Source organism: Bos taurus, chromosome 12, assembly GCF_002263795.3.
Source record: "Bos taurus isolate L1 Dominette 01449 registration number 42190680 breed Hereford chromosome 12, ARS-UCD2.0, whole genome shotgun sequence".
NCBI classification, from domain to species: Eukaryota; Metazoa; Chordata; class Mammalia; order Artiodactyla; family Bovidae; genus Bos; species Bos taurus.
This window is the reverse complement of record NC_037339.1, coordinates 54,551,240-54,656,087: the sequence shown is the minus strand read 5'-3', so window position 1 is coordinate 54,656,087 and position 104,848 is coordinate 54,551,240. Positions and strand designations below refer to the sequence as shown.

The following is a 104,848-nucleotide window of genomic DNA, read 5'->3' as shown; positions in this document are numbered from 1 at the left end:
GCTTAAGAGTTTAACACCAAAAAAAAAAAAAGTTTAATGCCATTGTATGGGGGTGGGAGGGGGGTATGTGAGACAAAGATTCCTACCTTGGTAAAGTTCAGATGGGAGAAATACAGGAGAAAAGTTACAAGGTAAAGTTTCTATCAGCTTGTATTTGCTAATCCAGAAGAGAGTTTTGCAATAGGTCACTCATTAAAAGTTTATGTGGTTAAAAAAAAAGTTTATGTGGTAAATTCAGGAAGGCTCATCACTAGAACAAGAGTGAAGGTTTTATAGAGCATTCTGGGTGGGCAGAAGCATCTGCAGAACTGAAAGCTTACATAAACTGGTGCTCTTCTTTTAAATTCAGATCTCAGCTTTTACTATTTTAATTTTTATTGGAGTCTAGTTGCTTTACAATGTTGTGTCAGTTTCTGCTGTACAGCAAAGTGAATCTGCTCTATGTGTACATATATCCACTCTTTTTTGGGTTTCCTCCCTTTTAGGTCACCACAGAGCACTGAGTAGAGTTTCCTGAGATACAGTAGGTTCTCATTAGTTGTCTATTTCATACATTAATGTGTGCTAAGTTGCTGTGATCGTGTCTGACTCTGCAACCTTATGTACTGTAGCCCGCCAGGCTCCTCTGTTCATGGGATTCTCCAGGCAAGAATACTGAAGCGGGTTGAGCCCTTCTCCCAGGGATCTTCCCAACCCAGGGATCGAACCCCGGTCTCCTGCGTTGCAGGTAGATTTTTTACTGTCTGAGCCACTAGGGAAGCCCTATTTTGTACATAGGAGTGTATGCACGTCAACCCATTGCTCTTTCAAATACTCTTCCAGCCCTTCAATGAGCATTCAGTTACTCCTTCCCCTTAAGTAAACATATCTAATTGCCGTTTTCCTTCTCAGGAAATCAAAGGGAGACAAACTCAGTTATACAACTAAACCTGTTATCCGTTTCTCATGCACCTTTTTACTGGTGCATGAATGCTAAAGAGTGCTGGACCTGGGGGAAAAGAGTGATGTACCATGAATTATTTAAGGAATTAGTGGTACTTTTTTCTTTACTGAAGAATGTCATTGTTTCCATCTTTAAAGATTTTCAAAAGTCACCCCCAAATCTGTGGCATCATTAGCAACAATATATACTAGAGACAGAAATGTTTAAGGTTTTTTAAAAGCATTTAAAATTTTTACGGACATGAGCAACTATTACTATATAATCTGCTTCCTTCTCCAATAAAAGCTAAAAACTATTCCTACCTCCAAGAATCTTGCTAGCTTTATTTTCCAGATATTTCTGGAAAAATTTCAGCATTTGCAGGCCCCATTGTATACCTGGACTCTTTAGTCTCACGATTTAAGGTCACTACTTCATGGTTCTCTGGGTAACATGTCCCTTTCATTCTCTTTCCAAGCTCCCATCACCAGGGCTCTATGTTTCACACAGCATCAAGTTTAAGGCTTAATAATCATAAAGCCTTACCTGCTTCTATTAGCATTCTTGAAACACACTGAAATAAATAACCAATGACTATAACTGGTAGGGTTTTCCTCCTATCTAAATGACTTATAGGATTTAAGTACTTACTTGAACAGTCACATGAACATTTCTTGACTTTTTTTTTCCTGGTTTAGATTTTAGTAACTCCACAGCTGAAATCCTTGTTATATGACAAGAGATTTTTGAATGAAACCTGCACCTTTCATGCTAAACTATGAGACTCTGGATCTTGATGAATACCTTCTATTTTCGCTGGCTTTCTCTAGCCAGGAAAAGGAGTTGTGGCCTTGGTATTGAAGGCAGAGTAGAAACCCAGATCCCCTACTTGGACTGCTCTGATGCTCAAGAAGGGGACCTCCTCATTACTGCTGAGGAGGGAAGAGCATTCCAGCTCCTCACATGGTGTCCACTCACCCTGAGGAAGGGTGGCCTTGTTATCACTGTTGGTGAAAGTCCTAACTCCCACTAGACAGCTTCTGCTTTTCATTTTTATTTATGAATGAATTATTTGGCTGCCCCAGGTCTTAGTTGCAGTATGTGGGATCTAGTTCCCTGACCAGCCATTGAATATCGAACCCCTGCCTTCGGAGCGTGGAGTCTTAACCACTGGGCCATCAGGGAAGTCCCAGTCATAGACATTAAAAAAATAAATAAATCCAAGATGAAGAACCTATCATTTGTAAGAGGAAGCTGGTGAAATAACCTATCCTAGAGTCAGAATCAAGCTGCCCACCAACCTACTTTCTGATCACTTCCCAGCCATGACTGCAGTGCACTGGCTCCCTGAGCGAAAGCCATAAGTCATCAATGATCAAGTAACAGCATCTCATCGTGAAATTCTGAGGGACTGGCCTGCAGGCCTCCAAGCTTCACCCCAGAGAGACACGTGCGTGCTTCCTCTGCCCCTACCAGCTGGAGCACCTCACTTCTTGGCACACAGGTACCTCCCTTCCACTCTGTGTGTGATTATGCCCCTTAAAAATCGATGGTCATCTAAGCAACGTTTGCTTGAATTCCCATTTGCTTCAGAGAAGATACAAGGAGCCAGTACTGGGTCCACATGATCCTGCTGTAATCACTCTTGTCAGAGGGTCTGGCAGATCAAATGCCCACACCAGGCAGGGCCCTGCTTCAAGTCCTGGAGACATCAGCTAACACTAATTGGCAGCCTGGTCAGCAAACACACAATATAATGTCTACCTCTTTTGCATAAACCTCACATAATCCTCAGGTACATACACACTGTGCTTCCCAACAAATAGGTGAGGAAACTGAGGTATTGGTTAAAGAAACTGCCTGAGCTGGCATGAGGGCTGATATTTGAGTCCAGGTTTAGCCTGGCTCCAAAACCCTATCTTTCTGTTACACAAAGCCACCTCCCTTAATCAGCCACAGGCTCTTTGAGGATAGAGAAGGGAAGATACAAGTGAGAAAAAAAATTTTTTTGAAGCAAAAAAAAAATCAACTGGACGATCAATCCAATTCTGCTTGTGTTCCAGAAGATGGAGAAAGAAACTGTCTTCTCAGCACAAACAGTTCTTTTCTGTCCCAAGGCTCCCACATGACCCTGGAAACACAGACTTGCAGAGACAGCCATGTAGTATGTTTAAAGGCAGGAAAATCAGAAGGCTCTCAGTGAGAGAGGTCAAAACACAAAAACTCTAGATCATTAATGCTGTAAGATCTGTTTTATGTACCTTTTCCTTGCCCTGGAGAAGTCTGACTGATGTGTTGATCCTGACACTTGTAGCTTTCTATCCTTAGTATACAAGGAGCTAGATACAGAGAGGAACACATGATGAGAGGAATCAGCAGTACTGCTAGATCGAACTCCCACCACTTCAAACTATGGGAAGATGTGGTCATGGAGCAGATGTATTGTATTGGAACCTCTGGAAATTGAGGCTGGGGTGTTAACTTCCCCCAAATTCTGTGTTGATTATAATGCACTGTACTGAATAACGGACTTCCCTGGTGGCTCAGATGATAAAGAATCTGCCTGTAATGCAGGAGACCCAGGTTCAATCCCTGGGTTGGGATGATTTCCCTGGAGAAGGGCATAGCAACCACTCCAGTATTCTGGCCTGGAGAATCCCATGGACAGAGGAGTCTGGCAGGCTGCAGTCTACGGGGTCACAAAGAGTTGGGACACAACTGAGTGACTAACACACATACTGAATGACAATCAGAGCTCTAAAGGAAGGTTCCAAGAATCATTCCATGAGGAATTCATCCCTGGACATCCCGTAGAATCAGGGAAATTTATGACTCAGTTGTCTCTTACAAGTTTGTAACTCTCAGCTGAAGATTTAAGGCGAGGGTTTCTGCCATTTTGGCAAGTTTCTCAATCTTTCTGGGTCTCTCCCATGTTTACATATTATTAAACTTTTGTTCGATTTTATCCAGTTTGGGGTGGGGGGATTTCATTAATTAGGTGAACTGATGCTTTCCATAGTAATCATTTTAAAAGCCTAGATTTAAGAAGTGATATTTTACTTCCTCTATCATCACCTATCATATAAGGATGAGTGGTCAATGCTTGCTAGCAATTAATGGTCTTCAGGTCTTCTCTCTGAATGAATAAAATGGGCATTAAAATTTTAGAGCCCAAATGCCACAGTTAGTAAAACCAAATTACTATGCAGGAATCTAGATGGCTGAGAAGCTAAGTTTGATGGAAAAGAAACAACGTATTTCTACACTAGGGATTCCTGCACAAGTACAGTTCTTATACCTCCACAGAAGGGTTCATACTTTCCAACAGGGTAATTTGTTGCTTTTCACATTCTGAGAGCAGAGGCTGCCCTCCAGGTTTCTTCTGAGCTTCGAACAAACTTTGGTCTTACTTGTGGATCCCGTGATGCTCTGGTGAAGCTACAAGATGACACAGCTTTAAGGAAGGATAACCAGTGTCACTAAAGGTAAAACACTGATTTAAACATGAAAGAAGTAGGAATGTAATTTTTAAAATGGGTTTGTTTTAGACGCTTGAGAGGAAAACTGCCTCCAAGGTTCCCTCGTGGCTCAGTGGTTAGAAAAAAAAAAATCCACCTACCAATGCCGGAGGCAAGGGTTCAATCCCTCATCCGGGAAGATCTCACATGTCGCCGAGCAGCTAAACCTGTGCACCATGACTACTGAGCCTGTGCTCTAGCACTCAAGAGGTGCAACTACTGAAGCCCATGTGCCCTAGAGCCCCTAACTCAACAAGAGAAGCCATGGAAATGAGAAGCCCGCGTACCACAACCAGAGAGTGGCCCACACAGGAACAAAGACCCAGCACAGCCAAAAACAAGCAAATAAAATTATATCTATAAAAGGTTTTGTGAACCAGTATGGGATTTGGGTGTACTATAATCTCAGCTGTTAAAGGGGCGATAACTATCTCTTCCTTATTTGGGGCTTCCCTGGTGGCTCAGTGGTGAAGAATCCACCTGCCAATGCAGGAGACGCATTAGATCCCTGGGTCAAAAGATCCCCTGGAGAAGAAAATGGCAACCCATTCTTCTTGCCTGGAAAATCCCACAGATAGAGGAGCCCTGAGAGTTACAGCCATGGGGTTGAAAGAGTCGGATATGACTTAGCAACTACAAAACTTTCTTATTTAGCTGCTGGATTTTTCACTGGTTTCCATGAAAACCAAGTGGGGTTTTTAAAAGCGTATAGCTCAACCTCTTAAAATCAAAAATTGAAAGCTAAGTTAAAAACATCAAGAAAAATGAAAACAAGAAAACATACTGAGCTCTAAATAAACATTTTCCTTTTGACTTTTATGAAGCAGGGATTGAGTTTTTTCTTTTTTTCTAACTACAGGGTAGGTTGCATTTTAGGTTGTATGCCCCTGGTGGCTTAGAGGATAAAGCGTCTGCTTGCCATGAGGGAGACCTGGGTTCGATCCCTGGGTCAGAAAGATCACCTGAAGAAGGTAATGACAACCTACTCCAGTACTCTTGCCTGGAAAATCCCACGGACAGAGGAGCCTGGTAGGCTACAGTCTATGGGGTCACAAAGAGTCGGACACAACTGAGCGACTTCACTTTCCATTCCTTTCTTTCCCTAATGAGAATATATCCATAAGCAGTCTGATCTATGGTGACCACTAATCTTTTGCAAAGTAGAAATAAACATAAGTTATTTGCATTTATTAAAATTAAACTGCAACCTAACTCCAAACATACAAATTACTCACTCTCCAACCTAATTCTATGCCAGTTGTTTTCCACATAACGTTAAGTTCAAGCATATGAACATTTTGTGGGGCCAAGGTGTTGCTAATATATTGTCAATCAAACTGATTTTCAAAAGGATGCATGACAGGTTCACAGTTCCACATTTACTGAACTTTATTAACAAGTAAAACACATATTAACATGTTCTATATATGGAAAGGACATTCAATAATAAATGGCACATTATCATCTAACAGTTGAACTTTATCAAGAATGAAGTTTTAAAAAATAATACACATTATTTCATGACTATTTGAAGAATTAACAAAAAAAACAATTTAACAGCAGTTTTAATATATAAAAGCTCACTATTTACTATTTACCATAAGAGGAATCATTTCAATACTTCTATTTAAAAAAAAAAAAAAAGGAAAAAAAATATATGTACTGTATCTTCTACAGGCCTAACAGTTGTCTAGGCAAGGCTGTGACAACAGTAATTGACTCCTGCCCTAATACTACATACAGTTCCCTCTCTCAAGGCAGTAGATTTAGGCAGTCACTTTTCAATACAGTGGAGAGTTATATACAGGGTGATCATACAAATTCTCCTCCAAATTAGGACACTTATGAGAAAGGAGGCACGATTTAAGCTCAGGAAATAGTAATAACCAGGTCTGTTATGAGCAAACTCAAGATATATGTCACTCTAGATAAATACAGTTACCAGATGCACTATCATTACCTTTGTGCTTTATGTGGATAGACCAGTTGGAAAAAAACTGTGGTAAATTAAGAAACCCTGAATTCTTCTTCAGCTAGACCCTTGGAACTCCACTTTTCCTGTCATTAGAGGTTTTGCTTGTAATATTAGAGATTATTGTCTTAGGTTAACATTTATGATCTTCAAAGGCATGGGATATAGCTTATAGACTCAAAAGGCAAGCATTAGTATTTTTTTCCTATTAAAAAGAGATTTTCATTTTAATCAAGTATAATAGAATTTGCGTTTTAAATTCCTAAAATGTATCCTGGACACACTGTATAGAAAATGTATTTTTACTTTAAATTCAGGCTTTTTTTTTTTCGTGAAAACATAAAGATGGATTTTTCTGGTCATAATGAGCTATTTCAAATATAACAGAAATAATGTAATACATTTTTTTTTGTATTAGCTTCCAACCTCCAATTCACATTCATTCAAAAACTGTTCATAGGTACCCTAACAAGGGTTTTGATTTTCAATTTATTTAAGGCAGAGTACAAAGGCGGTTAAGTGTCTCCGAAACATGGCAGCAGCCATGCTGTCCAAGCTCACAGGAAATGAAGGGAAGTGTGTAGGATTTGATAAATTCAGGAGAGAATGCTGTTTCCTAAAAGAATATTCTGAGTCTCCTCATTGGATGATGAGATTTAAGACAACCAATGAACTCTACCAATTAAAAGAGGATTAAGTAACAACACACTTGAATCTTACAGATTTGTGGGGATAAAAATCAAAACAAAAAGTGAAGTTTTGATGAAGGGTCAACATCTACATGCATAAACCAAGCATTAAGATCACAAAAAATAAAAATTTAATAAATTGATGTATGATAGATGATCTAGTAATTTTAACTTATTCTGTATCATAGCTTAATGTCATTTGAAAACTATTACAAAGTACAAGTTTATAGGAAATTAATATACAATAAAAAATTCTAACATGAGCTCACATTTCTTAGAAATAAATCCTAATTAATTTCCAATACAGGCAACTAAATCAAATATTTTTTCTTTATCCCAGGCTATTGTTAAAGGGTACCTTAATCAATAATCAAGGGTTCAAGATATTTTAATCAATAATAAAAAGGTTATACAGGGGAGGAGAATAAATGATGGAAACAAAATAGGAGGCTCAATCAGAAAAACAAAATGGCACGTTTAATTTACTAAAGACAATGAAGTAAAATGAGAAAACACAGAGAAATACAAAAAAGTTATAAAGAATAATAAATTTTATTTTTTCAGAAGTGGAAAATGACCCTGAATAGTTTTAAATGTATCTTTTAGTAGTTGGTGTCTAATAATAAACAAGCAATCAATTTTAAATGTTCTATATAGTTGTATTAACTGATTTTAAGTTTAAAAGGTAATTTTTAACATTGGCATTCAAAAGCAAAGATATAACTGAAAAGAAGACAGATGAACCATAAAATGATTTACAAAATGTAGTAGCTTATGAATGCAAAATAGATTCCAGTTGTAATAATACATATTCACATACACTTTCGCAACACACTCACACCCCCATATTCCACAGACACATTTCCATAACTTGAAAACAAATATTTCATGTATCTCGATTCAGGAAATGATTTTTACAAGTTAACCTTACAATCAGAAAGCAAGAAGATATTAAAAGCACAAGTTTTTATTCGCTAAGCTAAACATCTGAAGGAAAAAAATATTACAATGATACTGAAAGATATTTTTATTGGTTTTTTAAAAGATAAAATGCAAATAAGAATATCTTATTCAGAAAATTAATTTTCAAAAATGTCTTAAATGAAATAAATATAATATCTAATACAATCTCTTCCTCTAAGAATCTATAAGATGGACAATGCTAAAAACCAAGCTTCTCATTTTTGGCATGTCCTTTTAAAAAAAAGAAAAAAAGATTTTCTTATAAAGCAAATGTGGCATACCCACGTTTTCTAAAATTTGTCCTAAAACTATCTTTAACATCCAAATTTTCTAAATATATTAAGTCCACTTAAATTAAGGAAAAGATACCTAGTACAATTTCTAAGAAAACAATGCAGAAAGTAATTTATGCATGGTTTGCATGGTTATTTACAGAAAGTTTTGCTAAATAATGATATAACTATCATGTTCAAAAGTCTGACAAATCCTTTCTAATAATCAGCACTGCAGGTTTCAAAAAAACTTTATATATAACAAAGAATGTTTCCTCTGTAGAGTTACTAGATAAATCTGAGAGCCAGAAACTAAAGCATTTGACATGGTTAATAATTTTCATTTTTATTATACTAAATGTCAGGTCAGAAGTCAATGGCATTTACATGCTGGAAGACTGTTTATCACTCAACTCTTTCAATTATATCAAACACTGATTAATCAAATGTCACTGGACTTGACTGGGACAACTGTATGGTTTCTTTCAAGTCTATGCAAATCTTTTAAATGGGCACATATGCAATTCTGCAAAACCAATGAAATATAAATATTTAAAAGAATGAACAGAAATGGCTTTAAAGCATAAACCACTCTGCCATTCAATTTTGAAACTCTATCTTTTCTTCACAAATTTGTCTTCTGTGTTTAATAGTCTTCTATCCATTGAAGTTGCAGGTTTACAGATGATCTGGAAATTTCACATTGATATAAGAAAGGAATGTCTGGTCGATGCAGTCTAGGGACAGAGAAAGAATTAGTCTTAAAATGTATTAAGTTCCAATTATCCAAATGATAGTACAATGAAAACCCATTTTATAGTATGACATCAAGAATATAATAGCCTTTTGTTAAGAATGACATAAGTAGCACAGATCAAAATATATTCTAAAGTAAATTTCTAAAGGAGAGCATCTAAAAAATATTTACATTATATTTTAAACTCCTGAAAAGGCAAACAAGATAATCACACTGAATATTCACAGAATATCATTTAAATTAGTAAAATTACAAACTCTTAAGGTCACAGTAGACAAGTTAAAGATAGAATGTGACATCTTTAAGGGGAAGGAAGAAACATTAATGGAACATTTAAAATAATACTTAAATACAATCCAGAAATGTAACTGCAATCATCTTCAGCAGAATTAAGTAAATTATGTTAGCTTATATAACAGTCATATAAGCATAAAATTTAAGCAACCAAATCACAAACCATATAATTTATGTATACTTAGTCATAGCAACCCTGAAACATCTTGTACTTGGAGACACAGCAGGAAGTTAAGTGTTCTAGCAGACCTTTGGCTAATGCAGTTCAAATACTTGAAAAGTTCAAAACAATGAACTGTATAGTACTTGCTTTTAAAGTACTACAGTGAGGTATGAGGTCTCTTCATTGAAGATCTACTAGCCACACAATAAATAAATGCCTGTACTATACACACAGCCTCCAGAAACTTACTTGATAACTAGTAAGACAATCTCTGCTCGTTTCTTTATTTTTCCATTTATTCAAGATGTAGCCTCCATTGTTGATATAAACTGGTACATATTAAGAAAACAGTAACAGAGCTCCTATTTTCTTCGTACAACCTTTACTCCTTGATTCAGTGTGTTAAGATCAGTGCATGGCACTGCTTACAATAGCCAAAACATGGAAGCAACCTAAATGTCCACTGAAAGAGGAATGGATGAAGAAGATGTGGTACATACACACAATGGAGTATTGCTCAGCCATTAAAAAGAATGAAATAACGCCATATGCAGCAACAGAGATGGACACAGAGACTGTCATACTGAGCGGAGTGAGTCAGAGAAGGAGAAATAGCATATGACATCTCTTATATGGTTGCCAGGGGGAAGGGACAGTTAAGGAGTTTGGGATGGACAGGTACACACTGCTCTATTTAAAATGGATGATCAACAAGGACCTACTGTATAACACAGGGAACTCTGCTCAATGTTATGTAGCAGCCTGGATGGGAGGGGAGTTTGCGGGATAATGGATACATGTATATGTATGGCTGAGTCCCTTAGCTGTTCACCTGAAATTATCACAACATTGTTAATCAGCTAAACCTCGATAAATCATAAATGTTTTTTTTTTTAAAGATCAGTGCATAGCAAATTGCTTTTCAGTAGCAGAATTGGGTTTTTGTTTGTCTGTTTTAGCCTGCAGATACCTGTGTGAAATTCAGTGATGCAAAATGCCTATTCTTTCTGTGTAAGTGCTTTGTCATATTGTTTTTCAAGCCTTTAGATGCTGTGCTGGTGGTTACTTCGTATATAACGTGTAGCCAAGCTTTAAACAGAAATTTAAAGGTCTGATTTAAAGTTTTAGTTTACTCATAATGTATTTTTTAAAACTAAAATGTAATGAAATTCAATTTTTTAAATGGAAGTTATCTTAGAAGTTTGCAATTTTTAAAATTTAAATACTGTTAACTATTAAAAATCTATTAAAAACACTAAATTTGAGTAAACAACATGAATACACATTAAGCATTTAATATGCACGGGGTGAAGGGCTTCCTTGGTGGCTCAGTAGTAAAGTAATCCGCTTGCCAATGCAAGAGACAAGGGTTTGATCCCTTGGTTGGGAAGATCCCCTGGAGGAGGAAATGACAACTCATTCCAGTATTTTTATCTGCAAAATCCCATGGACAGAGGAGCCTGGCGATCTATAGTCCATGGAGTCTCAGAAGAGTCAGACACGATTTAGTGACTAAACAACAAATGCATGGGGTGAATTTGAATACAAAGGGAGTAAACAGTTAATATATTAATATTTCTTACCTCTATAATAAGAAGAAATACCTTGTTCTATGAGCAGCTGCCATACTTTCAGACATGTTTCTGACTTTTAGATAATTAACAAATCCTCTGAAGAAAAGAAGCAGGCCTGAGGAGGTTGAAATATATGGATATATTATGCTCTTACAAAGAAAGGGGATATGATAAATTTGAAATAGACAATTACAAACAAGGTCCTCTTGGTCGAAGGAATTTAATGTGTAGGATTCCATTCATTCCACATTTTACACTATAATGATAGCTCTATTGTAAGGAAATATAATAAAATTTTACTGCTACCTCCAAATTCTTTCAATTTGTTAAGCCTAGATGGATCTAAAGTAAAGCAAATCTAGCCATTAAAGTCCTAACTTACACAAAAATTCACACTTATTAAAATAATTTTTTAACAAGGAAAGCTACCTAATGTGTTTAAACTGATTCAACTCATAGATACCTCATTTTACATGAAACTTTTAAGTCACTATAATGACTAAGCAGACTAAGACATATTTACTGATATAAAGTATTCAAGAGAGAACATATGCAGCATATGTAATTGCTAACAGCTGTAGGATAAAACCAGTAATAAGCCTGTCTAGCCAGACCGAGTGCCTGTCATCTGCAAAATCTACATTTAGAGATACGTGAATTATGTAAATAATTCAATTATTAGTTCTTATTTCCAAGTAATAACTGTAGATTAATTTATAACAAAAAATTTGAGAAAAATCAAGACAAGGGACTTTGGAAGTAGCCCCTCTAGTGAGTTCTTGAATGACTTGAAATACATCTTCTATTTCAGTGTTCTCCTCTGTAAAACAGTATTTGTAAATAATAACCGTTTACATCAAAAGTATCTTTGGTAATCGATAAAGCCTATGAAATGTATCAAGTTTCAGATGAAAAATATTAGTTAAGTGTCAAAAGCATTACCACTATTAGGTGAAGTCTTTGATAAACTTAAGCATACCATTCTAAGGGAAATATTTATTAACTCTAGTCAATTTTTAACCAGGTAATAAGGGGGTGAGGTGGAGTTGGGGCAAGAAGCAGATGATATGTATGCAGGGAACTTTCCTCACCAGGAGGACGAGCCTGTCAATTTAAATTCAAAGTCTCAAATGAAATTTGTAACCCAATTCTAAGACAATAATTGAAGCCCTAAAATAAGAAGCATGGTTACAATAAATCAGAGACAGAAGACAGAAGAGAGGCACAAATGACTTAAAACAAGCGGTATAAATTCCACCTAACTCTGATCCCATCTGCTTCCCATATCCTCTTTTCCATGTGTGACTCCCACTCTGAATTCCGCCCTTATGCCCTTCCAGATGCTATTCAAAGATAATGACATTGTGATCCAAACATGAAAGTATTACTGAAAGATGTAAACCAAAATTATTTGTGAAATCCCTTCTTTAGTCTATGAAGCTGCTGTTGCTAAGACCTATTTTGCTCTGCTCATGCATTTCCCAAAATTAGCCAATTCCCACCTAGAAACCAATCAAGCAGCAGCTATGGTTTCTCAGCGTTCTGGGGTGTGTGCAATATTCTTCTGGGTATATGACAGCAACATTCCCATCACGGATTAAGCTTTCACATTCCCCTAAATGCTAGATTATGGCTCTGATGAGGAACTGGGGCTATGCCTGCATTCTACTGTGTTCCACAGTTGTCTTCGTAAGACTCTTCAATCCCCTAATATTTATAAGCAAGAATCTCACTCAATGTGCTTAAACACCTAAAAGATATTACAAATGTTTTCACTTTTGAGTAAGAAACTCAGTCAAGCACAGAATCAGTCAGAAAACCAGTAACAATTCAAAAAAAAACTAGTTAAACTTTTGTCTAATCTGACTCCCCAACAAAATCACAAGAGATATACAAATAATTGGAATAATTTCACTGTAATTATCAGAAAAAGAATCTAGGCTCTTTAGTGACCTTCGCTGACCATAAGATTTTGTTTCCTGAAAGATCCTACAGATGCAACAGCAGGACTAAATAAAAATACCAGGAGAACACTGCCACCTACTGAAGTGCTGTTTTCCGGTACAAGTAATTTACTACAGAAATGTGGGCTCTTAAACCTAAAGAGAAACAACCTGTATTTTTCATGTTGGTAAATAAATTTGAAATGTGGATTACAAGTATAATGTGATTTTAAGGTTAACTTAATTATCATACATCTAAAGAGGAAAACACAAGGAAACACAGATTGGAAATCCATAAAATTCATCAATATTAATAAACGATACGCCTGGTAAGAAGAAAACTCAACAGAAGCACTGTGATCATTAAGCATGAAGCCTTCCCTTACGCCTGACTGATTAATGATTAATGCAGAGTGCACTTCAAAAGTGTAAAGAATGTTTCAATGATCCAAAAATAAAATAGGTAGAATATCCAATTAGCTTCCTCTCAACATTTCCTACGATCATTAAAAGAAACTCACACATGTCTATTTTCCAAAATAAATGCTGAAGGCAATTATTTTTTAATCATCTTATGATTTTCAAGTTTTGCAGTATTCAGTTCATTCAACCACTGATTCTTTAAATTGACAGGCTCTGAATTTTAAATCAGAAACCAGAGTGTTATGTAGAACTATCTGGATAGCCAAGATGACGTGTGTTTGGATATGAGAATTTTTCAATAGAAAATTTTTCTTTCACTTAAATAACACAGTATATTTATATCTTACAATTTTAGGAAATACCAAAGTTAAACTAAATGTAAATTAGTCATACTGAAATGCATTAAGAATAAACTTACCAAGTACAAGAAATATCCACCAAAGCCAGTATTGTCCATTGAAATATCCAGTAAAATAATCAGAAAACTATGGAATGAACATAAATATATTTACTGTATTTATGGACCTAAATTTGAAAATCATAGATTAACCTCAGTTTCAGAATGATTTAATTCAAATAATTGTCAGCACATAAAACAGCACAAAAAGAGAAAAGAAAAAAATTACACATAAAATTATTTGAAGAAAAAAAAACTTTTAGAAGTTTTTTATCAGCAAACAAACTTATGCAAAATATTTAAGAAATAAAAATTAGTTTCAAACTGCCTGTAAGGAAGAAAGATAAGTGCTATGTATCCGAATCCAACATTTTTCTCATTAAAGAGTTCACATGTCAGTTCTTTTCTCATAATCTCTCAAAGCCACAACTACCATCCCAAACACACTACAGCAACCCGCTGCTTTAGATATTAACACCAAAAGCCACATTAGTTTAATCTTATCAGATGGGGATGTTCTGCTGACCTCTAAAAAGAAGAGCTTTTGACCTTCTGCACACCCCCTACTGTTAATCACTGCCAAGAATACTAGGCACATAAAGACCCCCAACTCATTAGAGTCTTTTTTATTTTCAAACTAGATGCTCCAGCATTCATTTCCCAACAGTGAGCTGAGAACAGCTAAATGAACCTTGAAGTGGCATTTCAACAGTTCCTATTAGTGGCTGTGGCAGACAGTTTATAAATTCTCTATGAAATGAGAATGTGAACAGACAGATGGAAGGTAGGGTTTGATGACACTGAACACAGGTATCTTTTACTTGATTTGACTGTGGACATGATGATTTATTATTTTTTAAAAGTTTTCTTTTTAAATCAGTCTCATTTTCCTGTTTATCTACTGTTTCTACCAGCCTCCAACCTGAATTGAACTAAAAATGAGTTTGTTAAAAGCATATTTGTCCTCAGATGTATGCACATTCGTCCTCAGATGTATCTATTTCCAAATTTGTACATAATTATTTCCAACTTTTCACTGGTAATTTCCACAAAAGATTAAAAAAAAAATCTTACAGGTTTGGTACGAACAAAACGCTTACAAACTTAAATAACGTTACTGTGTGGGAAAGCACATCCACTAAAGGGTATCTAAATTTTAAAGTAATTTCCCAGGAAGTATGTATAATACATGAACCATGATCTAAGTTCTCAGCTTTGAGTCTGAGAAATTTCAAAAAATAGAGATTTCAAAGTACCACTGTAGATACAAAGCCCATGTATTCCTACACCTTTAAAATATGTACAATGAAAGAAGAATTGGAAAACTGTGAAAATATAGCTTGTAAAGTAGGACAGCTGTATTACTTTTTAATCAAATGATTAATAAGAAACAAAAGGCTTTCATATAGGTTTTAGAGATTATAAGAACAAAAGGAATAAAGAACTAAAACCATACATTTTTACCTAATTCTTAAAATATATTTAATATACAATATCGCCAACAACAGGCAACCAGAAAAGAACAAAGAAATTCTTCACCAGAAGTACCGACCTGCAGCTGTTCTTTATCTGTTCCCAATTAAAGAATATAATTATCTTCATTTTGAAGTCAAAGGGAAAACTCACTACATAAAAAGAATAAACTAATAAGCCTTGGGGCTCATTAGTAAGTTATCAAACGTGTTTCAAAATACTAAAAAATCAGAGGGCTCAGTCAAGTTGTGTTTTGGGTTTTCTTAATAACTCATATTTAGTAGTTAACCACAGGCTGCAAGAAATCAAATTTTGGAAAATAAATTAACGAACAGTAAGAACTAATCTGACTTAAATTTTTGAAATAATTATGATTTTATTTTGTTAATATGACACTAGTATTTTTTTGTTTACTTCCTGCCTACTTTTAAAAGGAATTGTCAGCTTTTACTAAAATATATATGCAATTTTAAACAAATAATAAAAACATTAAAAGCCTAGGAGAGAATCTTGGGCTAAACATATTTACATTAAATGTGAGGCTCACAGCAATTCAGAAACGAAAAGAAAAGAGAAACAAAAAGAAAAGCAGCAATGTGATTTATAAATTACTTATTATCTAATAAAAGGAAATGCTGGGCTTTTAGGAAAAAACCTTTCCCTCAGCACTGAACTCCAAGGAGAATTTATTGCTTGGAGCATTGTAACAAAAGTCAAAGTACAGTCAAAGTTACAGAGGCAGTACAAAATTAGGGAAACGGGCACTGAACGGAAGTCAAGCTAGATTCTAATCCACAAACTGTGGGACACTCAGCAAGCTATTAGACTTTTTATTCTGTTTCATCATCAATAAAATGGCTAGTTTGTCTCCAGCATCACTGACGACACAGGATTATTCGGTGTTTATAATAAATCATACCTGGAACATAGTAAGTGCTCACTGAATGGCAGCTATTATTTTAAAACAGAAGATTCCTTAAAATCCTTTTCTTATATCAATTCTCAATATACACTACAGGTATAACATTAACCTTAACTCAGTAAAGGTATTTTAAAGGGAAACTAAACAAACAAACAAAAAAAGGCGGGGTGGGGGGGGGACTAAACTGTCCCAGGGATTAAACTTCATTCTATTAAATTCCTTACAAAACTTTGAGAAACTCCAGTCTTTGAATTTAAGGTCCCATCTTATCACACTGACTGGAGTTGATGAGAAAACAATCTAACTCCTTCGCAACCTGGGGTTCTATGAGAGAATTAGGCCTTAATATACTAGAGTCAAACACTGCATATTATGCATTGATTTATTTTTTATGTTCTAGAATGATACTAGCAATTCAATAACCTTAGGAAAACTGAGAAAGTCAAATCATTTTCCATGTTCTGTGACTCAGACAAGAAATCCCATTTGAATAAAAGTCATTAATTCTATTACTAATATAACCAGGGTTGGACTAGATTATCTAGTTCCAACTCTTGAGTTTTTCCTACTGGTAACTTCTGCAGGGGCAGGGACTGTCTCTTTATCTCTGCATGCCTCATAACACCTAACAGATTTATGCTTGTGGTGAGAACCTACTTTACATTTTTCAAATGAAATTAAAACAAGGAACTGCCAGGGGGCAGTTCTTATAATGGCCAGGTTTTAATCACCTTAAAAGAAGCCAGTTTGCAGGTCCCACCAAGAATCTGGGACTGTTTAATAACCACAGCCTATAATCTGGTCTGAACAGAAACATGGTCTGACAAGATTACTGAAACCCTGGGAAGTAATATAATAAGTTTAAAATTAATGAAAAAACACATAAAATTCAGTTTTAATATTTTTTTTAATGGGTGATTTTCTTAAGATATTTGATAATCTAGGTGCGTAAATGAAGTGTCTGAAGCACTGAAGCTGACATATTAGTATGTGGTTCTACTGAAAATTTCAGGAGGACTTGACTCATTCAATTAGAAGTCATTGTTTAAATAAACATGATTTGTGGAAAGTATAAATTTTATTAATTGTATATAGCATTTATATGTGTGGGTTACTTTTAATAAGAGTAACTAATTAACAAAGCCACTTTCCTAGCTGAAGAAACCAGGGGAAAATCCTTGTAAAAACGAGCCAAAGGGGCCTTCAGGAGGCAAAGGAAAAGAGCTGGGGGAAGGTTATGCTAACAATAGTACTACCTGTGCAATGGTTACAAAAATTTTATTTTTTTGCTGAGATGGGAGAAAGGTAAGAACTTACTGTTATCTCCCTACACATCATTTTGTAAACAACATGAGGGAGACAGGGTGATTTCCAGGAACAACTGGAAAATGAGAAGAAAGGCTTAGAAGGAACATAGGAGTTGAACCCAGGTCTCCCACATTGCAGGGAGGTTCTTTACCAGCTGAGTCACAAGGGAAGCCCAAGAATACTGGAATGGGTAGCCTATCCCTTCTCCAGCAGATCTTCCCAACCCAGGAATCGAACCAGGGTCTCCTGCACTGCAGGCAGATTCTTTACCAACTGAGCTATCAGGGAAGCCGATAAAGGAAAAGATGAGTTCTAATAACTACCTTAAAGGCGTGTACTTTTACTTTTTGGGGCCTTCCCAGTGGATCAGTAAGAGAATATTTAAATCCATGATAATTTCACTAGCCAATGGAAATGTTTACGTCTTAACTAATTCCAGGCAGACCTATGCTTTATCACAATAGTGGCAGCCATGATTCACTGAGCACATACACTTGTGCAGTAACTGGGCAAGGCACTCAAAATATGTCCTGTTCTTACCTCACAAAAATACTGAAAGGCACCTATTATCTATTATGAAGAAACTAACGCTCTGAACAATTTAAAAACTTAAAAGTCAGAACAATGATATAAAAATGATGAGATTCAAACTCAAATTTATCTGATTTCAAAGTTCTTTCCACATACTAACAAGTTCTCATACAATACAGTCAGAAAATGTTCACACCACAGAGATCACTATGATAACTAAGGATAGAAGTTAAGAATTAAGTCTCAAAATAATTGAAATCATATACACAAAATACACAAAATGAACATTTACGAATCACACAGGAAATTTCATGTACTTTAATTTTAGCGATAAAAGTGGTAGAGGCTATCAAGACACTCACCCTGACAATAAGGATCCATTTGATCAATGAAAGGCCAAATCCACAGATGGCACCATACCTTCCAGCGATGGTGTTGGTGATACAGAAGGATAAACAAAATCCAAGCCAGTTGAAAATAAATGCCACTGAAAGCAAGAGAAATAATTCTTTTAAAAGACGACACACTGGAAACAAATGAACAGAGACCTAATTCAGAAGACCTGAGTTTGATCCCTGGGTTGGGAAGATCCCTTGGAGAAAGGCATGGCAACACACTCCAGTATTCTTGCCTGGAATTCCATGTACAGAGAAGCCTAGCAGGCTACAGGGCATCATCTCAAAGAGTAGGACATGACTGAGCGACTAACGCCACTACTACTTCGTGGAATATAAATAATACTTCACTGCTCAATGGAAATAGCAGTTCTCTTTCTTTTAACTCTGTATTAATTAAGTCTTCCTTACAGACTGTAGTCTACCTTTTTCAAACTATTTAGTTGTTTACTATCCATTAACAAATGGGTAAGCTTGGTTTCTTGTCAGTTTGGTCAACAAGAATCAATACCTTAGAGCTTACAACCCAAAAGATGAAATTGTAATTTTAAACCAGTTAAAAATTAAGTCACAAAGTGGCTGGCATGCAATCCTACCCAAAAAGTCTAGTCTAAGACACCAGCCGACCAAATCGGCTTTTTAAAAAAGCAGTATTAAAGATGAGCTGAATAAAGTATGTATTTTAATAATAAATAAATTATACTAATGTTCCAGGAGCAAATATTGTTCACAGCCTCCTCCTACCTAACAAAACCTGTGGTTCCCCTTCCCAGGAACCCACCCACTTCTAGAGCCTGCATTTAACGGGTGGCTGGACTCCATACTTAGCCCCCAAAGGTGAGTCCTGAGTAGTCTGGGAAAATCACAAGAGGCCCAAATCCCCTGCCAGTGATTTTATTTTGTAAATAGGACTTCTGAAAAACATTCTTAAAAACACAGCAAGGAGAGAGAGGATGGAATTTAGGCTAAATGACAGGAGCTCTAAATTGATCATTATTGAAGCTGGGTGATGGATATGCAGATGCTTTAATTTTTTTAATTGAAATAGACTTGATTTACAATGTTGTGTGTGCTTATTTTAAATTTTTGGCCACTTCTTAAAGCATGTGGGATCTTAGTTCTCCAACCAGGGATTAAACCCTGCACCCCCTTGCACTGGAAGACTGAGTCTTAACCACTAGACCACCAAGGAAATCCTACAGAGATGTTTAATTTACTCTCATCCAGTTTGAGAATTTCTACAATAAAAGCTTTAAAAAAAGGAAGAAGAAGAAAAAGTAGAGGCCCTTCTTCTTCCACTGGATGTCACATTTAATCATCATACCTGAAACTGTTGCCATGATCCTGCTATCAGCCTGAGAACTAAACCACCATTCTAAGTCTGCTGGGGTGGATTGTGGAGGGGTGGATGGTTAGATGGTGGGTGGGTGGGTTTGTGTGCACGTGAGCATGTATGTGTGTGTGTGTTGTCTTCGTGAAGAAGAAAGCAAAGCAGAGCAAGTCTGTGCCTGAGGTCTGCTTATCCAGAGACTTCTGCTTTTATGAGACAGTCTCCTATGTATTTACAATGGCTGAGTGAGGGTTTTCTACTATTTGTAGCATAAAGCATTCTGACCTGGGATTCTATCCCAGGTCCCTGAGATATAATCAGAGTGCCATATTTATGTTCAAGATATCAACAATATCACAATAATAATAGCAATAATAATAATAAAACTAAAGACCAACTTGAACATAAGTCTTGTTCACTGCTCATCCTCTCACCCTAAATATCTCCAACCAAGCCCCAGGGAGAATAAAGTAAATTACCTAGAGAAATTCTGGTTTTTCAAAATTCTAAAGACCTAGAGGAAATGTTTTAAGGTAAGTTCAAATGAAATGGCTATTTCTTTGAGGGAATGTCCCTACTATTATCATTTCTTCCTTCCTAAAACTTTCTAGATGCAACCTTTTTGATCATTAATGGGAAGCTATAATACATGGTGATGGAATAGCCAGAAAAATCAATTTTGAAATAAGAGATGTGTGTGAGTCACAACTCACTCACTGGATATACAACCTTGGACTCACTGCTGACTTCTGTTGAGCCACAGTTCTCTGATCTTTAAGCACCGACTTCATGAGATTGATAAGACGATTAAATGAGAATGAAAAAGCTTAGCACAGCACCTGGCACACGGTGGTTGCTAAAAAATGTCTGCCACCATCCCTATACATACAAAACGATCTCTTCACATTAGAGTGGGCCCCATCTTTCCTGCCAAAAACATTTCAGGAGACACTACTATAAATAAAGAGTGTGGAAGTGTGGAAGTCGCTCAGTGGTGTCCAACTCTGCAACCCCATGGACTGTAGTCTGCCAGGCTCCTCTGTCCATGGGATTCTCCAGGTAAGAATACTAGAGTGGGTTGCCATGTCCTCCTCCAGGGATCTTCCCGACCCAGGGATCAAACCTGGGTCTCAGGCACTGCAGGCAGACCCTTTACATCTGAGCCACCAAGGAAGCTATACTATATAAAGCTTGTTTATTCTCTAATTTTAGCTACCATACTGGACAACACAGATAGAACATTTCCATCGTTCTAGAATAATCTATTGCATATAGCAGCTCTCTAACTAACTGGCTAATATTTGTGTTAACTGTGGGGAAAGCAGATAACAAAACCAGTTTCATATCTATTTAAAGAACTGACATTACCAAGCAGCAGCAGAGATTCCCAACTGGTTGCTATATATGTGCTAATGACAAGCTGAGGTGTTTCTCTCCTCAACCCTTAGGGCAGGCAGGAGAGGTCTGGGGCAGAGGACAGACACCTCCAGTCCTGAGCACCCCATCCCAGTGTGCTATGAACATTCTATCATTTTGCAAGTATCTCATGTCACAGGTATCTTCCTATATCAAAACACAGGAAGCACTGACAGAGAAATCCAAAACAGCAAAATATTTCAAAAGTGTTATTTTTTTTGTACCACTGAGCATGTATATGTTTAGCTCTGGGGGGAAAAAGCATTTAAACACTGTCCAGTTTCTTCAAAATCAGACCTACCACTATCTACTAGACATATCATTGTGCCCCAAAGAGGAACAAGATTCAAAAGGACGAAAAAGTACTTAATGAGGTGTCATGTTTTCTTTATGGGCTCCACCAGCAGTATGAATTCCTATAAACTGTGCTCATGTGATATAATTTGTTACTGACTGAACTGCACTCGCCTCGAAACTTGTAGATTAAAGTCCTAACCCCCCAGTGTGACTTATGTAGAGACAGGGCCTTCAGAGAGGGAGTTACGAGTACCTGAGGTTATAAGGGTAAAGCCGTAATATAACAGGACTGGTGTCCCTACAGGAAGAGGCAGAGATGACAGAGAGTTCTCTGTGCACACACGCAGAGGCGAGGCCATGTGAGGACACTGCAAGAAGACAGCCATCTGCAAGCCAGGAGGAGAACCCTCACCAGAAACCAAGTTTTCTGGCTCTCTGATCTCAGACTTCTAGCTTCCAGAACCGTGAGAAAATAAATTTTCATTGTTTAAGCCACCTAGACTGTGATATTTTGTTACAGCAGCCTGAACAGACAAACATGTAACTTAATCACCTTTAACTGCTCTCACATACACAGGCACTAGTTAAACAGAGCTGTGACTACTGCAGCATAGATGGATTCACTTTTTATGCCCTTTGGCCTATAAGACAGAAAGTAAAGATGAGTAAGTCTTTAAGGTACAGAAAGGGCAGAGCATTCCATTCTGGATCCTCACAGGGTCCCCAGCCTCTGGGATCTAATGCCTGATGATCTGAGGTAGAGCTGATGTCACAGTTGAAATAAAGTACACAATAAATGCAATGCACACGAATCATCCCCAAACCATCCCCCCTCCTCCCTGGTCTGTGGAAAAATTGTCTTCCATGAAACTGGTCCCTGGTGCCAAAACGTTGAGTACTGCTAAGACACGTCTGAATCGTCAGGAAAAGGATTTAATAAACATACACTAAACCTCAGGTATGGAAAATCCATAAAAGAATGTGTAGTAGAGACAGATGAACAGATATCAATACATGCCTAAGAGAGAAGACATGAATACTTTTCTTTCAGCTCCACCTTCATTCATGCATGTTCCGCTAGAGAGCTAGAACAAAATAAGGAAGCTTAAAAGGTGTAGGGATGGGACTTTCCGGTCGGTCAAGTGGCTTTGACTCCACACTTCCAATCAGAAGTCTGAGATCAATGAGTCAGAAAATTCCATTTCTGGTGAGGGTTCTCTTCCTGGCTTGCAGATGGCTGGTTAGGGAACTAGATCCCACATAGCACAATTAAAAATCCACACGCCACAAATGAAAAGATCCCACAGACAGCAGTGAAAACTGAAGATCCTGCATGTCGCAACTAAGACCTGGCACAGCAAAATAAATCAAAAATTTTTTTTTTTTAAAAGGTGGAGGTCACCTATTCCCAACACAGCAAGGCCCAAGATGGAACCCAGAGAAGCAACAGGTTCATATAAGCTATACTCCTGTGGAAAAGTAAGATTTGGGGGAGTAAATAACAGGGAAGTAGGAAAATTAGCACAGGAAAGTTGGTAAAGTATGCTTAGTGTTGCTCCAATTATAATTCTCCGCTTGCGGTCCTTTTTTTTTTTTTTAAGAGCAAATAAGGCAGGTTTACACAGGTGAATGGCATCTGAAAGAAGGCTGCCAATCAACTGACTTACTGGAACTGAGAGGAAGGAGAACACCACCTGCTCTTAACAGCACTCATAATTCATGGCATTTCACGTATACTAACTCATGGGACCCTTACATTAGCCTTTGAAGAAGGCCGAGATCAGAATTAATTCCCTTTCACAGAAGGGCAAATTACGACTCAGAACAGTTAGGCTCCACACATGAAGTCACAAGGTAAGTAAGAAGCGTTGTAGGTAGGACTGTGGCACCCAAGTCTTTTTCTTTTTTTTTTGCAACCAAGTCTTTTACACCTGTATACACTGATCATTTTATATATATACCTTCCACCTACCCAAAGAATTTGTTGGGTAATCAGAAAGCAATACTATATACTATAGTTTATCCATTAACTAGTATGGCTACACTTTTACATTTTCAATAGCCACAAGATATGTATAATAATAAAGGGAAAAGAGTAACTCCACAGTGAAGAAAGCTGGCGGACACCACCTTATCCTGATGAGAGTTAACATCACTAGTAATAAGAATTCTAGTAATAAGATACCCAGTAATAAGGTATCTAGATCATTGCCTTCTGATATGATGCACTGAAAACACAGCATTTCTGTGGTGTTCTTGGGGGTGGGGGGGAGGGCGATGCAAAGTGGGGCCGAATGTACCACCTGAATCTAATGGAAACATTAGCTAAATCCAAATTGAAAGACATTTCACAAAATAACTGACCAGGATTCTACAGAAGAATCAAAATTGTTACAAAACAAAGACAGACTAAGAAACTGTTCTGGATTGAGGCAGATGATGGAAACACAGAGGCTAATGACTTCCCTGGTAGCTCAGATGGTAAAGCCTCTGCCTACGATGCAGGAGACCTGGGTTCAATCCCTGGGTTGGGAAGGTCTCCTGGAGAAGGAAATGGCACCCCACTCCAGGATTCTTGCCTGGAAAATCCCATGGACAGAGGAGCCTGGTAGGCTACAGTCCATGGGGTTGCAAAGAGTCAGACACAACTGAGCGACTTCACTTCACAATACAATGTGTAATCCCAAAATAGATGCTAGACCAAGAAAAAGACATCCGTGGGACAGCTGGGAAAATCTGAAAAAGGTCTACAAACTAGTCAGTGTTATTTCATGATGTTAATTTAACTTCCCAATGTTGATCACTAAAGTTATGTATGTTAACACTTGGAAAAGCTGGATGAAAGCTATATGCCAATTGTACTGTTTCTGCATGTTTCTTCCTAAATTTGAAATTATTTCAAAAATGAAAAGTTTAAAATGTTTAAATTTTAAACAATTTGATACTTGCTCTGGAAACAAATAAGTGAATATTACAAATGAATGAACACCAATATAATACTAACATTAAGCACTTATTAATTTTATCAAAGAAAAATCCTCATTATATATGAATGCACCACATTTCAAACAGACCCAAAGAATAACTGATTTTACTATACTTGATTCTGAACTGCATAAAGGCAAATTTCTGTCTCATCCTTATGCAATTCTCTTTATTTAAACTATCAACAGTTGAGAAAAACATGAAGCTAACAATGTATTAATTTTCAGACATTTCCAATAAACTACAAGCAATGAAATGACCAAAAAATTATTTTCCTTATAAACAGAACAAATTCAATAAAATTTAATACTTCACAAATATTATGAGTTTCTTAAGGTACAGTTACAACTCTTATATATCTCCCCTTTCTAGATGCAATTACAATACATGAGCCCAAAGCTGTATAAAAACCTAGCTTTATATGAAGAAAGTAAGTCACTGATGCCTAACAAGGCAATCAATGTATGGTACCCAGATAACCTCTTTAAGAACTATCGTTTATATGACTCATCCATGGTAGGTACTTGAAAGTACTTACTGAATAAAGATATTCAATATCACTAATCATTGGGGAAATGCAAATTAGACCACAACTAGATACCAGCACATAACTATTAGATTTCTAAAATTTTTTAAACTCTCAGTACCAAATGCTGATGAGGATCGGAGCAATAGGAACACTCATTCACTGCTGGTGGGAATGCAGAATGGAACCGGAAGAATTTCTTACAAATCAGAGTTCACATTTCAAAACATCTTTCTAATTCTTTTTAAACTTACTTGAAAGTGAAAGTGAAGTAGCCCAGCTGTATGAGACTCTTTGCGACCCCATGGACTGTAGTTTGCCAGGCTCCTCCGTCCATGAGATTTTCCAGGCAAGAATACTGGAGTGGGTTGCCATTTCCTTCTCCAGGGGATCTTCATGACCAGCGGTTGAACCCGAGTCTCCAGCACTGCAGCGCAGACTCTTTACCGTCTAAGCCACCAGGGAAGCCCAACTTACAAATAACCTAGTATCTCTTTAACTATGTTTCCCTCAAATCTAAAATGGGAATAATCCAAGTGATTAATTATTATGATAGCATGCTGATATGAAGACTCACACATGGTACAAAAGGACAAACCTCAGAAAAGTTTTCTAAGTAGAATATAGATTACGTTTTTAAGCACGAGAGTTCAAGTAATTTCCACAGAATGTCACTTATCCAATGAACCAAACCTTAATTTCTAGCTTTTAACTAACGGACATATAACTGACTTCTATTTCATTCCCTTTGAGAGAAAATCTGTTAAAAGTAGGCTCAGAGCGGTGACACTTCAAAGGATTACGAGAAGCAAAGCATCATCAGGGAATATACACATTTCTTTCTTTACATTTTCTGAACATGAGCAAGCAGTTATCTTACCAAATTTACGTGTAAACTTTAAGGTTACATGTAGTAAGAGACTGAATTGTGGATGGTGAAAACAGAGAAAGTAAAATTAAACCAACAAAAGGTTTAAATTGAAGTATTCTTCATGAAAATCACTAGTTTTATTTGCACAACTTATATAATCTGAAATGTTTAAATTATAAACCATGTTAAAGAAAATCTATTTCCAGACCTTAGAAATAGACAGCAGAACAGAATCTAAGCAATAGCTTGTTGCTGTTTAGACGCTAAGTCATGCTCAACTAGCTGCTGCTGTTAAGTTGCTTCAGTCGTGTCCGACTCTGTGCGACCCCATAGACGGCAGCCTACCAGGTTCCTCTGACCCTGGGATTCTCCAGGCAAGAATACCGGAGTGGGCTGTCATTTCCTTCTCCAGTGCATGAAAGTGAAAAGTTAAAGTAAAGTTGCTCAGTCACGTCCAACTCTTTGTGACCCCAGGACCTGTAGCCTACCAGGCACCTCTGTCCGTGGGATATTCCAGGCAAGAGTACTGGAGTGGGTTGCCATTGCCTAGCTACTGTATAGTTTAGTGTGTGGAAAATGTAGCATGTTGCAATTTGTAGACAGCCACTAGATGGCAGTGACTACAAATAAATCTGAAGCACTGGCCTATAGCCTTTACCCAAAGAATGTATCAGGAAATGAAGGTGACAATTTATATAATCTTACTCTTAAAATATCAGTGCAGTATTTGTCTACAAAGATTCCTATTCTAATAGGAAGCATAAAGATATAAATTGTATAAATTTAATTTAGTAAAATTGTAATAATAGGCAGATAATTCACATTAACACATTAAATGTAAACATTTACATTCATATCGATTAATATACCACCACTGACCAAAAACAGAGCCAACCAAGTGCCTATGTTACTGTGCATTTACAACACTGGTGTATCAGGAAAATGCTTTCAGATCTAAAAACACAGATTGAGAAGAAGATAGCACAGTTAAGTGAAATACAGAAATGCAGAGATGATAACTAAGCTCAAGTCAAATAATTAGATGGTGTCAAATAACATGTTTTTATTTGTAAGAAACAGGTATTTGTACTACAAGTAATTACAATAAATTTAAATTCTTCCTTTACCAATTAAGATTTCTTAAAAGACAACCATGAAAGGAATTAATGTTTACGCTACTCTTTTTTGTAAATAAAATATGTGGGAAGGCTGTTATTAATATAAAGAATTACCAGGTGAACTAAGAAAAAAATTAAGGTTTACTAGAGTAATAGTACAAAGAAGAATTATTTTGTAGCCAAAGTGTGATTTTCCTTTTCATCATACTAAACATGTGTGCATTAATCACTCAGTCGTGTTCGACTGTTGGCAACCCCAAGGATTGTAGTCCACCAGGTTCCTCTGTCCATGAAATTCTCCAGGTAAGAACACTAGAGTGGGGTAGCTGTTCCCTTCCAGGGGATCCTCCCAACCCAGGGATCAAACCCAGGTCGATCCTCCCAACCCAGGGATCAAACCCAGGTCTCCTGCATTGCAGGCAGATTCTTTACCCTTTGAGCCACCAGGCAAGTCCCGTACTTAACATATCTAATGACAAATTGTAACTAAAACCACAGGATATAAATATTGCATATACATTATCTGATTGCCAACGTGAATATAATTTAGTAAATCTGAAGAGGAAAATATAACTGCCTGCACATCCACCCACATACTTCTGATACTTCCATTCTTCAGAAGATGAAATGAAAGAAAGAAAAGAAGCAAGAAACCATTTCAAAATGGAGGAAAAGGTAACTGAATTTTTAGACTCAGAAGTAACTCAACTCGGGAAGTATGTATTTTCCATACTGCCTATTATTAAAGTTGAATGTGGTACTTTAGGTAAAACATTCCTCAGTTTTATTATTAAAATTAACTACACAGTTGAAATACATTAAGTCAGCATGCTATCAAAGAAGGTATGAAAGCTTGATCACTTAACTAGTTGAGGGCAGAAATTAACCCTATCATAATCTGATAAATTTACTTATCCTATTAAATCTGATAAATCTAAGAATTATTTTAGTAATTTAAACAGTTTGAGTGTCACATTATTATTTACTGAGTGTACTATGTGCCAATTCCTGAGTTAGGAATTGGAATAATGAAGACTATAACGAAGTCTTCTTAAAGCATAATCTACTATATAAAGTCCAATGCTAAATTAAGAATGTTGCAAAATGTTAAAATAACTATTACTCAGGTTTCTGGTCTTCTAGTGATTCGCCATTCTCCACAAATAGGACAAACTCATATTTCTATGTCTCAAATCACACTGTCCCATTTGCCCAGACTACCTCCTGTTTTAAGACACTCAAGTGGATGTTCTCTGTTCCAAAAACAGAATTTACCATTTCATTATACATATTCCTATGGCCCCAAATGGACATGTAGAATTTCACATACAAAAACATATCTAGCTTTCAATATGCTTATATGCATCTCTATATAGTAAGCATCCAGCATAATAACTGCAATATAAAGTTACCTGCTAGGTGCTGAACAAATTCAAGGACTTGCATCATAACATATGATCAGTTAGTTCAATATCAAGAGCAATTTACATTTTAAACAATGTAACACACACTGACAATACTTGTCTTCCTTCACTGCCCACATTAAATACACAGACAACTAACACCTGCAAGAAAAAGGTCTGGAAATGAAATATTACTTACTGAAAAATGCCAGCATGAAAATCCCATCATTACCCACTCTGAGCTGGTCTGGGTCATTGAAGTCATCTCTTGGTGGACACTCTTCCTCTTGAATCTGTAAAAAAATTCACCATTAGATTAGTTCACTAAACTAATTACAACTTTATTACCTTAAGTGAAAAGATAAAAATTTAAATAAAGTCTAATGTCCTCAATGTAATGTATAAGCAAAATGAAATGATACAATGTCTGGCACATAATAAGTACTCAAAAAATGTCAGTAGTTATTAGTTTCCATGGGCACCCTTGAAAAGAGTAACTTTGAAAGAGAATACAAAAAAGGTAAAAACTGAGTAACACTGTATTAATGAAAATATCATCACAAAAGAAAGATGTGACACTGCTACCTTAGTGTCAAAGTGAGAAAGGATTTTTCATAATCAACAGTGAACTCTGATACAAACTCCATGGTTGGCAATCTGGCAATATTTATCAAAAATTAAAATGTATACATCCTTTGACACAGTAACTCCAGCTCTTGAAAATCACTTGTAAGAAATGATGTATTAAAGACAATTCACTGCAGCAATGTTAATAAAGGCAAAAAATCAGACAAAATATAAATGCCCATCAGTAGTGGGCTACTGTCAGGAGACAATTATCTGTGAGTCTTTGATGTTTCTACATCTTCCAGGTAGAGGCACTGGCTGTGTATTTCAAGGATGTTTATATAGTATACAGCTTTGAGTCAGACAAACAGTATCTCCCTCCAGAGCAGGGCTCCCTGGTAGCTCAGTTGGTAAATAATCTGCATGCAATGCAGGAGACCCCAGTTCCATTCCAGAGTCTGGAAGATCCCCTGGAGAAGGGATCGGCTACCCACTCCAGTACTCTTGGGCTTCCCTGGTGGCTCAGCTGGTAAAGAATCCACCTGCAATGCAGGAGACCTGGGTTCGATCCCTGGGTTGGGAAGATCCCCTGGAGAAGGCAAAGGCTACCCACTCCAGTATTCTGGCCTGGAGAATTCCTGGACTATACAGTTCATGGGGTCACGAACAGTCAGACATGACTGAGTGACTTTCACCAGAGCAGAGAGGCAGTTGTGCTTATTGACCATTAGAAAATATTGGGTTCCCCTAAACTCAGGGTTCCACACTGCAACTAGAGGCATTGCTGGCCTTGTTTGAGCTGCCCTGTGGGACCTGAAGCTCGGGAAACTGGTGAGCAAATGATAATACTCTGACTACTACTGCTGCTGTGAATAATAAAGTTTCTGTCTGATGTCTTCTGTGAGCATCCACCAAACTGTGACAAGCTAATTAGACAGCTTGCAAGTAGGGTAAAATCTCAGACCAGTGATAATTCTGAGACCAATGAAACAAATTATTATACATCGAAAGGAGAGGTAAGGTACGGTGGCTATACAGATATCTCATAGAGCAGTGTTTCAGGCAGAGGGACAAGCCAGTGCCAAGGTCCTAAGATAGAATCAGACCTGGCATGTTACAGAAATAGCAAGGAAGCTGACATGGTTGAAACCAATGAAAGCAAACAGGAAGAAATGTCAGAGAGTCCACGAAAGGACCCAGAGTTTTACTGAGTGAACTAGGAGGTCTTACAGAATTTTTAACAAATAAGTGACATGACCTGATCTACAAATATATTATCTCCATGTTACATACACGTAATCTCTCCTGGGTGTTTTGTTTCAACTTTGTGTTGGTACAGACAGAGCTCAGAGAAGCTAAGTACCCTGCCCAAGATCACATAATTAGCTAGGTCAAGGCAGGACTTGAACCCAGGATACCAACGTTCTTTCCATCCAAGCATGGCTGTCTCACTATATATATTGCTTTCCTGAAGGAAAAAGATTTTCAAAACCATACTGCTCATTATTTAGGCAAAAAGATCCCTTAAACTCTGCAATCCTATATCCAAGGCAACCTTCTGATGGTCAGTGTAATCACTAGCAATGATTAAATACATATTAATAAATTTTGTATCATTTTAAGCTAATTCAAGAAAATAAACACTAAAGCATAGTAGGAGCTCCAAAAACACACTATCAATATAATGGCAAGCATAAAATATTTCATATTCTTCTGAAACACCAGTCCAGTCCAAGAGATTTTACCATAGGGACATCATTTTTACAAAGGTAGGCGACATATACACAAAGATATCCTTTACAACATTAACACTGGAAAACACACTCTTGAAAAGATTCTAACTGTTCACTAAAGAGGAATGGGCCCTATATTAGAGTATATTGATTCCATGGACTCTCACTCAACCATTAACATAACAGAAAATACATAAAATGCTTTAAAAAATGAAAGATGGAAGCTACACAATAATTTCAATTACATTAAACACTGACTTAGAAGACTTTTTAAGAAAAAATTTAAAACAAACAGCTGTCTTAGGACAACAATAGTATTTTTTATAATTTCCCACACTGGCTATTTTAAAGAAAGCATTCATTAACTTAATTAACTGTTATTTCTTAAACACCAAGGATGTGCTAGGTAATAGCTAGGTATTAGAAACAGTCTTGGGGTTGTGCATAATTTATCAAGTGCTAGCTTTTTGTGTCAAAATTGTACTCACATAGAATTTTAAACAAGGTACAAAAAAATGAATCCTATTCACTATATTCTTATAAGATGAGACTAAGTGGCAAGCCATGTTTAAAAGTTTTATAAAGTGAATTATGTGAAATTCAAATATTTTTCATCACTTCAGTTCAGTTCAGTCACTCAGTCATGTCCAACTCTTTGCAACTCCATGAACCACAGCATGCCAGGCCTCCCTGTCCATCACCAACTCCCAGAGTCCACCCAAACCCATGTCCATTGAGTCGGTAATGCCATCCAACCATCTCATCCTTTGTCGTCCCCTTCTCCTCCTGCCCTCAATTTTTCCCAGCATCAGGGTCTTTTCCAATGAGTCAGCTCTTTGCATCAGGTGGCCAAAGTACTGGAATTTCAGCTTCAACATCAGTCCTACCAATGAACACCCAGGACTGATTTCCTTTAGGATGGACTGGTTGGATCTCCTTGCAGTCCAAGGCACTCTCAAGAGTCTTCTCCAACACTACAGTTCAAAAGCATCAATTCTTCAGCGCTCAGATGTCTTCACAGTCCAACCTTCACATCCATACATGGCCAGTGGAAAACCATAGCCTTGACTAGACGGACCTTTGTTGACAAAGTAATGTCTCTGCTTTTTTAATATGCTGTCTAGGTTGGTCATAACTTTCCTTCCAAAGAGTAAGCATCTTTTAATTTCATGGCTGCCATCACCATCTGCAGTGATTCTGGAGCCCAGAAAAATAAAGTCAGCCGCTGTTTCCACTGTTTCCCCATCTATTTGCCATGAAGTGATGGGACCAGATGCCATGATCTTAGTTTTCTGAATGCTGAGCTTTAAGCCAATTTTTTCACTCTCCCCTTTCACTTTCATGAAGAGGCTGTTTAGTTCTTTCTATTTTTCATAGAAATATTAAAAATGGATAATGCATTTCAGTAAATCTACTGAGTCATCACATAATCATACCTGCAACCCTACACAATAAAAATAAGAAACAGCAGAAAATTGTTTCCAAGTGTCCTGACTACCTACATTCCCCCAATGAAACTGGGTTTAAGAAATAAACTTTCAGTTAATCCAGTTGAGATTTATTTACAACTGAAGTACTCAAGTGCTAATCAGATCAGTTTTTTATCCGAATCAGGTATAGAAACTCATACTCGATGATAAGCTGCAGACAGAGGGTGCTGGAGCAGGGGGACAGAAACAGACAAATTTGAAAGATTTTTTACAAGGGTCAAAGTTAGTTTCTTTGTACAACTCTGTTTCTACTTTCCATAAAATTTTCCACAATCTTCATAAGCTAGAGTTAAAATGGTCTCAGAAACAAGTAAAAACAGAAAACTTTTCTTTATGGGCATATTCCAATTCAGGCAGAGAATCAAATTACTTTCTAAAACAAGACACTGGAAATGACGACAGTGAGGGGTTCTAACAGTAACACTTCAGTTTTCTCTCCAAAAGGTAAAATTACTTCTATCTCAAGACACAGAGAACAAGACTTAATGACTCCTACTTTCTCTTTAGTTTTGATCCAATAGAGTGGAAGTTAGGGCAACAGAGGACGTAAGGTCCTTAACATCCTTTACTGGAGTTGGTACCCATCCCTTTCTCTAGGGGATCTTCCCAACCCAGAGATCGAACCTGGGTCTCCTGCACTGCAGGCAGATTCTTTACCATCTGAGCCACCAGGAAAGCCCTAAAGACCTTTACCATTTCCAAAGTTCCCAGGGAGACATTCTCTGAGAAAAGGAGCCACTGTCCCACGTCACCAAGAGAGTGTGTGCATGTATATACAAACGCGTACATAAACACACATGCACTAATAAAAACTCCACACCTTACAGATCTGTCCTCCTGCTCTATAATTCTCTCCTCCCAACATCAAAAATCCTTACTGACTGAGTATTTTTATGCCATGGTCTTAATAGAAACTTACTTAACTCTCAGACGGAAAATGCATCAATAATAAATTTGCGGTTTACTATCTTTACTTATGTGCCCAAAACTACTGATGATGATGTTTAACTCTGTGTGTGCTGGAGGACGGGAGTGGGAGGAGGTGTGGAGACAGTTGTGACTGATGAAAGAAACCCGACCGCTCACCCATCAGACAATCTACTTGTTGGGCGCTGGCCTGTTGGTGGCAGGGTGAGAATGCTGCACATACAAACATGTTCCTCCCCGCCTTGGCCCCTCACCTCATTCCAGCTTTCCTCCATGACATAATATTTTGTGTTCTTTTCCTGAACAGAATGGGGATGAATCCAAGATTTGAAATGACACCTCTAAAGTCTAAGGCAAGAAAAAAAGGTAACAAACTCTAGTCCTGCTTGCAGCCATGGTAAAATGTAATTCCCCACTTTTTACATGACTGAAGAACAATAGCATACATACATCTCATTCCCTTTTATCGAGATAGCCACTCCTTTACCAGAACAGGAAATAACATATGCATCTATCACTGACTCAATTACTAAGACAGGGAAGATGGGGGAGAAAGGGTGCTGGAATCTTTGAGCATCATTCCCAAATTCTGGGGTGGCATGTGTTCAAAGGACAGGAAAAAAAAAAAAAAAAGTGAGTTGACAAACATAAGTTTGTAGGCCTGGTAAATTCTTTCTTTGTGTTTTAACCTCAGTTCAGTTCAGTTCAGGTCAATCGCTCAGTTGTGTCCAATTCTTTTCGATCCCATGGACTGCAGCACACCAGGCTTCCCTGGTCCATCACCAACTCCCAGAGCTTACTCAAACTCATGTCCATTGAGTCGGTGATGCCATCCAACCATCTCATCCTCTATCGTCCCCTTCTCCTCTTGCCTTCAATTTTTCCCAGCATCAGGGTCTTTTCAAATCAGTAAGTTCTTCACATCAGGTGGCCAAAGTACTGGAGTTTCAGCTTCAGCATCAGTCCTTCCAATGAATATTCAGGACTGATTTCCTTTAGGATTGACTGGATGGGTCTCCTTGCTGTCCAAGGGACTCTCAAGCGTCTTCTCTAGCACCACAGTTCGAAAGAATCAATTCTTTGGCGCTCAGCTTTCTTTATGGTCCAACTCTCAACATCCGTAAGTGACTACTGGAAAAACCACAGCTTTGACTAGACAGACTTTTGCTGGCAAAGTGGTATCTCTGTTCTTTAATATGCTGTCTAGGTTTATCATAGGTTTTCTTCCAAGGAGCAAGTGTCTTTTAATTTCACGGCTGCAGTCACCATCTGCAGTGATTTTGGAGCCAAAAAAAAAATAAAGTCTCTCACTATTTCCATTGTTTCCCCATCTATTTGCCATGAAGTGATGGGACCGGATGCCATGATCTTCGTTTTCTGAATGTCGAGTTTTAAGCCAACTTTTTCACTCTTTTCTTTCACTTTCATCAAGAGTCTCTTTACCTTTTCTTCATCTTCTGCCATAAGGGTGGTGTCATCTGCATATCTGAGGTTATTGATATTTCTCCCAGCAATCTTGATTCCAGCTTGTGCTTCTTCCAGCCCAGCGTTTCTCATGATGTACTCTGCACGTAAGTTAAATAAGCAGGGTGACAACATACAGACTTAATGTACTCCTTTTCTGATTTGGAACCAGTTTGTTTTTCCATGTCCAGTTCTAACTGTTGCTTCTTGACCTGCATACACATGTCTTGGGGGCAAGTAAGATGTGGTATTCCCATCTCTTGAAGAATTTTCCATAGTCTGTTGTGATCCACACAGTCAAAGGCTTTGGCACTGTCAATAAAGCAGAAGTAGATGTTTTTCTGGAACTCTCTTGTTATTTCGATGATCCAACGGATGTTGGCAATTTCATCTCTGGTTCCTCTGCCTTTTCTAAATCCAGTTTGAACATCTGCAAGTTCACAGTTCATGTATTCTTGAAGCCTGGCTTGGAGAATTTTGAGCATAACTTTGCTAGCATGTGAGATGAGTGCAACTGTGCAATAGTTTGAACATTCTTTGGCATTGCCTTTCTTTGGGATTGGAATGAAAACTGACCTTTTCCAGTCCTGTGGCCACTTCTGAGTTCTTCAAATTTGCTGGCATACTGAGCGCAGTGCTTTCACAGCATCATCTTTTAGGATTTGAAATAGCTCAACTGGAATTCCATCACCTACACTAGCTTTGTTCCTAGTGATGCTTCCTAAGGCCCACTTGACTTCACATTTCAGGATGTCTGGCTCTGGCTCTAGGTGAGTTATCACACCATTGTGGTTATCTGGGTCAAGAAGATCTTTTTTGTATAGTTCTTCTGTGTATTCTTGCCACCTCTTCTTAATATCTCTGCTTCTGTTAGGTTCACACCATTTCTTTCCTTTATTGTGCCCATCTCTGCATGAAATGTCCCCTTGGTATCTCTAATTTTCTTGAAGAGATCTCTGGTCTTTCCCTTTCTATTGTTTTCCTCTATTTCTTTGCATTGACCACGGAGGAAGGCTTTCTTATCTCTCCTTGCTATTCTTTGGAACTCTGCATTCAAATGGGTATATCTTTCTTTTTCTCCTTTGTCTTTAGCTTCTCTTCTTTTCTCAGCTATTTGTAACGCCTCCTTAGACAACCATTTGTAAGGCCTCCTCAGACACTAAAAAGAGATACTTCCTGTCAAAGGGCAAAGGAAAAGCCCCAGCAAGATAGTAGGAGGGGCAAAATCATGTTTAGAATCAAACCCATGCCTGCCAGAGACGCTCGGAGGGCTCAAACAAAACCTTGTCCTCACCAGAAGACCCCACAGAGACTGAGCCAGACCTGCTTTTGAGTGTTTGAGTGTCTCCTGCGGAGGTACGGGGCCAGCAGTGGCCTGCTGCAGGGGCAGGAGCTCTGGATGTAGCAGACCTGGGTATGGCAAAACCCTTTTGGAGGAGGTTGCCATTAACCCCACCACAGAGCTGCCAGAACTTACACAGGACTGGGGAAACAGACTCTTAGAAGGCACAAACAAAACCTTATGCACACCAGGACCCAGGAGAAAGGAGCAGTAAGCCCACAAGAGACCAACCCAGACTTGCCTGTGAGTGTTTTAACCTACTGTGAGTTCACTCATAGAGTCACTGGACTGGCTGTGCTAATTTATAAAAATGAATAGAAAATAATGATTTATAATTATAATTACGGACCACAGAATCTAAACTACATAGGAAAGGAAGTAAAGACACTAAAGACACTTCATTAACAGTGAAGAGGTCAACAGGGTGGGGGTAATTTGCATGAGGAAGTCAGAGGGATGGCAGGGGGAAGGGTGGGAGGGATGAGTCTTAGTGCAGGAGATGCCTGAAATCAAGTTTAGAAAATGATACATTAGTGGTAAAAAGAACACCTAGATGACCACAGTCTGAGACAGGGTGCAGGAAAAGACCAAAAGAAACAGAAATGAGGTGGGTCAAGGAATGCAGAAGGTATTATTTCACTCAGAGAGTGCCAAAACACGATGACACAAATGAGCAGCAGTACAGAAAATACTAAAAAAAAAAAAAAAAAGGACACAGAGAACTATCTTGGATATTATTCTCAAAAGGTAATGATAACACTGTCTTACTCTTTGAGATGTTTCTGCTGCTGCAGCTGCCAAGGCAGCAGCTTTGGCTTTCTCAGCTTCATCGTACGTGGGAAGAGAGGTAGCAACACTGTAAGGAGGCGGCACAGGATAAAACTCACTGTAAACTTCTGTATCTGAAGGAAAGGGTTTTAAAAAAAGATAACCATTAAAACAAACTAATGACATTTTTATAACCATAATACAATTTAACAAGTTACAGAATGCCAGAGGATGATCACTGCTATTTGTAGTCCTACATTATAAGCTGTATAACATATAAATTATTACTACATCATATTCTTGGAGTCCTGGATTTATTGAGAAAGGACTGATAAATATCATCCAGAGACTGATACACAAAACAAGAGCATCAAGAAGGAGACTCTGAAAATGTGTGCAACACAAAAGAGGTAAGAAACTCACCGTATGTGAACATGCTCTGTGTGCCTACTTGCTGTGCTCAGAGAATTTATCTGCCCATCATCTCACAGTCAAAAAAAGTAAAAACAGCACGAATGATAGTTAAAAAAAAAAAAAACAAAACACATATACACTGAAATAGCACTAGCCACCTCCTATACCACTTCTAAATACATTAACCTCAGCAACTCTGAGGTTCAGAAAAGTTAGGTGATTTGCCCAGGATCACACAATCAAGAAGTGGCAGAACCCAGAAATTTCTGGACTCCAAAAACTTTGTTCTGCTAATACATGACGTTAATTTTTCTACATGGGTCAATTTTAGCAACTCCTAAGCAAACTCAGTATTTCTCTTTGCTAAAAGATTAATGCTTTTTAACTCTTTTTTCACTCTTATCCCTTCTCCCATTTTCCCTGCATCTACCTAGCTCCTTAGGTTTTCTTTTTTTGGAAGAGTTTGTCCTTCCCCAATTTTTAAGCTATTTTTGAAATATGATCTCCAGAAGTATACTACAACAAACTATTTTTTTTAAGCTGCAACATTTATTGCCAACTTTCGTGTAAGTAAAATCATACACATAGGTTAATCAGTCGACTAGGATGTGCTAGAATTCCTGACATAAATAACAGGCAGATTCTAAAAGTAGTACATACCACAGTGTTTAACACTACTTCTGTGATTTCCTCCATTATAATGATAGCATTTTCACATTTTCTATATTGTTTATAATTTTACCTATCTTTATCAGACTTTCTTGCATTTTCAACATGAAAACACACTACACTCCAGCAAAATTTTTCCTATTGTGTTTTAATGTCTATAGGTTTTAAAAATAAGTATTTTTAATGCTATCAATAAGAGCTAAGGGTCTGAAGTTAGGCAATTTTTAACTTAATAACAGGAAGTGGTGAGTAGCAGCATAATACTGAATATTATCCAACAAAAGGCACAAGAGTCACAAATTCTTAGAAGAGACTTATTACTAGGATATAAAAACACTGCACACAGTCAAGTAAACAGATTTCTTTAGTTCTGAAGACTAAAGTGGAAGTAAAACTTCAGAAAAAACAATGATTATCAAGTTTAAGGCAATAACATTAAAATTATAAACTTTTAAAACTGAAACAATGGTGGCTTCCCTGGTGGTCTAGTGGTTAAGAATCCACCTTGCACTGCAGAGGACACAAGTTCAATCCCTGGTCCAGAAAGATCCGACATGCCTCGGGCCAACTAAGCCTGTGTACCACAACTACTGAAGCCCAAGCACCCTAGAGCTTGCTCTGCAACAAGAGACGACACGACAATGAGAAGCCCACACACTGCACTGAAGAGTAGCCCCTGCTCACTGCAACTAGAGAAAACCCCCATGCAGCAATGAAGATTCAGCACAGTCAAAAATAAGATAAATAAATATTTATTTAAAAACCTGGAACACTGGCATATATTATCCAAGGTAACGAGATCCTTTACCTTAAAACTAGATATGTAGCATTGTAAAGCAATTATTCTCTAATTAAAAAAAATATATATATGTAAGTTTTTAAAAAGTTTTAATATCCACGATAGAAAAAATACCTCTGACAATAACAGGTAAAAGTTGGGAAGAAGCGTCTTTAATTTTCACTTGTCAATTTTACTTCCTATTCTTCTCTTCTTTAAGGCAGAGGTTGGTTCTCAACCACAGAATGTTAAGTCTGGGGAGTTCCAACCGTAGCCCTCCTTCTTGGAAGTTGTGTAACCTCAAGCACATCACTTAAGTCCTATGAAGTTCTACGTTCTCATCGATGAAGCTGACCCATCAATGCTATTACTTGCTATTATGGGATAAAATAGAACAGTATTCTAGAGGACTCCATAAAAAGTGAAGCATTATATACAAATGTCACCTTTTATAACTGATGTTGCTCAGATCTATAAAAACAGTCATAAAGTGACCTACTGAATAACATAATCTCCACAGAAAACAGGCACTGTCCATACCTAAAATATAACATTGACCAAAAAGCTAAAGAAAAATAGTATAATAGCTTTCATTAAGCAGAGACCCAAAATTCTAGAATTATTCGTTTTTACTCTCAATTAGTCAGGGATGGCCTTTTAGCACAGGTGAAAAAATTTTAAAGACCAGGAATCACAAAACAGATGGTGAGAATAACTGAACATCTAAGTAGCAGGCTTCACTTGTTTCACAGTTGAAATTCACCTAACCTTTAAAAATATCATGCTACTTTATCAAAACTACTATACATCATAGAAAAATGAGAAGCTTCTCAATTCATTTTATGTTGCTTTCATAAAATTTTGCTTTCAACTTTGCTTTCCAAAAGTCTGCTTTTTCCATACCAAAAAGACAGTACATCAAGTTACAGATCACATGCAAAAAGCTGCAAAAACACTAAAATATTAATGAGTTCAAATCCAGGAAACACTGGAACATGATGACAAAAAGTCCAAGCATATAGGGATGGATTAGCTTCAAGAAGAAATATGTTAATAAAATATTTCATGACAACAAAAACTGAAGGAGAAAACCACATGATTTTATAATAAGATACCAAAAGGCTGACTCCCCAGTTTCTGGCCTGCTGGAGCCATTTACTGAAATAGGGAAGACTGTCAAAGAAGCAGGCCTGGTGGCCAAGAGGCTGAGGCTGTATATAGCTGTGGTGGTTTAAACCACAGTCTCCTCTTTGAAACACTTCCCATGAAGAGGCGGAGACTAATTCTTCAATAATCCTGAAGACAGACTAAACTGACTGACTCACTTCTAACAACCTGCACTGTGACTTTTGAGGCAACGTAACCCGTTCCATCTGGCTTTCTCTCAGAATGCTTGTTCTTAGAAGCCAGCCTGCATTTAGAGAGGAGCCCAGACCACAAGACGAGGCCACCAATAGCTGTTCTGGCCAACAGCCTCAGCTGAGGCCCCAGCTGAAGCCTGCCTCAACCAGTAAATGTGTGAATAAGGAAGCCTGCAATTGCCTCCATCGGACAACAATCATAGGAGACTCTAGCAAAGAACTTCATCATGGAGCCAAGTTCACCCTCCAAATTCTGAGAATTGATAATAATGATTGTTATTTTACTCCATCAGGTTTGAGGTAGTCTGTTAAACAAATAGTAGCTACAACAGAGGGGCATTTAGCAAAGGGACTTTCACTCATCTTCCATCACAGAATGATTAACTTAGCATTACTGGGAAAATATAAACTGTGGCCAGAGAAACAGATGAGGGTATTCTTGAGAATGACCTGAAAGGATGAGATAAACAGTAGCAAGTGGGAATCACTGCCTTGTATTCAAGAAATATTACCATGTGCAGGGGGGAAACATTATGTATACCCTTCACCTCCATTGACATATGCTAACCACATTCCCACTCACATTCATCATGAATAATGCCTGGTTTTATGACTATACAAGTAAACACACACAGGTATGGGTATGTTAATACATGCATGTCCGTAGGCATTATATGTGTGCATGAGTCTACAGGTATGTATATTTCTTCCAAAAGTTATATAGGTTAGTCCACTGGAAATGGATTCTAGCAAGCATAAGAAAGCTTGACAAGCTACATTTTTAAATTAATTTTTAAAACAGTGAGACACATAAGGCACAGAGTAAATTATTTTATAAACTACCTTTAGGAAAATCTGCTTTAAAAAATCATAAAACTAGAGAAGCCCATTAACAGACTTGATAATTATACAAAACCATACTGGTAAAAAATGAGTTCTTAAAAACATTACTAGTAGTTCCATACTAAGAGCAACAATACCTGAAGTTGTAGGTACTTCCACGGTAATACTACTGTAAGGGGGAGGAGAAGACTCAGTCTCATGTCCAGATGCTGAAGGAGCAGCCTGCACGGTGTGTGGTGTTGGGTTTGAAGTAGATGGCTGCTCTACAGCAGATGATTCTGAATTATCCTCTTCATTGTGAAGCTGAGAGAACAAAGGAAAACGAAAACATTAATGTGAAGCACACTTTTTTTTTATTTTTAAAGATTATTTCAGGCAAAGAATCGTTTTTCTTTTCTTTTTTAGCTAAAAACAAGCTAAAGTAGCATTTACAAAGATGAATAAAATTTCTGAGAGACACAGTCATTAAGTTTAGAATTTTTATAATTTATAATACAAATAAAGGTCAAATTTTTAGGAATTTATAGGAAAAAAGGTAATGATAACAAACAGATTCAAGTTCGCTCAATCTGTATTAATCACTGTATACAGCAAAGAAAAGTAAAACTCCTAATACAACCACAACACCATATCTATTATACTAGTATCTTATGTAAAATGAATTAATGAAATATAATAACAATTTATAAACATTCTAAAAATGTGGAATACTCTGAGGCTTTCCTAAGTACCAAAAGAATTACTTATAAAGCAAAATAAGTCACTGTGCATATAAAACTTTGAAAAACGTTCTTCATTACAACCAATTTACACTAGATAATATACTGAGATCTTTATGGTTTAACTCATTTAATCCTCACAACAAACAAGAGACTGTTAGACTATTGTCCCCATTTGACAGGCTAAAAGAAAAAAGGAAAAAAAAAAACACCAAACCAACCAAACCAAAACCACTCTGGACATGAAGACTTAGAGTAATCTGCCAAACATCACAATAGGTAGGAAGGCTAAACCATGAATCAAATCCAAGCAATGTGGCTGCACATCTCCTACTTTATAGTAAAAAAAAAAAAAAAAAAAAAAGCTTGTCAAGAGAATAAATCTGCATGCTGTGATACAATGCATTTTTAATTTCAGAACACGAAAATTATTACTCCACTTTCTATAAGCTTCACTAAACTTACTTTCTCTGTACCTTAGTGACTCCACATGTAAATTCTAAATGAAACCACAATCCTCACAGACTGTAAAGTAGTATTTGAAAATCAACTAGCATAATGCCAAACACACAAAAGGCATTTAGCAAATACTAGTTCTACTCTTCTTCTCGTTTATTTAATATATTTTATTTTATAAACTCAAAAACAGAAATTATGCAGTGCTTCAGTCTAATAAGTAGTCACTGAAGAATTTTTTAAAATATGTGAAGTAAAACAGGAGGTCAATTTACTTCATTGCTGTTTGGATATGTCTTGCGGTAAGAGATTAAACTAGCAAAACACATTTTTAAGTTCATAAATATATTATAATTTTTAACAAATCAACCTAAAATCATCTCAAGAAGACAACCTTTTTCATAACACTGTGGAAAAATGTTGCCTGTCATTCAGCAAACAATGAAGGTTGTCCACCATCAAACTACCAACCAACACCGCCAACCACATTCACTGTACCCTGAGAGGAACTCAGGATGGTGAAAGAGAGGATACAGACCCTAGGTAGTTAAGAAGCACATGTGAAGAATAATTTCAATAAGCCCAGACTTTAACATCCTCTGCACAAAGGGCTTCCCAGGTGGCAGAGTGCTGAAGAATCCACCTGCCAATGCAGGAGACACAGGAGGAACTGGTTCGATCCCTGGGTCAGGAAGATCCCCTGGAGGAAGAAATAGCAACCCACTCCAGTATTCTTGCCTGGAAAAGCTCATAGACAGAAGAGCCTGGCAGACTACAGTCCATGCAATCACAAAGAATCAGCCATAAATGAGCAACTGAGCACATGTGCACACACAGAAAAGAACAAAAATCATTCGTTTCAGACGTCTGTTTTTCGTGATTAACAGTATTCTTCTCATGTTCTACTACTCCCCTGGCCTTCCCCCAGAAAAAAACTCCTACAAATCCTGGCTTCTCCCTAACCTCTTCAGAACAGTTCCTCAGACCTACCTGAGAGGTTGTCTCCTGGGCTACAGTCCTCAGTAAGGTCCCCAAATAAAACATAACTTGCAATTTTTAGGTTATGTGTTTTTCTTCAGTCAACAGCATCAAAATTTATGTAACAAAATTCACTCACAGAAAGTGAATTCAAATAAGCACAAAGTCAACTCTGTATGAGCTTTTTCATTTATTTACTTGCAGGGCTTTTCAGAGTAGGCACTAAATGAGCAACCTCTTGACCAGCAACACTCTGCTCTAGAGTCATAAAGCATATTCTATGTTTCCCATTACAAGGCACTCAGGAGAGCTCCTGATGCATTTATTCACCTTTGACCACATTTTTAAGAGCAAAAATGTCAGATGAACAAGTCAAGTCAAACAAAGTACAGATATATACTTAGAAATAGCCTATATTTAGTAATTTAGCCTATATGAGTATATTTAGTATATGTAGAAATTAGTGTTACTAAACAAATAACTGGAGAAGGCATTGGCAACCCACTCCAGTACTTTCGCCTGGAAAATCTCATGGACGGAGGAGCCTGGAAGGCTGCAGTCCATGGGGTCGCTAAGAGTCAGACATGACTGAGCAACTTCACTTTCACTTTTCACTTTCATGCATTGGAGAAGGAAATGGCAAGCCACTCCAGTGTTCTTGCCTGGAGAATCCCAGGGACGGGGGAGCCTGGTGGGCTGCTGGTCTACGGGGTCGCACAGAGTCGGATACGACTGAAGCAACTTAGCAGCAGCAGCAGACTGGATCTCCTTAGAAGACACAGGAATGCCTGCTCACCCCCAAAAAAGCAATTTCCATCTGATAACTCCTCAGGAGGTAGGTACACTGCTTTCTCGGTCCTGAAAGGAGTCACAGTGATCCCACTACTTACCCTGTTGGACCATGTAAAGTGTCAATATGTTGTTTAGTCACTAAGTCATGCCCGACTCTTTCAAGATCCCATGGACTGTTGCCTGCCAGGCTCCTCTGTCCATGCGATTTTCCAGACAAGAATACCAGAGTGGGCTGCCATTTCTTCTCCTCCAGGGCATCTTCCCAGCCCAGTTACTTTGATGTCTTAACTTTGTGTCTCAAAAACTTACACATTTGTGCTTTTACTTTTAACAGCAATCAACTTTCTGAAAGGCTGTCTCCTGAGTTCCAATCCTCAGACTGGCTCCAAGAAGAATCTCCACTCCTTTCTCAGATGGACTACTGTTTAATTTTTTCGACACCTGACTGCCTTTCCTCTAAATTCACACAAGGATTCAAATTAAGTAATATGTTTATCAAATTAGACAATGACATTTGTAGAAATTTTTCCCTAATCATGATGTTATGCTGTTCAATAGTTCTATTTTACATTCTGTATCAACTTCCTAAACAGCAGAAAAAGAGGGGAAGAGTGGAATGGGACCCACATATACACAGTAATGAACCAGGCTCTGTGTCCCATCCACACATCACCTCAAAAGTTATCCTCCTAGCTTGTCCTATTTATGGGCCTCCTGGAAAAAAAAAAAATATGGGCAATAGCACATGAAAATTAAAGTATCTTTAACCCAGTGACCACAGTGATGAAAAGCTGTACAGGAAAACACAATTTTTTAGTCTGAAGATTATATTTGTAGCTAGTTATTATACATGTATAGTAAGTATTTTTTTTTCTTTTTTTGTTTTTTTTTTTGTTTTGTTTTTTTTATTTATGTCTTTTTTTTATAGTAAGTATTTTTAATGATGAGGAAACTGTAAGCATTATGATCAGCTAGCTGGAGGTCTAGCCTTCCTGTGTATAAACTACTGTTTCTTTAATTGGAATTGGCATGCCTCCTATACATATTCCTTCATTCTATCTTAAGGTGATAAAGCATTAAGATAATAACTGGAAAGTCTGCTTTTGAGAAGCTAGACATCTCACTGAAAGTTTTCTAAACATACTAAGATAACAATTATGGATGTGCTATAAAATGTTGTTTAGTGAACTCTACCCAGTACCAGGGCCTGGTGGGTTAGTCAGCAGCAGGGTCTTTTATTTTTTTTCTCTAGCACAGAAACTGAATTACAAGGAAGAACTGTAAGATTGCAGGGCAGGGGGGTAAGGGGTGACTTTTTTTTTTTTTTAATTTCTAAAGCGCTAATACATTTTGTATACTGCCATATACTGACTACGTTTAGTACCAGAGGGCAAAAGCTGGAAAGAAGAGTTAGTAGTTGCAATGAGACAAACTTTAGCTCAATTTAAAATTTAAAAAATTTTTTAGTTAGTACCTTTTAATTTTTAGAATACTCGCTTTTCTGTGGGGCAACAAATCCTTTCAGGCGGATTTTGAATGACTATCTGGCAAGACTGTTGTATAACTAGGATGACCACACAGCTGTTTCCCCAGGACACTTTATGCCTGTTGCGCCAGTGCCCCACTCATTTTAGACTTTTCTTCACTTCTTTCATTCTCAAAAAAATAGCACAGTCAGTCAACCAACATCTAATGGGATTCTTGTCCTTCCTACAAAAGTAGGAGATGATAAGAGTTTCTTTTAACCCTAAGTAAGGTAACAGGACTCTAGGGAAAAAACTCTGGTAATCTCTGTCAGTCAATGTTGCCTTATCCAACACCTGACTTAGAGAAGCAAACAGATAAGGGTTACAATAAAATCAATCTGTAGCTGTAGAGTCAAGCTACTGAGTTTAGTCACCCAAGAAGAAAGTAAGCTGCTGTTTCTATACTCCTAGGGGTAAGATAATAGCCGGTGCTAAGAAATTTCTACAAACAACCCAAGTGTTAAAACCAGTAGCTCAGAAAACAGTCACACAAGACACTGATGCTTAGCAAATGGAACTAGATTTTTGTACCAATAAAAGTGAATTTCAGCAGTCTTCCTCATGCACACGTGCACCATTAAACAAATTAACAGAATCTTCTTAATTTTAGGTTTATTTCCCCACCAAATTTTTCCCACTAAACTTCTGCAGTGTCTGCATACCTTTCCGTTAATGAGAGAGAACCTACAATAAAGCAGTGATCAGGAAATGATGCAAATGATTAGAAAAGAGTGCATAAGCAACAAGTAAATATTAATGGGAAAATAAGCAATGGCACCCCACTCCACTACTCTTGCCTGGAAAATCCCATGGATGGAGGAGCCTGGTGGGTTGTAGTCCATGGGGTTGCTAAGTGTCGGATACGACTGAGCGACTTCACTTTCACTTCTCACTTTCATGCATTGGAGAAAGAAATGGCAACCCACTCCAGTGTTCTTGCCTAGAGAATCCCAGGGACGGTGGAGCCTGGTGGGCTTCTGTCTATGGGGTTGCACAGAGTCGGACACCACTGAAGCGACTTAGCAGCAGCAGCATGCCTAATTTTTAGCTTCTTCTTTTGAAAATACAGAAGTTTGGTTGCAGTTTTATATTTCATAATATAATACAGGCATATTTCTGCTGGTCAAAACCTTTCTTGCTCATATGAGAGAATATCATTATTTCATGGTGCTCCACAAGTAACACCATGGGCTTCAGAGTCTCCTTGACCTGAAGGAGTCTGCAAAACAAACGTTTAAAGCCAAGAATCAACAGATATTTTATCAAGACACAATTGTCTTTTAAATAAACAGGACTTTTATTTTATTTGTAAACCACTACTGTCTGCTCATGATCTGTCAACTGAAAGAAAGGTATAAAAAATTATGTAAAGTATAACTGAATTTTTTAAATAAGAAGAAACACAACATCGCAAGTCAACTGTATATCAACAGAATATTTTTAAAAGCTATTTCCTACAAACTTCCCCTCCCCCTAAAGAAGAGAAAAAGATTATCTGTATAATATATATAGGCAATCAAGATTTCTGGAAAGATACAGAAGAAACTACAAAGAGCTGCAGGCAGGGAAGAGATTTCATCATCCTCTACTATTTGACTTTTCACCCTAAACATAAATTAATTTGAATTTTTAAATTTTAGTAAGTAAAACCAAAACGCAAAAATCCTCTAATTTCTGGTTTGGCATGTCTCAGAAGCAACAACATTAAAGTAAACACGATATCCTAGGATAAAAAAAGCTTTTTCCACATAAAATACCATCACAATATTGTAACAGTTCCCCTTTGAGTTTCTGTATGTACAATCTTCTGTAGAAAATGACACAATCTGAAACTGTAACCACAAAAAAATATATGTGAAGAACAAATGAGCAACTGTATCTGTTTTTTGAAAAGAAAAAAGAGGGAGAGGCATAATTAACAGCAACAGAGTGATTAAAGAATACAAGACTAGTTTTATATTGTCACACTGGACAGTTCTGGGCTGCTGACCTAAATATCCACTCATTAAATTCACTTCTTAAAATTAAGCATAATCACATACTACAAAGGGGTTCTACATTAGTCACTCAGTTGTGTCCAACTCTGTGACCCTACAGCCTGCCAGGCTCCTCTGTCCATTGGATTTTTTTTCAGTCAAGAATACTGGACTAGATTGCCATTTTCCTCCTCCAGGGGATCTTCCCGACCCAGGGATCCAACCAGCATCTCCTGTGTCTCCTGAATTGCAGGCAGATTCCTGACCTGCTGAGCCATCAGCAAAGGCCAAAAAGGGGCTCAAGTCTCTGTTAAATAACACACATACTGCACTGCCTAGTTGACTTTTACATACTGTTCAGATCTTAGCTTAAAATCAAGTTCTCAAGAAAATCTTTCCTATCTCTCAAAAGTAGATGAGGACTCTAACACAATTTTTTAGGCCAGTTTTTTCACTCTCCTCTTTTACCTTCATCAAGAGGTTCTATAGTCCTCTTCACTTTCTGCCATTAGGGTGATGTCATCTGTACATCTGAAGTTACTGGTATTTCTCCCGGCAATCTTGATTCCAGCTTGTGATTAAAAAAACTAAGATTATGGGATCCAGTCCTATCACTTCATGGCAAATAGATGGGGGAAAACTGGAAACAGTGACAGACTTCATTTTCTTGGGCTCCAAAATCACTGCAGATGGTGACTGAAGCCATGAAATTAAAAGACACTTGCTTCTTGGAAGAAAAGCTATGATAAAACTAGACAGCATATTAAAGAATAGAGACATCACTTTGCTGACAAAGGTCAGTATAGTCAAAGCTGTGGTTTTTCCAGTAGTCATTTATGGATGCAAGAGATGGACCATAAAGAAGGCTGAGCACTGAAGAGTTGATGCTTCTGAACTGTGCTGGAGAAGACTCTTAAGAATCCCTTGGACTGCAAGATCAAACCAGTCAATCTTAAAGGAAATCAGTCCTAAATGTTCATTGGAAGGACTGATACTGAAGCTGAAGCTCCAAAGCTTTGGCCTCCCTTTGGCCATGTGAAGAGCCAACTCACTGGAAAAGACCCTGATGCTGGGAAATACTGAAGGCAGGAGGAGAAGGGGATGACAGAGGATGAGATGGTTACATGGCATCACAGACTCAATGGACATGAGTTTGAGCAAACTCTGGGAGATGGTGAAGGACAAGGAAGTCTGCCGTGCTGCAGTCCATGAGGTCGCAGAGCTGGCCATGATTTCCGACTGAACAACAACAAAACAACACAATGTTAAAGCACCCTGTTCTTCTCAGCTCTTAACACAATAGAAAGTATTTATGTAATCATTCACTTACAATCTCTTTTCCCAGCTAAAGTAAGAGCTCTACAAAACTGGATGTTATGTCTGTCTTGTTGAACACTATGAAAATAAGCTCCAAAGTATTTGGAATCAGCCTTGATTAAAAGGAAAAGAAAATGCAATGTAAGTCACTCAGCACAATAGTATAAAATGGAAAGACTGGAGAAATAACCTTGCTATAACCCAAGTACTCTGAAGTCTCTGAGAGAGTGAAGTCACTCAGTTTTGTCCAACTCTTTGCAACCCCATAGACTGCAGCCTGCCAGGCTCCTCTTTCCATAGCATTTTCCAGGCAAGAATACTGGAGTGGGTTGTCATTTCCTTCTCCAGGGGATTTTCCAGACCCAGGAATTGAACCCAGGTCTCCCACACTGCAGGCAGACTCTTTACCATCTGAGCCACCAGGGAAGCTGAGATCCAGGCTGCAATTGCAGGCTCAGGAACTGATCCTGAAGTCTCTAACAGCTAGTTATTGCATTAGAAAGTTAAAGGAGAAAGAGTATATTCACATCCCAAAGACCTCCAAGGAACAAAGAAACCAAACAGATGGGATAAAGATCTTACATAAATTTCTATTTTTAAAAGAATTTAGGCTCCCGTTAAATTCCTTTTTATATGCCAAAACTGCAACCTAAATACGCTAGATTCTAAGATTATTCTCTTTGAATACAAAATTCTCTATATACTACACTCATTAGTCGTGTTCATAATCCTTTAATTAATGGGTCTGTAGCCTGCCAGGCTCTTCAGTCCATGGAATTCTCCAGGCAAGAATATTGGAGAGGGTCGTCATTCCCTTCTCCAGGGAATCTTCGCAACCCAGGGATAGATCCCTGGTTTCCAGCATTGCAGGCAGATTCTTCACCATCTGAGCCACCAGGGAAGTTCAAATTACAAGTACCTGACCTTATTCTTAAATGTTTATGTCAACAGAAAGATAGTTTTCTCAAAATTCTATTTGGCTTTCTCAGACCTTACCTAAGAAAACACGTATTTACAAATCTGCCCTACAATTATGCCTCTTTAGCAACAAATAGATATGATCTTAACACAGATTGCTGCTGCTGCAGCTAAGTCTCTTCAGTCGTGTCCGACTCTGTGTGACCCCATAGACGGCAGCCCACCAGGCTCCCCCGTCCCTGGGATTCTCCAGGCAAGAACACTGGAGTGCGTTGCCATTTCCTTCTCCAATGCATGAAAGTGAAAAGTGAAAGTGAAGTTGCTCAGTCGTGTCCGACTCTTAGCGACCCCATGGACTGCAGCCCACCAGGCTCCTCCATCCATGGGATTTTCCAGGCAAGAGTACTGGAGTGGGGTGCCATTGCCTTCTCTGTAACACAGATTACCAACAGATTATCATAGATCAAGGGGGAAAAAGAGAGAAAAGACAAAAAGAAAGGAGGAAAAAATCTGTGTACCAACTGGACTGGCAGCTTCTCATACTTTGTTACATCTAAAGTTGTCTGTCTATATAGCACTGCTGCCTCTCAGCCTCCATGTACCTTCTCAGTCTCCCCATAATCTCTCAATCTAGCTCACATTAACTCAGCATGAAAAGACCATAAATGTCTATATATTTCATCACAGGAAGATGGTAGTTTCAGCCCTGCCTGCCATGGATTTGTACCAAAATATGTGTTATATAACATAAAATATGTTTAAGTTTACTTAAAAAAAAAAAACAACAAAAAACCTCATTTTCCAAATCTGGTCACTAACTTGGGTTTTTGTCTCTCTACAATGCAAGCAGCATTTTGAGGTATACTTATTAATGACTATGCTGTAGTCTTAAGCAATTAGGTTATCTATGGCAGACATGGGACTGTCCCCCTAAAATCCTGTCCATCACTCTTTCATTACAGATACCTTACAATACCTTGGGTGAGGCTGAAGCCACCATATTCCAAGACTATACCCTGACACTCTATATCAGTCAGGGTACAGCAACTCCTTTGGCACAGCAACTGTTTCCCAACCAACCTCGCCCTCCTCCTGGGCAGGGTGCCTGGGTCAAAGGTGAGCAATAAAATAAGCAAAGATTATCCACTTAGAGAACATAGAAAACTGCTGTGGAAATAATAATACAGAGCAATTTCAGGATTTACGATTCCCTTAAGTAGTTTGAGAACCGTAATTTAGAAAGCCCAAAGGAGAAAGTACTGCTACACATTTTTTATAAGCAAAAGACATTTTTAATGATGATCTTTAAACTTATAAAACTATTCAAATTCTGAGCTTTCAAAATAGCTTCATGCTTCGATTTTTACAAGCTAACATATCAGTATTTGTAAAGAAATGAATGTGGCCTGCCATTCCAGTTCTACAAGGATCAAGCCATTAGCTACTGTGGTGGCCCAAGGGCCGCGCACTCTGAGGGGAATTCAGGATGGTGAAAGATGGGGAATTTTCTGTGCTTTGGATGTATAGCCCTTAGACAGTGAAGATACACATCTAAGAAAACATTTCAAATGATCTCAGATTCTTACGTATTCCTATCCACAGAAAAGTACTAAAATCACTCACTTCAGATGTCTGATTTTGTGATGAACAGTAGTAATCTTTTTATGCTTCACTGTAGGGTTTTCCCAGCAAATAAAGCTTATATACATTCTGGTTCCTCCATTACCCTCTCCTCTTTGAGGAGTTTCTCTAAGCTGAGGGGCCCTCTCTCAGGCTACAGTCCTCAGTAAGGTCCCCAAACTCACAACATGTACATTGTGCATGTTTATTTCGGTCAACATATCCTATCCAGCGTCAGCAATGATCAGTATAGTGACAATGGCAGCATGCAATGAAAGGTTCCCTTCTGTTTACATAATCAAATTAAATAAGAACATTTCCATAGATTCTCCAAAGAGTTACTTATTTGCATGTGCCAAAGTAAGCCAGCAAATGCAGTACCAGGTCAAGTACAAGCAACCAAACTGGCTAAGGAGCATACTTCATAATAAAGAATTAAATCTCAGATATTAAAGTGTGTGTGTGTATGTTAGCCGCTCAGTCGTGTCTGAATCTTTGCAACCCCATGGACTGTAGCCCACCAGGCTTCTCTATCCATGGAATTCTCTAGGCAAGAATACTGGAGTGGGCTGCCATGCTCTTCTCCAGGGGATCTTCCCACTCCAGGGACTGAACCCAGGTCTCCCACATTGCAGGTGGATTCTTTACAGCTTGAGCTACCTGGAAAGCCACATTAAAGTATAGCAATATTGAAGAATCCTTGCAGCACTATTTACTGACTTTTTATACTCTTTTAATTTTAGTGAAATCCTACAGAACCTAACAACTCTGTGGAAAGAAACCTTTATCTAGAATTCAGCAGTTCTTTAAGGATTTCTTTCCTTGCCATTAAAGTCAAACAAAATTGTTATTTTGTACTCTCCTTTTAAAAAACAATAGTATGATCTCTTTCTTATTATATTATTCCTGTCTATAAGCACAAATGGAAAGACGTCCACCAAATGTCAACTTAAGGTATTTTTGGCTAGTAAGATTTGGGTGCCTAACTTGCTTCTTTTTCTGTACTTATACTGCCTGTATTTTTAAAAATAGTTATGTATTCCTTTTTATGAAAATAAAAAAATTATTATAAAAACATACTTTAGCCCAGTGATTGGGAAAAGTTTTAAGACTATACTATAAGACTACATCCAAAGAAACTAATCAGAAACAATATTTCTTCATAAAGCTGTTCAACACAGTATTATAATAATGGAAAACTGTAAACATACTATTTATCCAAAATAGAATAAACACTGTTATCAACATAATAGAATACAGCCATTTAAGATGGTGCTTCCAAAGGGGCTTCCCAGGAGGTGCAGTGGTAAAGAACACGCCTGCCAACACCGGTGGCACAAGAGACCCGGGTTCAATCCCTGGGTCAGGAAGATCCCCTGAAGGAGGAAATGGCAACCCGTGCCACTATTCTTGCCTGGAAAATCTCATGAGGCTACAAAGAATCAGACAGGACTGAGAGGCCAAAGGATACTTGATGAAACGGGAAATGTTCATGATACAGTGTTAAAGAATTAACAAGACTGTGTGTGTGTGTAAATCATATATTATTCATCTTATTTGAAGTAAGATGAAATGTTAGCAGTTTCAAAATGACTGTTAACAGACAAATGGCTAGCATGGGTGCTTGCAAACTATTCTCTTGGTTTTTTTTTTTAACTTTTCTGTATTTTTTCTAAGTTCTCTAGAACAGAGATCAAAGAAAGTACGAAACAATTTTTTTTGTTCTTAATGTAGGACAGCATGTGATACGTTAAAAAGGTTTCCACCTACACTTTAAAGAAACAAGTTTCTACAAGTCAGAAAACTGACATTTGTAAAACTTCTCAATAATACTAAAAAGAAAATCACCACAGACTTTGCATCCAGTAAGTAAACTTTTATAATTATTACCCCATTACTGTATTTACAAGAAAGTCACATACATAAACCCAGATACTATGATGTTTGTTATTGTCCATCAACCAGTTAACAGTACTACACATAAAGCAGTATCAGCATGTATCCATTTGAATGTGATGATATTCTATTTTTTTCTTTATTTAATTGGAAGCTAATTACTTTACAGTATTGTAGTGGTTTTTGTCATACATTGACATGAATCATCCATGGGTTTACATGTGTTCCTCATCCTGAGCCTCCCTCCCATCTCCCTCCCGATCCCATAAATGTGATGATATTCTAAAGAAACCCATTCTAGAGGTCAAAGTGATTCATGAAGCTTTTTCTTTGTCTCTTTCCCACCTACTGCTATTTGCTATTGCTAAGTCACTTCAGTCGTGTCTGACTCTGTGTGACCCCATAGACGGCCCACCAGGCTCCCCCGTCCCTGGGATTCTCCAGGCAAGAACACTGGAGTGGGTTGCCATTTCCTTCTCCAATGCATGCAAGTGAAAAGTGAAAGTGAAGTCGCTCAGTCGTGTCTGACCCTCTACGACCCCATGGACTGCAGCCTTCCAGGCTCCTCTGTCCATGGGATTTTCCAGGCAAGAGTACTGGAGTGGGATGCCATTGCCTTCTCCGCTTTCCCACCTATGACAAGTGTATTCTCCAGGGTGCTCTCTGGCTTTAAATAGTTGTTAATCACGTTATGTATTTGTCTACATAATCTGTGTGTATGTGTTAGTTGCTCAGTCGTGTCCAACTCTATATGACCCTATGGACTTTAGTCTACCAGGTTCCTCTGTCCATGGTATTCTCCAGGCAAGAACACTGGAGTGGGTTTCCATTATCTTCTCCCGGGGATCTTCCCAACCCAGGGATCAAACCCGGGTCTCCCGCGCTGCAGGTAGACTCTTTACCATCTGAGCCACCACAGTAATACTATCTACTCCTCAGAGCTTCAGTGAGGATGGCACTAGCACTGTCAGCAGCACAACACCAACGTTCCCACTGCTTTATTCTATGGCCTAGCTGAAAAAAAACTAAAACTCCACAAACTTTCCACCAATGACTCTGAGAAAATGCTCATTAAGCACCCAGCATACCAGCAGTAAACTACTGTGGCAACAATGGTTGTGTCAGTCACTGCTCTTCCACTGCAGCCCTACATATGAAGTGTAGACGGTGCTTCCCCCATCCAAACTGAACTGCAGAAATCAGGTATGTTCACATCATCTAACCGCTGATGGCAGGAAAGCGCAAAAAGGATGGGAACTTGTCACAAGGACATAGGAACAGATGGTCAACTCTAAGATCATCTGAGTCTCACAACGATGGTAGTGTGAGTATAATTAACCAAGTTAAAATCCATGAATTTGTACTAACTGAGATGAATAAGTAAACTGGAGGCTACAAATGTTCTTCCTAACAGAATTCTACAGAATAAATGCAGAAGAAACAACAGAATTCAGAAATCACCGTTTGACAACCATCACTGTAAATCTTTCAATAGTAACAACCAGGGAGTTCTAAAAATCAACGCATCAAAGTATAATTAAAGGTCCTTTGTAGGGCAGACTATAAAATACTTCATATGAATCTTTCCAAAACATTAATCTAATCCGTAACAAAGAAGATTAAAGAACTGTTCCAGATTAAGGGAGACCAAAAGACACAATAACTAAGAACAACAGCTGATCAGGGACTAAGATCCCAATCTAAAAATAAGTTGCTGGGTTTTTTTCCACAATAAAAGACATTAATAGGGAAGCTGGTAAAATATATTTATAGATTACAGTACCACATTCATGTCACTGACTTTGATAACTGCACATTGGCTTGTAAAAGAATGTCTTTTTTTTTTTTTTTTAAAGAAAACATACACTGAAATATTTAGACGTAAACAGATAACATATCTGGCATTTACTTTCAAGTGTTTCGAAAAATATAGCATGTGTGTATATATACACATATATACAAACAAAATATCACAAGGCATATGTAATATCAACATTTGAGGAAATTATATGAATGGTATACAGGAATCCTTTGTACTAATTTCCCATACTTATAAGTCTAAAATTATTTTAAAATAAAGTTAAAAGTCAAAATGCAATAGGACAAGAAAACAGAAAAAATACATTCCATAAACAGATTAATTTAAAACTCTACAATCCCAGCTTCTAATTTCCACTCTATCACTAGAAACCTATATGATCATTAAAATGATCATATGGTCACTTTTCAAAATGATTTCTCCACATTTCATCAAAACCCTATTTTCCCTGAATGGCATTACATCTCTCCAAAGCCTCTCAAGCAAGAATGTTAATCCTCACCCCACTCCCCCTTATCTGGAAACAAGAAGACAAAGAAAATGTTCTTGGATATAGCCAATACAAGATCAAGCATCTTTCCTGAAGTTCACAATTCCACACAGTCCTCCAGACTTCTCTAATCCTGTTCTTATATAAAATTCCACAGGGAGTTAAATTTACAAGCCAGCCCCCTACACCTCCAATACCGTCTCCTCTACCTTAATTCCTACTACAACATAAGACGTATGCACGTTTAAGTTCGTCACTCAGTCACGTTCAACTCTTTGCGACCCCATGGACTGTAGCCCACCAAAATCCTCTGTCCGTGGAATTCTCCAGGCAAGAATACTGGAGAGGGTTGTCATTCCCTTCTTTAGGGGATCTTCATGACCCAGGGGTTGAATCCAGGTCTCCTGCATTGCAGACAGATTCTTTCCTGTCTGAGCCATCAGCTAAACCAACTTAACACTTGAGCTATGAAACAGGAAGTAATAATACTCAAAGTTGCGTGGTCTAGTAACTCCATCAGTTCTCTACTTCCCTGACCTAATGATCATCTAAAATGCTTCTACTAGAAAATACTAGATTTCTACATCTTAATTACTGGTCACAACCTCCTGACCTTTACCTTTTTCACTCCCTTACTTCCACTAAGTTTCTTCCTTGGGCCCTCCACTCACTGTCACCTGGTTTCACTCTCTATCCTACGTGTGGCAGCCTGGACTATAAAGTGAAAAACTCGAATGACACACCCTCAATTTCCTAGCTCCCCTATCCTCTGCCACATCTACCCCACTGAGACTCAATTTGAGGTGAGTCTGTCTACTATCTTCAGGTAGGAGGGAAGCAAATCCCATAACTGTATAGATGGGTACCGTAAAAATTTAGTTTCCAATTCCAGCAAGGCCGTCAGAACTAGTCATCACCATGGCAGGTGTTTCAGCTCACCACTCTTCTAGCCCCCACTTCCAACCATGGAACTCCTGGTCAAAATTTTTGCTTCCTACTTCACAAAGGAAAACAGGATTTCAAGCAAAAACTCCTTCAATTTCTCTCCCATGTAGCTCTAAATTTAGCACATGGCTTCCGTTTATATTCTTTACTCCTAAATGTGAGATTACCACAGAGAAAAGATCCTGTCTCCCAAAGGATTGGTTTGTTTTTTTTTACATTATGTCTCTTCTTCCTTTTCTCCACTAACTTCTTTCTCTCTGCCCACATGTATATTCTATTCACACCATACTTAGGAAAAAAACCTGTTCCCAGCTAAAATTTAAATTTCTATCTCATGCTTTTTGAGCTACTTCCATCTTATACTTCTTTTCCTTTAGTGACAAACATCCTATAAGAAAAATAAAATTTGGTGCACTTCTAATTCTCATTTCCTCCTGAATCCATTACCATCTGGCTTTTGCTCAAATAGTTCTTGCTAAGAACAATGACCTTCTTCCTAATTGTTAGGTCCAAAAACCCACTCATTCTATCAAAAATCTTGAATACAACTGTCCCTGGATAACCTGGTATTCCAGGATCCTCACTCCCATGGTGCAGATACTCAAATCCTATATAAAATGGCACAATAAGAGTCCAGCCTCCGTATCTGAGGATTTCAGAACCAAAGAACACGGAGGGGGTACTATGTGCATTCAACACAGTTGAGTGTAGTTCTGATTGGTTCTTCTTTGGCTTAGGAGATCAGCCCTGGGATTTCTTTGGAAGGAATGATGCTAAAGCTGAAACTCCAGTACTTTGGCCACCTCATGCGAAGAGTTGACTCATTGGAAAAGACTCTGATGCTGGGAGGGATTGGGGGCAGGAGGAGAAGGGGACAACAGAGGATGAGATGGCTGGATGGCATCACTGACTCGATGGACGTGAGTCTCAGTGAACTCCAGGAGTTGGTGATGGACATGGAGGCCTGGCGTGCTGAGATTCATGGGGTCACAAAGAGTCAGACATGACTGAGCGACTGAACTGAACTGAACTGGCTTCTAGAGAAGTATTTCCTCTGGTTTTCCTCCTATCTTTGACTATTCACTGCTTCTTTTCTAAGGGTCCTTATTTTCTTCTGCCAACTTTAAAGAGTCTTAGCAAAAACTGAATCCAGAGCCGTGGATACTGCCTATTACACACTGAGGAAGATAGTCTGATGGGAAAAAAAATCTAAATTTAAGATATAGATTTACGACCTCCTGTATAATCCTGACTGGGTTTTTTAGACTTGCCTTCTTTCTGTGATTCATTCATTTTCATTCAGTTATTAGTCACTCAACCAATAGTTACTAAATGCCTACTACAGTATGTCTGAGATACTAAACTGGATGTAGGAAATATGTGCAAATCCCAACCCATCAGTCCCTAGAACTTCTAACAACTAGGAGTTCTGACACAAGAGCATAATTTAACATGACCAGAGCAGCCACACAGGGCATTAAAATAAAAAGTTTGCATATTCTACCACAGGTAAATTAGGGAGCCAAGATCAGCAAGGACCGGGCCTGAAATACCAGCCTTCTTCAGAGCAAGTTTCATTCTTTCCTCAACTGAAACAGAGAAACTAATAGCAGAACTCTCAGCCAAAACTAAATACAGTAATATCAATTACCTAGACATGCTGCTGGTGGTGAGTCATCCAGGAAGCAGAGCAAATGCCAAGATGCCACTGCCAGAGACAGCTAAAAGGACTCATCCATTAAAGCGCTACCTGCCAAAGCAAAGCCTCAAAAGCTGGCTGATAAATATGAATATGTGATCTGAATAACTTCATGCTATCAAAAGCCAAACACATACACACACATACTCTCTCTCTCAAAAAGTTGGTAATTATGTGCTCCTGAACTGATTCACCTTATATAATTCCTTATTTGTGTAAATGATACTTATTCTCATATTACAATGATTATTATAATGCTACAGTTCTAAGGTATTTATCAATTAAAAAAAGAGAAGAAACTATTTCAACAAGATTTTCCACAACACTGACATTTTCTAGTAAAAATGTACACACACATGAATTCATTACTGCAAAGATGTACAAGACCAAAATACGTTATAAATTGTGCCACTGAAAAAACCAGAGAGAAAATCCTATCCCAAGAGGCATTGGATAGGTGATTCTTTATGGCACACAAATTCTGTCAGCAAAGCCATCTCAGCATACAAACAAAAAACTCACCATTTATTTTGGAGGGGAAAACCTCTGGTAAACTAAAATTTTAACTTTACCTTTTGAAAGACCAGATTTTGGTTTAAAGAGAAACCTGAGTTAGCATAAGTAAAACACTGATAAAGATGGGCCTAAAATATTTCACTAGACACTACAGTAATTTTGCTTTCAATTAATAAGTCAACAAAAATTACTGTGTAGGACAACATCATGTACCAAAAAGCGAATTGGGACAGACAGTTCTAAGACTGTCCTCAACCACCTACACTGGGCTAAGGATATGAAACATACTGGTTAAGTACAAAGGCTTCGGAATCAACTTTTTAAGACTCAAACCTAGGCTCCGACACTTACCAACTCTGTGACCTACTTGGGCTTTCTTATCATCTACAAAATGGGAGTCTATTTCTCTTACAGAGCTTTCATATAGGATTACAAAAGTTAACACCTATAAACACTTAAAATAAAGCCTGACATAGTAAAGGTCCAATAAATGTTACTTTTTAAAAAACGTAACAAAACAAAGGCACTTTACTTATAGCATCTACCCTACTTCCTACAATAACCCTCTGAGATGAGTATACTGGAACAAACTTTAAACAACTGAACTGACACGCCTCGTTGGGGCAAAGACAAGATTCAGACTCAGGTTTTACTGTCTCTAAATTCAGATTTTCTATTTCAAAATGCCTCAAATAAAAACTCACAGGTAGTAATCTACTCTGCCACAGCATTACCCTCATGAGTACTTCTGATTCTAATTCAAGTACACACACACACACACACTCCACCACCACCACACCATACACATCTTTGAATCCACCCATCTACTTCTCTTTAATGCTACTAATTATCTAATTACCTAATCCAAGCTACCAGGATTGCCTACCTAAACTACTGCCATAGCTTCCTAACTAAATGGCAGACCCTGACACTTGGGAGACCCCCCAATGAAAAGGCTGGCTCACCAAGAAATGACACAATCCTGGTTGAACAAGTCAAGAAATACAAACACAGCTTATAGAATATAAATAAGCAAAGAAAGAACACCCAAATTTAAAGAAAACCTCTCACATGAAAGAAAAACAAACGAAAATAATAGGAAGAAAAGTTAACACAGGGAGTAGAAAAACAAAAACCTCACAAATCTATAGTTGGCTCAAGTTCCAGCATGGCAGGCCTCCTCCGGGACAGCCCTCCCATGGACAGGCACTACAAACTTGAAGTATAAAAAAGAACTATCTGAACATTCTGAAATCTAAGGAAAATAGGGATTTGGAGGGAAATTAAACCTTGGAGAAGCAACCTGCACAAAGGAGAGTGTTTCCTTTCTGTTCATTTTGTAGCCTTGCTGTGAGGCAGAACCACAGTTGTGGCGAGGCACCTTGGCTGGGGCTACTAAACCCCCAATAGAACCTTTGCTATTTCCATCCAGAGGAAGTGAGGAACAAACGGAGCCCCGGCAGGCCAGGAAGTGAGGGGAAATCACCACTCTTCGAACCATGCATGTGCAGGACTGAACTAAAATAGATGAATGAGGGCCTAAGGAATTAAGCTTAGATCTGAACCACTACACACAGAATGGGAGACAGTACTTAAAATCTGAAGCTGGACTGACTGCTTCTAAAACAAAATACGTACGTTTTCCAGAGGATCATAGCAAAACACTCAGAAGATCCAGGATAAAATCCAAAGTTACTAGAAATAAAAAATATTAAGGAATATAAATCACTCTCCAGGGAAAAGACAATCAAGAGATGCCAATCCCAGGATGATTCAGACTATAGTTACTATGTGCATGTGCACTAAGTCACTTCAGTTGTGTCCGACTCCATGCAACCCTATGGACTGCAGCCCACCAGGCTCCTCTGTCCATGGGGATTCTCCAGGCGAGAGTACTGAACTGGGTTACCATGCCCTCCCCTCCAGGGGATCTTCTTGACCCAGGGATGAAAGCTGCATCTCTTACGTCTAACCTATGTTGGCAGGTAGGTTCTTTACCACTAGCACCACATACAAAGATTTTAAAGCTGGTATTACAATTATGTTTTGGGAAATAAAGCAATATCACCTTGAAACCAATAAAATGACAGGGAATCTCAGAAGGTTCTATTTCTGCTTTATTGACTATGCCAAAGCCTTTGACTGTGTGGATCACAATAAACTGTGGAAAATTCTGAAAGAGATGGGAATAAAAGACCACCTGATCTGCCTCTTGAGAAATCTGTATGCAGGTCAGGAAGCAACAGTTAGAACTGGACATGGAACAACAGACTGGTTCCAAATAGGAAAAGGAGTACGTCAAGGCTGTATATTGTCACCCTGCTTATTTAACCTATATGCAGAGTACATCATGAGAAATTCTGGGCTGGAGGAAGCACAAGCTGGAATCAAGACTGCCGGGAGAAATAACAATAACCTCAGATATGTAGATAACACCACCTTTATGGCAGAAAGTGAAGAACTAAAGAGCCTCCTGATGAAAGTAAAAGAGGAGAGTGAAAAAGTTGGCTTAAAGCTCAACATTCAGAAAACGAAGATCATGGCATCTGGTCCCATCACTTCATGGGAAATAGATGGGCAAACAGTGGAAACAGTGTCAGACTTTATTTTTCTGGGCTCCAAAATCACTGCAGATGGTGACTGCAGCCATGAAATTAAAAGACGCTTACTCCTTGGAAGGAAAGTTATGACCAACCTAGATAACATATTGAAAAGCAGAGACATTACTTTGCCAACAAAGGTCCGTCTAGTCAAGGCTACAGTTTTTCCAGTGGTCATGTATGGATGTGAGAGTTGGACTATAAAGAAGGCTGAGCGCTGAAGAATTGATGCTTTTGAACTGTGGTGTTAGAGAAGACTCTTGAGAACTCCCTTGGACTGCGAGGAGATCCAACCAGTCCATCCTAAAGGAGATCAGTCCTGGGTGTTCATTGGAAGGACTGATGTTGAAGCTGAAACTCCACTACTTTGGCCACATGATGCAAAGAGCTGACTCACTAGAAAAGACCCTGATGCTGGGAAAGATTGAGGGCAGGAGGAGAAGGGGATGACAGAGGATGAGATGGTTGGATGGCATCACCAACTCAGTGCACATGGGTTTGTGTGGACTCCGGAAGTTGGTGATGGACAGGGAGGCCTGGCGTGCTGCGATTCATGGGGTCGCAAAGAGTCAGACACGACTGAGCGACTGAACTGAACTGAACTGAACTCAGAAGATAAATAGAAAACAAAAAATTGAACCAAATAAAAACTTTAGACTGGAAAAATTAAATACATGAAACAAAAAATTCACTGGATGGGATCCACAGCACAAAGAAAGAGTGAATTTAAATTGACTTAGACAATTCATCCATTCTAAAGAACAGAAATGAAAAAGAATAGAAAAAATAAATATGCTAACAGAGTCACAAGAACTCTAAACCTTTAAAAGGTGTAGAAACCAAGTAACTTCAAACTCACAGAAAAACAGGAAAAAGAAACTGAAGAAATAATGTCCATAACTCATCAAAGTAATGAAAGGAGTAAATTAACAAATTAAACTTCAGTGAGACTAAAGCAGAACAAATTCAAAGAAAATTACACCTAGACAGATCATAATAGAACTTCTAAAAATCAAAGACAGGGACTTTCCTGGCAGTTCAGTGGTTAAGACTCTCCACTTCCAATGCAGTGGGGCAAGAGTTCCATCCCTGGTCAGGGAACTAATACCCTACATGCTGCAAGGTGCAGCCAAAATCGAAAAAAATAAATAAAAAATCAAAGATAGAAATTAATGGAGCAGCCTGAAAAACAATATATTACATACAGAGAAACAAGGATTCAAATAACTACAGGTTTGTCATCAGAAACCACGATCATCGCAAGAAAATTGAACAAAATCTTAAAGGGCTGAAAGAAAACAAACTCAGTCAGGAATTTTCTGTTCCCAAAATATGTATCTATAGGGAGTTCCCTGGTGGCCTAGTGGCTAGGAACACACACTTTCACTGCCATGGCCTGGGTTCAAATCCTGGTTAGGGGGCTGAGATCCCACAAGCTGAGATCTGACATTTATACAACACTATATCCAACAACTGAAGAATATACATTCTTTTCAAGTACACATAATATATCACCAAGGTAATATACTGGGCCATAAAACAAGTCTCAATAAATTTAAAAGGAATCAGACCACAGTGAATGTGGTCTATTACCACACACACACACAAAAAATTAGAAAATCTTATAAAGACTATATGAAAATCCCAAATAAATGGAAATCAAATGGAATTCAAGATATAGACGATCCAACACAGCAAAGTGAGGAAGAAAGTCTTGGTATGACAGCTGTGTGCCAGGCCTAAAAGAACAAATATTAATAGTTAGAAACTGGAGGATGGAGGGCTCTAGGAAGAAAGTCTTCAAAGAACAAAATAAAGGAACTAATACCTATCCAATCCATGTGATCAAGCCAAAAACACAGCTGAAAAGCAAATTCTGAAAAATGACAGAAGATCTGTAAAGAATTAACCACAGATACACAAAGGGGTGGGGGTAAGGGATAAATGAGAGGAGCTTGGGATTAACACATACACACTACTATGCATAAAATAGGTAAACAGCAAGGACCTGTTGCATAGCACAAGGAACTATACTCAATATCCTGAATGCAGCTATATACACAACCAAATAACCTTGCTGTATACTTAAAACTACCACAGTACTGTAAATTAACTACATCTCAATAAAAATAAATAAACAATGAAGACATAAAAACTAGGCAACCCTATGAAAAATTTTAAAAATTATACACAACACACCACTTTGACTCACTAGTGAACAATGCTTTCATAGTCATAAAATGTAAATACTAATTATCGACTTAACCAAATGTTAGGAGCCTTTCACACATTTGCTCTTCCCAATAATTCTATCTTTTATTAGTAAGGGAAGTAGCTACACTATATCCTTACTTTACTGGTGAGGAAGCGGCACAGAGAAGTTATGTAATCAGCTCAAGGGTACAGTGCTTTAAGTGAGAAGCCAAGATGTGAACCTATGAGGTGAGACTACAGAGATGATCTGGGAAGAAAAAGTAGGTCATGGAAGAAACCGAAGCAGAACAAACACATCAAGTAGTAGCTTAATATCATTGCATTAAAAATACAAAGTTAAATAACCAAAGCAGCTAAAACAGTTAAAGACTGTGTTCTTTTGAGGAGAAGCTTGGAGGACCAGGCCTGGGAAAGGAGGACTGATGTTTCTCATTGTCTTTTTCTACTCTAACTTTTGAAACTGTATACTTGCATTGTTTTGACTTTAAAAAACATATGCTGGTCAAAGAAAACTCACTCACAAGCTGAATCCAGCCCACTGAAAGATTACACAGTTTTGGGATATCGACAATCGGCTGGCCAGTGACTACCAGGTTCTTCCTATATCAGTCAAGCCCAGCAGTATCGCCATGTCTGGTATGGCCATCAATAAAAGGAAAGCAACCATAATGAAAGTTCTGTTTCCCAGCTTTTAACTCAGCTGATAATGTTTATACGTAAGAGAATAAAATCTGTCCTCCAAGCTTTGCTTGAAAACCCCTAAACAGATCCTCCCTCGGGCAGTCTTCTGTAAAATGAGGTGGTTGAAGAAAATAATCCCTGCTTTCACAATATCTGGAAACATTTTCCTTCTGTCCATAAGTAAACCAAAGAATCTAACCATGGTTAATTATTTGCAAATGCAAGTCACCAGTCAGATGAGGAATTATGTAAAACTACCAGAATTCATCTAAACAGATTTCTCTGCACTATTCTAAAAGCAAAGTATATACTCTAATTATGGACATCCAAAATATCACTGTATGGGCTGGGCAATATAATGTCACTTTTACATAAAAGAACTCTGGAAATCTATTCACTTTATAAATATACCAGTAATCTCATGGATATACTTGAATTCATTCAGAAATAGCATGTTTATTTCAATAAGTATTTACAATGCACTATATAATGGGCCCAGAACTACACTATATACTATTATAAATAAGACAGACCTAAGCCCTAATTCGCATTGAGTTTACAAAATGCATACCATGGAGCAAAGACTGTGATAAGAGCACAGTGTTCAAAGCATACAGTGAATCTGGGAGGAAAGGGAGGAAATGGAGCTGGGGAGGCAGAGGAAGAGGGAAGGTTTTCTGGAGAAAAGAACATCTAAACAGATTTGGATAAAGAATAGAAATTCATCCTGGAAGAAGAAGAATGAAAAGAGAAAAGGGCAATAATATGTTCCAAAGCCAGAAGGCAAGGGGAGCATGGTGTGGAGTGGTGGCCGGCAAGGTGCAAGGTAAGAAAACAAAAACATTAGCGTTCAAAACACGTACGTGTGCAGTGCAGGAACAAATAAAGCAGACAGAAGTTAACAAGGACTCATACTGTTCTCTAAGGTTACAAACAAAAATTTTAAAGGGTCGAGTATTATTTCAAGTGCTCATCCTTCCCCTTTTGGGGAAATCACACAAAAAGTCACCCCGACATAAATGAACACTCTACCCAAATGAGAACAAATGTGCTTTGAAACTACTGGGTTTCTTCAGTCTAGCATCCAACAGGCCACAAGTCCCAAGAGCCTCAAAATTCATAAAGAAGTAAAACTATCCAGTTTATTTCCTTATTCTCAAAGCCTCTGCCAAACAGCCCAATTTCTTTACATAATGTAATGGGTAATTCTGGAGAAACACCACAGAGAACCTAAACCACAGCACATTCCTAAACTTTTAAAATATTAAAGTACTGATGTTCAAATCTTAAAAGCAGGCAAGTCAAAACCCTGAAATAAATCTGATAGTAAACCTCAGACTACTGCAGCATTTCCCAACTTGCACTTGGCATGTCTTTAACAAGAATCTTACCCACACCTTAATTCCAGCTAAGTGACCAAACTTTTGGAAGAAACCGTAACACGAAAACACAGACGATGATTTATAATCACATGATAGATAGGCTAGCCCTAACTACAATGCTCTTTTGAGTAAATTTACATTTAATAAGGTCAGCAGAATGTATTCCATAGTTATTTAAGCTTAAGTCAGGCCTCCGCATGTAGAATATATATAAACTTTTAAAACAATATATTATTAATACACATACAATCAGTGTTTTAGCATGTAGATGTGACATTAAAGAAAAAATAAAAAGAAAATACTCTGTAAGTAGTCAATATAAGACAGATAAGGAAAATAAAAGCAGTACCCACTATTCCACAGTCAGTGAAGGTACTAAGCAGAGCCACTGCGCACGGCTCCATGAGTTCCTTACTGAACAACCCTATGGGGCCAATCGAGTGTGTGTGCACGCGTGCATGCAGAGAAGGAGTGGGGGAAGGGAGAGGAAAAGAAACACCTAACACTACGCAGCATATGTTAACCAATCGTGTGTGTGTGCACGTGTGCATGTAGAGAAGGAGTGGGGGAAGGGAGAGGAAAAGAGACATGTAACACTAAGCAGCATATGTTAAGCTAGAAGGTCATGCAAAACACACACACACAACCTGAGAGAGTCCAAGTCTCGGCAGCATGAAAAAAACAAAAGAATTCTTATAAAAATGAGAATCAGAATAAAAACACAGACACAAGGTTTTGAATCTATGGAACTGGTCTTGAGCTAACACCAATCACTCAGTCATTCTTATCAGATACTTCCTAACTGCCTACCATATGCCAGATACTGACAGATATCAGTCAGTCAGTTCAGTCGCTCAGTCGTGTCCAACTCTTTGCGACCCCACGGACTGCAGCACCCCAGGTTTCCCTGTTCTTCACCAACTCCCGGAGCTTACTCAAACTCATGGCCATGAGTCAGTGATGCCAGACATGGCCATGAACAAAACAGATCTGTCTTTGTGAAGCTTATACACGGTGGGGGTGGGGGAGGCAGAAATTAAACAAATAAATATTTGAAAATATCAGGTGGTGACAAGTACCACAGAAAAAAAATGAAACAGAAAATGAGAGTACTGGGAAGGCGGTCCTGTGTTTTAAATGGCCTCAATGATGCGACCATTCTAACAGAATGAAGATTCTATGAGACATGAGAAACTTAGTCTCTGCTTTTTTCACAGGAAATGTCATATTGTAATTGGGGTCTCCACACCAATTCTAGTGATAGACCAGGTGCTTGCCTGATTACCAGTTACAAGAAGTAAGTGATGCAAAACAACTTTACCACAGTTCCTAAGGGTTTAATTCAAGACTGAATGAAATAATAATCTGTCAGAAGCATCCTGCAACATGCCCAAACTTAAGGCCTTTACGAGGTACATTCCTCTTTCACCTACATCGAGGGTGGGCAAATTACAGCTAGCAAGCCAAATTCAGCCTACCATCTGTTTTTGTAAATAAAGTTTTCTTAGAACATAGCCGTGTTAACTTGCTTATATATTAAGCTGGATACTTTGCACTGAAACAGCCAATCTGGTACCCAACTGTGACAGAAACCACATGACCTGGAAAGCCTAAAATACTTACTATCTGGTCCTTTACAGAACGTGTGCTGACCGCTAGACCAGACCACCACCACTACTATCCTCACAGTAAAATGCCTTTCAGGGGTCTCTTTAGGAGCACGTGACCAGGGCAGTCACATGGACCCAGCCAGTGGAGAGCCTCATGCTTGGGGCTTAATGCTCCATGGTCACCTTTAAATTCTTTAAGAAGAAAAAAACCTCCTTTCTTTCATTCTTTATTCAGCTGCATTGGGAGCCCGTGTGCCACAACTACGGAAGCCCAAGTCCGTGAAGTGCAACAGACGCTCCCACAGGAATCTGGGCTGGATTTATGGCTGCTTTAACCAATAGAAAGAAAGTGAAAGTGAAGTCGCTCAGTCGTGTCCGACTCTTTGCAACCCCATGGATTGTAGCCTACCAGGCTTCTCCGTCCATCAGATTTTCCAGGCAAGGGTACTGGAGTGGGTTGCCATTTCCTTCTCCAGGAGATCTTCCTGACCCAGGGACTGAACCCGGGTCTCCTGAATTGTATGCAGACACTTTACCGTCTGAGCCACCAGGGAAGTCTCTTAACCAACAAGGACATTCTGGAGTTCTAAGTCCAAGCCTTAAGAGGAATGGCAGCTTCGTTTTCCCTTCTGTGATGTGAAAGGCCACAGTCACATTGGGAGGGAGCATGAAGAGGACACACACAGAGGAGAAATGAAATGATCAATGGTCAAAGCTGAGCTTCCAGTCATTAGGCACCATCAACGGCTAGTGAAGGGAGTAAGAGTCATCTTGAATATTCCAATCCAATCAGGTCCCCAAATGGCTGGAGCCCCAGTTAACAGCCCATGGAGCAGAAGAACCGCTCTACTGATCACAGCCAAATTGAAACATAATAAAATGCTTGTTTTGAGTAGTTTGTTATGAAACAATATAAAACTAAAGCATCAAGATTTGAATACCAGATCCATCACACCTGGATTCATACACATGCCTATTATTTAACCTCTTTATGTCTCGATTTTCTCCATCTGCAAAATGAGGATCATGACGTTATCTATTTCACAGAACTATTCTAAAGAATAAACATGCTCTTAAGTGTAAAAGCACACAGCGGAGTTCTCAGCATATTCTTGATATAACACAAAAAATTATTATTGTTCTAAAATATTATTGCTACTTCATTATTGATAAAATGTATTATTTATTCCAGCATCCTGCTTCACTTTCTTTAAACCACCTATTACTATCTGAAATTATGCTTACTTATTTACCTGCCTTTCCTCCAACAAAGTATGAGCCATGAGACAAGAACTGTCTTGTTCACCAGTACCTAAAACAGAATTTGGCAGATAGAGATACTTTAAAATTAATATTGAATGAGTTATAGGACCTTGGTTTCATAGTTAATCAATAATGATATCTAAAAACTGCTCCCATGCTTTAAGTATTAATCTGACAAGAGGTGCTCAAAACATACAACATGCACATATGCTATCTATAATGTTATTTTTAGGACATAATCCCAATGCAATTACTTGTGACTGCACAAACACTACACCATTATTAGCTCATGGAATGCTCAAATATGCGTAAGTGATGGCTAGCATCTGATTCAGCATTGTTCAGGCGTTCTAAGGTTGCTCACTTGTTTGTATAATTTTTTTAAATGAGTTGTACTCAAGCAAACTAATGACACACTCTTAGCCACTATTGCTACATGCACAGAAACAGCCAGAGAAACTTTAATGTGGGGTCTGTCCAAAAACAAACTACCCTGGCAACACAAATTAAACCTGGTTTTAAACACACCTGAGTGTGCATTTCCTCACAGTTTTTTTTTTAAGTTTAAAATCTATATTAAAGAGGCAATAAAAATCAGACATTCCCAGAACCCCGAAGCACCTTAGAAGGTACACAAAGAAGCACAAAAACACGATTCAGAATAACAAGTTCTCTGACACTGTGATTCTCAACTTTCCTTCTGCCGTGATGGAGAGATGACATATCCATGAAACTCACCCTGCCTCCTCTTCCAATTATAATTTCATAGGAGTTTTTACATTTAGGAACAGAATTTTATAGAGCAAAAGAAACCACAGGGTTTCGGCACAGAACTTTAGATGAGAAACAAACACATGTGAAGTCAGGGAAGCATGAGAGAAGATATTAGGGTCGAAGCTAATAAGAAGTACGTCCTGCCGGACTTCAGTGGTTATTGCATAAAAATTAAGCGGGAGGGGGAGATTGCTAAGATGCAGCACTGTATAGGTATGGCAAGGTCTAGTCAAGGAATCTGCACGTTAGAAACCTAAATTTAGGGGCTTCCCTGGTCGTTCAGTGGTAACGAGTCTGCCTGCCAATGCAGGGGATACGGATTCGATTCCTGGTCTGGGAAGATCCCACGTGCCACGGAGTAACTGAGCCCGTGTGCTACAACTACTGAAGCTCACGCGCCTACAGTCCGTTCTCCCAAGGAGAGAAGCCACTGCAGTGAGAAGCTGGAGCACCACAACTAGAGAAAAGTCCACATATTAACAAAGACCCTGCACAACCAAAAGTAAGCAATTTTTTAAAAAGACTTATTAAAAAAAGAACACAAATTTATACTTCAAAATCCAGTAAGCCTACTAAAATGGCTAAAAGTATAAAGTCTGAAAACATCAAAATTTTGGCAAGGTGGTGAAACAGCCAAAGCTTCTATACATTGGTGGTCTAAGTGTAAAATGGTACATGTGGAAATGGAACACAGACTTGGAAAAAAGTCTGGTGATGTCTCATAAAATTAAGCATACATCTACGTATTACCCAGTAATTTCACCGAAGAGAAATGAAAACATATAACCACAGAAAGATCGCATTAGAAGATTCCTAACCGCTTTAACTGTAATAGCCAAAAACTGGAAACAACCCAAATGTCGATCAACAGAGCAATGGAGAAACAAACAGTCATACGTGTCCATACAATGAAACACCATCAACAATACAAAGGGATGCACCAATACACACAGTAACATGGATCAAGCTCCTGAACAGCATGCAGAGTGAAAGAAGCTTGGTAGACCATATGCTGTGTGATTCTAGAATTAGGGAAATCTAATTTGAAGTGAAAAACAAAAGAGCATAACAATCACCTGGTGGGTATGAATCAACAGGGAAGAGTCACGAGTGAACTTTCTATGATGACAGCAATGTTCTGTCCCAATGGTCAGTAAACTTTTGCCATAGAGGGCAGAAAGGCAATTATGTCAGGCTTTCTGGGCTCTACCTCAAAAGCCAATTCTGCCACTGTAAATGAATGACACAGCTGCACTACCATAACACTTTATTTACAAAACAAGGGTTAGAATGTAGTTTGCTGGTCCCTGCTCTATATATTAAAAGTGGTTTGGGTTACACAAATATGTATGTACTTGTCAAAACTCATCTAATAGGCCACGGAAGATCTGTGCATTTCACTATACGTCAGTTTTATACAAAAACCAAAAAGCAACAGTTAACTGTAGGCTAATGATAAGCATGTGGTTTTCAGTGAGGTACACCGATATCTGCAACTTATTCTGAAAGCTCAAAAAATAAGATGGATACAGTAACACAAATACTAAATTGCCAACATCTGCTGGATCTCAAAAAAGCAAGAGAATTCCAGAAAATATCTATTTCTGCTTTATTGACTATGCCAAAGCCTTTGACTGTATGGATCACAATAAACTGTGGAAAATTCTGAAAGAGATGGGAATAAAAGACCACCTGACTTGCCTCTTGAGAAACCTGTATACAGGTCAGGAAGCAACAGTTAGAACTGGACATGGAACAAGACTGGCTCCAAATAGGAAAAGGAGTGTGTCAAGGCTGTATATTGTCACCCTGCTTATTTAACTTATATGCAGAGTACATCATGAGAAATGCTGGACTGGAAGAAGCACAAGCTGGAATCAAGATTGCCGGGAAAAATATCAATAACCTCAGACATGCAGATGGCACCACCCTTATGGCAGAAAGTGAAGAAGAACTAAAGAGCCTCTTGATGAAAGTGAAAGAGGAGAGTGAAAAAGTGGGCTTAAAGCTCAACATTTAGAAAACTGAATTTGCCATCACTTCATGGCAAATAGATGAGGAAACAGTAGAAACGGTGGCTGACTTTATTTTTCTTGGCTTCAAAATCACTGCAGATGGTGACTGCAGCCATGAAATTAAAAGACGCTTACTCCTTGGAAGGAAAGCTATGACCAACCTAGACAGCATATTAAAAAAGCAGAGGCATTACTTTGCCAACAAAGGTCCGTCTAGTCAAGGCTACGGTTTTCCCAGTGGTCATGTATGGATGTGAGAGCTGGACTATAAAGAAGGCTGAGGGCCGAAGAATTGATGCTTTTGAACTGTGGTGTTGGAGAAGACTCTTGAGAGTCCCTTGGACTGCAAGGAGATCCAACCAGTCCATCCTAAAGGAAATCAGTCCTGAATATTCATTGGAAGGACTGATGTTGAAGCTGAAACTAAAATACTTTGGCCACCTGATGCAAAGAGCTGACTCATTTGAAAATACCCTGATGCTGGGAAAGATTGAGTGCAGGAGAAGGGGATGACAAGAGGATGAGATGGTTGGATGGCATCACCGACTCAATGGACATGGGTTTGTGTGGACTCTGGGAGTTGGTGATGGACAGGGAGGCCTGGCAGGCTGCACATCATGGTGTCACAAAGAGTCGGACACGACTGAGCGACTGAATTGAACTGAGAAATGTAGGCCCAACAACTGGTATGTGGTATATGGAAGTTAGCTGTACAATTCTTTCAACTTTTGAATATATTTGAAAGTTTTTGTTTTGTTTTTGGCTGCATTGTGTGGTCTGTGGGATCTTAGTTCACTGACCAGACATCAAACCCATGCCCCGAGAAGTGGAATCACAGAGTCCTAACCAATGGACCACCAGGGAAGTCCCTGGAAGTTTTCATATTAAACTGGGCGGTGGGGGAGATTCAATGAGGCCACTGAAGATTTTTAAGCAAGGAAATGAAAATCAAATTTATATTCTACAATTCATGCAGTGCAAGCATATACCGAAGGATGATTAGATGAAGGAAGAAAGTTCTAAGCAGGCTATTACAACAGTCCATGCCATAGAAGATATCAACATTTGAAGAGTAAGTACAAAGTGAGTTCATGGAGAGAAGAAAAATCAGGGCAGTCAGTGCTTAGTTGCTCAATCACGTCCAACTCTTTGCGACCCCATGGACTGTGGCCCACCAGGCTCTTCTGTCCATGGGATTTTCCAGGCAAGAACACTGGTGTGGGTTACCATATCCTCCTCCAGGGGATATTCCTGACCCAGGGATCAAACCTACATCTCCTCTGCCTCCTGCACTGCAGGCCGAGGAGAGAGCTCCTTCATTTCAGGAATGAGGAAGGAGTTTCAAGGAAAAGTTCACAATGTCAACATAAAAGAACTTAAGCATGAAAAGAACGAAAAGTACCTAGATTAAGCAATGGACCCTGATGATGTAAAAGAGGTGTGGGAAGAATGTAGATCAGATAAAAGATATTAGTAAGTTCAAAGGAAACAAACAAGTGACAAGTAATCTGGCTGGGACAAGAGAGGAAGGAAAAACTGAAACATAAAGTAAAAGACTGAAATATTTCTTTTAAATGTGAAACAAAAGTACATGGCTGCACCTAAAAGCCACAACTCACCCAGAACCTGTACTCCTGGCTCAGGCAGCCAGCTGGGTGTCTGACTGTCCTTGCACATTTTTACTGCGTGTGACAGTCTGCAAAGCTTGTCCATTTCACCATACTGCGAGGATTCTTCTAATAAGTCACACAGGCAACAAAGAAGGTCAAGGTGACCACAGCTGACAACTGCCTCTCAGGGAGACGTAAACTAGCTTGTTTGTTGTTTGCTATAATGCCTGCAGCTTGCTTAAAAAAAAAAAGTGCTGGCCCCTTGGTCCTGAGCTCCTTGGCTGTGATCTACTATGTGCATCCATCTAGACCCATCATCCTCATGGGACCTGGTTACAAGGAAAGACAGCACAAACAGGCTGACATTCATGAGTGTGCAGTGCTGTGACTAGTAATGTCACTTGTTTCTGACCTGGGAGTCTCCTGTTTGTCTGCCAGCAACCATGAAACATTAACAGACTAATTGTCAGCTTGTAAATATGGCAAAATCAAATCTTAAGATTTTTCAGAGTTCTTGACATGGACAACAAAGAGCTAGTTGATTTTCATGTTGCTAAATAAGAGACAAAAACACAGACACCAGCAAAAACTACAATTTATGTAACATTTTATAGTTTATTTACCTTGCATTATTCATAATATTTATTATATATCCATCTCTACACTATATTTTATACATATATTACATTATATAATTCTCATAATAATCCTAATGAGGTAGGTACTAATATGAGGAAACTGAGGCTTTAAGATGTTAGATAACTAAGCCAAGGTCTCACAAATTGTAATCAACACAACCTAACTATAGGCTCAGATGACATTAAAGATGTGAGGGTTTTCTTTAATCATCAATAGTCAACCTCCTTCCCAGCTGATTTATCAAGAGCAACTCTAATTCACCATATGTTAGAGCAAAGCATCTATATCATAGTACGAATACTTCATTCTTATAGAAAACTAACGTTTTGGAAATGTTAATAGAATCAAAGTTGTCTCTCATCAAAGTTGTCTCTAAAAATCTGTGGTTTAGGAAGAGCTAGGTTAAACAAATTCAAACCATTGTCTTCAGGGCAGAAGCTCTCACAGTTTTAATATACAAATATATGTTCTTCCAGGTGGCGCTAATGGTAAAGAACCTGCCTGCCAATGCAGGAGATTTAAAAGGCCTGGGGTTTGATCCCTGGGTCAGGGAAGATCCCATGGAGAAGGCAATGGCAACCTACTCCAAAACCCTTGCCTGGAGAATGCCATGGACAGAGGAGTCCCACAGGCTACAGTCCATAGGGTCACAAACAGTCAGACATAACTGAAGCGACTTAGCACACACATATGCTAATATGTATTCTATTTCTTCTAAAACCATCTATTATCTTCATTCTGAATGCTCGCTCCAGTTTGGAAAACTACTGCTGCAATCAACAGTGCCAATTTAACTTGTGCACAGAATACCTTTGAAAACTTAGCAGTCAGCTTGGTGGTTCAAGTACACAAGTCCTTTAAAATAGAGAACATCAAAGTCAGAATGTGGCATAACAGCTCCAAGCCAAGTCAACTACTTCACAGTCTGGCACCACTGCCCATTTCCTACCAAACAAAAGTCAGCTTCCCATAACACAATGGAACCACATGGCTTTTTCTGAAATTAGAAGGGTAACAAGGCAAGGTTTTTATATGTTTAGCTCTGTACATTGTAAACACTGTTTTCCTGAACAAAATTTAGACACTTAACGATGGAGCAGAGATCACAGAAAAAGTAGTTTTCACATAAAGCTTGAGAATTCGTTAACGACAGTAAGTCATTCTGATGGTCCTAGGCATCACCATTAACTCATCTGTTCATGGGATTCTCCAAGCAAGAATACTGAAGTGGGTAGCCATCCCCTTTTCTAGGGGATCTTTCTGACCCAAGGATGGAACCTGAGTCTCCCAAATAGCAGGCAGATTCTTTACCATCTGAGCCACCAGGGAAGCCCCAATTATCAATACGGAAAACTAAATTTTAACTCTATGAATAAGTGGAAAATTAACATCGTATATACCATTTCGCCACCAAGCATATTTTCCTGTCTTCTACTTAGTCATCTCTAAACATTTGACAACTGAAACTGCTCTTTGCTCTGTTGTTATTAATCATTCCAGAGTTTTCACAAAAGCCAGCCACACAACAGTTGTGTTAGTTACACAAGCCAGAGCTGTAGACTGGTCCCTAGCTTACTGCCAACCAAATCAGCTGCCTTTTTTTTTTTTTCCTTGCCCTCTGTTCTGAAGGAATACCTCCACCCATTCAAAGTCTGCATAGGACACATCTCTAATGGGGGGTGAGGGGTCAGGGGTGTGGGGAATATACCAAGATAAAGTTATTGATCAGGCCATTCTCAACAAAACCAAGAGCTATTCTAGACAGATGAAATTACCATGTAATTACACAGGAACTGGAATTAAAATCTTAATTGTACTAAGATTCTCAAACACTTCACCTTACAAGGAAGGTGATATCCTACCTACTTGAATCAAGAAGTATCTTTAGAAGGGCAGATTTTTGCCCTCTGCTCTGAAAGATTGCCTCCACCCATTCAAAGTCTATGTGGGGCACATATCCACCTAGGGAAAAAAAAGGGCAATAAAATATCATACTGTCCACTATTTTGAAAGGATTTGTAGAGAAAAAGTATCTTAAAGATCACAGAGCAATTTCCAACATTTTGGTTTTAGGAATTCTTAAAAATAACAATTAACCATAGCTACTGAAAGCAAATGTGACATTATAATAAATTACTTTAAAGCATAGTTACGTCAGTTAATAATGTTTTGAGTAGGGATCTGTATATGAGAACATGGTTGACTCTTATAAGCAAAACCCCAAAGAGAAAGAATTTGAATCGGCTAACACTATTAAAGGGAAACAAATAGGAAAATGAAAGAAAAGTGATTAGAGAAAAGAAATAAACCCACTGGTAACAATATTCAATATTTTATTTTTACTAACATCTGCAAAAATAGGAATATGCCTTAAAAAAAGAAAACAAACCATCAAAAGTGTATACACTAACAACTTGAAAAATGTCTTCCCATACTGGCAGCAATATTTTCCAAACCATTCTGAAAATACTGATGAATTTTTACAGAATTCAGATCAATAACTTTATTGTGGTATACCCCCCACACCCCATTTTACAGAATTCCAAATGAACATACAACATTTGGAGGTTTTACTGGATGTAAACCAGATGAAACTGATGCATAATGAGTTTTTATCTTAAAATATACATATATATATATACCACAAAACTACATACATTGGGATTTTAACTTTCAGGACCCTTCATATTTGTCAAAGTACACTTATTAATAGAAATTCTTAGTTCACAATAAGTCTCACCTGTGTAAATAGATTTGAAATATGAAATCTGCACTAACATATCTAGATTTGTAAATCTTACAAACAGTACTGTCAATTGTACCATCGGTGCTCCATAATTAACGTTTTTCTCCTTTCCCTCAGAAAATAGGCTTAACTAAATTACCACCTCAAAGTTTACAGAATAACATGCTACCTAGCTGCAAGGAAATAGTCAACTATAGCTGAGTCCATTTTTAAACAGGGTTTACCTAGGACTCTCCAATGAGAAGAAAAATATATACTAGAAAAACGGACACGGGAAAACACAGAGGGCCACTTTTCACTCATTTCAACTTACAAAGGATTAATATGGTTAAACTGGAAAACCTTGTACTTAAAGAAAATTAATTTTTCAAACACGATGAGCATTTTTAGGAAAACTTCCTGTTTCCCCTCCCACCAATTAAAAAAAAAATAGGAAAAAAAAGTCGTTTTTCTAATAAAAACAGAAAAGGCCAAAATGACAAGGTTAACTAGGACTAAGAAATAGATAGATCAGCCCCACGACTTTCTCTACAGTTGCGCAATTTTTAAACCCACACTTTTTTTTTTTTAAGCCAAATCCACATCCCACCCCACCTAGTGCTTACCTCTCCCTCCTTCCCACCCACTCCATCTATGACGAAGATCACCTTCCCAGCAGGTATGTTAACTCATTTCCAGTACACAATCCACTGGAAAATCTCTGAAGTAACTGGGTCAGGGCATGACGAAATGATCGAGAAAGTGAGAAATAAAAGAGATATAAGTTCTAAAAGGAGGCGGGGGGCGGGGGGGGGGGGGCGATGTCTAACAGCGGAAGGATAAGGACCTAAAAGACGACCTGGGTCTAGAAAGAAGGGTCTCAAAGGATCCACAGGCAGGCTCCAATACGAGAGATGTGAAGGAAGCACGGTCCTGCCAGAAGAGCCAAAAACAAATCATCCAACATGCCCCACCGGGGATAACCGGTGGAAAGGGGCTCTGGAATCCACGGGGGGCGGAGGGGTGGGGGGACAATCCCGGGGTTCCGGGAGGCGCAGGAGGCCGGGGCTGGGGACAGAAACTCACCACCTGGTAGCGGCCAGTCCCCGCCTGGTGGTGATCCATCCTGCCCGGCTCGGGGTCCGGCTTCCGAGTGGGTGAGTCCCCTCGGCACTCAGCCCCCTCGGCCACCCCCTTCAACGACGTCGTCGCCTCAGCGACTCTTCCGCCTCTGTTTCTGCGGCCGCGATCGCCCGGCCGGGCCGCCTCACTTCCCGTCGCTGCCGCAGAAGCCGCGGAAACCTCCGCGTCGGCCGCAGCTTGGGGGCGAAGCTCCGGGGCGCCGTGCGCGCTACTGAGCATGCTCGGGATGGTCGCGCATGCTCGCTGGGTCCTCCGGCGTCCCATCCGCGTCGCAAGGGGGGGTTTCGCTGGGTGGGATGAAATGGGATGAAATGGAAAAGTCAGGCAAGTCCAGGGGAGCGATCTAGGTTGTCAGCCTGTCGGGAGTGGGTGGTGGCTAAAGGAGCGGAGAAAAAAAATTATCACCGTCCTTGATTGGTCTTTTCAGTCCGAAGGGTTGCTTGCAGGCAGAGTCACGTTGTCGAGGATAAAAGAGACGCATTCCAGGAACACTTGAGGACAGGTCACCGTGTTTCCTCACACGTCTTGTTATCCACCCAGCCTAGAACAATGCTAGGACACTCCTAAAAGACTTATTCAAAAACCATTAGTGAGTTAAGAGATATCATTTTAGGTTGTTTTGTTTGTCCCCTTCTTGCTAATAAGAGATTTAAGAGTCCAACAAGGAGTCTTCAGCCACACTCATGTATCTCGCCGAGGAAAGGAGCCCCTAGAGCACTAGGTTACTGAAAGGATACAAGAAGATAATGAAATAATATAGGACTCTTCTAGGGTCATATTCACATCAGTAATTCCAAAGGGTTTAACAGTAAAGATTCGCTTTGTGTGCAGTAAGACGATCTCAATAACCGGTTAACCACACTTGACCTACCGTGTGTATCTCCCACCAGACACAAAGCATGTTTCTCTAGCAAGTAAAAGAATATGATGGGGCGGTGTTCTCTTTAACCCAAAGAGTTTCGATACACTGAAAACTATGATCCCACGTGATTTGGCTCAGTTGTCTTTTCTATTTTACTTCCCTCCTGAATCCCCAAAGGAGATTCCCTGCAATGAAAAAGGCTAGTGGGTGCGCCTCATCACCTAGTTAAAAACAGCAAAAATACAACAAGGAGAGACATTCATTGAGAGAGCAACTGAAAAATGTAAGCCTTCCCCGTTGTTTTATTCAAGGCATTGATCAGTTCTTGGTATTTCTGCCATCTTGACACATCTAGTGGTGGAAAGTATTAATAGGCTGATACAATAAGAGGCAACGATAATGTCATACTTAAATGTCTTTAACCTTTCTTTGTGCTTAGTTGCTCAGTCGCTGAGTCCTGTCCCACTTATTGTGATCCCAGGGACTTTTGCCCGCTGTGCTCCTGTCCATGGAATTTCCCAGGCAAGAATACTGGAGTGGGTAACTATTTCCTCCTCCAGGATATCTTCCCTACCCAGGGATTGAACCCAAGTTTCCCACATTGCAAGCGGATTCTTTACCATCTGAGCCACCGGGGAAGCCCAGGCTTTCTTCAGGTGTAACTTAATGCATTTTCGGTTTAAGATAATAAACATGACATTTCATTGTGTAGCTGTACAGGAACTCACTCTCACAATTTCACCTCAAATGATATTACCTTTCAACAATCAAGACAACCACCAGTGTCAGCAAAATGAAATTAGAGCCCTACATCGCTTATGATCTATACCATTCCTTTAGAACTTAATTTTATATGCAGCTGCACTTTCATTAATCATTTATATGTCCATTTGTCTTTCAAACAAGCTGCTGCACAGAACGGAGGCCATTTTTTACACCTAGCACACCCAGAACAGTAATGAGAACATAATGGTGAAAACCAGTGACCTGACCAAAAGTAAACATCCTAAATCTTGTTAGAGTAACAGATCTTTCAGTTTTACTCTCCTCCCAAGTTTTGTGAATGGTTTGGTAATTTAGAGAGCAGGTGACAAAATTCAACAGGAAAGTGTCTTTTCAGTGAAGAGGAGGAAGAGAAAGAGGGGAAAGAAAAGGAGAAGAGCTAATATGTGTTGACCCCTTCCCAAGCCAAGAACTGCATGAGCTGTTATTTTGTCTTCACAGCATCTCCATGATGTAGGCACGATTGTCATCCAGGTTTAACAAATCAGGAAACTAAGGCACTGGGAGGTTCAGGAACTTTCCAAAGCCAATCGCTAACAAGTGGTGACAGACTCCAGAGCCCCCACTATGTTAAGCACCATGCTGCAATACATCCTTAAAATGAACCATCCAACCAGCGAACCAACTCCTTTCTCTTTCTGTCCACTGTTGCACTTCATTGTGAAATGGGCAGAAAGAGCTCAGAATGGCTCTCCAGAGGACAATGAGAATCTCTGATCTCACACAGATCAAGGAGGTGGTATTTCAGGAAGTCAGACTGGATCTTTGATGGATCACAAGCAGAAGAGTTGTCCCATAGGAGCAACTTTTGGGCGAAGGCATGGGGGTAATGATATTCTGATCATTTTAGAGGCCTTAAGCAACATCTGATATTTTTCATCTTTAATCTTTTGGTGGTGACAAGTCTAGTTACCTAAGGTGGTGGTCTACCACCATAAACCCAAGTGGAATTTTATAAATATTTATTTATTTGCTTTATTATTTATTTGGCTGCATTAGATCTTAGGTGTGGCATGTGGGATCTTCGCTGTGTCACCTGGGATTTTTCATTGCAGTGCTTGGTGTCAGTATCTGCAACGTACAGGCCCAGCTGCTCCGATTCATGTAGGATCCTACTTCCCTGACCAGGGATCAAGCCCAAGTCCCCAACATTGCAAAGTGGACTCTCAACCGATGAACCACCAGGGAAGTCCCTCATGTGGAATTTTAGAATTAGAGTACACCTCACTAAGACCTCTTCACCACCAAAGACAGTGCCAGCAAAAATTTAATTAGTAGTACTGGGGCAGATGTGGAGATAAGATGTCTGGATTCCCTGTCATGAAAGTGCCCTCTGCCTAGAGCCATCCAGCTGTTAGTTTTGTTGGGGTTTCCTTCAGCTTTTTACTCTGAAGTCCCGCTATTTTCAGGGTGGCACTCTGCTGTTGACTAAACAAGGCCAGGGCACAGGTCTAACTGTTTTGCCTGACACTGGAGCCCTTTTAGGGGCCGTCTGCTCCAGAGTTCCCTGCTGAACTAGCAGAGATTTTGTCAGCTCTGCAGTATGTTGTGACAGCTCTCCGCACCCCATCCTTTGTGCTTTCACAGATGTTAACTCTCTAATAAAGCTCCTGCACTCAAAATTTCATTACAGTATCTGCTTCCTTGAGAGCCCAACCTAGACAAGTACCAAGATGGTCAGTCGAAAGAAAAAACGCACAAAATGGCTGTAAGTTAAATTTTACCTGAGGAACTTTTGGAAGGCTGCAGTCCCGAAACAGCTTGTCAGATAGCTCTGAGGAGCTACTCGGAAGAGGGAAGGGAGGAGCCAGGATACCTATAAACTTTTTTTGCTGGGAAAAAAATACGTAGTCAAGCCTGAAAAGATTACTGCTAATCGCAAAGAACAGCTATCTCACATTAAAATTATCTTTAGTCTGCCTAACTGTGTATGGGAAGATGAAAGAGTCTGAGGTCCTTTGAAATTGTTCCTTAGATGTTCTTCTGAACTAAGGGCCAGTATACCCAAAGCAAAGAATGTTTTCTGATGTTTTCCATCCTTAATTCCCTTCAGGTCACACTCTAAGATATGTGATGCCTAATGGCTTGATCCTTATAGAACTGAAATGTTGTCAGCATTTTTTTTTTTATAAGATAGAAAATGATGGGTCATCCCTGGTGATCCAGCAGTAAAGAATCTGCCTGCCATTGTAGGTGACATGGGTTCAATCCCTGGTCTGGGAAGATCCCACATACAGCAGAGCAACCAAGCCCTCGAGCCACAGCTACTGAAGCATGCATACCCAGAGCCTGTGCTCTGCAACAAGAGAAGCCATCGCACTGAGAAGCCCACACACTGCAACTAGAGAGTAGTCCCCACTCACTGAAACTAGAGAAAGCCCGCACATAGCCACAAAGACCCAGCACAGCTGAAAATAAATGAAGAAAATAGATAATTTAAAAAAATTTAAGTAATTGAACGTTGTTATTATCAAAACTGTGCAACTGTCCTTTCACGTAACTGATATTTCATCTCCAGAATAACCCTAAGTACCCTCCATTGTGATCATTTTCTCATGGGGACGTAATGTATCTATAGTCTTCCTGTTAAGAATGACTTTGATTTTGTTCTTTAGGGTGATGCTGTCAGGCCAAGTCACAGGGCCCCTTTACCTGGACATACTTCCCACTGGGAATCCCTCTTATTCTTCCAGAAGCAGAGGAATTCCCTCCAGAAGTCAGCCCAGTTCTTATCCTCCTTGAAAGAAAGTGAAATTGTTAGCCACTCAGTCATGTCTGACTCTTGGCGACCCCATGGACTATAGCCCACCAGACTCCTCTGCCCATGAAATTCTCCAGGCAAGAATACTGAAGTGGGTAGCCATTCCCTTCTCCAAAGGATCTTCCCGACCCAGGGATTGAACCCAGACCTCCTGCATTGTAAGCAGATTCTTTACAGTCTGAGCCACCAGGGAAGCCCTCCACATCCTCCTCTTATCTCTAACAAGGTATGCAGGAATTTTGTTGAGATTCCCATCTGTTAAAGAGCAGTAGACATGCCATTGCTGGCAGATGACCATCTACAGAGGCCTAAATCAAGGCAGGAAAAACTCCAAATTTTACTTCTTCGGTGATTTTTAGTTTTTTTATATCACTTCCTCTACAACATACAACATAGTGGGTTGGAAAAAAAGTTCGTTCAGGTTTTTCCATATGATGTTACAGAAAAATCCAAATGAACTTTTTGGCCAACTCAGTAGAACTACTCCTCAGTAGCTATTGATGGTTAGTGTGACCACAGCGTTATCTAGAGAATTATCAAAAAGAGGTAAAATCACATTCTCTATCTGGAGTACACATCTTCAGATTTCTATGTCTCTAATAAAAATTCGTTAGCCATTATTTTCAGTACATGAATTCTTAAGTAGATTTTGGAAAACACAATCAACTGTTATCATTTAGTAAATAAAAATAAGCATACTTATTACTGCAGTTTTATCTCTGTCACCATGTATGTGGATCTTTTAAGCAGTTTGTAGGCATGAATCTCAATTTAGCTTCACATAGTGTTCCTTATTTAACTGTTTCTGAGATTCCTGTCATCTGTTCAGCTCTATAATTTTAGAGAGGAAATCTTGTAAAATGAGCAACTTGACGAATCAGGTATCTACTTCCTTTGCCTCTTTCTTCTCTTCCCAGTATGTTTGAAGAATATAAAACACAGCTAATGTTCTTTATCAGTCAGCTCAACCAAAGAGGTATAACCAATAGAAGATGTACATAAAGAGATTTATTGCAAGGAATTGTCTTACACTGTTTTGGGGGCTTGCTGCTGCTGCTGCTAAGTCACTTCAGTCGTGTCCGACTCTGTGCGATCCCATAGACGGCAGCCTACCAGGCTCCCCCGTCCCTGGGATTCTCCAGGCAAGAACACTGGAGTGGGTTGCCATTTCCTTCTCCAGTGCGTGAAAGTGAAAAGTGAAAGTGAAGTTGCTCAGTCGTGTCCGACCCTCAGTGACCCCATGGACTGCAGCCTTCCAGGCTCCTCCGTCCATGGGATTCTCCAGGCAAGAGTACTGGAGTGCTAGGCCAGTCCAAATCTGTCACACAGGCCACTGGAACTCTAGAAACTGCTGTCTACAAACAGAATTTCTTCTTCCTCTGAGAAGCCTCAATTCTGCTCTTAAAGCCTACCCAGATTATAGAAGATAATCCCCTTTACTTACAATCAACTTATTTTGAACTTTGAAAGTGAAAGTCACTCAGTCATGTCGCTCACTTTGCAAACCCATGGACTATACAGTCCGAGGAATTCTCAAGGCCAGAATACTAGAGTGGGCAGCCTATCCCTTCTCCAGCAGATCTGTCCAACCCAGGAACCAAAACGGGGTCTCCTGCATTACAGATGGGTTCTTTACCAACTGAGCTATCAGGGAAGCCCCTTTTGAACTTTAATCATATCTACAAGATAAGTTCATAGCATGCTTAGATTAGTATTCCATTGAATAGCTGGGACTATAGCATAAGCATAGCATTGTTTGACAAAGCAAACTATCACAAGTTTTTTAAACACTGCTGCTGCTGCTGCTGCTGCTAAGTCGCTTCAGTCGTGTCCGACTCTGTGTGACCCCATAGACGGCAGCCCACCAGGCTCCCCCGTCCCTGGGATTCTCCAGGCAAGAACACTGGAGTGGGTTGCCATTTCCTTCTCCAATGCATGAAGTGAAAAGTGAAAGGGAAGTCATTCAGTCGTGTCCGACTCTTTGCGACCCTAAGGACTGTAGCCCACCAGGCTCCTCCATCCATGGGATTTTCCAGGCAAGAGTACTGGAGTAGGTTGCCAACACTACAAAAAGAAATTGTCTCTGTATAATCAAGGATAAAGGGAAGAGGGAAAACAGAAGAGAGAAAGGAAGTACCAGAGAATTAGCTTACAGATTTAAAATAAATTTTCATAATAAATATTTCCTCTCAGCTTTATTTTATACATGTACTGTTGGATATAGAGGAACCAACAGGCAACAATCAGAAAACATTTGAATTTTGATAAGATACATTTCAGATAACAATATTTTTTATTAAAATTTTTATTTTTTCTTTGTTAGGTCATGAGCAACAAATCTAAGCAAATCAGCAGCCATTTTGCCTTCAGGATTACATATTTTTTAAGTTGGGCTAAGTCATAAGTTATTGGGGCTTCTCTGGTAGCTCAGGCAGTGAAGAATCCACCTGCAATGCAGGAGACCTGGTTCCATCCCTGGGTCAGGAAGATCCCCTGGAGATGGGAATAGCTACCCACTCTAGTATTCTTGCCTGGAGAATCCCTTGGACAGAGGAGACTGGTGGGCTACCAATCCCAACCCCAGTTGGTGGGCTACCAATCCTAGTGGGGTCGCAAAGAGTTGGACATGACTGACCGACTAAGCACGCAAGTTATAAGTTATTAAAATGGTCTTTGCTTTACCTTGAATATTGAAGACTATTCTTTAACCACACTAAAGCATGACTTTTTGTGTTGTTCTTTTTTTCTCTGAAAGCCTGATAATCACTTTCGTCACAGAAGAGCAGGGCTGGCACTAATATTGCCTATTCAGTTTTCCCTTGACTTACATTTGATTATCGTGTAAGAAAAGAAGATAAACACTATTTGTATGTGGGGGGGAGGTGGGGTGTAAAAAATACAAGAAAAAAAAGTGTCTTCTACATATCAAAGTGTTCTTAACATTTTTTTTAAATTTTATTTTATTTTTAAACTTTACATAATTGTATTAGTTTTGCCAAATATCAAAATGAATCCATCACAGGTATACATGTGCTCCCCATCCTGAACCCTCCTCCCTCCTCCCTCCCCATACCATCCCTTTGGGTCATCCCATTTTAAACATCATTTTCTTCATGGGAGGCACCAGGCTTCGTTTGTTAAGTAGCCTGCAGTCAGTATGCTGCTTCACTGTGAACAACATAATACAACATTAACAATAAGGTCGCCATATAACAAAGTTGTCTCATTTCAGTACTGAGGATAAAGGGCACGGATTAAAAAAAAAAAATCTGAAGGGACAAAATGATGTCAGTAATTAGAGTAACTTATCACACAGAACTAGGGAAAAATTCATACCCATTACCCAGCCTTAAGATTCAAACTGGGGAGGGACGTCCTTGGTGGTCCAGTGGCTGAGATTCCGAGTGTCCTATGCAGGGGGCCCAGATTCAATCCCTGGTCAGGAAACAGATCCCACGTGCTGCAACTAAGAACTGGTGCAGCCAAATAAGTAAATTTAAAAAAAAAAAAGATTCAAATAGGGGGAAAAAACCTAAGGGCTTAACAGAGCCAATGTAAGCCCAGATAATGGGGGAAAAAAAAGAGATGGTGGTGGAATTCCCTTTATATCTGGAAGTTTTATTCTAGAATAAGTAAAATACTTATAATGTATCCCAGTTTACCTGTCAATAATAAAGTTTCCATGAAATATATATAAATTATGCTTATAGAGAATGATCATTGAGAAATCTGATGTTATTTCCCCAATAAGCACGAAGACATCAAGTTCAAATCCTCTTCTTTATCCAGTGTCTTAGTCTTTTGGGGATGCTATGACAGATTACCACAGATTGGATGGTTTATGAACAATGGATATTTATTTCTCAAAGTTTGGGGGGTTGGAAGTCCAAAATCAGAGTGCGGCATGGTCTGGTTTTCACCAGAGTCGCTTTATAGGTTTCAGAGTATGGAATTCTCATTGTTCCCACAGGGCAGAAGGGCCAGTGAGGGATCTCTCTAGGGACTCTTTTATAGCTACTTAAGTCCCATTCATGAGAGCCCCATCTCTGGACTTAATCACATCCTGAAGACCCACTTCTTAATGCCATCAACCTGGGCTTTAGAGTTTCAACAGCTGAATCTAGGGGAACACAAACATTCACACCATACCATCCAGATATTGACCTTTTAAAAGAAAAGCACCAGTGTTACAAAAACACACACACAGATACACATAGAGTAGAAAATTGAATGTAATTTATTCTTGGTTTGAATGAGGCAGATGATTTGGTTCACTACAGGCCCTTGAAATGTCCTTAGAATCCACCTGTTTGGAAAAAAGAGGAATGTTTGTTTTCATGGAGCTATAAAAACTCTAGCACTTGAAGGGACTTTCCAGATCACCCACCCAGACACCTTGGTTTTGAAAATATGGAAACTGAGGCTCAGAGAGGTAAGGCAACCTTAAAGGGCTATCTGCAAAGCTACCACCCAACTTTCAGCTTGGTTCTAATGTGGTAACTCATAAAACAATCCAAAATACTCCGCTGACTGTTCCCATCGCATCCAGCCAGAAATAACCCTCCAAAACAGTACAAATCAGAATAAACATTTAGAACTCTGACATGTCAAGAACTCGACACATCAAAATTTCTTTGGAAGAAGTGTTGGTCAAATGTTTTGCCACAAAAGGATTAATTCTGAGATAGTTGCTAATCCTCTTAGGGGTTGCTGCTTTGGAACAAGTAAAACATCTTTTTAAAATAAAATGAATAGGTCCTTCAAAAATATAGTCTTTGAAAACAGAATAGGTACCTAACATTACTTGTATGTGTATAAGCTTAAACATCAAAAAATCCCAACCCCATACATACTTATATATCTGTTCATGTAAGGTTGAAGATGACCTAACCATATAAAGTTAGCCCAGTTCCAACACCGACCCTGGGACTTGACCTTGATTCCTGAAACAATATAACTACACATACATGCAATAGCCCCTAGCTACATGCAACCAGGGATTCCCAGGTGGCTCACTGGTAAAGAATTCACCTGCCAATATACAAAATGGAGGAGACTTGGATTCGATCCCTGGATCAGGAAGATCCCCTGGAGGAGGAAATGGCAACCCACTCCAATATTCTTTCTTGGAAAATCCTATGGACAGAGAAACCTGGCAGGCTACAGTCCATGGGGCATCAAAGAGATGGACAGGACTTAGCAACTGAGAATGCACCCACATGTGACAGTTTAAATTCAAATTAATAATATTAAAATTTTACTTCCTCATTGCCACTAGCCACAGGTGTTTAGTGGCTACCATATTGGGCAGTGCTGATAAAAACATTTGCATCTTCACTGAAGTTTCCATTGGACACCATTGCTCAAAAACTCTCTTACTATTCACCTTAAATTAATCTCCTTCATTTACTTCCTGAATGAGCCACACAATTTTCTAATGGCTTATGTCCCAACTATGCCATATCTTAGCAGTGAGGCTGCTGAGTAGGTCACTTAACCTGCTGAGCTTGTTTGTTCATCTTTAAAATCAGAACACTAAAAATTCCTTCCCTGTCTGTCTCACAGATTGTTTTGGTGTTCACAGGAAATGTAACCATACAAATAAAGCAGGTTGTTGTTTCTGAAGGCCCTTTTCCCTTCTTGCATTTTCTAGTGACTGCCAGAAAAAAAGTGATGTTTAACACTTTTTACACCTAACATGTGGAACAAATATTACAACATACGGGGATTTCCTTGGTGATCCAGTGGCTAAGACTCCACACTCCCAATGCAGGGGAGCACAGTTCCATTCCTGGCCAGGAAACTAGATCACACATGCTACAACTAAGACACAGCATAGACAAATAAATAGCATAAATAAATATTTTTTAAAATATCACAAGGTAGGGAAGATGAAGACTAAAAACACAGAAGCTGGTTAGGCCTCCCAACTTGGTCACATCTTATTTTTCTAGCCCAAGTGACTGGACTTATGCTCTACACAAGTCATTATACAATAATAACTCCTGCTTTCAAATTGTGGTGCTGGAGAAGACTCATGATAGTCCCTTGGACTGCAAGGAGCTCAAATCAGTCAATCCTAAAGGAAATCAACATCAACCCTGAATATTTATTGGAAGGACTGATGTTGAAGCTGAAGCTCCAATATTTTGACCACCTGATGGCCAAAGTATTGGACAAAGAGCCTACCCATTAGAAAAGACCCTAATACTGGGAAAGATAGAAGGCAAGAGGAGAAGAGGGCAACAGACGATGAGATGGTTGGATGGCATCACCGACTCAATGAACATGAAGCATTTGAGCAAACTCTGGGAGATGGTAATGGTCAGGGAAGCCTGACGTGCTGCACTCCATGGGGATGTAAAGAAGGGGACCCAACTTAATGACTGAACAGCAACCACAAACAGCATGTGTAACCGTAGAAAATGTGTCAGTTGTTGTTGTCCAGGAGTAAAACTATTCCGTAGTATATTGTCAGACTTTATAATTGTGGTAATAACGGATAACACTGTTGAAATTAGCTGCCAGTTTTACTAAGTGCTTTTACTTAGGGCTTTCCTGGTATTCAGGTGGTAAAGAATCTGCCTTCAGTGTAGGAGACCTGGGTTTAATCCCTGGGTGGGGAAGAACCCTGGAGAAGGGAATGGCAACCCACTTCAGTATTCTTGCCTAGAGAATTCCATGGACAGAGGAGCCTGGCGGGCTATAGTCCATGGGGTCGCACAGGACTGAGCGACATATTTCACACCAAACACATGCAGTTATTACATGTTGTTATTATAATTTTACATATCAGGAAACAGATATAGAATCTTAAGGAATTTACCACAGGTCACAGATCAAGTGAGGGAAAGGGGATTTGCTGAGTTTTCTAACTTTAAACAATTTTTTTTAACTGAAACAAACATACATACACAAAAGCATGAGATTCCTAAGTGAATAGCACAAAGATTTTTCAAACTGAGCCTCTGCGAACAGCAACCGTATTAAGAACTAGGATATTTCCAGAATCCCAGGAAACCCTGTGGCCCACTCCCAGTCTCTACTCCCATACAAATATTAACCATAATCCTGACTTTTAATATTTGTATACAAACTTTTGACTTTATCTGCATGGAATTGTATCTTTTGTTCCCTGCAAGTCTGATTGTCTTGATTAACTTTATGTTTGTAAAATTTATTCATACTGTTTTTTTTGTTTGTTTGTTTTGGGGTTTTGTTTTTGCTGTAACACACAGCTTGTGGGATCTTATTTCCCCAACCAGAGATCAAACTCATGCCCCCTGCATTGGAAGCACAAAGTCTTAACCACTAAACCACCAGGGAAGTCCTGATTTATTCATATTGTTGGAGTAGTTGTAGTTAGTTCAATTTGTTGTTGTACAGTATTCCATTGTGTGAATATACCATACATTATTTAACTGTTTACTGAGTAAATTGGCATTCAGTTTGTTTCTAGTTTGGGACTTGTATTAGTTTCCTAGTGCTGTGGTAATAGAGAACCACAAATTGAGAGGCTAAAGCAACAAAAATTTATTTTGTCACAATTTTGGAGGCTAGAAATCACAGATGAAATGTCAGCAGGATTGTTTCTTTGGGAGGATGTGAAGAAGAATCTATCCCATACTTCTCCCCTAGCTTCTAGTGGCTCACTGGCTCCTCTGTCCATGGAATTTTCCAGATAAGAAACTGGAGTGGGTTGCCATTTCGTCCTCCAGGGATCGTCCCAACCCAGGGATTGAACCTGCATCTCTTATGTCTCCAGCATTGGCAGGCAGGTTCTTTACCACCACACCACCTGGGAAGCCCGTCTTCTCTTATGCTTGTGTTTAAAATGCCGAAGGATAGGGTGGGGAAATCATACTCCAAATTAGAGTCAAGAGTGACTTCCCTGAGGGTCCAGTGGCTAAGACTCAGCACTCCCAATCTGGGGGTGGGGGCTGGGTTTGATCCCTGATCAGGGAACTAGATCCCACATGCCACAGCTAAGTGTTTGCATGCCTCAACTAAAGATCCCAAAAGATTCCACGTGCTGCAACTAAGACACAGCCAAATAAATAAATAAATAAATAATAAAATCGGGTTAGGAGGAATACATTGGTACAGAACTATCCATCGGCATCTCATCTATTTAAATATATTTTTAAATCTGACCTTTAGTTTCAGAGAGTGAGAGTGTACATGCTTGTCCATGTGAGTATGAGACTGTCCATCTTAGTGTCTATTCCTTTCAACATTACCTTCAAAAGGCTTAGCCGTTTGGCCTGCTCACCTCTCTTTTTCACACCTTTCCATGAGACTGACTTCTCCTGCCTTCAGGCCCTACCTGCAGAGGATACGATGTGTCTACTTTTAGTAACCAATATGGGACCTTGCACAAAGTAGGCCCTGATTATTGATTTATTGTCTATAAGTGATTGAAGCCTCCGTTTCAAGGCTAGGGTCAGAAGGTAAAAAATCTGCCTGCATTGCAGGAGACCTGAATTCGATCCCTGGGTTGGGAAGATCCCTTGGAGGAGGAAATGGCAACGCACTCCAGTATTCTTGCCTGGAGAATCCCATGGACAGAGGAGCCTGGTGGGCTACAGTCCATAGGGTCAGAAAGAGTCAGACACCACTGAGCGATTAATACTTTCTTCTTTCAATAGACGCATAGCATCCATTCTTAGGATGCTGTCTTTTTTTTTAATATAAATTTATTTATTTTAATTGGGGGTTAATTACTTTACAATATTGTATTGGTTTTGCCATACATCAACATGAATCCACCATGGTTATACACGTGTTCCCCATCCCGAACCCCCCTCCCTCCTCCCGCCCTGTACCATCCCTCTGGGTCATCCTAGTGCACCAGCCCCAAGCAACCAGTATCCTGCATCGAACTTGGACTGTTGATTGGTTTCATATATGATATTATACATGTTTCAATGCTATTCTCCCAAATCATCCCACCCTCTCCCTCTCCCACAGAGTCCAAAAGACTGTTCTATACATCTGTGTCTCTGTTGCTATCTCACATACAGGGTTATCGTTACCATCTTTCTAAATTCCATATGTATGTGTTAGTATACTGTATTGGTGTTTTTCTTTCTGGCTTACTTCACTCTGTATAATAGGCTCCAGTTTCATCCACCTCATTAGAACTGATTCAAATGAATTCTTTTAATGGCTGAGTAATACTCCATTGTGTATATGTACCACAGCTTTCTTATCCATTCATCTGCTGATGGACATCTAGGTTGCTTTCATGTCCTGGCTATTATAAAGAGTGCTGCGATGAACATTGGGGTACATGTGTCTCTTTCAATTCTGGTTTCCTCAGTGTGTATGACCAGCAGTGGGATTGCTGGATCATAAGGCAGTTCTATTTCCAGTTTTCTAAGGAATCTCCACACTGTTCTCCATAGTGGCTGTACTAGTTTGCATTCCCACCAACAGTGTAAAAGTGTTCCCTTTTCTCCACACCCTCTCCAGCATTTATTGCTTGTAGACTTTTGGATAGCAGCCATTCTGACTGGCGTGAAATGATACCTCATTGTGGTTTTGATTTGCATTTCTCTGATAATGAGTGATGCTGAGCATCTTTTCATGTGTTTGTTAGCCATCTGTATGTCTTCTTTGGAGAAATGTCTATTTAGTTCTTTGGCTTATTTTTTGATTGGGTCGTTTATTTTTCTGGAATTGAGCTGTAGGAGTTGCTTGTATATTTTTGAGATTAGTTGTTTGTCAGTTGCTTCATTTGCTATTATTTTCTCCCATTCTGAAGGCTGTCTTTTCACCTTGCTTATAGTTTCTTTTGTTGCGCAGAAGCTTTTAAGTTTAATTCGGTCCCATTTGTTTATTTTTGCTTTTATTTCCAATATTCTAAGAGGTGGGTCATAGAGGATCCTGCTGTGATTTCTGTCAGAGAGTGTTTGCCTATGTTCTCCTCTAGGAGTTTTATAGTTTCTGGTCTTACGTTTAGATCTTTAATCCATTTTGAGTTTATTTTTGTGTATGGTGTTAGAAAGTGTTCTAGTTTCATTCTTTTACAAGTTGTTGACCAGTTTTCCCAGCACCACTTGTTGAAGAGATTTGTCTTTTTTCCATTGTATATCCTTGCCTCCTTTGTCAAAGATAAGGTGTCCATAGGTGCATGGATTTATCTCTGGGCTTTCTATTTTGTTCCATTGATCTATATTTCTGTCTTTGTGCCAGTACCATACTGTCTTGATGACTGTGGCTTTGTAGTAGAGCCTGAAGTCAGGCAGGTTGATTCCTCCGTTCCATTCTTTCTCAAGATTGCTTTGGCTATTCGAGGTTTTTTGTATTTCCATACAAATTGTGAAATTATTTGTTCTAGCTCTGTGAAAAATACCGTTGGTAGCTTGATAGGGATTGCATTGAATCTATAGATTGCTTTGGGTAGTATACTCATTTTCACTATATTGATTCTTCCGATCCATAAACATGGTATATTTCTCCATCTATAATATCAACATAGAAATACTCCAAAAGGAAAACAAAATATCATACTTTGTAAATGAGATTTAGGAAATACCTAACAGTTCTCTATGAAATTTTCCCTGGTTTATCCTAAATGTAAATAGAACTAGGTCTGGCCACTTAAAGGACATCTCACTAATGATCTCCTTCCCACTTCTGTTTATTTTTATAGATTAGAGTCTCTTACGATCCTCAATCTTGACTTGGTTGTATAATGGGCTAAAGTGAAAGTGAAGTCGCTCAGTCTGGTTGTATAATGGGCTAAACTGAAAGTGAAGTCACTCAGTCATATCCGACTCTTTGCGACCCCATGGACTATGGCCTGTGCCAGGCTCCTCCATCCATGGGATTTTCCAGGCAAGAGTACTGGAGTGGGTTGCCATTTCCTCCTCCAGGGGATCTTCCCAACTCACGGATTGAACCTGGGTCTCCTGCACTGCAGGCAGATGCTTTACCCTCTGAGACACCAGGGAAGCTCATAATAGGCTAGAACTCTACTAAAGAGTCTTCATGAGTTGCTTCTTATTGTGTAATAATGTAAAATTTACCATTTGATTATTTTAAGTGAGGCTTTCCAGGTGGCACTAGTGGTAAAGAACCCACCTGCCAATGCAGGAGATAATAAGAGACATGTGTTTGATCCATGGGTTGGGAAAATCCTCTGGAGGAGGGCATGGCAACCCATTCCAGTATTCTTACCTGGAGAGTCCCATGGACAGAGGAGGCTGGTGAGCTACAGTCCATGGGGTCGCAAAGAGTCGGACACCACTGAAGCAACTAAATACAGCACATTGTTACCTGAGCAGTTCAGTGGCATTAATACAATCATACTTTGTTATGCCATCATCACCACCATCCGTTTCCAGAACTTCTTTATAATCCCAGGTGGAAACTGTACCCATTAAACCCTAATGTCCCTTTCCCTTCCCCCCAGCCCCTAGCCACCATCATTCTACTTGCTGTCTATATTCGACTATTTTGAGTACCTCAAACAAGTGGACCATACAATATTTGTCCTCTTGTGTCTGGCTTATTACACTTAGCATTATTTCCTCAGGCACATCCATGTTGTAATATATGTCAGAATTTCATTCCTTTTTTAAGACTGATTAATGATTCATTGGAGAAGGCAATGGCACCCCACTCCAGTACTCTTGCCTGGAAAATCCCATGGACAGAGGAGCCTGGTAGGCTGCAGACCATGGGGTCGTGAAGAGTCAGACACGACTGAGCGACTTCCTTTCATTTTTCCCTTTCATGCATTGGAGAAGGAAATGGCAACCCACTCCAGTGTTCTTGCCTGGAGAATCCCAGGGACGGGGGAGCCTGGTGGGCCATCTATGGGGTCACACAGAGTCGGACACGACTGAAGCGACTTAGCAGCAATGATTAATTATATGTGTATACCGGGCTTCCATGGTAGCTCAGCTGGTAAAGAATCTGCCTGCAATGCAGGAGACCCTGGTTTGATTCCTGGGTCAGGAAGATTCCCTGGGGAAGAGATATGCTGCTCACTCCAGTATTCCTGGGCTTCCCTGGTGGCTCAGATGGTAAAGAATCTACCTGCAATGTGGGAGACCTGGGTTTGATCCCTGGGTTGGGAAGAGGAAGGTATGGCAACCCAGTCCAGTATTCTTGCCTGGAGAATCCCCATGGGCAGAGGAGCCTGGCGAGTTGCAGTCCATGGGGTCAGCAAGACTGAGGTACTAAGCACAGCACACATATGTATATACCACACTTAGTTTATCCATTCATCCATCAGTGGATGTTTGGGTTGTTTTCTCCTGGGCTCTTTTATTTAATCTTCAGAATTAATACCCATGGTGGAACTGAATATCAAAGTTGGCTCTGTCACTTATACAGAAACTGACTTGGCCACATTGAATTTCCCTTTTGCATATCAATTTTCTCATTTGTAAAATGGAAATGAAATTACTCATCTCACTGGACTAGAGTGCCTTCCAGATAGTCAGTGTTCAATAAATGACAGCTAGAAACATAATGATTCATGTTGCTAGTCAGAAATTAAAAAGTCTGTTTCATAAATTTCAGAAGTCCTGACTAATGTGTGCAATGTAGTCCCCCTTTATGAAAAAGTCATCTTAGGTCATGTACATATGGCATATCCAAAAGGTATTTTTGGCTTCTAAAATACTCAAATCAATAATGGAAGACAAATAATTTGTGAAACATGTACTTTTTATTCTACCCACTATCTATTTGCCAGCCTCAGAGAGGTTAAAATGTCAATTCAAAGGGTTCCATTTTAAGGACTACCAAAGACTTGTCTTGGAGAAGGAAATGGCAACCCACTCCAGTGTTCTCGCCTGGAGAATCCCAGGGATGGGGTAGCCTGGTGGGCTGCCGTCTCTGGGGTCACACAGAGTCGGACACGACTGAAGTGACTTAGCAGAAAGACTTGTCTCTTTAGGTAAAAAAAATGTTTCATTTTGTTTAGCAGACAAATAAGTAAAGTGATATCTTTAAGGAATGTGGACCTAATAACTTATTAGAAATAAAAGTATCTTCAGAGTCAACTAAAACTAATTCTCAGAGTGAGCATCTGGGAAAATAAATAGCTAAAATTTTCAAGAGAATTTTTAATAAGCTTTCCTAAAAATCTCAATTTAGATTTCCTCTAAAACCAAATATTAATATTGACCATAAAGAAGTTTTAAATATGCTTTATGATTTTAGTAACTAAAGTTTTTTCATAAACATTTTTCTTATTATGGAAAATTTGAACATACAAAAAAGACAAAATATGTATTTCTGATCTTTTCCCTAAGTATAGTTTTTTAGAGGGGCAAGGAGGAATAAACGTAGTGAGTGATTCTCTGTATCCAATTTTATATCCTTTTTTACTTAACCTTGTAATACAATACCTTACATAGGATTTTTCCTAAGTGATGAGAAACTATGAACACATTTTTTTCTTTGAACATTTTTTCTTCAAACTATGAACACATTAGTTAGTGAACACACTAATTAATCATTCATTCTTAATCCTTTTCTGCTGCTACTGCTGCTGCTGCTGCTAAGTCGCTTCAGTTGTGTCTGACTCTGTGCTACCCCGTAGACAGCAGCCCACCAGGCTCCGCTGTCCCTGGGATTCTCCAGGCAAGAACACTGGAGTGGGTTACCATTTCCTTCTCCAATGCATGAAAATGAAAAGTGAAAGTGAAGTCGCTCAGTTGTGTCTGACTCTTAGCCAAATTATTTCAAAAGAGGAAGTATAGCAAAGCAATTAAGAATATGAACTTAAGCCAAATTTCTGGGTTCAAATCCTCAACCCCAGAAGTTGTTAGCATAAGCTTGAGTAGGTTACTTCTCTATTTCAGTTTCTTCACTGAAAAATGGAAATATTAACAGAGTACCTACTGCAGATGGTGACTGCAGCCATGAAATTAAAAGACGCTTGTTCCTTGGAAGGAAAGTTATGACCAACCTAGATAGCATATTGAAAAGCAGAGACATTACTTTGCCAACAAAGGTCCATCTAGTCAAGGCTATGGTTTTTCCTGTGGTCATGTATGGATGTGAGAGTTGGACTGTGAAGAAGGCTGAGTGATGAAGACCTGATGCTTTTGAACTGTGGTGTTGGAGAAGACTCTTGAGAGTCCCTTGGACTGCAAGGAGATCCAACCAGTCCATTCTGAAGGAGATCAGCCCTGGGTGTTCTTTGGAAGGAATGATGCTAAAGCTGAAACTCCAGTACTTTGGCCACCTCATGCGAAGAGTTGACTCATTGGAAAAGACTCTGATGCTGGGAGGGATTGGGGGCAGGAGGAGAATGGGAAAACAGAGGATGAGATGGCTGGATGGCATCACTGACTTGATGGATGTGAGTCTGAGTGAACTCCAGGAGTTGGTGATGGACAGGGAGGCCTGGCGTGCTGCGATTCATGGGGTCGCAAAGAGTCGGACACGACTGAGTGACTGAACTGAACTGAACTGAACCTGTTAAGGTTGGTATAAGGATTAAATTTGTTAATCTTTAATACATTGAATACATATAAAATACCTAAATAGTGTCTCACATATGCTAAGCATTCTATAAATATTACTTTTTAGCTATTAAAAATCTTTGATATCATATACTAAAAACTGAAATTGTAAAGCAAGATAAATGTAATTGACTAACTAAATTTAAAATCTTGTAACATTATTTGTAGATAATATTTATAATGCTTTCTAAGCTTAAATTTTAATATCATCTATAAAGCAGTATTATTAGACTTCTAATCACCAATTTTAAATTTATGGACTAAATTTGTAACTATTTTTTACTTGTCAAAGGGATATATATCTTCACTGAAAAATATGAGTTGTCAGATCTTCTAATGAAAAGCACTTAAAAGTACAAGTGAAAATCAATAGAATTTAAATTTTAATTCTACAGTTTCACTAGCCACTTGGTCACATGAGCCAGCTCAATAGCCATATGTATAGTGGCTACTATATTGGAAAGCACTGATATAGAACATTTCCATCATTGCAGAAAGTTCAATTGGACAGAGCTGTGGTACATCTTTCAGCAAAAGTAGACTTTGCATTATGGGTCTATTTAGGAGTAATGTGCTTTTGCCCCAATTTTATTCAACTAATGAAGCAAGTTTTAGTAATTAAAATGTTTTCTAATATTATACAAACTTAATATCATTTGAGAACACCATCAGTCATCTATGCTAAGATTAAGTGCAAGAAAAGCAATATGTGACTGTGATATACATGTTTTATTTAACTTTACTTTCTGCATTAAGTGAAAAGCTACTCTCACCATACTACCATACATCTTTTAATATACTTAACTTACAGGATTAAACACAGCTTAAAAAAACGTTTTATAAAGAGAAATTATAATTTCCTCAGAATTAAAGACACTAATACAGCAAACCTCCCTGAATCTATCACTGAGCTTCAATAATTATCAGTTAATGACCTATCTTTTTTCATCTGTAACCTACCGGCTCTCACCCTCCACCTTCCACTGGATGATTTTAGAGCACATTTCAGACGTTATTTCATTTTCCTCTGTAAACATTCTTTTTAATTTGAAAATATTTATTTAATTTCTTGGCTGCACTGGATCTTAGCTGTGACATGAGGGGTCTTTCGGTTGTGGTGTGCAGGACCCAGTCTCCCTACCAGTGATCAAACCTGGGGCCCCTGCGTCAGGAGCTTGGAGTCCCAATCACTGGACCACCAGGGAAGTCCCTCTGTAAACATTTTAATATATATCTTTAAAACATAAGAAACATTGACAGACTTTATTTTCTTGGGCTCCAAAATCACTGCAGATGGTGACTGCAGTCACAAAATTGAAAGACACTTGCTCCTTGGAAGAAAAGCTATGACCAACCTAGATAGCATATTAAAAATCAGAGACATTACTTTGCCAACAAAAGTCCATTCAGTCAAAGCTGTGGTTTTTCCAGTAATCATGTATGGAAGTGAGAGTTGGACCATAAAGAAGGCTAAGCACCGGAGAATTGATGCTTCTGAACTGTGGTGTTGGAGAAGACTCTTAAGAATCCCATGGACTGCAAGGAGATTAAACCAGTCAATCCTAAAGGAAATCAGTCCTGAATATTCACTGGAAGGACTGATGCTGAAGCCGAAGCTTTGGCCAATAGTTTGGCCACCTGATGCACCTCAATGGAAAAGACCCTGATGCTAGGAAAGACTGAAGGCAGGAGGAGAAGGGGACGACAGAGGATGAGATGGTTGGTTGGCATCACCAACTCAGTAGACACGAGTTTGACCAAGCTCAGGGAGATGGTAAAGGACAGGGAAGCCTGGCATGCTGCAGTCCATGGGTTGCAAAGAGTTGGACACGACTGAGCAACTGAACAACAGAAAAAGATAAGATGCTGGAGGAGGAAGTGGCAACCCACACCAGTATTCTTGCCTAAGAAATCCCATGAACAGAGGAGCCTGGCAGGGCAACAGTCCATGGAGTCATAAAATGTTGGACATGACTGAGCAGCTAAAGCAACAAACAAAAGGTAAGAACTCTTTCTGTTTATTTGTAATATTTCATTTTGTCTTTAATTTTTTATTTTATTGATATAATTGACCTCAAGCACTGTATGAGTTTAAGGTATACAGCTAAAGGGCTTGGCTTACATATATGTGAAATGATTACCACATAAGTAAGAACTCTTTTTTAAACATAATCACAATATCCATTTACAGAGCTAAAAACAAAGAAGCCTAGCAGTAATTTTTAACATAATTAAATATAGTCATTAAACAAAAATAAACAAAAAAGGGCCAGTCACTGTTTCTGACTTTAAAAGCAAATTTCAAGGTTAGGAAGCCCATGTGATGTTGTCATCAGTTCAAGGTCACTGATCATTTGGTGTCAGAGAGACTATGGATCAATATTCAGGAAATGAGAGCAGTATGTTTTATCTTTTATTTGCAACAACAACAGCTTTGTAAACAAACTCAAAAATGACCAATAAAAACAAAAGTACTTTAGGCTATCCAATTATTCAAAATAGGCCAAATAATCCTAACAATAAAAACAAGTTACTCCCTTACACCAGTTAGGATAGCTACTGTAAAAAAAAAAAAAAAAAGGAGATCAAACCAGTCAGACTGCAAGGTGATCAAACCAGTCAATCCTAAAGGAAACCAGTCCTGAATATTCATTGGAAGGACTGATGCTGAAAACTCCAATACTTTGGCCACCTGATACGAAGAACTGACTCATTGGAAAAGACCCTGATGGTGGGGAAGATTGAAGGCAGGAGGAGAAGTGAACAACAGAGGATGAAATGGTTTGATGGCATCACCGACTTGATGGACATGGGTTTGAGCAGGCTCCAGGAGCTGGTGATGGACATGAAAGCCAGGTGTGCTGCAGTCCTTGGGGTCACACATGACTGAGCAACTGAACTGAACTGAACTGAACTATGAAAAAAAGAATTGAAAAAAAAGGGGGCTTGGTGCCTCAGTGGTAAAGAATGGTAAAGAATCTGCCTGCAATGCAGGAGACATGAGTTTGATCCCTGAATCAAGAAGATCCCCTGGAGAAGGAAATGGCCACCCACTCCAGTATTCTTGCCTGGGAAATCCCATGGACAGAGGAGCCTAGCAGGCTACAGTCCATGGGATATCAAAAGAGTTGGACACAACTTAGCAGCTCAACAACAACTATCAAAAAAAGAAAAACCCAACAAGTTTTGGTAAGAAATTGGAGAAATTGGAACCCTTCCACTGTCAGTAAGAATGTAAAATGATACAGCTGTTGTGGAAAGTAACATGACATTTCTTTCAAAAAAATTAAAAACAGAGCTAGCCTATGATCCAGCAATTCCACCTCTAGGTATATACTCAAAATAATTAAAAGCAGAACCTCAAAAAGATATTTGTACATCCATGTTCCTCACAGCATTATTCAAAATAGCTAAACCATGGAAGCACCCCAAGTGTCCATGGATGAATGAAGTGGATAAGGAAAAGGTGGTATACATGTACAGTGAAATATTATTCAGCCTTAAAAAGAAAGGAAATTCTGAAATGTGCTACAACATGGATAAACATCACAGACATTGTGCTAAGTCAATAACTGGTCACAAAAAAGCACACACTGTATGATTCCAGTTATATGGGGTACTTAGAGTAGTCAAAATCGTACTGACAGAAAGTAGAATGGTGGTTGCCAGGACCTGGGGAAAGGGATAGTGTTACAGTTTTGCAAGATAAAAAGAATTCTGGAGGTGGAAGTTAGTGACAATTGGCAATAATAGGAATGGACTCAATAGCACTGAACTATGACTTCCCTGGTGGCTCAGATGGTAAAGCACATGCCCACAATGTGGGAGACTCAGGTTCGATCCCTGGGTCAGGAAGATCCCCTGGAGAAGGCAATGGCAACCCACTCCAGTACTCTTGCCTGGAAAATCCCATGGATGGAGGAGTGTGGTAGGCTACAGTCCATGGGGTCGCAAAGAGTTGGACACGACTAAGTGACTTCATTTTCTTTCTCTCTATACAGTTTTCAGGCTTCCCTGGTAATTCAGCTGGTAAAGAATCCACCTGCAACGCATGAGACCCTGGTTTGATTCCTGGGTCAGAAAGATCCCCTGGACAAGGAATATTGGCTACCCACTCCAGTATTCTTGGGCTTTCCTGTTGGCTTAGATGGTGAAGAATCTGCCTACAATGCAGGAGACCTGGGTTTAATCTCTGGCTTGGGAAGATCCTCTGGAGGAGGGAATGGCTACCCACTCCAGTATTCTTGTCTGGAGAATCCCATGGACAGAGGAGCCTGGTGAGCTACAGTCCACGGGGTTGCAGAGTCGGACACGACTGAGCAACTAAGCACAGTGCACATACAGTTTAAAATGATTGACGGGGATTTCCCTGGTAGTCCAGTGACTGAGACTCCATGTCCCCGTGCAGGAGGCCTGGGTTCAATCCCTGGTCGAGGAACTAGATCCCACCTACTGCCACTAAGACCCAGCACATCCAAATAAATAATATATATATATATTTTTAAATGACAATTAAGATGGTAAATTTTATGTTACTTGTATTTTACCACACAAAAAAAAGGATTGGAAAAACATCACATACTACACTTCTGCTCTTTGTAACAGAAGACAAACTTTGCATAAAGGGTGAAGCAAAATAGATTAGTAAGTATTTTGTATCTACCATACACAAATACAGGATTGATTCCTATATATCTTGTAGAAGAACAATATTATTCACATAGGAACTCATTTTTGCTCAGAGTTTTTATAATTTTATGTTATATAAATAGTTAATAGTAAAAATATGCAGAAAACATAAAAAGTTGATGATAAAAGCTTGCACTGGCAGAAGGAAATAAGTTGTTTGACTCAGCTAAAACATTCTACTCCCAGGCCACAAGTAAGAAACAGAAAATGGACTGTGAGACATTCAACGTGTTTAGCAAAGAGATTCAGATACAGGGATGAATAGACAAGACATGCTATCATTCAGATTGAGGTGTTGGATTTACTGAATTCACTGGGGCTTCCCTGGTGGCTCAGACAGTAAAGACTCCACCTGCAATGTCGGAAAGTCTTGTTCCATCCTTGGGTCGGGAAGATCCCCTGGAGAGGGAATGGAAACCCGCTCCAGTATTCTTGCCTGGAGAATTCCATGCATAGAAGAGCCTGGCAGATTACAGTCCATGAGATCACAAATAGTCAGACACAGCTGAGTAACTAACACACTTTTAGGAAATTTGGTAGCCATTGTTGGATTTTATAATAAAGCGAAAGACAAAGGAAAGGCCAAAGAATCAAGGGTACAGGAAAAACAACAAAACTTTAAAAACACAGGAAACGTTGCTAAATACAGACCTAGTTGATCCTGATGTGTAAATTTGAGTTACATTTAATATTTTAACTTTTTAAAGTCTGCAGGCATTCATACATTGGACTATAAGAACTCTGAGATCCTGTCCACCTGTAAGTTTAATTTTCTAAGTTTCAGTTGCCTTTTGAAATTTTAATTTGCATTCTAACCCTTCTTACCAGGGAAATAGCCTCTAGAATTTTAATTTTTTTTTAACTCAATCTTTCAGGAGTATATCCAGGCATTCTTTCTTTTATGGAGTACCCACAACAGTATTTGTAGGTACTAAACAACAACAATAATGTTTATGACATTGTGGTGTATAGTGTGTTAGTCGCTCACCTTTGCAACCTCATGGACTGTATATCCCATCAAGCCCCTCTGTCCATGTAATTCTCTGGGCAAGAATACTAGAGTAGGTAGTCAGTCCTTCTCCAGGGCATCTTTCAGACCCAGGGATCGAACCCAGGTCTCCTGCATTGCACACCGATTCTTTACTGTCTGAGTCACCAGGGAAGCCATGGTATATAGTGAGATTACAAAAAAGAATTAGATACCTTGTCTGCCCTCAAGGAGCTTACTATCCATATAGCAAAAGTAGAGAGGTGAGCAGGTAATTCCTTTATTTCAAAGGATAAGGAGGAGTGAGGTTAGGAAGTAGGCTAAAGATGTTCCCAGTGGGAGGAATTTTGAAAGTGCCCAAGTAAAACCTGAGAAACAAGAATGTGCAGTGCCTGCAGAAATTGCAGGTGGTTAAATATACTTGGGGAGAAGGATGGTGAGTGATTGGGCACTATGGTTAGGAGAGGCCACATAATTAAGGACTCTATTTGGCATGCTAAGGAACTTGGACTTTATCCTGGAGGCAAGGAGAAGTCAATTAAGGACTCCAGTGAGGAATGTGACAAGATAAAGTATGGGTTTACAATTAATCTGAGGATCAGGTGGACGTGTGTTCAGACTATTAGAGGCACGTAGGGTAACTGGAGGGCTTCCCAGGTGGCACTAGTAGCAAAGAACCCGCCTGCCAATGCAGGAGACGTAAGAGACTTGGGTTCAATCCCTCAGTAGGGAAGAACCTCAGGAGGAAGGGAATGGCTACCCACTCCAGTATTCTTGAGAATCCCATGGACAGAGGAGCCTGACGACGGGCTTTGGTTCATAGGATCACAAAGAGCTGGACACAGCTTCACACACACACGCAGGGCAACTGAAAGAGTGTTACAGTAATCCTGGCAGGAGTCATGCTGTCCTGGGCCACAGCAAGGACAGGGGGCTCTCAGAGACAGGGATAAAGCCCGGAGATACTGAGGAGGTAGAATTGTCTAAATGTGGTGAAGATAAACACCCCCAGGAAACTGCTTGGTCTGGAAAGGGATCGAGCAGATAGTTTAGTAACATTTTCCAGGTAGTGTTTTCTTGCTTAGTCAGGTGTGAAACCCACCAGTGCAGAGTGTCCCTCAAAGAAAAGAGAAGAGAGAGGATGGCAGGAGAGGGCCAAGAGGTGCCTTTGGTTAAAAATCAGAGCTATGACTGTTCACCTGCCAAAGAAAGAGAACCAGCGGGGAGGGAGAAGCTGGGGGAGTTGAGATCGTAGCCTTTATCTGGCAGGGAAATGACTCTCAGTGGGAGCAGAGTCTCAGTTCTGAGATCAGAACTGAAGAAGAAAGTGTAGGAACATAGATACTGACAGGTGGGCATGGAGGGAAAGGGACAAGGTTGAAGAAATTCTTCCTTCTCCCCTTTCACCACCACTGCCCCTGCCCCAGACCTGTCCGTCTCAAGCAGGTGATGAGAGACGGCTGGTGAGAGAAAGATAAAGAAAGATCAAGAGCCCTATTCAGGGAAGAAGCTGTGTGTTTGTCCTGGTACTAATGGGCACGCTGAGTTATTTTCTTCCCAGCATGGTTGCCAGATTTAGCAAATAAAAATACAAGACACCCAGCTAAATTTGAATTTCAGACAAGTGATGGACATCTTTTTAGTATGTCTCACGCAATATTTGGATACACAAACTTATTGAAAGTTATTCTCAATACTAACTTTTAAAAATTGTTCATTGGTTTTATAAAATTTAACTGGGCATTCTGTGTATTACCTAATAACCCTATCTAAGAGCTTGAAACATGAGATGTGAGGCTGATGACCTAACACTTAAAGTTAAGGTTGAGGTTCACTATGAAAGTCCTCTTCAGTAATTAATACTTACTTGCTTTATAAGCATGACTCAGTGTCAGCAGCAGACAAACACATGCTTGCAATGCAACAATAACTGCAGGCTAGACTGGTTAGCATGTGACTGCTAAGCTGTTTCTTTCCCACCTGCTCCTGATCCATTTCCAGAAACATCCCCCTTTATCTCTAACTCTGGGAATCAGTGTTTCCTAACAAGTGAATCATCTGTTAGGTTTCTGTTATCCAAATTTGAAAAAAATTAATCATTTCTTTTATGCTACCCTAAACTAGCTACCCTGACATTAGCTAAAAGTAGGGTAACCAACTGTCCAGGTTTGCCCAGAAGTGCAGTTTTCCAGGATTGAGGATTTTCCTTTTTTTAATATATATTTATTTTTATTTATTTACTTGGCTACACTGGGTCTTTGTTGCAGCATGCAGACTCTTAGCTGTGGCATGTGGAATCCAATTCCCTGACCAGGGATTGAACCTGTGCCCCCTGCATTGGGAGTGCGGAATCTTAGCCACTGGACAATCAGGGAAGTCCTAGATTTTCCATTTTAACACTAGAAATATCCCAGGCCAAGCAGGATCTACCTTGACCTCGGTAGATGCCTTTAAGCCAGTGATGTCTCCATGTTGATTATGAAACTTTCATTCTCATAGGAGAATTATAATTTTTCTCTTCCAAAAACGTTATTGTCATTATGTAAATTCTCTTTTATATAAAAAGTAAGAATTTATAAGAAGAAAGTTACATTTTTATGTATTATGCCATATTACATTTTGTGATGTCGTAAGAACTTTCCTTAGGACATTCTTACTGAAAAAGTATGTCAATTGTAAGACTATATTTATTTCCATGTTAATTAGCTGTGCCATTTTTAAATGATTGGGCCAAGGAAAGAGTTGATCCTTATATATAGGTTGACTTCATCCCTTATATATCAATTTGGAGATATTCTGTGATTCACTATGGTTTTTCCAGTGGTCATGTATGGATGTGAGAGTTGGACTGTGAAGAAAGCTGAGCGCCAAAGAATTGATGCTTTTGAACTGTGGTGTTGGAGAAGACTCTTGAGACTCCCTTGGACTGCAAGGAGATCCAACCAGTCCATTCTGAAGGAGATCAGCCCTGGGTGTTCTTTGGAAGGACTGATGCTAAAGCTGAAACTCCAGTACTTTGGCCACCTCATGCGAAGAGTTGACTCATTGGAAAAGACTCTGATGCTAGGAGGGATTGAGGACAGGAGGAAAAGGGACGACAGAGGATGAGATGGCTGGATGGCATCACCGACT

General features: G+C 39.0%; 1 protein-coding gene across 1 annotated transcript; it reads right to left on the bottom strand.

Annotated features, from left to right (window-relative positions):
* Positions 1-6,904: 6,904 nt before the first annotated feature.
* On the bottom strand, positions 6,905-77,451 carry NDFIP2 (Nedd4 family interacting protein 2). Its single transcript, NM_001205720.1, has 8 exons — positions 77,085-77,451; positions 40,956-41,121; positions 36,754-36,887; positions 28,662-28,755; positions 18,484-18,608; positions 13,909-13,975; positions 11,134-11,239; positions 6,905-9,073 (listed from the first exon to the last, which is right to left on the bottom strand). The coding sequence occupies exons 1-7, from the start codon at positions 77,403-77,405 to the stop codon at positions 11,136-11,138; spliced, it is 1,011 nt and encodes a 336-aa protein (NP_001192649.1). The 5' UTR covers positions 77,406-77,451; the 3' UTR covers positions 6,905-9,073; positions 11,134-11,135.
* Positions 77,452-104,848: the final 27,397 nt, after the last annotated feature.

Bases quoted from the DNA above. Each gene is read 5' to 3' on its own strand.
- NDFIP2 (NM_001205720.1), bottom strand. From the start codon at position 77,405: ATGGGACGCCGGAGGACCCAGCGAGCATGCGCGACCATCCCGAGCATG. The intron at 36,888-40,955 runs GTATTGTTGCTC...CCTTTCCTTCAG, and splicing joins GGAAGTACCTACAACTTCAG to ATACAGAAGTTTACAGTGAG. The intron at 28,756-36,753 runs GTAAGACAGTGT...ATTTTTTTACAG, and splicing joins CAGCAGAAACATCTCAAAGA to ATTCAAGAGGAAGAGTGTCC.